General features: G+C 37.6%; 1 protein-coding gene across 1 annotated transcript; it reads left to right on the forward strand.

The window, feature by feature from the left end:
- Positions 1-19,262: 19,262 nt before the first annotated feature.
- LOC149281997 (protocadherin-19-like) lies at positions 19,263-103,319 on the forward strand. Its single transcript, XM_089498749.1, has 5 exons — positions 19,263-21,421; positions 25,395-25,722; positions 66,903-66,961; positions 74,615-74,787; positions 102,730-103,319. The coding sequence occupies exons 1-5, from the start codon at positions 19,263-19,265 to the stop codon at positions 103,317-103,319; spliced, it is 3,309 nt and encodes a 1,102-aa protein (XP_089354875.1).
- Positions 103,320-144,179: the final 40,860 nt, after the last annotated feature.

The following is a 144,179-nucleotide window of genomic DNA, read 5'->3' on the forward strand; positions in this document are numbered from 1 at the left end:
CATGGACATAACACGACGGGACCTCCTGCCAAAATGGCGGCACTTGCAGTGACGTCCTCTCTCTGAACGAGAATGAGAATGTGAGTGAGAGAGTGTGTGAGTGAATGTGAACCCCGTGAATTTTGGATGAAAATTCTGAACTTTTTTCTTTGATTTTGTCCAACTCATGGGGTGTCTGGCCTTGTTTTGGAAACTCCCTCACCATATTAGCCTTTGCTACTTTTTATGGAAGACTGTTCTATTTATGTACCACCTTCAAAAGGGTATATAAAACATCAGTTATATCAATGAGAGCACAACGCTATCCTACAATACATAGTGTTGACTTTTATTTCAGGCACATTTGAAGGGTATAAATACTCAGCCTGGGGGAAGAACTATAATGACATGAAGAAGGTTGTAGGAAGCCAACACGGGGAAGATGCTCCCACTGACTTGATGACACATTTTTAGAGGGTGGGTGGGAAAGGATTACTTAAAGATATGGATAGTTCTCATTGCGAGACTGTACGAATCACGAGTGCTAATCCATCCCAATAATGAGAGCTTTCTAATAGCCTAACAGAAACAAACTGGTAACGGTGATAACAAATGACAGGGTGGAGAATAAAAAGCTGCTCGTTTTTTTCGTGATATATGAATCAAGAACTGTGGATATGTTGCAAACTCTGAATGACCTCAGATCATAGAAGTGATACTGTAACACATAAAAGCGATAAAAGATACAGTTCAAATAAAAATAAAATTGCCGTTGTTTGTAAATTCTGTTTTGTGATTTTATTCCAATAAAATGTTTTTAGAATTTTTTTTTTATTATATATTAAAACTCCTTTGTTCAATGATAGTTTTATTCTCCAGGGAAAGAATATTATTATCTTATCTTGTATTTTGAGCGGAGCCATGAGATGGGGAAAGTATGTAGACCCATGACATTGATACATAGACAGATGGCATAGAAAGGGACCCTAATCGATACCCCCTGATGTTCCTGAATTATGGCTGAAGGTTATTTCCAGCCTACCTGACGAAGAATCATAGAAACATAGAATCAGAGGGCAGAAAAGAACCATCTAGCCTGACTCTTTTTCTGATATAAAAGACTTAGATTTTAATATTGGTCTTGCTTTAGATTCAGCATAGCTATATGTGTATCCAATGCATGTTTAACCTGTACCACTTCTGCTGGGAGGCTGTCCCGCTTATCTAGCACCCTCTCAGTAAAATGAGTCAATAACTCAGAATGACAGGAGATTGATTTAGGATGCAGCTCTCTCTAGATGCTGGCTACCCTCAGTTTTAGGAGACATTCTCTGAACACATATGGTGCATGGGTGGTGGGGGGGGGCAACTGCTCCCTTCTGTCCTTGCATGCAAACACCTATGGTTACCGAAATTAAAAGAAATGAAAACGCAGTTATTGCGATAATACAAGTCACAAGTATTTTAGAGATTGAACCAGTCTATTAAATTACAACACAATAAGATTCCGGCAGAATTAAACTTCAAAATCAAATTGAATTCCGAACAAAAACTTTGCACCTAATTCAGAAGCTGAAGGTCATATCTCTTTTCACCCAAAACAGGACTCGATGAGGTCCATTTAGCCTCTGCTTTTATTACATTTTTGCACTTTTTTTGGTGTGGCTGCACACTCATATCTTTAATTGTATCTAGTACATAAATTCCTTTGTTTTATTCGCTATATATTTTTAACAATACACACTTAAAATGTGCATTTTTTTAGAATTTTGAGAGTTTGTACTCCTAACCTTGTACTATTTCTGTTCAAACAAAAACCGATACGTTCATTAATGCTGTATTTTTGCGTCTCATGACAATACCGGCGTATTCATTAGTACATGCTTCATGTAGTTAGCATGACCTTCTTTTGTTTGTATGATTTGATATGCATTGTTTTTTTTTAACGGCTGACATAAGAATTTTTCACAGCTGCTATTTCATAAGTCTGGCCCTGAAAACTAAGTTAGTTCAAAACCAATAAATATTTGTAATGCTGGTATGCTAAAAAAAAATAATAAAAATAAAATAATAATAATAAAAATATTAAATAGAGCGTGCGTGTAGCCTGTGGTGACTCTTGTTTTCCGTAGGATTAAAATGCCTAATAAATAAGTTTTACATTAACAGAGTGCGGCCTGCAAGGAAGCTTGTATCGGTTGCGTGTGAAGTAATAGCTTGCACAGCATTTGGACTTAGAAGGGTTAACGGCATAAAGTTGCGTTACAAGCCCATTTGGATAATAGAAATCTCTATGCAATAAAACACTTTAATCTAAAACAGTAGTGAGTATGGCTGAAACCCGACATATAACTATATTAAGCCTTTTTCTCCATCATTTTAGCGAGCTGTCAAATTCTGATTCCATTAATAGCTTCTCCCATGATATGGAGGATGTTAAAAAACACACTTTTTATTTCTTGGTTTTTTTTTTTTAAAGTGAGGCCAATTATTAAAGTGGTCTAACACTGTATAGCAAATCCAGACCATCATTTTTTAGAGTCCAGCATTAAAACTGCTAAACAGTCTAAAAAGCCTGGTTTCTTTATTTTAACTGTTTATATGCTGGCATTAGTTGCATGGATTTGTTAATGCATATTAATGAGAGGAGCAGGGCTAAGAGACAGGAGTGATGGGCTGGAGGCAGTAGTGATGATCCCTGAGGCATGGCCACCGACCGACCTTACATGAAGGGCCACCTCTTGGTGCTCAGCTTCCGAGCTTTGTGAGGATCCTACTTTTCTCTAGGATGGCCGATGCGTTCACCCTACTGGGCTGGTGTCCTTTTGCTACACAAACCCATGATACGATTTCTCTTGTGATCATTTTACAGAATAATCATTTTAATATTGAGCAAATGCAATACCCCATTGGCCCATAACCCCACGTGTAAACCCATAACAGCAAACTCTTCGTGGTATTTTCCAAGTAGACCTAAACAGTAAGGACGTCGGTACATACAGCCTCACGGGTAGTATTGAAACAGCCAACGTTTAATTATAACAGTGATCTGTAATGTATTGTCTGGACCCGAGGGGCATATTCTGCATGTATTCAAGGCCCTAGACTCCAAAGGGGAGTTCTATTTGAAATTGATGCCCTAGGGGCCTCTGGTTACTTGCAAGTTGCCCATAAATATTTTCTAATAAAATGGGTTATACAGCACTGGCCCTAAAGGTGAACGATTGAAATTCCTTTTTATTGGTAACAGTATAGAAGATGAAAGTGCCGCATGTTGTCTGGTTAATAAATATGGGGATTGGACTGCTTTAAGCTAGGTTAGTTATTTATTTGGAAGGCAGTTTGGATTATAACACTACCATGGCTTCATCATGCTGCCCACAGTAAATAGAATGAATGCCAAGTCCTTAATCCCTAAGGTCACAACTTCTTTATTGATGGCTTATAGATATAAAACGTTTGTACACACTTTCCTAACAACCAATGATTTAAAAGTTACAAAGGATTCTGGTTCCAATGACCTTGATGGGATCATTGCAGCCTACTGAGGACATCATTCTCGTTTGTACCCGTAGGATAGCTTATCGATGGTTTTAGCCAACCTTGGTTCAGCTAACTTTCCCATACTATGAAACAGACCTACAGCTCCTGATGATTCTCCAAAAGGTAGTTTGGGGTGTAAAAAGATCCTTTAGCATTTTGAAAACTCCAATAATAAATAAGGTTTTGAAAAACTGGGGATTTTTTGTATTATTTTGGAGGGGTTTGGTCCAAATTGGTGAGATGGTTCCATGGCCTTGGTTCCATTTTTGCCTAAAGCATCATATTTTAGGGAGTGCTGCATGTTAATTGCACCCACGTTCTAGTGTACTCAGGTTGCAATAATATCACCCAGTAGGGCATTATTCCTGAGGCTACTCCCACTATACAGGGTCACCCAGGGGGCACATTAGGCTACTCCCACTATACAGGGTCTTCCTCATTTTAGAAATTGCGTTGGCTATGCTGTCTCGCACCTTAATTCCAAGACTGGGCTCGATCGAGTTTATTCATAGACATACATTTTATATACAGGGCATGTATATACAGGCATAGCTTTTCCAAGACTGGGCTCTGGATCTGTCCATGTCCCAACATGCATGCCTATGATTGAAAAATGTCCTAGATGACGGCAGTCTCAATTCCTATTACTATTAAATTGAAAGAACATAAGTCAGACCAGACATGCTGTACAGCCACGGAGACATAGCTCCGATCCTTCTTGTATAAACGCATTACAAATTGAAGATAAGGTGTCCATAAGTGAACTACGTTTCCGTGCGTCCCAGCATGAGCAAAGCAAGTGTCAGTGTGCACTCACATTAACCCCTAAGATCCATCCGTTTATCCTTGTTGAATAATAACGTTCTATGTCGTACGTAATGCTATTTTTTCGGCTGCTGGGTTCTCTCTCCATTCCTTGAAGCATCCTATTGTAGTTAATCAGGTTAAACATAGGAACATAGAATTTGATGCCAGATAAGGACCATTTGGCCCATCTAGTCTGCTCGATTTTCCTGCTTGGTCCTTGGTCTTGCGTTAGATTCAGGAGCCCATACATGTTTCTATCTTTCTAAGCCAAGGCTATGTGTTGCTTCATCGATATGTTTCTAACTTTGAAACACTTGGAAAAATCAAGATTCTGCAAAAAAAATCCAATAAATGCTTCAGAGGTTTACAGGGGTTGTTCAGAAATGACATGCAAAAAGATAAAGCAGACTAAAAGGCACTTAGCAAGGTAACCTCATGACAAGCCTAGGAGGCATCTCCGCAGATGCCAACCCTACCGCCTGAAGGGGCTGAAAGGGAGCCAGATGTAACAGCTGTGGAAAATATATTTCCTGGAGTTTGGCATCTGTGTGCTGCGACTTACCCAATGTCTACTGTATAACTGCACTCTATCAGCCAGTATTTATTGTAATAATGTTGAACGCAAATATGTATAAACATAAGTCGTCCTCCTACATGCAGATGAGTTCACAGCAAATTGCTCAACTTTTCGCGTGATGGGGATTTAAAATATTTTAAAGCCAATATTTACATTAAAGGAACTGTTTCTGTAACTTGAGAAGTATGTGGAGAGCTGCCATATTTTGTATTGCATTGCTGTAAGTGTTTTGGTGAAACTACACAGTTGTTTTATGGCTAAGGATCTTAACCTATAGGTTGGGTAATATAATATTGATAAAGGTGCTTACATTTTTGTTGGGTCAGATGGGCACATATTAAAATATAGGTATTATTTCACATAATATACAAATGCCCAAATTATTCCACGTATTAGAACCAAGAATTTTATGAATATGATCCAGAACTTTTTAATTGTGCACTTGCAATCTGGCAACATATCATTGGCATGCAATGTATGTTTATAAAAACATTGGCTTACTTTTGTAGCATGTATGTATTTATATATACATACTTCCTAACATGGAAAGAGCCAATGGAAGAAGAAAGGAGCCCTACTCCTGGCTAGGCTCCTCAATCTTATATTTCTCCCCTCCCAAGATAGTCTTAATAGTACCCTGTTTACCCATTATGAAGGCCAACATGGCTAAGTCGTCTTGACACTTTAAGGCCAGTGACCACCAAACTGATGATAGCGCAGCCATTAGCAGGGCATGCATGGTCACTCACTACATTTTTATACTCACTCAGCATATGGTTGAGGCATCCAGCCAGCAGCTGCAAACTGCAGCACTCCATCTACCACTGGATTGACAAATTTGGTAGGCATGGGGCGCTACCGATCAGCGCCCCACTGGCATTTGCCTGGTATATGAGATGGCCAGTCCGGGCCTGCCCATTGTAACAGCAGACGAGTACATCTTTTTACCATTCAAAAATGTAACAATTAGGATGTTCACATATATAATATAGGATTGGCCGGGGAAGAGCACTCTCTTTAATCTCACTGTACCCTATGGAATCAGTCAATTCCCTTGTGTTCTTATAGGAATTCCAGCCTCTTGGCTATCTACTGAAAAGAGTAGTCAACGATATTACCATTTAGGGCTTCAAAACACCATTTTCGATTAATCTCTAGCCCATGGATCCAGCAGAGCCAGAAGAAGCATCTGAGACCTAGTAAGTATTAATTTCAAAGGGAAAGTGCACAGCAGGGGTTCTTGTAAAGACACATGTTAATGCATGTAAGGATTCCAGATCAGAAAAGCATTTCAATGTGCTAATCCTAGCATTTACATTTTCAGTATCTGTGAACAACATGACCCTGCTATACATTTAAACCACCAAAGCATGCTTTTCTCGATGGTTTCCATTTTTTAAAGGAAATGATCGCAGGTTCCCAAACATAAATAGCATTTATCTTCTTACTGGGTTTAAATATTTATGAAAAAATTGTTTTGTGTATTTTCCCATACAGGTGGAAAATATCAGAGAAACAAAATAATGCATCTTGTGGTCCAGATATGAGACAGATCAGTCTTGTCACAGAAACAAGGGCAAACTATAGCAGTGTGAATGTACTGTACGTATCATACACATATATGCGTCTCACCGCCAAAATGTATATTGTAGCTTAATAAACATTACATTTCTTATTACCTCTAGTGAATTAAAGCTCTGTACATCTAAAGAACACAAAAAAGTCACTACTTAATTATAAAAATAAAGTGGATCTGACACTATCACAAATTCTTTATTTTACTAAATTACATACCTGGGTTAAACAAAATCTATTTTTGGGGATCCTATTAAGATTGTCATGTTTAACACACATATGTATGGATATGTTTATATATATATATATATATATATATATATATATATAAAACCTGATATATACCGGTATATATATATATATGAAGCACTTCTAATTGTGTGATGGGAAAGATAGCTGGGAAAATATATTTTCTAATTTATACTAGACCTTCTGACCTTGGCTCATGTTCATTATAAATACTTTAATATTCTTTCTTCTAATGATATTGGACTGCTATGTTTTGCAAGAATAGGACATACTGTTGGTTCGAAAGAATTTCTCACCCCACCTACAACATAATTTGTGCAATATCCTCTAACGTAAGACCAGATGTCTCTCTCTAATAATGCTGCTGAATCGTCAACATTTTCCTTAAACTACTTATCTATCCACCGTCGACTTGTATGAGTCAATCCCAAAACTCTGCTGAACAGCCTTTGGTTTGTGGATAGAGAGAAATAATTGGAACGGCGAAGCATCTAGCTAAGAAATCCAGATCGGATAACACATTGGAGGAAACGCTGGGTACACGTTGGACAAAATCTCACATCCTGATTCATTGTGCCAGACATGTCTCCCTCTGCTGTCTTATTCTATGCAATAAATGTATCAGCTCTTTATGGATCATGTACATTCACTAAAAAAAAGAAATGTATTCATAAAAGAAATGTAACCTGCACGCTAATCAATTTAAAAAAAAAAAATCTTCAGAATCTGAAAATTCCAGTGAAAATGTTAACATCTGGTCTTTATTAAATCTCACATGAATTGGCCGAGAAGTGGACGTGTGCCAATTATTATATTTTGCACAGCTGTATACGTGTATATATGTATTTAGATAACATCACGCAGTGCTTTGCAGAAAAAAAAAAAGAGGAAAAATATATAGGGATTTGAACAAATAAAGTAAGACACAGTATTTAGCAGCTGGAAGCAAAGACGCTACAGGAAAGAGGTTGCATTAGACAGATAATGCAGCAACAATAGGCTGTTCCATAGTGCATTGCTGCTTGAGGGCATCTCAAATTCGAGCTCTTCTGTGCTGTTACAGAGAAAAAGTTTCCATCAATCAGCCTAAACCTACCGCAATGACCAGTCCAGAACAAAAAAAAGCATGGCAAACCTTTGGTACATAAGAAAACCCACAGCCATGCGCCTCAACCTTCATGCTTATCACAGGGTCCAGCTGGTATCCTACTAGTCACAAAAGAACAACACTTGGGGTTGCCCAAGAGATCCAAAAAGGTGAAATAACATACAGAAAATGTTTGAGATTCACAGGGAACCCTGCTTAGTATCATCTCAAATTTTAGCTTTCTTGTGTCATTACAGAGGAAAAAAAATCCCCATCAACATTTTTACATTATATTGCGTTGTATTTCACCCTTTGGGGATCACTTGGTGTCCACCACAAGTGGAAAGGCTAGTCCGGATGTGGACCTCCTTATTCTCTTGTTCCTAGAAGGATACCAACTAGACCCCACTGACAAGAGCCATGAAGACCAAAATGTACATCTAGGCTTGTTGGTTTCTTCACGTAAAGGAGATTCAGTTTGTGTTTCAGTTCCAGATCTTTGTGGCAGGATCAGATTAATATATTAATGGAGATTTTGTTCTCTGTAATGGCATAAAAAAGCTAAAATTTGTTAAGCTCCCAAGTGAGGTTGCATCATAGAACAGGCTATTAATTGAGTTCATAAAAGAAAAGTGACAAGGGTACCAGTAGAAACAATATGGTGGATAAATGTGATATTTGGGGAAAAAGTCCTCTGCCCAAAGAAATGTATAAAAAATCACAATACTTCCCCTATTTCACAGCTGCTACCCTAGAACAGCATTCTCCAGATGCTGATATCAAACAACAAACTTCCACTTAGGGGCGCTCGTGACAAAAAGAGAGAAGAAAAAAACAACAATAGTGTAGCCAACAATAACATATATAATATCTCAGTCGGTGGTAGGTGATTGCATTCACGATATGTTTGTGATATTCATGCTTTTCTGACAATCTTTACGTAAGAAGTTGAGCACATTGAAATATGTGCTGATAAGTCTTATGATAGTGTTCTCCCGCAGCTCTGATCAGTCTTCATTTGAATGGTGATCTTCAAATGTTTTTCGGATCTTTATAGTGCCTGTTCTCAAAGTGCTTCATTGTGGAAAATGCCGAAAAAATGGTGCTTATGAACCAAAGAGACTCATCCTTGGATCAAAAGGGCTGCTGAACACTTCAAAAAGTGCAAATGCTTGTATTGTACCCCATAAAGGATGTGCAAATTATTATAGAAGATGGAATTAATAAAAAAATTGTAAAAGTACATTTATTTGGGGAGAAAAACCCATGAGGGAATATTAAAAAAAATGATTGTATTGGTAAAAAATTGATTAGACAAGATAAATAAATAAATATTATAAATGCAGATGTACTATGTAATAAATAGATGAAAAAAAAATCCGAGATGAACAAAGTCCTTAATAAGACTGTAGAAATCCTCAACGCGTTTCGCCCAGATCCATTCGTCTGTAATGGCTTCATCAGTTGGTATAAAGCATATATTAATTGAGTTCATCTTAGCTCTTTTTAGCATTGCTCACAAACTTAACAAAAACTTTTTGGGGGGTACTTCTCCTTTAACAGCCCCACGTAACCCTTCTTACAGAAACATGCTGACAACAAGTTGGAAAAAAGTAAAACTTTACTGCCTGAAGACTAGCAAGAGAAACACTGACATGATGTATATTATTGTAATAACATTATATTAAACAGTTTAGTATTCACAGAATGTTGCAACTTTTGTCAAACAGATACATTTGTCAAACTCCAGACACTAAACATATGTCTTCACCATGACCTGTTGTGCATTGTTCTCAAAATCAAGGGAAATTGGTCAAAAAAGTCCTTTTGTTTATCTTTTCATTTCCACATTTGAATCATAACTCATGCATTTAATCAACCAACGTCTTCTTGTTATTATGATTTCTAAATGAATAAAAATCACAAGCAGTAAGCGCTTATGGGCTTACAAACACGACTTACAAAGGGAAAGTGGAACACAATTATTAATTTATCATACATGATTCAGGTGTTGATTAAGAGGTTGATTCAATGAAGATTTATTATATTTTTTTGGCAACAAAAATCACAAATTGTATCGTTGCATGACAGCCATGCTGATATTGACAATAGATAATCCATGAATTATACCTTATATAGAAAGTGGATGTTACGATGATGATGTTATGATGTTTGAAAAGTAATAATAATTTACATATTAAGGTGGCCGTAACAAACCATTGCTTGTGGACCCCTAACAGTTTTTGCAATACTTGTGGGTATTTACTAAGTTGCTCTACAGTGCATCTCGACCTAGGAGTATCGGAAGCACTAGCTCACCCCTAAGTCTAGAACTCAAACATAAGATCAATTTTCCCTACATAAAAGAACCAACAATCCTAAACAAAAACTATTGTTCATTATTATTATTTTTATTATTAACTATTATTATTTACTATTACTTGGTCTTTATGTATAGGATGCAGTCAGTATCTGAGCAGGACTGTCCATGTCTGGAATCACCTTTTCACTTGAATGGATTCTAATAGATCCTCCAAAAAGTTTACACATAAAAAGGTTTGAGAACAACTCAACAGCCGCTTAGTAGCCTGCCCTAGTTGGAATCCCATCTCAAGAATTAGCTCTCCTTACAAACGAAAAAGTTCCATCACAATATCCGTCTGATTCTGTCTATAAGAGCAGTTCAGAACCGAAATGCAAGGCTAATTTCCTCTGCACGACGTATGTTATTTCACCCTTTGAGGAATCACTTGGGTATCCAGACATGGCTCTACTTGCACCTAGGGGGGTACTGACTGTAACCCCACTTATTCATCTCTTGGCTCCGACATGTGTCTGTGGTTGCTGGTTCCTTTCTGTTATGAAACATGTGTTTTGCTCTTGTACACAGCGTCAGACTGACACGTTAATGGAGATGTTGCCATTTTATCAGCTAAGCAAGGCGGCTGTCAAGACGCTCTCCATCCTCGGTTAGGTTTTTGTATGTTAAATAAGTTCCTAAAAATTACTATGTGTTATGATGTGCAAGCCCTGGTAAGCCTCCTCCAGAAAAGCTCGGTTTGTTCTGCATAACGAATTACACATAACATCAATGATTAAACCATGCATTACGTAGGGCTTGCAAGGGCTTGCCTTTTAGTGAACATATTATATCACAGAGCTCTGCTTCAAAAGGATTTCAGGAGAAAGGGTACTCTAGAGTGATGTGCTGGATAGCCACCGACCTTGGTAATATAACTGGGCCAGTTACAAGATAGATCCCCTACTGGACCACTGAGCTGCAGGGCACCGGACAGCCAGACAGCCCAACTGGATGATCTACCCCTGGTAACCCTAGAAGATACTGCTACCTGTGGCATGCTTGGCCCCTGAGTAGGGTGACCACATCAGCCATTTTTTCCAGTACATGTATAATTTTCACATGTTCCTGGCCAGTACAAGTAACATGCTGCACTGCACTCTGTATAACTGAAAACACTGGCATCCTTCTTTGATTTCATACATGCCACATACCGCAGGGCAGCCCTTTATATGTGTTGTTCTGCATTATGTAAAAGTGATGTGTCCTGGCAAACATGTTCAATGAGGTCACCCTACCCGGGGCAGATGACTCTCGAGTTGCCTGCTGCTTCGATAATATTTTCCCAGTCCATAAACCCACAGGCAACATATTTCCAAAAGTGCAAAATCAAAATATGTTTTTTAGTTTCCCATCCTGGTTTCCTAGCTTGTTTTGTTCTTATCTGGCCCCTCTTTCATTCTTAATGATCAATCTTTATAATTATCCCCAATTGCCATGTCTACATGTTACCCAGCAAGTTGGGAAGTAGATGTTTCTTCCTTATTGGTTGTTTGTTCTATGTGTATATACAGTATGTATTTGTATATGTGAGTATATGTATGTATATATATATATATATATATATATATATATATATATATATATATATATATGATTTGTTTCAGATGGAGAGGCTTTTAGACATTAAGTGTGATTTGTTACTATGTATGCTGATTATACCAACAGGTAACTTTCTACTTTAAAGCATATATGAAAAACTGCAGCACAGTTAAAACGTAACACACTCAGACATTTTTCTTTTCTGATCTAGTGGTTAATGTAAACTTGTTGACAGATCCACTTTAAGAAGCTAGTTTCAGATATCAAATTGCTGATTGTCGCAAGTTCCTTTATGGAATCCTGTCTACAACGGGATGTCACGTCAGAGACATATCCTCACTATACAGACCCTTTTGGCCTTTACATAGAGGATGTCCATCGTTAGTTTGGTTCGATTTAATTTGTTTGTTAATAAGAGAGGATACAAATGATTTCATAAAGAATTCGTGTTTCAGTATTTAATATGGATCTGTCATTGGAAAGTAGACATTTGTTAATTCTCCATACTTGAGAAAGTGAAGTCTAGCAGAACGTAAACTCTATGTACTGGACTACTTGGCCTGAACAATGTGGAATTCTTTAGTGTCTTCTCTTCCATAGTACGGTAGTTGATGAAAATCCTAAAACTTCCCTGTCAATAAGGATATTACTGAAAAAATTGTGCCATCCATCCTTGACACAAAGTAACCGGCTATGATAAATCAGCAAAGCCACCGGGATTATTTATTTATTTTAAACAAACCCACTATGTTTTGAAGACAATGGGAATTCTTCTCAGTTATACATCACTCAGTTATACATACTGCAGGGCAGCACTGTACATGTGTTGATCTGTAATATGTGAGATATATAGGTTACGTGGAAAACATGGTTGATATGGTCACCCTACTACTACTCTGCCTGACTTGGGGGCTACAACCCCTCTGCTACAAAACTGAGGGTAGATTACCATGTCTGGGTATGTGGCTCTCCGATATACTGTTCTCCCTTTTAACACACCCAATTACAACATGATGGCTTTTATAGAATTTTTACATGCTTGAAAGTTTGAATTGAGAGTTTTGCATCCTAATTTTAGAGCAGCTCAAGCTTTAATATATTCCTATCAATGCTAAAGTAAAATAAGCAAGTTATTTCCACCCTTTTGGGGATCCCTCGGGGTCCAACCTAAATATTGAGGTGAGTCCAGTCGAGACGTGGAACTCCTTGCTCTCTTATGCCTGGGGGGATACCAATTGTCTTTCCCTGCCAATTTCTACAAAGGCTGAGCTGCAAGTCTGAGGTTTTTGGGGTCTTTTATGCAGTAGTGATGTTTCCTCTGTAATAATAAGTGAGCAAAACTTGAAACGCTTCTAAGGGGCGATGCACTGTTAATCAGTTAATCGGTGCTCTCTTATTCTTTGGAATGTTGGTCATACAATCTTAACTAAGGATTCTTATGAGATCATATTCTGGCACTCAACAGAAAGGATGACAGCAATAGAGACGGGGTATCACCTAACCAAAATACACTACTGTTTTATTGTGTGTGTTACCTAGCAACAGCATCATCTGGCAGAGCAGTGGAGGTGATAAAACAATCAGGTACCAGTCTGCCTGTTTTTGTGAAGATTCAAACCTTAATCGGTCCTTGATTCAGTATAGCCATATGCCTATCCCCAGCATGTTTGAATCACCTCACTTTATTAACCTCCGCCACTTATTTTGGAAAAATTGTTCCGCTTAACTACCCCCTTCAGTAAACTGCTGGGTTTAACTTAGGTTGCTAATGAACTTGGGTTGTTTTTCAACAGAGTTTTATGTTTCAGCTTGACAATTGATTTCGTACAACAAACTTCAGTTACATTTTGCACTGGTATTTCCTTTGATAACTGGGTGAAAACGCCATAGTTTTGGCATAATTCTTTAAGGTTCGACAATAACCTTTGATAAATTATCTAACCTGATGAATTTATTTAAAACGAAAACTACAGTTATGACAAACTCGTTGCAAATCTAGCAAAATTCAAAATTCAACCCTGCTTGGTAGAAATTCACTGAAATACTCCTATTCGCCACTAGATGTCTCTCTTGTGCCTTTAAACGAAAGTCACTATTGATTTTATTTTGCTGGCACACAGGCAAATAGGATAAAGTAGACAAGGTAGATCCTGCATTCTGTCTGCTGCACCTTCAGCTCATGAATGTGTTATACAGGAGAATAACACAGCCTAAGCAGAATAAACCAAACGTCAATCTCTGGTTTAACTCTGCAAACATTCCCTTGATCTTCTATAAAATTCAACGTGTATGGATGGTCAGCCCTGGGTTGATTGGTGTCCTGTGCAAATACTGTGAATTTTTCCCACTTTACTATTTTAACACAATTAGACAGAATATTGCATCCTATATTTTTATACAGCTTTAACAAATGCACTCATGTCAAATATATAATGTTACAGGGGAAAGTGGTAGGAATCTATTACATGAGCAACCGCAACACCCAGCCTGCTGTCTGGGTAAATCTATATATCTATATCTATATATATCTATATATATATATATATCAATAGATATATCAATAGATAGATAGATATAGATCTATCTATCTGTCTCTCTCTCTCTCTATATATATATATATACATATCAGATCCCCCTTTGCCTAATGTATCGGTTTGTCATAGCCTGTCAATTCTAGTTTTGTCATATCCTGCTTAAATTGTCAGTGCTATATAAATAAAAGATTGTATTTATATCCTGCTACTATCTATGAGCAAATACAAAAAAGATACTGACGCATACAATATACTTGTTATCTGCCAAGGTTACATGCTGATAAAAAAAAATCCCTCATATTTGCTATAATATGAATAAATATTTAATATAAATGTACATTTTGTGTGATTTCTTGCCTGCTCTTTTAAAAAATTGCAGCTTGTGATCCGCAGAGCAGTTGGCCCTGATTAGTCACACACACTCTTAGAGAATGTTGTCACAATGCTGAATACAAGGAGGCAGGAATCCACTTGTGAAGAAGCCAGTCTGTAAATCTGGAAGTCTTCTTTTTCCTCTCCCTCCCCCCACACTTGGTAATCTTAAAGCTGGGGAGGTGATGGATGTGTTAATTGTCAGATATCTGCTTTAGTATACAGCCAGTCAAGCTCAAATACTACTTAATTGGGGAGGTCTGGCGCTAATGATAATGACGTTGAAATAAAAGTGTGTAACAACCAAAACGCTGGAATCCAACTCTCATGAAGCTTATCCAGCCTTTGGAGATGTGAGTTGCAGATCAGCAGATGATGCACCTCCCATCACAGCCAAGCGTAAGACCCTTAAATCACCCTTATTGCTTTGCAGTTGATGCCCCCTCCCAACTGTAAGTCCTTTTAAATTACCTTGGGGGATTGAAAAATATTGAACAAACATCTGGCACTCAGATGGTTAATACAAAATTATTTTTGCTGTATAACCCCATACACACAAAATGACAACTCCTCAACTGTGAGACCTTAAAATTAACTTGGGAGATTTCAGAGCAATGCACGCACTTCTGACACTTAACGGGTTAATGTCACCACCAATCCACAGCTGCTTGTGGTCACACACACACACACACACTGTCACCATTCATTCCTATGCAGATGATGAGGGTTTTTTTTGTTCTTCAGTGTGATTGTAATTATAAGAGGTAATGACATTGTACATTAATTGCTTACTCTCTATCCTTAGCTTTTAAGAGACAGCTGCAGATAGACTTTCTATTAGCTGTCCCCTGGGAGCTGGGATGATGTCTCTGTGTGTTGTATCTTGTTGTGTGCATAGTATTTTTTTTTATGCCACTGCACAGTTAATAATTTTACCTGAGTAATTCTTCCATTTCTCTGTTACCTGGGGGATTGTTAATGGTAGCGCATCCCATTCAGACTCTTCTCTCCAGCTCAATCAAATTTCCAAGGCGCCAGTTGACTTGTATTGATCAATGGTGTTCCTGACAGGCTTTGCCACAAGCAAGCAGAATCTCCAGCACTCTGTCTACAGAGCATCACCAAGCATCTCTCTTAACACCCTCTGTATAGGGCAGGCAATGGGAAGGGTCCTACAGAACCTGTATTTACCCCTCTACTGGTATGAGGTTTACCGCCTATGGCCCCTGCACCCCCATAGGCCTTGTTATGAGGTTAAGTAGGTCTGACTGTGGACAAATAACTCCAGTGCTGAGAGCATCGGTGTATGGGAGATATTGGATTTCTACACCCTTCTACTTAATGTCAATACATAAGTGTATCTATATATACCCTACATATATACTTACCCATCGAACAAATGTCTACTTTCAAAATGTAACTGTCCTATACAATTCATTAACCCTTTCATGCACTGCAGTGGGCTGATATTTCCTTCTTACCAAAACAAATAAAATTGCATTTTTTTAACTATTTGCATTTTAACCATTTGGGGCAAAACAACACTATCTGTCTATTTATCTATCTATCTATGTGCCTTTTTGGCTTCCTTTTTTTGTTGCTGTAATGCACTTCCTTGCCCTCTGGCACTGAAGGAGTTAAACATAAAGCTCTTCTGTTAAGCTTTTATTGTTCGTTTTGACTAATATTTTTTCCTCCTTTTGTGATGTTACCAGTTTTGATGCCCATCAGACAGAAGCTGTGACAGTTACTCTATGGGGGTGACATTAATGATACAGAACAGTTAGAAAGTAGGGGGTGAAATCTGTAAAGTACCCTCTAATCTGCCCCACAGTGAGACTCCCCCGGAGCCCACAGCTTAGGCGCTCTCTCTCTCTATAATGTTGCCGTCACCCTCCCCTGTGTCAGGCCCGGATCCTCCCAGCAACATTAAAAGTACATCTTCACCATTAACCATTACAATTGATTTCCTATGTCGGTGATTTCCCTTTAAATAATGTGACCGTTTATTCCCTTGTTTATATGTGCGGAAGTCTGCAGTAAACACCTTGGAAGAAGACATAATCAGGGTATATTTCAGATATTTCACGCCTTAGCCTATAGTTTTAAAACATCTGATATGACTACATTAGTCTGGTTTCATAATAGTTCTCTAAGCCATTTATATATCGCATACCATTGTTATAGATCATGGGGCATGAGAAACCCCTATTGCATTACTGCCTTTCGGTTAAAATAATTGACATGATTCAGTGAGGACATTTAACTCTTTGCGCACTACAGAACAATACAATGTTTTTGTCCCATCTCCGGCACTGAAATGGTTATGCAATTAAGCGATGCTCTCCCTCTGGCACTCAAAAGGTTTAATGGTAAGGTTAACTCTTAGAGGGGCAGAGTTTGCACGAACCTATAGGGCTACATCATTATTGGGTTGCCTTGCACGCAGCTGTAGCATTGAAAAGGTTAACACGGTTGGTTTTTGTGTCGCTTGTTTGCTAGAGAAGGTTCCCATGAATAGAGTAACTGGAGATTCTCAGCGTAACATTATCTTTAACTGGTACAACCAGTATCACAGTGGAGCGGGGCTGCAGGTCAGAAGGCTGGCTTCCCAGTTCACATACTGTACAGGTTAGAAAAACCATCCTTCCCGTGATGGATTCATTATGAAGGGGCAGCCCTGGCTCCAGAAAGAGGGGCCAAACTGGCCCTGTTTAGTGTATGATTAAATGGTCATAATGAGAGAAATCTCACTGATTTAACTCTACATTATACAGGGGCAGCAGCAATCTACAGCAGATCACTGGGGATAGCCCTTCACATATAGGGAAGTCAAGGAGCTGAAACCACAACTCTCCTGGAAACTCCTTAGTGAATAGACCCCAATGTGTTTTATCTCATGCCTGTGACCTGCATTAAAAGAGACAGTCAGTGATGACAGTCACAAAATCCCCTGCAAGACCTCACGTGTAATGAATGGGTGTAAAGTGTAATAATATATGGGGCATTAAATAATGCAACAATAAATGATGCCAGTACCATCCATGACATAGAAGAAGCAGGGTACACAATGCGTGGACCTGGACATTAGTTCAGCATATCGGCAAACTGGCTTCTATGGCAAGAGCTGCGTCTCATAAAAGGGAATACATCGCTGGGTGACGGACCTGATCCGCACACAAACAATAAGAGCGATGTATGAGGACAGAGGCAGGTTGGGGTAGTTGGAATAAAGAGGAGGGGGGGAAGCTGTATGGGGGCAGGCTGCGGGGTAGGTAGCGGGGAGCTTGCAGCAGGTGCAGCAGGATGCACTGCAGAGGATCGGGCACAATGGCTGGAGCAGCACCACGGACACCTCCTCCCCGAAGCTCCACCGCTGCTGACTGAGGAACTTTCACTCCCCTGTTCGAAATTTGAAGCACCCCAGCCCCAATCAGAATACCCCCACGCCCCCCCTTCCCCCTGGCCCTCTGTGATAGGCTGAAGCTCTGGAGTAAGCTCTGAACTCCCCTTTCTCTCTCTCTCTCAACACCCCCCCTTTCCTCCTCCCTCCTCCCCCTCTCGCTTTTCTCTGTCTCTCCCTCTCTCTCTTCACAGACTGCGCTGGCAGTAGTTAGCAGCAGCAAACCGAGAGAAAGCCAGGTGCTTCCAGAGAGAGAGAAAGACACTACTCCAAGAGAAGAAACACTAGAACCCACATCTACAGAGGAATAGGTGCAGGTACAGGAGGACTAGCTCAGCTTAGCCTGGCTGAGCAGCTGAGGATCTTAAAGAAATTGGTGGATTCTAAACTACTTGAATTTGCATCTTTTTCTTCTTCTAAGCTGGTCCATTCAGCCTGGAAACAAGAGGAGAAGGAGGGATCGCAGTAGAACCTCTGCATTCGAATCAAACGTTCCTTGGATAAATGTTCTGCTTGGACACCTGACTTCTTGGACAAAGTCTGCTTGCCTTGTCTGTTATCTGGAACGGATTTATCAGCTCACCGGCAGCCCCGCATACAGGCTCCAGATCCCCACCTGCTCCCCTTAACAAGCTCCCAGTTAGTGGAGATACAGCTAAGGTGAGACTTGGGATTTTCTTGGCTAAAGCACAATTGCAGATAAAAGCCGGTGGTGGGCACTGTGCATTGCGTAAATGTATAAATGGTCTTGAGATTTATTAATTTTTCGCTAAGGACACATTTTTTTTTTTTTTTTTAAACCCATCTGGATTGCTATGGATCAGGTGATTTTAGTAGAGGTCTGAGGCTACAGTGACTTAGTGAAATGTTCTCTTGCCATCAATGCAGCTCTTTGCTCATCGAAGAATGAAATGACTACCAGTCATGAGGACACGTTTAAAGTGCCACCCTGCTTCTTAATCTCTGCTCTTCTCTGAAACATTGTGCATGTGGGGCAGGTGTCAGAGGGACCTCCATCGAACCCTGGGCTGTTTTTTGTTGCTTTCTTCTTCTCACTTTTATCTCATCTGGACAAGAACTGTTAAACTCCAAAAGGAACCTCGGAAGCTACCCAGAACCATCTCAACAGATAAAGTGAGCCAATGTATGTTTTTGCTTTCTTGGCTGTGTGAATTAACCCATTATAGTTTCCTTCTTAAAAAACATTTTTGTTTTGGCCTGAGCAAGCTAGAACTATGTGGCTGTGGATACTCAAGGAGATGGATTTATTGCATATTCTGTTTCTGCTGTTTGTGTCCTGGACACGAACCCGAGCCTTGATCAACCTGAAATATACTGTGGAGGAGGAGCAGAGAGCTGGGACTGCAATTGCCAATGTAGCTAAGGACGCTAAGGATGCTGGCTTCGTGTTGGACCCTAGGCAGCCTGCTTTTAGAGTAGTCTCCAATTCGGCTCCCCACCTGGTGGACATCAACGCCTTAGGTTTGCTGGTCACCAAGCAGAAGATAGATAGGGACATGCTGTGCAGGCAAAGCCCCAAGTGTGTCATCTCGTTGGAGGTCATGTCCAACTCTATGGAGATTTGTGTCATTAAGGTGGAGATCAAAGACCTCAATGACAATGCCCCCAGTTTTCCTACCGACCAGATTGACTTGGAGATATCAGAGACTGCTAGTCCTGGCACAAGAATTCCACTGGAGAGTGCATATGATCCCGACTCTGGTAATTTTGGGGTGCAAACCTATGAAATCACGCCCAATGACCTGTTTGGTTTAGAAATTAAAACCAGGGGTGATGGGTCCAGGTTTGCTGAACTGGTGGTAGAAAAGAACCTGGACAGAGAGACCCAGTCCCATTACAGCTATATTATCACAGCCTTGGATGGGGGAGACCCCTCTAATTTTGGAACTGTGGAGCTGAACATCAAAGTCATAGATTCTAATGACAACAATCCAGTTTTTGAGGAGCCTGCATATACAGTCAATGTTCAGGAGAACTCTCCGCTAAATGCAGTGGTTATTGACCTCAACGCTACAGATCCTGATGAAGGCACCAACGGAGAGATTGTGTATTCCTTTAACAGCTATGTGTCTGACAAAACCAGGGACCTCTTCAAAATAGACCCCAAGACTGGAGTGATCACTGTGAGTGGGGCCATAGATTACGAGGAAGGGCATGTTTACGAAATAGATGTACAAGCCAAGGACCTGGGACCCAACTCCATCCCTGCCCATTGTAAAGTGACTGTGAATGTTTTGGATGTTAATGACAATGTGCCAGTGATTAACTTGCTTTCAGTGAACAGTGAAGTGGTGGAAGTGAGTGAGAATGCTACCCCAGGGTATGTCATAGCTCTGGTCAGGGTATCAGACAGGGATTCTGGGCTGAATGGAAGGGTCGTATGCAAGCTACTGGGAAACGTTCCGTTTAGATTGCAAGAGTATGAGAGCTTCTCCACCATTCTAGTAGATGGCAGGTTAGATAGGGAGCAAAAGGGCGAGTACAATTTAACCATCCAGGCCAGGGACAGTGGTAATCCTTCCTTGCAGTCCACCAAGTCCTTTACAGTGAAAATTACTGATGAGAATGATAATCACCCCCACTTCCTTAAAACCTTCTACCAAGTCATTGTTTCTGAAAATAACACCCCTGGTGCTTACTTACTGTCAGTGTCAGCCACAGACCCAGATTTAGGGCTGAATGGGAGCATTTCCTACCAGATTGTCCCATCCCAAGTGCGAGATATGCCAGTTTTCACCTATGTGTCAATCAACCCAAACTCTGGAGATATTTATGCCCTGAGATCATTCAATCATGAACAAACCAAAGCTTTTGAATTCAAAATCCTAGCAAAAGATGGAGGCAACCCATCTCTACAGAGCAATGTCACAGTCAGAGTGATAGTTGTGGATGTGAATGACAACACTCCTGTGATAACTGCCCCACCTTTAGTCAATGGGACCTCTGAGGTGTACATCCCTAGGAACGCAGGGGTAGGCTACCTAGTGACTGTGGTGAAAGCTGATGATTACGATGAGGGTGAAAATGGCAGGTTGTCATATGAAATATCAGAAGGAGACAGAGGATTTTTTGAAATTGATCAGGCAAATGGGGAGATCAGGACCACCAGGACATTTGGGGAGAACTCTAAGACCACTTATGAACTCATCGTGGTGGCTCACGACCATGGCAAACTGTCTCTTTCAGCATCTGCTTTGATCTTAATCTACCTGTCTCCTGCACTGGATGCTCAGGAATCCATAGGATCTGTAAATTTGTCTCTGATTTTTATTATTGCACTGGGATCTATTGCTGCTATCTTGTTTGTCACCATGATCTTTGTAGCAGTGAAATGCAAGAGGGACAATAAAGAAATAAGGACATACAACTGCAGGTAAATACATACTTAATCCCTTTTAATTATGACATTTCAGATATTAAAACATAAGCTCTCTTTTCTCATACACCTTTGACTGCACAAGGTATCAACAGACCTAGAATATGTATCAATGTGTTACATGCAACATAAAGTCTCAATAGTCAATTGAATTACAATGTATACTGTATTCATCGGCCCCAGGAAAACATACAATGGTTAATGTTTCATTTCCTGCAAAGATTCCAAACATCATTGCAACATTTTGACATCCAGTATGACATCAGAATTTTGGTTGGAAATCCTATTTTTTTCTCATTCATAATATTCTGCAACTCCTTTGCAAGAAGTCTACGTGTAAAAGTGACGTTTCTAGGTCAAGTAGCCAATTTTGATAATAATAATATTAATAATAATAATACTTTTTGCCTCTGGCAATGAAAAGGTTAATTAATGGTGGACACTAAAATAAAAGTGTCTGTAACTTATATTCGTTTTATTTTGTACTCGGTTACTATTGTGCCTACCTTTATTGGCATGTAGGGTGGCACTTTGTGTATTTTAACCCTTTCAGTAACAGAGAGGGGCCTGTCTGGAGTTGTAGAGCAGTGTCTTGCATAGGCCCACTGACACCACCAATACGATTAAAATGGTGGCAAGTGGCTTCCAGGGTCCTGATTGATGGGAGTAACATCCTGCAGGTTGTCTGCAGTGGAAACAGACCATTTCATGTCATTGAGCAGTGAATAAATGAAGCAGAGCATTGATTCTACAAGTTACACGGTGCACTCTCTCATTTCCACCAGTTGGTGTCGCTGTGCTCACTCCTAATACATGTTTCACTAGGAACCATTCACCCAGAACATGAATCAGAGATGGAATTTAAAAGAATACAGCATTAAATGAAACATAATGATTGCTACATTTTCATATCAGCCCATTCTAGCTGATTATATGCAGAACGGCATATTTTTTAATAGTCGACATATTCCAAATTCTGGTTATGCACACATACATGGATTCTTTTTTTTTTTTACTGAAACAGTGTTTAGGGCTAGATTAATTATTGATTCCCTTCTTATCAGTTTATGTGAGATTTGCCAGCACTCATTTATATCAGTCAAAAGTGTAAGTGCATGGAGTAACAGTAATCAAAATGTATCTGCTATGGAGGGGGACCTTTATTGTCAATGCAACAAAAGCTTGCCTTATTGCAGATAGGCAGGCGAGATCATGCATATGGAACAGTATTGTTTCCCCTCACACTGTTGTCAGTGTTACAGAAAGTTTAGTAGACTAATACTAACCACACATGAATTTCAATTCAGTATAGGAGCAGCTGCAATGCCTCATAAAAACCTTAATCCTGTTACTTCTAGACTAGGCATGTCTTCTGTGATCTTCGTTAGCCATTCCAGAAGAGAAGAAAAGTACACTTTTAGGGTATCCGCCTCATATTCTGTTCATGAGGAATGGGAATTAAGACTTACTGTATTCCTAAAATATCAACTGATCATCGGATAATGTATATAATAATGAAATGTATTACATATATAATATATATCAGGGTATGATTTTTTTCCTGTTCACATTTAAGTGCAATTACAGAATAATCAAGATTTAAAGCCCCTTTCTTATCATTCCAGGAAGGGCGCTTATGCATTCCATATCAATGATTAGGAATCTGCCCTCCATTGCAGGGGAAGGGGGGGGGGGGTTGTCACAGTGTTTTCATACAAATGACATTTTCAAATACAAGAGGCATGGAGGAAAAAAAAAAAAGCTGTCTATTTGAATGGCTGGTGACAACATAGAGATAACACAATACGCCGACTTTCAAAATGATTAAAAGGAGATGTGGCTACAACCTGCAGATGTAATAAGTCAAAGAACGAAATTGTTATTTTATCCAGCCTTGCAAACATCTGGCTGCGTCCGTATACAACCATCTCACCGCAGAGCTGCTGCTGATCTATTGTAACTATAGCAGAAGCAGACTCTGTGTGCACTACAAATATTCAGCGTCACACAGGCAGAAAATTGCTGAATTTTCCTACGGCCGAGCGATAATCTCATGGGACTGGCAGTATATATTCTATATTTATGGCTTACACAAAAGATTTCAGGGACGCATACGGTCTCTTTAAAATATATTCCCTAAAAACACAAAACCATCACTTTAACAAGAATCCTAAGATTACATGATATTCTTAATAAACAGGACACAAGATTAGAATCTCTTTTTCAGACAGTGCCAATTTGATCTGTATTTTTTTTTTTTCGCTCCAAACTCAATGACTTTTTCATGTCTCCTGCACCAACCCTGCTATTTAATTCTGTGGGTTTTATTTCCGTCATCATGAAAATGTCATTGGGACTAAAATATAAATCCATGTCATATTTTTTTAGTTTTATGTGACATTTCCAATTGCAGATCACGGTCCTCATTTATTATGATCACTTTAGGTCACTATAAGGCAAAAAAAAAATAAAAAAAAAAATGTGGCTCTGGTATTAACCCATTGTTGACGGAGAAGGAAAAAGTGCAGAAGGTTATTTGGTTGAGGTTAAGGATCAGAAATCTTACAGCTTAACCCTTGAGCTGCCAAGCATGATCTGTGATCTAATAATTTATTGACCCCCCCTCCACCATTGAAAATGTTAAGTTATAATGGGCAAACCAATAGTTAAAGACGCAAATATTCTGGCTTTATTAGCCTAATTAAACCATACATTGGGTACACATCTCACTTGTGTATTACCCATAATAAAAAATGCATAAGCCTTTTTTTTTTACTTTTCTTTATTTAGTAGCTCATTCTTGTCAGCAGATAAAAAGAGAGAAAAGGTACAATTATTCATGGATGATAGAAATAGCTGATGTGTCATACAAATGTCTTTTTTTAAAGGATAAGAAATTAAAAAAAACAAGTTGAATAGTTGAAGAATTCATAGCGACATAATGCACAGTGTTTTATTCTTTATGCTCAGGATAAAAATGTCTGGGGGGGGGGGGTTGTTGCTTATAAACCTTGGGTTCTAATACAACCCTGACAGCCAAATGTTTATATAAAGATATATTATTATTTTTTTCCTTTGAATACCAGAATTGATATATTTTTGTTATTTTCATATGTAGTCGTTAAATCATATAGGATTTTTGAGTAATCGGAGCAGGGTTTCATCCCTCTGGCTCTCGAAGGGTTAACTCAAATTATAGGACCTCGTCGTTAATGAAAATATGAACACCAGGTTTGCACCGTGCCGTGACATCTACAGATTTCATTTGAGATAACGATTTCAAAGCACATTCATGGCTTGCGATAAACCACCCGCCTGTTGCTATAGGTGAAAAATAAATATGTCCATAGTCACAGTTTTTCATTACTTTCTGTATTATAATAAAAAAAAAACCTTAAAGGTGTTAAGGAGTTCATTATACAATGACAAACCTTCCCCGATTTAGTTGGAAGAAAACAATATATAGATAGTTAAGGAAGTATGGATATAACATTTTTTTTATAAAAGGTGTGGTCTTCAAGGTTTTTTATCTTCTGCTGGAAAAATCTGAAAATAATGTTTAAATCGGTCAATTATAATAACCATAAGCAATTCCATTTTGCAAAACCGATTCTTTGTACGATATGTCCTCATGTAAGACAATTTAAGTCCATAAAATGTTAGTAATTTTCATTACTTATATAGATCTTGGAATTCTTATAAGAACACAATACAAAGACAAAACACAATGTACCAAAAATGTTGCATCTCCAATAATGTCATTTTTTTTTCTTTGTGCATATCCACTATTTTCCTGCTGGCCTTCTCTGCTTGTCTTATTCTCATTGTTCCTAGATCAGGGTAAGGTTTTTTTCAATGTTACACAATATATATATATATATATATATTATTTTTTTTTTAATGTTTGTTTGTCTTGTCAAAGCATGATAAAATATGCATGCTTTTGCATTCTATTAATGTTGTCTTACAGAATAGCGGAATACTCATATGGACACCAAAAGAAATCCAACAAGAAGAAAAAAATCAGTAAGAACGACATTCGACTGGTGCCCCGGGATGTTGAAGAAACAGATAAAATGAACGTGGTGAGCTGCTCCTCCCTTACTTCATCTCTAAACTACTTTGACTACCACCAGCAGACCCTCCCGCTTGGTTGCAGGCGCACAGATAGCACCTTCCTAAATGTGGAGAACCAGAATACGAGGAATGCTGGGTCCAACCATGTCTACCACCATACATTTACAAACCAGAGCCCACCGCAGCCTGATCTTATCATCAATGGAATGCCTCTTCCAGAGGTGAGTACTCAGAGGCATGTGGCAATCACTCTCTCCAGAGCTGGTCATGGCATGTCCATAGTTCTGTAGAAACAAAGCAGTTGGTGGTATGCATGGTTGTTATTTATGATGCTTTCCTTTGCTCGGTTTAACTGTTATCAATATGGTCTAGCTGTGTATTCTTAAAGCCAGCTAAATAACATGCAATGATCGTCGGGAAAGGACGTTGACACTGAGGTTCTAAAAAAATATCGCAAACTGTGAGCTTCAAAGCTCAAATTATATCGCTGAACTGTGTGCATAAACACATCTTCTGGTTACGTTGTTGCATACCGCAGTATTTGAGTTTATGGAATAATAACGCAATCCTTTGAACCTTTGAAAAAACAACCGATCATTACATTGTGATATGCTCAGCTCATGGCTTTGTAGAAGAGACAGGTGTTTTTGGTGTACAAGGCAGCTTTTAGACTCAATATGTATCCCAAAGGTGTTGCGTTTGCATTGTAGAGCAGCGTTACATCTAGAGCTGAGGATTCTTGAAACCCTGAGGCGTAATACAAAATGTTGGCTACTCCTACAAGATGTGTTAATGGGGCGTCCCTCTCCTCGTATCTGTCCTGTTGCTGACCAGATTGCACGTGTCTCTGAATATGCCATATGTGTAAAATCAGTCAGATGTATATTGTTTTAGGAAACGCATAGACTCCATGCGTATGTAATTTTGAGCTTGAAAAGTGGTTCCATTTTTTCGATATAATCAGTTTGGAATTGTTCATATGTGGCCAGAATAAGGTTCTCGGGAGATAAAAATTGATAAGTAAGTAACGTAAGCCATGTAGCACACAGACCTTCCAAAGTTCTTCTCAGAAATTAAAAACCCTGTTTGACTTGGGTCAACGGGCTTCATTACTCTGGCCATTTTTTTTGGTCAATGGCATTAACGTATCTCTTTTTCTTTCTTGAAATCAATAAGTTTATCATTTGTATTACTCATAGAGTTGGCCATGATAGTAGAGCTACACTACCCCATTATAAAATATTCAGCCTAAAAGCTGCGGACTAAAAATAAATGAATATTGTCCTCCTTGTTTTGCCAAGGCACATTTTTTTTTAATGCCGTAGGACTGCTTGTAAGAGGAGATGAGTACGTGGGTTCTGTATTCTTGTGTCACACTCTGTAGAAGACATTTGATGTGATGTGACATGGAGATTAAGACAAGCCTTCACATGAAATAAAACTGACAGCATCTTAAACATTCTATGATCACACGAACATAGCTGCCAAGTGTACGGTACTTTGATTACTCTCATGGCAACATATTCTAAATCACAACATTTTTCCTACGTAGCCAACGAAAATTGGATTTGCCAGTTAATGATGTGTCTACTAGCTTTTATGATGTCATACATCTTTACCCCAATATCTTGTGATGTTTAACTATTAAAATATTACTTAATTCCCTCATTCCTAAGTAAGAACAGAACTGATTCTCTGATGACTCTTTCTCTGATTATAACTAACCATTTGCAATAATGTTAGAATTTGATGGCAGATAAGAACCATTCGGCCCATCTAGTCTGCCCATTATTTCTAAAGTAAATATTCAAATTCTGGGGTAAAAGTTTAAAACATGGTTTTATCACCATAGCAACCTGATTATTGGATTATTCCATTGGATGCTATGATAAAAAGACCAAAAAATTAACGGATTCGACACATTCATTTCTTTTTTTTTATCTAGTCCACACGTTTGATTTATGTCTCTTTAGATCATATATTGCTCCTCTAGCATCGTAAGGCTGTACCCTTTCTGTGCCGCTTGAATATGTTATCCCTGTAGCAGCTGAATGGGGCATAATGTTGTTGTGAACTTTTTGACAATGCCTGTGTTTGGGACCACGTAGAGGTGATGTCACCTCATCGGGATACACAATACTATAAAGAGGGTATCGCTGCATATAGGATAATTTAAACATTTTGGATAGGAAAGGCTGGTAACTTAATGACAAATCCGGTCAAATAGCCGAGTGATACGGTAACTGAAACACATTCCGTGTCCGTTGTTACCCTTTGATGCCCTGTGGTCACTATTGCCCAAACCAGAAAACCAGGTTGTGTGACTAATGTATATAAAGTGTTTAAGGTACAATGGAAGGACCAAGGGGCATTTGGTCTACTTTTCTTAAATAAGAGATGCCCCTTGAGTATTAAGATGGGCAATAATGTTTCTTAACCTCTTTTTTCTTTCTTTGACAATTAAGCAGGAACTTTTTATAGTGTTTTCAGGATAAATAGGTACAGATGACAAAAAATATAAATATCACCCGTTCTCAATATTACGGTAACACACAATAGCAAACAAAAAAAAACCCATTGGCACCGCAACAGATTCTAAAGTGCTCCGGATTAGAATGTTACATGCACCAATCAAAATGATGCAGCACAGAAACTCAGTAGCCTATTGGCTGTGCACAGATCTCTGCTTAAACCCAATCATAGCAAACTATGGGCCATTTGTAAACCTCAACAAAATTTGTGATATCATCGGACCACCAGAATAGAATATTTTACTTTCTTTGAAATCTTGTACTACATCAATTATAATGCATGTTTTTTTGTCTGCTTTTTATGCTTCTTGTTCTCTAAAATCAGACACATTGGGGCCAATTTTAAATTGTAGCCATCATTATTATCTTGCTTAAAAATGAAATTGACAGAATTAGTCATATTAATGCATGCAGGCAGAGCTTTTAACATCCATTTACATTTTAAAAGCATCATATTTTTGGGTAAATTAGTAAAAAAAAATTAGGCTAAGTGGACAGCGTTTATCATATATGCCGCAAGAATATATCCTGCGTGAAATTTAGAAACGGAATAACCTTGTGAATGCAAACAGTGTCAGATTTAATACATTAGGTAATAACTGGTTAAAAAAAAAAAAAGGTATATGGGACGTAGCATCACTTTCTTAATTTTGCCGCCACTATACTAAATTAGCACACTGGTTTCCAGAGTCAATAATTTGCGGCAAAAAAGACTAATTACCCTATTCCGTCATGTTAGAAATATTAGCCAGGGGTGATCTTATTCTTTTTGTTGCCTGAGGCAGAAGGAGACTCAAGACTAAATCCTTCCCACCAGCTCCGCTTATACAAACTGATAGCATGAAAAGCCTTTCATTGTGGCAGCTCGCTAAACTCTGTCAGACGCACATTGTCTGCGCAGGACAAGTAGAACAGGTGTCCCGGTCCGGTGAATGTGCCGATTAGTCTGGGAAATGTTTGTCACCTTATAAATAATAAAAAAAAAAGCAAAACATGATCGTGGCACACCTGGTGTCACCACATTCTTGCGGCAAGCAGGCCAACTTGGCACAGGTTTACTCTTTCTCTTTTTTTTTCTCTCTTTACCCCTTTCCTGCTCTTTTTTCCCACTATCTCTCTCACATTCTTTCTCTGTCTTATTTTTTCTCTCTCTGACTCCCTCATCTCTTTCTCCTTCTCTCCCTGTCTCGCTCTTTCTCTCCCCCTCTCTCTCTTTTTCTTTCTCTCATTTTATTAATCACAAAACTTTTTGTCTAGCCCATGCCCCTTATAACCTCCCCACCATTTATTAACTTGCGCACAGTATTGAAGATCATACTTTTTGTGTCTATTATACTACATATATTTTTACCAGTACTGCTTCTTTAAAAATCTCCAGAGGACCCCGTGAAACAGCAAAGTTCATTCTTGGATTTGTGAACAATATTATTTTGTTCGGTTATAGTCGCAAGTTTGTGCTCTTAAAAAAACTCTTGTTCTGTGCTAGTTAAATATTTACTACTTGTCTTTTAAAGTGTTTTACATCTAAACCCCTGTGCATTGTGTGACCTGCCAGGATCGGGTCTGGAAAAGGTAGTCAGGCAATTCAAGAGAGAGAGAGAATTGAATCTCTCTGGAGCTCTACAAAATCAGTTAACTGTGAGGAGAACATAGTCCTTCAATATAGGCTTCCCCCTCTCTCTCTTTCTTTCTTTCTCTCCCTCTCTCTCCACTTCTTTCTCTCTCTCTCTCTCTCTCTCTCTCTTTCTTTCTTTTTCTCCCTCTCGCTCCACTTCTTTCTTTCTCTCTCTGTTTCTTTCTTTTTCTCTATTTCTTTCTTTCTTTCTCTCCCTCTCTCTCCACTTTTCTCTCTCTCTCTCTCTCTCTCTCTCTTTCTTTTTCTCCCTCTCTCTCCACTTCTTTCTCTCTCTCTCTCTCTCTATCTTTCTTTTTCTCTCTTTCTTTCTTTCTCTCCCTCTCTCTCCACTTCTTTCTCTCTCTATCTTTCTTTCTTTTTCTCCCTCTCTCTCTCTCTCTCTCTCTCTCTCTCTATCTTTCTTTCTTTTTCTCTATTTCTTTCTTTCTTTCTCTCCCTCTCTCTCCACTTCTTTCTCTCTCTCTCTCTCTCTCTCTCTCTCTCTATTTCTTTCTTTCTCTCTCTCTCTATTTATTTATTTCTCTCTCTCTTTCTCTGTCCTTTCCCACTCTCTCCTTTCTCCGATCTCAGGTTTAAGAACCCATATATCTAAATTTTTCTTCTCTTTTTAAAAATGGACTTTTCTTCCATATGTTATCTAAACAAAGAAAACTTTACTGTAGATGAAAACGTTTTTTTTGTTTTATAATTCAGTCATTGTTTACATAGATCTAATGTGGCAGATGAGCACTCAGGAGTCATGCATTCATCGGGTATGTCGGTCAGCATGTAATAGTTGTGTTCTAATTTGATAAGCTCTTTTATCAGCTACCGCGAGTACCTATTCTGCCTTTCTGCTCTCAGCGTTGTTGAGCTTACAGAGCATTTCATAGTCATATTTGGGAAAGGAATACCTTATTGATTCCTGCAAGAATATGTTACACAGCAAATGCATTCTTTGGATTTTTATACCTAAGCAAAAAACTGCTGCTTTAAGCCGAAATGTTTTATTCTGTTTATCTGCAAGGCTGCGATTGCTAAACACAATTGCAAATGAAATGCAAAATCACCAGTCGACCTAGCATACTCTATTAGCACTCCGTATACAATTCTTATCCTGCGGTAGTTGGCTCATTATTTTTAGATACAGTAGAAATCAGATCAGGCTTCATATAGTATAATTGCATATGCTTATCGCTCAAGTGTGCCGAGTCTGTTTTCAAGTATGATACCGTAAGCGAACCTTCTCTAAAATGCCCACCTGTCTATCAAGGAACACCAGGCTTGTTTTGATATGTGGCTGGTCTTTAATGAGAGATGCTTTTAGTTTAACAGTTGCGAATCTTGACAAAGTGCTCCTTGGGGATACATTGTTTGCTTGAAGAGATGATGTTTGGGAGACAATTTTTTTTTTCTTCTTCTTCTTCTTCTTCTTAGTGTCTTATTTAGAAAGTTGCCTGGACTTTTTTCGTGTTTTGAAAAGCACACCGTTTTGGATATGGACTCTAATGAAGGTCTTTGCGGTTAAAACAAATATAAAAGCAATTTAAAAATCTTTAAAAAAAGGGAAAGTTTGCATTAAAACAAAAGATGCGCAGTAGAATATTTTCCTGAAAGATTCCAAGATGTGCTAAGAGTTCAGTGCTGGTACTTTCTACGGCTTTCTGCTTTTGAGTTAAGGATCTATTTAATGTAGGAATGAACTGGAACAGACAGTCTTCAAAACTGAAGTGGTAATTATAAAAAAAGATACAAAGGCAATATAAATAACCATGTGCGAACATCCCATGAACAGTGATTATTAATGGTTAAAGGTTAGTTTACTAATACATCTTCGGTGCTGTTCTGGAGAGCAGGTCCTTCAACTCTTATTAGACCACAAGCGATGTAGGATTAGTAACTCTGGAAGCCCATAGTTGACCATTCATGCAATGGAACCACGTTATAAGTAAGATTGGTAGCATATTCCTAAATAACACAGCCATGTAATCCTGTAAATTAATTTTAAATAACATTATTAAGTCTTCTTAGATCTTAAATTATTAACCCGAAGTACGTTCTTTAGTGCAGAGTTCCATCTGCTTTATATTTGTAGTTACGAGCAAGATCACCAAAACAAAGCTCCAGAGGGCAGGAGTGTTCAGAGTTTAGATGCCGTTCCTCCCCAAATAGATTGTGCCGTGTTTATCTCTCGTACGCAAAATGAAAGAGGATGCAATATAAAATGTCTCCTTGATTCAACTACATTTTCACAGTTCTTTGACTTATGTCTCACTCTAGAAAGTATCCTTCCTTAGCTCATTAAACCTGGCATTTGTAAATATTATTTATCAAAATAAGCACCTACCACTGTTTAATTAAATAATTAAATTAAGTAAATTTATTGGTGTTCAGAATTCACGATAAAAAAATAAAAATAAATGTCCAGTCAATTTTAAATATACAAACTTTTTAGACGACACACGTTGAGTATTTTCACTTTCTAGCCATGTTAGTGCTATAAATCCAATAATATAAGTATGTTCCTGAGCTACACTCAAACCTTCTACAAAATAAAAGGCTAATTGTTGATATTTATGGAATTTTAGTAAATTTAATTGCTTAGTTGTTTTTGTACATTGAAGCTTTTATTCATCTTAGCATGGGGCACGGTTTGCAAACTAGGCAACAAGGAGAAGGACGAGATTTGTGCAGCCCTGTTTTAGCTGAGGAGCCATCAGTTGTTTGGTTCTAGTGTTATTTCTCCTCGGAGGAGAAATATTGTTACCGCATTGATGAGAGCTTTCAAGATCTCTAATTAGTCTTTAACCAACATACAATATATGACCCTAAGTATAACAAGACTTGCAATCAACAGATAACATGCTTTTCTAATGTTTTCACATTGAGTAGTCATTTTGTTAATCATTTATGGCCAGAGATCTATTTTAGAACCTACTACATGTTAGTGAGCAAGTAAAGGGCATGCAAATACAGACAACTAAATTAGCTTATGTTCCAAGGAAAAGAAAACATTGAGCCTAAGAGCCACGGCTGCTTTGAATGTCTGACCACAAGTACTTTGTGTATTTCCAGTCGTTGTTGGGATTCTGGCAGGTCGTAATCACATCAATGTACTAAAACACTTTGCATGCTATGGGAATGCTTTGCATGCAGTAGGAGATGGGATTTTCCTACAGAAACTCTACAAGCTGTTTTGACGTGTTTGTCCCCGAAAGTAACTGTGCATCAAACGTCAAAGTGATGTTGACTCTTGGTGTCATTCTCCACCTCATGCTTTAGTAGCCAACTTAAGTGTGAGTTAAGAATTGGTATATAAATGGCCATATACATTAACATTTGTTGGAAAGGGTATACAACATACATAGTGCATACATTCAAAATTTTAATGAAGGGTTATGCCAGTGGAGTGCTTTGTAGTCTCACAGGTGGACAGGAGTGGCATACATTTTAAAGTTCCTGTTTGCCCAGATGAGCTATGTGGCATTATATACAGTACAATGATCTTCTCCACAAGGACTGTGGTGCAGGGTGAAAAGAATACAATGTCAACTGTAGAAATTCCCTACTAACCTACCAGCATTTAAAAAAAATATTTTAACAAGCCAGGAAAAAAATAAGTATGCTCTGAGAAATGAGTAAATAAACTAGATTAGTGTATGTATATATATATATATATATATATATATATATATATATATAAATGTGTGTGCGTGTGGTGGGCTTCTGTCTAATATTTAAATTCGTTAAACAACTTGTTGATTTAATATGCATTTCTTCATTACATTTGGAACAGAAAGTAACCATCAACATAATCAGACTTAATTTTACCTTTTGAATTTCTGATGTGATTGCAGAATTAATTTTTTTCCCCTCTTTTTATTTCTTCCATGGAATAAATTAATGATTCATTCAATTCATTCCTGCTCTTGCTTTTCTGTATTTGAAAGTAACTATATGCGGAATTACCAGTTCCATTTGTTTTGCAGAGAATGCCTTTGATAAATTGATTACTTTTCCGATTGGACAGTTTCATAATGCGCGATATCAGTATCTATTAAACAACCTTGTAACTCAACAGGGTCTTAATGAAGACATTCTAGAATAACTTTACTACATCAAGATTCAGCTGGTGACCTTTTGATGTGTTTAAGGCCAAAATTATGATAAGTAGCCTCTTATGCTTTTTGAAGGTCGACATATTGCAATTATAAACCTTTCCGTTGCGATTGCTTCCAATCCAGTGTTTTAAACTTTTAATTTTCGTGTTGTTTGGAAGGAGATACATATTTAGTTTCTGCTCATTAACTAGACTGAATTTCAGTTCCCGTCAACAGAGCGTTTGATAGAACCAAAGGAAATTTGCCGTGACTTTTTCATTAACATGCAATTGCAGCAAATAGAGAAAATATTTCAAATAGGCGAGCAAACTGATTTCATTTTTCCAGTTTTTTAAGAAGTCAAATCAGAGCTTTTTAAGAAGATTTTTCGCAGGAAACCAGTATAGGTTCCTGCAGGAACCTTCTGGCCTGGGGGGCAGATAAAGCCTGTTGGTCCCTTGCCTCCCCCTCATTCGCACACACTTACACACTAACACCATTTTATACTTACATAGACGTACTCCTACTCAACACACACTTACACAATCATGCTACACACACATACATATTAATGTTTACACACGCTTAGACATACATGCTCACATACATACACATTCATGTTCACACATACATACTTACACACATTCACATTCATACACACATATGCTGACACACAAACATACATACACATTCATGCTCACACACAAACACACTTATGCATACACTCTCATTCTAACATAAATGAATTAATTCATAAATGCGCCCTCCCACTCGTGTTAGGTGACCCTGCTGCATTGCTGTCCAAAATTGTTTACAAAGGGCCAGTCTGACCTGGCACTGCCACCTAAATATGAAAAACTAAAACTAAAACAGTTTAAAGGAATATATACTAAAACCCAAATGTTACAAAAGAGGATCAAACAAGTTAAAAAAAATAAACCACATGTATATATAACAATGTTTGATAAGGAAGAAAAAAATGAAATCTGTGAGTAATATTTAATCTAATTTAATGAGATTAGTAGCAGAAAACACATGGCAAATGAAAGTGAAACAACATTTATCTATGTTTTTGCATAAAATGTGGATTAAACATTATGTATGTATCACCGCACATTTAAAGTTAGAGCTATACAACGAGACAATATTATACTTTTCACAAATCCTTCAAATGTGTTTCCTCCCCCATACGTTACAAAATCCATCACTTAAACTGCCCTGATGACATAGTATGTGAGTTGATGAATTTTTGGTACATTTCTAGTTATTTTACAGATGGGGAACCGGCTGTGAAAATGTAATTGTTAACATTAGCAGCGCCCCACCTGGGTTCTCTGCTGAGCACCCACCAGCAGCTTCTGCTTGTATATATCAATATATGACAAGCCTGTTAAACAAATAATTGTAAAATACAGTACACGATGCTTCGTAGAGCAATGTTTTTAAATGGAGACTTTCACGCATTCACGCTTATTCCCTGACTATATGTGAACATTTACCACTTCCAGCAGTAGTAGAGGCTAACACAGAGAATGGATACAGCATTCTTTAGGAAAGCATAGGGCTATAAGACATAAGGCAAGGCCAACGACCAAGTATGATTCAAGGTCTTACAGCGCACAGACGCAGATAGGCCAAATGGGTCTTATCTTCCATTAAGTTCCGTGTTCTGTGATACAGAGGCTATATAGCATAACCACCATCTATCAATTGTCCACCATTAAGGCAGCCGGTGACCACATAGGGCCATGCTTAAGCCCAGGTCTTAAAGGCTTGGTCTTCAGCATGGTCCAATGTGTTCACCACCTCTGGCAGTTTCATTTCTGGACACGTAGAGTCCCAAAAAGTATAGGCTATGCAACTTTAAAGAAATTCTTCCACTTTCCCAAATCTTAAATTATAAAGCTCTATACACAAGATAAAGCAATGTAATGGTGTTTACAGATTAAAATAAGCAATGTATAACATGTTTTCTGGAAACCTAAAAGGAGCTGGGGAGGGGAGAGAAGCAAAGAAATAGGTGGGATTCTGCAGAAAATGGAACCCCTGAGAACAAGGCCTTTGCTTCATTGTAATCAATATATAAAGTGTCTCTATTACAACACTAAAAGACTAAAAAATTATAGATTTACATTCAGTATTATTCAACGGTGCATTGCTTTGGTCATATATTATATATATATATATATATAATGTGTGTGTGTGTGTGGGTGCGTGTTTATTTTTATGTACGCACAGCAGTGTGTGTTGATTTTAATACAGTAAAATAGCTTTTGCCATTTTAATCCATAATGGATATTATGCAAATTCTAAAATCATAAATGATCTCATACAGGAAAAAAGCATGACGGCGATGAAAATTCATTTGAGAAGAAATTTGAATACAATTGCATATGTTTTGTGTTTTGGAGAAATATCGGCTGCAGAGAACACAGGGCTTAAAGAAAATAAAAATCACTTCCAACCGACCTGAGTTACTTTCTGGAGGAAAGGATTGTGTTGAGTGTTATAGCGTGGCAACAATAAATAAAGTATCTAAATCTATTTATGAAACTAATCTGATAAATGGGAGTGATAATAATATGGTCAGGGCCGACCTGGCAATGACGTAGCGAGCGGCAGATCGGGTGAGTGTGCAGCGCTTTTGCCCGATTAGCCAGATGGCCATTCCAGCTCTATATGATACAGAGGTTCTGGTCACCCTATAAAGAATAAACCACTATAGACATAATTTAGAATATGTTTTATAAACTGCATTTATTGATACATTCCGACTCAAAGTTCTAAATGTGAAGCAATCGCCATGGAAAAGGGCAATGTAGCTATGGACTGACTCTATAACTCCCACAATGATCAGTCAGCCCTTGTGTGCTAAAGGAATAAGATTTATCTTACATATTTTGACCATGTTATCCCTTTAGAACACTCTTAATTTATGAACCCCATTACTTCTGGGCAGGGTTGGTCTTTGATCAAATAATACCCCAAGCATGAAGACGTGTAGTCTCCCCCCCCCCCCCCCGACATACGCATGGATCTCTTGTGCACACAATACGGAGGCTTTTAATTATACTAGACCTACCTCTATACATCGGGGGCATTTTCTGCTATGACTGCTGGTGTCCCCCTTTCCCTCAGGTCTGATTTGGCTGCATCTGGGAGCAGACATTTCAACATGTCCTTTAGTGCTAAATCTAATTTTTGGAGCTAAGGCAACCCTAGGAGCTACAAGCCCTATAGCCAGCCCTGAATGGCAAGTATAATACATGTGGCACAGCTCCCCAAAACTTAAATCCAGTTGATAACATGTGAAATATATATGTGTGTCCCTAAAAAATGGCCCACCGTATCTCCCATGCCACCCTACTACATGTACCTGCCTGCCAACATTGGTGAGGACATGGTTGTAGCCACCGCTAGCTAAAGCAGTCGCCTAGATCACTTATATGGTAGGGCCCCGGCCCGGCTGTTACCCATAATATGAAAAAAATAATATGTTTCTAATGGACTAGGCAGTTAGCTAACAAGGCTTATGGCAAATCCCACCCTGTGTTCTATTGTACCTCTGTTGTTGCTAATGGGAATTAATGGATTCTAAACAAGTGCCTTTGAACAGTCCGGGATGGAATGTTGAATTACTTTTTCATCCAAGCTGATGCTTCGCTTGATGCTTTTTGTCGTAGCCTAAACACCGTATTGAACATCACACTGCATTAATTCTCTATTGTGTAGGGATCTACAAGTAAAATGCTAGCAGCTTCCGAAATTGCTGAGAAAGCATTTAACAAGACCAGAAGCTGTTAAAAAAAATCTATTTTTTTTTTATCATAATAAGATGAATACATTTCAACACATTTTAAATAGATTCTTTAAGAACAGCTTCCTCCACTCTTAACCCTTCAAGGAAAGGAAAACGTTTTGACTCCGATTTATTTTCTTTAGATAAAAAAACCTAAAAAGCTGGCGATATGACTGTTAATAATACATATCCTTGATATTAGTGTTTCTTTAATGTTGTTTATTCGGGCAGTTGTGAAGAACCCTTCATTACATATGCAAGTCATTCCATTGAGATGAATGGAGGGTTGTGTAGCCTCATGTGTTCTAAGATGCAGCTGGTCTAATGACCACTTGGAAATGAAGATATCTATAAAATTAACTCATGAAGCCATGTTCTTATAAGTGGACCAATTATTTTGATGACACAACTCTCCCTTTCCAGTTTATGCCGCTATGAGCTAAAAGGATTCTATTGTAGACGAGACTTCATCGCAATTAAGAACAAAGTCATGTTATCCGTGCTGTGGGAGTTTCAACTCTATTCTAATGTATCTTCTGTGTGTTATTATGGATATTCAGGGTAGGATAAGATGCCTGTGGGCAGGAATCCCTGCTGGTTTTGAGATAAATATTAACAGGTAACACAACACACATTACTTTCCAAACATCTTGAAGAATTATTCCTTAGCTATTTCATTGTCAGTAGCAGCAAACGTTTGGTCTATTCAAAGCAACAGAGTAATGTTGACTTTGGTTGAGTAGAAATCAGTTGTCTGTAGAGACAAGCCACGCATTGTGTATGTCGCGCGTGGAGTAGTCGAACTGTTCAGTTGTTTATTTACTTATTTTAGTTACAAGGCTATGGATTTCCCAAGCAAAGTGCCTGCGTACTAGGAGCAAAAGTGACTTTTTGTAGTTTCATTTTGTTTTCAGTGTTGGCATGAGCCGGTATGAGTTGGTGTAGTGCCCTTTTTTATAATGAATAAATCTGATCATGTTTGGATTTCCAAAACTTTTTTCTCGGGCAAGTACAGTTACACGGCCGGTAGAAACACATTTTTGAATCCATTGCCGCCATAAACTGGTGGATTACTTTGATCCAATAGGACATTAAGATTATTCATGTCTGTTGTGGCTTTTTTGTTAGTATTGTCTTAAAACAGCTTGGGGTGGCAGGCGAGGAAAATCATGCACCTAGGTGGCTAGGACATACAGATGAAGCCTCCATGCTTTCTCATATATGACTTACCCTTTGTGTTATCACGCAGTTAGGACCAAAGATATAGCTGTGTCCTAACAAGACAGTTGGCATGATGAAAGACCAACTTTTATCCCAACACTTCAAATATGGGGTTTTTTTTTAGCAGGAGTATAACCGTAGAGCCGAGGCCTCTACGCTGCCTGGAGCTATCATGTTAATCACCCAAGATGCCCTTCATTTTTTTAAAGCCTACCCTTCTTCCTCCCAGACCTTCCATGGACTTGCGTATGAGAAGGCACTCTAATGTTCTCAAAGGCTTGTGTAACATTCCCGTGCATATGGAATCCTATCATTTAGGAATTTTCCTCCAGTGTCCCAGAGAAACCGCAGACCGGAGATATAAGGTAGCAGGACTTAGGTCTCAAACTGGGACAGTTCCACTGTAACTCGGACACCTGGTAGACATAAAACGATTTCTATAAAGCCAAGGAAGAAAGGAAGGCTTTGTGGAACTCATGAGGAGGAACACTTTAGAGAGAAGTAGTGTGCCTTCTTAGCTAAATCATGACTTTTATGGTCCTCCATGGCTTGCGAAATGCCACACAGTGAAAATTCCGAATTTGCATCTTCCAACCCAGAGAAACATCTCTTGTTACACCAGGCAGTCGCATGACACTTTACAGCTAAATATTTCGCAAGACCTTTTCTCTAATGCATCGTGTCAGTTTTCAAAACTACAGAATATTGCTGAATAAAACATTAGCCCACTAAGAGCGAACAACAGCACCCCCCCCCCCACACACAAACCAATTCAGTTTTAGACTGTAAAAGGACAGAAAAAAAATACACACTTTAGAAGTAAGTGGTATTTCATTTATTTGTGTCATTTTTTTCATTTTTTCCCTGCCAAAATCATTGGTCCGTGGACTATTTAAAAAAAGAAAGAAAGGAAATATATCTTTTTTTTTTCCCGCCCATGAAACAGAACTTTCTGTTAAGGCTTTGCAACTTCTGTACATTTTGAAAGGGTTGCTTTAGAAGAAAAATATCACGGAGGATTCAGACTGTCGGATTTTGCCATCTTTTGTAGTGGCAGGTGTATGCCACAGGGCAGGTTTAAAAATCTTCATGTTCGAGGATTGCATTAGTTCGGCCCTAAGTCAGGTACGGACAATACTATTAAGATAAAACCCTCCGGCATTTCCTCACTGGAGTTAGACATCGGTAGGCTGAGCTAATACAGCAACATTCCCTATCTATTAGTGAGATAATGATTGAAAAAAATAATATATAATATAAAATAATATATATATATGTATAGATCTATTAGTGAGATAATGATTGAAAAAAATTATATATATATATATATATATATATATATATATATATATATATATATATATATATATATATATACACAATAACAACGTTAATCTATTTGTGTTGTTCACCTATACATTTGTTGTTCACCTATATATTATTTTTTTTCAAGAGAATTTTTAACACTGTTTTTTTTTAACTCTAGGTTAAATCAACCGCTGTTGAGTGGGGGAAATGTTATTTTAAAGCATTGGCTGTATTGATTGCTGGTTTATAAATTAATCTTAAACAGGTTCGCCTATACTTTTTATAATATAGGGTCCCAGTATTCTCCGTATATTCTCAGAATTGGTGCCAGAAAGATGCATTCAGAAGAAATAAACCAGATACTTTGTTTTATAATGTTTAATTGTACGTCTGAGTTAATAATGTTGTTGTATGTGATTCAAAGGCAGCTTTTATTCCCTCTCCCTTTTTCAGGTTCCATTTGTAAAAATGGCACCCAACACATATACCTGCCCTGCCTTATAAGTAAGGTGCAGGTCAGTGACATATCTATCTTGGGGTGCTGTCCTAGACCGACATAGAGCAGCACTTCCAGTCGCCCCCCTGCATGGTCGCCATCCCAAATACAATAAAAGGTGCTGTGTGTCTTTAAGAAACGGAGCTCCGGGATATGACATCAGTTCCTGGCGGGCCATGTCTTAAAGGCACACAGAGCCTTTTTAATGAAGTCTATGGAGGCTGTGCTGAGCCAGAAAAAAATGGCCAGTTGGGGAGTGTTGGCCTAGGCCAGAATACGTCCCTGGTTTAGGCTTGCATGTCTAATGAAAAATAAAGGCATGGTTTAAGCATTTAAGGCAATAAATGCATAATACGTTTGATCTTAAAAAGAAAATTGTAAAAAAAATAAAAATTAAACGGATTCTATAACAAAATCCTGGAGGTGGCCTTAAGAAAATGTGATGGGATGATATTTCTGTGTGAAACCTGACGGTTTTATTTCTCATGGGACCTCTGATCCTTCGCATTCATTCCTTCAATAATTAATGTTATGTTTGAAATAATACCATGTATTCAAAAATGGGTTTTGTTGTGTATAACCACATCAAAGTCAAGATGAGTAGAATGACAATTTGTGTGTGTAATAGCTCTGTTTTTTAGTTGCGATTGAAGTTATTTGATGTTTTTACTGCCCCTATGAGTCATAGAGCGTATGGGAGGAAGCCTGTGGTGGGAAACAGAACTCCTATGAATGAAGAACTGTTCCATAATTGATGTTAATGAATTAACAAATAAGGGCTCTTACAGACAGCAAGAATTAAGGAAGATCTAGTAGTATTTCTGAAAGTTGATTTACAAATTAGATTGTTGGTTAGCACCTACAAAAATATATTTATTATTTTCTGTATGGTCAAAATTTAGTTTTGTAAACTTCAGGACCTGCCTTGAATCGGCAGACTACATGGGGCGAATGGTCCTTTATTGGTCGTCTTATTTTACATTGGGTTTTCTGCTGAAGATCATCCATTGCTGATCAAATAAGGAATTTTTTTAAGAACAGATTAAAACTTCCCGGTCGATAATTCACTCCAGTTTGGCGGATTTTGGGTTTACTAGAAGAATAATGACATTGAGATTAGTAACATATAGGCTTCTATTGATCTAATCAAAACTTGGGCAGTTCTTTCAAATGTTCAAAACCAATCGAGTATCAAACGCATGTAATAAAGTTACAATTAAAGAGGGTTATTGGTGTAGAAATGAAAAGACATTTCTATGGCAAAGCCATACATTTAGAGAAATTACTATAGAGACTGATGTATTGTTTTTACTATACCAAATTTACAATTATAGTACTTTGCCACCATTTTGCCCCGGTAGTCACGGTACTTCCTTTGTACCGTGTTTCCCCGAAAGTAAGACAGCGTCTTACTTTCTTTTTATCCCTAAAAGCCCCACTATGTCTTACTTTCGGGGTATGTCTTATATTGGGAAAAAATTGTCGAATTTAATGCTTTCCTACCTTTCCTTTCTTCTTTCAGCTTCTTTTCCTCCTCTTCGCTCCTCTTCTTCAGTTCTTGTCTCCTTCCGGGTCAGAGGGCACGGACAGCGGTGGGCGCGGCTTCAGTGTTGTGCGCCGGGATCTGACAAGAAACCCCGGCGCACAACAGCTGTTGCCGCGCAGATCACAAGGGAGCGGTATCGGAGGTCATTAACAGACCTCCGGCTCCCTTGAGTGATTTTAAGCCGGGTTGAACCCGGCTTAAAATCACTCAAGGGAGCCGGAGGTCTGTTAAAGACCTCCGATACCGCTCCCTTGCGAGCCTGCTCCTCCAGCGGCGGACATTACTGTCCGTCTCTGGAGGGGTGCCGGGTGCCGCAAGTTGGCACCCCCTGGAGTGTGGCGCCCTGTGCGGTCGCACACCCCAAAGGTCGGCCCTGCTCTAAGGGGCCGGCCTTAGGGGTCTGCGGCCGCACAGGGTTTAAATAAAAACATCGGGGTTTTTTTTCAACTTTATTTAACATCCTCCATGTTAAATAAAGTTAAAAAAACTTTATTTAACATCCTCCATGTTAAATAAAGTTTTTTTTAACTTTATTTAACATGGAGGATGTTAAATAAAGTTAAAAAAACCCCCCGATGTTTTAATTTAAATCCTGTGCGGCCGCAGACACGTAAGGCCGGCCTTGGTGGGGACTTCCCGGCCCCTTAGAGTGGCGGACCCGGTCGCAGGTGCGGCGGGCCTAAGGGGCAGGCGCCCCTTATGCCCTGCGTTAATGCGGCCGTAGGCCGTAGGCAAATCCCCCGTGTTTCCCCGAAAGTAAGACATATGTCTTACTTTCGGGGTACGGCTTATATTAGCTGACCCCTCTGAAACTCCCGATACGTCTTACAATCGGGGGTGTCTTACTATCGGGGAAACACGGTAGCTTCTAAACAACACACTTCAGAGATTGGACAGAACTCCATAGAACTTCTAGCTGATCTTCTTGTCATGCATCACCGGGATGCGGTTGACAGAACTATGTTAAGAAGAAAAGATGAAACAAAGATATTAAGGCAGTGATGTGTGTTCAAAATAAAGAAATATATAAGATGATGAAAAAAGCTGAGGAACCGTCAAAGTTCATCGAGAAAACATATTACTCTGAGACCAGGTCAACAAAAAATATCTATTTCCTGACTCAGAGACCAGCCTAAAATATCAGAAACCAAATTAACAAACATTATATTTTCCGTTTACCAACCGGAGCAGATGGACTTATTGCTTTGAGTTCAAGAAATATCTCGAAACAGAAGAATGGGTGTTGGTATCATTCCCATACGTGGAGAATGTGAAATATTTCATACTCGAAAAGGAATGAGCTGTGATTAGTTACATAATCTACTGCAGTTGGGATAGAATTAAACTCCGGGCTGGAATTCTAATTTAATGGCTTAAATGTACCAGCCAAATGGGACATTTAAGTGCCAGTTTGGGGTTTGAACTATAAAAGGCTGCAAATAAGAAAATATGTCTCGGTTATAATAGGATATCTAAATGGGATAAATATTCAGATTTGTGACATGTATCTTAATTTAACCCTTACAGATTGTGTTAGTACACAAATATCATTAGCCTTTTGAGGGCTAAAAACATAAAAGGGTTAATGGCATAGTCATGGAGTATTACATTTAATAAAAAAAAAAAAAGCCCCAAAAAAACAAGACAGTTGGGGCAGGGTTGAGCAGTGTGTTATCCTTTACGCTGGCCCCGTCTGTCATTTAAAGGGTTAAGCAATCAGCAATCTGGTTAATCTGCGTGTATTTGTCCAGGCTAAGTGGGATTTAGCTCAGTTTAAATACACAACTCTCCACAATTTGTGAAATGAGGCAGAGAAAAACAGTAATCAAAAAAGCGGAATACGATTGCTCTGGATTTACCAAATGACTTCTGTTTAACTTCAAATTATAGGTAATACATGGTAAAAGGGAGTCTGTCATAAACTAAGCGCCTGCTACACTTTAAAGGGCTGCATCCGGAACATCGTATTAACCCCTTTGATTGTGAGGTTAAGTGCGGAGCGGTCTTTATGAATCTGATTTTTATTCAGTATATTTAGGAGATTTTACTTGTTTTACTTACTTATCATTCCTTTGGGGCACCTGTGTTATAATAATATCGTCATGTTTGAGTCCAGCTGTTAAACCCCAACAACCCAAACCCAATCAAATATGTGTGTGTGTGTGTATACAGTATATATATATCTATATATATATATATATTAGTTTGCCGTGGAGAACTGTTATTCATATACTGAATGTGAAGTGCAAACACCTTTTTGTCCTTTTTGTTCTTGTTTTGATTGCCTTTCTGTTCTGTTTCATCATTGGCGAAATAGGGAAATATAGCCTTTTTCCCATTTAATTGTATTACTGCTTTTATAACCCGGACCTATGAGAGTGTACGCGGAATCAAATTAAATTTAACGCACGGAGATGTCATTTCTTCCATAGAAAGACCAAGAACCAATTTGCCATTTTATTCCGATACAATTTTATGGCATTGGCGAAGGTTTTTCTTATTCCCTGCGAGAATAATTTATTGATTAACGTTTGAAACCGTTTATTTTTAATATTCAACCAAAGTTATAACTAATCATCAAAGGATTTTTTTTCCCTTTTTTTTCCCCCCTACTTTGCTTTGGTTTCATTTTGTTTGAGCCATTTCATAAATCCTTGACAAGGGCTTCTTTTCTTATATGTGGTTTCTTTCCCCCGTTTTTCCAGTCCGTAGCTCTTTGAAAATTTCTGAGCAGTTGTCACGCTTCTTGATTTTAATTGGACCATTTTGAAACTCATTTCATGGGAATCATCTCTTTTTTTCCCTCTCTCTGGTGCTTGTTTGAGACACAGATCACAAAGAAGTCTACACAAATCTTAGACGGCGTCCTTCTCCAGCAGAAATAATGTCTCCATTTGGTCATTTTGCATTCATCGTCACAAAAAAAAAAGAAAAAAGCCCATCATTCATGAACTGTATAGTGCGACCTTCTGAACAGTACCGCTAATTATTATGGTAGATGTCAGAAATGTTATACTAGTAACTACCAGGGATTTATTGGAATGGACAGTTGAAGGCATGTGTTGGGAAGCTAGTCATCTAAGTTGTCATGACAGCATCACAAATCTGTTTTATGAAGGAGGTTAATTAGGATAATTAAAACTGCTGTTGTTTATTTCATCTTTGCTTAGTAGATCAGCCTTTCTAGATACCACCCTTTCAGATTCCAGAACACTGACGTTTTAAGAGACACATCACGGCATTAAATACGCGTTTTTATGAAAAAATACTTGAATATATATCATTTTTTTTTCTTCCAAATGCTTAACCTATGATTTTATTGCTAACAAATTTAGCAAAAATCTGAATTTTACTTCCAAATTCATCCAAGAGCGCGACACTAAATTTAGGGTGATCCATATTCAAGATCAGCACTCTCCTAAGCCTCATATATGTTCTTGATGAGCCAAAGGAGTCAACCAGACTCTTCATATGTCACATTTGGTATGGTCCATTTTGTTCAAGGACCATACCATTAAAGAATGAGAAAACTATAATAATCCATGTTAATCTATAGTTTTTAAAATTAGAACCATTTCCTCTTTTTTTTTACTCTAAATTCATTAAGTAATCAAACTTGTGCATTTAAACAATTTTTAGCAGAACAGAATACATGCATCAGATGGGACATAGGACTCTCGGCGTATGTTTAAATATTGCAGTGGAAATAATAGGAGGAGGATAAATAACGAGGTTCATTTTATTGTAAAAAAAAAAAAATTGCAACCAAAGCATAGAAATTCAGGTTACAAAGAAAAACCTGTTTTATATGGATTGCTGCTTTTCAATAAGAATAATTGCATCAGGGAAGGCAGTGATATCGTGTGCTAATATATATAGGTTATGATCTGCCGCCTGGAACGTGATTCTGTACAAGCAGAAAATGCAAGCAGTGAACGTGATATATTTCTATATTTAGAACCTGATGCCCATAATTCTAGTGATGAGTTTCCCACGTTTTCGAGTCGTATTTTTACCAATAATGTAACATTCTTGGGATCTTTATGTATCTTTAGTATTATTCACCGAATAATTATTATATTATATATTATATATTATAATCTGAATTCTACGCAAGGAGCATTTAGGAACGACTTTTATTCTTCATAATTTTTTTATTATTTATTATTATTATTTTATAGAACGCCCCATCTTTCTAAACCTGATCTGCCGCCGACGTCCCATTATACATTTTTCTCTCTGTGTTTCTATATGGCTCTGGTGGACAGGGTGGTAAAGCTATTTCCGTAAGCGATAACGATAACCACCGAGCCAGCAGAGTGGAAGCGATAAGTGATTTGAAACCTGGAAGGTACGGAACGTATAGACAGCGTTATCATAAAATGAACCGGGGCTTTCAAGTTAATAACATCTGAACTGCAGGCCATGCAATTAGCTAGATGGGTTTTAATACTGTCTAAAACCAAAGGAGATACCCAGCAAAAAAAAAAAACAAACCTGTGTTTTGACACCTGCGATGATGTAATTACTTACCATTACCCGGAAAATCTAGTTATGTTCACATAATATATTGTATAATGAGAAGGTAACATCCCGTTGTAGGTGGTGTTAGATATAATAATTATATCTTATAATTACCATTCTATTCTCTTTTATTTGATTCGGCTTTTATTGAATCGTTGTATGGAGTTAAACATTACGTTTTATTGGAAAAATACATGGTGAATCGTGATGTAATGTAATATTAACCATTCGTGCATCTAAGGATACCAGTTCCCTGGTTGTCTAAAAATAAGAACAGAATACCTAACAAACAGATTGTACGCTCTTTCAGTTTCCATGATATTGTACTATTAAATTAAAGACGACAAACTGTAAATATTGTATGAGTGTCTGGCTCTGTATCCCTGGAAACGTGTACTTTATACTTTACCGTTAAATCTAAAGGCACGGATAATGAAAAATAATCGGTGGCAGCGTGATACGGAAGAAAATAGAGTAGGTAGATTACCTGTGGCAGAGCTACGACTCTGATAATCCTCAGAGAGTTAGGGGGTCGGGGGAGTTGGACTCGACACCCTATGACCCATCTACTGGGAAATATCACACGACGAGGGGCTTGCCATGGCCCAAAACAGAAGCAATTCTGTGGTCCTTATGTAGAAAGTTATGGCTTTTAAAAACGGTGACAGCTATTGTATATATGTAATATATATATGTTGCATATTGTAATATTGTATATGTGTAATAGTGTGTGCGTGCACTAGTGTGTAAGTTACTGCAGGGGGTCAGCGATCAGGAGCTCACTCCGCTTTACCTGCCCTGTTGAAGAGCATCAAGAAATCACCTCCACTGAATTATCAACTTCATAGTTTTGTTTTATTCTATTATTTTTTATTTTATTATTGCTGTAACAGACACACACTCTCCCTCTCACACTAACACTCAAACATACTCGCTCCACCCCATACCCCACTCTACCAATCGCTCCTCACTCTCTCAATCATGATGCCCTCACATTGCTTGAAGCCTTTCCTTATCACTGCTCGCCTCTACGACAGGGTCACATTGTAACGTCACGCTATGTGACCCCACTGTGCTCCTGTCTTTGAGGGTGGGCCAGCCAAGTCGGACCGGCACTGAATTTTGGGCCACTCTAGTGGGAAATTGCCCTCTCCTGCCCCAGGCCAGCCTTCCCTGTCAGTGGCAGACCCCATAAATCCCCAGGAATTCTCTTCCGGCTCGTGGTTTTATTTATTTGTGGACACATAGATCGTTCTGTGTTGTAATCATCGGTAATTACAAGCAGCTTTGATCAGCTTGTTTGGTTTTGTACAAATAGCACCATCCTAATTTCCTACTGGTGTTTGCTTCTGGATACGCAGACAATCCGTCGCTGGCAGGTTACACATGGAGGTTTAGATGACAGCCGGGCAAACTTGCCTTATGAATTGAGTTGTTTAGGGTAATTAGCAATTGTTTCTGCCACTTTTGTCAAATGGTCCTACTTAGCCGCGTTTGGGCAGAGAATGAAAGAGACAATCGGGGCAAAAACAAATACCGTGGCAGGGACATGGTGACTCCTGCCAAGTTCTCCTCTCTCATCAAATAATTTATCTGTGCTGTGAATCCAGCTATTTCGCTAATGTAATTATACAATTACCTTCCTTATTACTGTTCTGTGCTTCTGCCTCAGAAGATTTATAATATCCGGGACAAGTCATATAGTTATGAGTTTCTGCTTCGTTCCGCCTGCTGCTGTTTGCAGTATTGAGAGATGGTGCACCGATATCCAACGTACAGGGACAACAGGTAGCCAAGTGGCTTGTAGGCAGGGTGCAGATAGCTGTTGCAGGATTATAACACCCATGATGCTCAGCCTACATTAAAAAAAAGGAATTGTGCCAAAAGATGGGTGAACATCGTGATGATGTGCGCTCTACAAGAAGGGGAGGGCTACCCCAGCCATACATCGGTGATCTTTGGACTCTAACTAAGTCCAGTGGTTGCGGGTCCAACAAGGGGTTGAGGGAGGAAGGCAGCACGAGTTTATACCCTGGATACATAATATGAATAGGTTGGCCATTTTTTAGGGTAAATTTTGCTTCCACGGTGCTGGTAAGCAGACACACAATGTGACAACAAGCATAATTTAATGTGTAAAGAGACTGAAGACATCTCAGTGATCTAACTATGGATTTCACAAAGCCAACCAAGGCAGCAGAAGCTGCATGGACCTTCGTAATGTCTCCTGCGACTCTCTCTTTAGTGAATAGATCCCCATGCATGCCAACAGGCAGTGGAATGATGCATTAGAAGGTTGTGCTTTCATGTGTTAAGCGCTACATTCTTTTATTTAATGTTGTCGCAACAGATACATAATGAGTCACGTGAGGCCGTCTCGTCCAATGAAAACAAAGCGGATCAAGCGCCATGGCCCTCTTTGTAGGATGATACCTGTGATCTAGCAATCCCTCATTACATATGTTATTACAACCATATTTTCCATGTTCACCTATTATTTTGACATTTCATCTATCCATTCTAGGGTAGGGCTTTCGTTTTAGTAATTGAAGCAAATTAGGCAGTTTTGGGGATCAACAAATGCCTTATAAAGAATATTTTGTTTTCCTGTCCAGCTCGTGGATTTGAGTGTGTAAGTGTGTAAATGTTAAAAACATAGAATTTGACGATCATTCGTCCATCTAGTCTGCCCATTTTTCCAGATGTAAAGAAAGACTTAATCAGTCGTTGGTCTCGTCTTACATTGAGGATCACCATATGCCTTTTAAGTTCCCTCGCTGTACTAGCCTCTGCAGGAAGGCTGTTCCATTTATCTACCACCCTATCAGTAATGAAAAACTTCCTTTCATTACATGTAAGCCTCCGAGCCTCTAGTTTTAGACTATGACCTCTTGTTCTAACATTTCACTCCCTTTGAGAAGAACCATCAAAAAGGATCGCAATTTTGCATACAATCACAGAAAACCCTATTTTTTCAACTTTTTTTATGATAACTACATACAAATCTTCGCAAGCATTATGTTTGATGGAGCCGTATGATTGCAGCAGTTAAGGAGACTTTTAATGAAGTAATATTTCAGGCTCCTTTTGAAGGACCAAAAAAGACAAGGCAATTACAGACTTCAAAACTTTTTTTTAAACTATATTTTTAGTACCTTGTAACAAGCAGTTCTTTGTCTGCCGCGGCACATTAAGTAACAATCAGGCAGATGCGTCTTTCTCGGCAACACCGAGATAATTCGCAGTCACACACTAGCACTCAGCTATAGCTCCCGTCACGCTCATGCGTTTATAGTGGACGCCATTTCCCCTTGTGCCCAGCCATTTACTATGACGTCATGGGTTTTGGTTAACATTAATAGGAGTTGTGGTCCACTAAAAAAATTGGGTGCAATAACCAAAATGCAATATTAGGACATATTAGAATTATTTTATTGTTTTCAAAAAGATTCCTTGGAGTGGACAACTCCCAAATGTTCTACAGTATCCCCGAAACATCCAGCCTGGCTGAAGATAATAGGAGTTGAAGTAGAGTAGAGTTAAAAGCCTTCCATCTCTGCCTTTTTATGATTCATTGTAACGAGGATAGCTATCTCAGTGTTCTATAAATGGCTCAACAACAAAGCATTTATTTGTCTCCTTAAAGCTCATTGTACTCTGTAGACGGCAGCTTGGCTGTTTAAGGATATTTGTAACGTGTGGGGACAGTCTTAGTGGAACAGAATAATTAGTTATTTAGAGCCCGGGAGCCGAACGCACACCTGTGACATTCTTGCACACAAGCCGGCCGTGAAGAGAGAGAGAAAGAGTCTATCGGGAGTTAATAATGTGCGGATGGCTTAGGCTCCTCTTCGGAGCAGAACAGCAGAGCTCTGTGAAACTAATACTTACAATAGAAAGGGACCTCGGAAATGATTCATTCTTTACATGCCAAACTCTTTCATCCTGAAAAAAGGTACCCGATGCTAAGAATTGGGGGCAGCTTCCACCATTACTGCGATTTAAAACTCTTATTGTAAATGGATCTCGAAGGGGTAACCTCGAGAATACAGACTCAATTGTTGGTGGGGTACAAATGTATGTAACACTATTCCTTAATCTAATAACCAGTTTGCCACGAGGCTATCCGCTTCCTAACGCAGTAATGATTAAATAGCAATGTCTGTCTGGTGCCAAGCCGAAGTATCAGACATCGCCTTTTAACCCTGTAAATGTAAGATTTAGACAATCATAGTAACATAGTTCATAAGGTTGAAAAAAGACCAAAGTCCATCAAGTTCAACCTATATACATATTGTGTCCCTACTGTGTTGACTTCAAGGGTTAACAGGGAATGTCACAGAGGACCTTTTTTTTAATCTCTTCTGGTCTAGTTCTCCATCGACATCACTTTTCCGCTTTGCTAATCTCTTCTTTTTTGTAAGGTGAAAAATAATAATAATAATAATAAATATATATATATATATGTCACCTTTTGCCAATATTGATTTTTCTGGCTGGGATAAGTCATTGGCAGACCTATAATTCAAGAGCAGGAGCTGCATTCTCATTACAAGTGTAGATTGGTTTCAATTGAAGGATTTGAACATATACGCTGCAGCGGCAGGAAGCTTTTTATTACCGATTCAGGAGGTTAATCAATGCTGGCGCTGCAGTGGGGTGAAACAGCGTACGGAGACCATACCTATGGCCAAAGCCTGAGTGCGTCTTTATCGCTTCCGGCAGAATTATTGCATGTGAAATAGTGAGGATCCCTTATACTGGAACCACAATGTTTCACACAGGCTTGGTTGGGTCTAATGCAGGCTTCACCCAGCCATAAGCCTTTCCCTTGTTTTTGCACTTAATGGGACAGTCGGAGGGGGGTTTAGCAAGGTACCAACCACTCAATGCCCAAACCTATCCAGGAAATGTTAAGTAAAAATTTCCACCTTTTTTAGATTTTTGATGGGAACACTTAATTGTCATGTGACACAAAAGCAGGCACTGATAGGTTGTTGCCACATAAACAGAAAACACGCACAAGATCTGCTAAAAAAAATTAACATTCTTTCTCTATATGGTATATATTTATAATATAAAAATATATATATATATATAATTATTATTTTTTTCATGAATACGAGTTTCTGTTTTCAGACTACAAAAGGGTTAATATTATTTGTATCAGGGCAACCATTAAATCAGACAGTAAAAAAGTATGTTCTTTTTTATCATATTACTTTGTGTGTGTGATTTAATCTGTTTCGATATAAAAATGAGAAGAACTGAGGGAATTTAATATTTTCTGCATCCATTTTTTCCGTATATCAAATGGGGAATATTATTAATTTGAGAAAAAGAGTCACAATTTAAAGGAGATTAAGCCTGATTTTTTAATCTTGTCTATTTTTCTGTTCATTATAGCACGCTGAGCTATGTCGAGATTTAAGCCCCAAGCCTATGGCGAACCCCCCCCCCCCCTGTACTTTAGAAAATGGATCCAGATTCAGGCCATGTTTTGTTTAATTTTTCTAGATTATGCCATTTTCTCCTTTAAAAAAAAATGATTACAGGGAGGTTTATGTAACGCGGGCGTCGTATCTGCTGGCGAGGAATCTTGACTGTGCCTCATTAAATGTGAAATGAATACTTGAGAAATAAATATTCTGTTTGTATTTCCCGGACAGTAAAGCTCTACGAAACGCGTGTACGCCGGCAGCCGCTCGCCCCCTTTATGTTCACTGCTTTGTTAAACAAACCTAACGAAAAGGGATTGTATCCAACTGATCAAAGACTGGAAACGTCTTCTATTTTATTAGGTCTAATTATATGACAAGAGTGCCTTCCGACGCGTTTTGTATTCCAAGTCGGTTACACTAAGTGTTCGACCTTTTTTTTTTCTCCTTCTGCTATCCAGCACAACTACATTCTGCGTCCGCTCTGACCCAGTTAAGAAGTCGTACCGTGCGTACATTCTGACGCCATTGTAACAGCACGCATTGTTATTTCTCGCTATATTCTCAGATATATTCAATAAATGTCCCTTTTAGATGTGAACATACAGCTGCCCGCTACAAATGGAATTAGGAACCCACAAGGGACCGAAACCAAGTTTGCTTAATCTTTAGCACATGTGTTATACTATCTGGCCTTGTTCGCTACGCCGCGAAAAGCATACATGGAGAAATAATATTTTTTAATGGGATAGCTTTGCCGCGGCAAGGGCGTCTTGGGTCGTACGGTAGGAGATCTGAAACGCTATTGTCTCAAATAATAACTTTCCTGACCAGGGCGCTGTAAACTCTACCCATCCCTCTTTTAAACTCTAGGTATTCTTAGGAGATTATAAATCATTGGGGGAAAGCTAATGTCATTGATTATGTCCATAGATAGCTTCAGACAAGTAGAAAGGAGCTTATGAGTAAACGGTAAGTTTAAGGCGAAACGCGTTAAGCAGTTAGTCCGTCCGGATTCTTTATTTAATAAATATATTTTACGTTATTTACATTTGGAGTGCTGGACCTGTGTTTTCCTTTCTTCAGACTGGTAAATATTCAGGATATATGAATATGGAAATCCAACGTAGAAGCGGAGGTGTTGTAGCTCTTCAAAAAGTAAGAGGATTAAGGCTTGATTAAGAAACATCTCAAGAGTTAGACGTTCATGGAAATCACATTGGATTTCCATATTCCTAGCTTGGGCCTTGGCGGCCGGTGTGGTGTGCAATGGGAGTTAGATGGCTATGTAAGGATTGGGCATCCGTCAGCATTATAGCCATTGTTGACCTGCTCGATCCTGCCACCGAGGAAAACCAGGTGCCACCAACACAAACAAGAGGAGCACAAGAGATATAGTTTGCCTAGGACATTAGAAAATCGACAGTTTAGCCCCGTCCTTGTAACCCCCACAACTTCATTGAAAGAAACCCAAGAACAGAACCATTTCAGCTTTTAAAATAACTATATTCACCTATAGTTTGTGCGTTTTGGCCAAACCTGTCCCTTCCTTCAATTCCTCCTACACAAAGACTTTCACAACATGCACGGTATAGACCCGTAAGTTACAGAATGCAGAGGAGCATATTGACCTCAGAAGGAGTTGAGTCTTTTGTTAGTTGCTGTAACTTAATCAAAGGTTAAAGGATACAGAATGCTGAAGGTTCTTTATTATTATTTAAATGTCCATGGAAAGCAAGACTCTCGTCACCATCAGGATGATAAGTATTTATTCTTTATTATTAATTTAATATATTTGCACTGGATGTCCTTTTTCCATCTTGTAGAACCTTCTCTCCATCATTGTCCCCAGCAAAAGGATGATTATAGAAAAGATATATAAGTGCATGGCTTCATATACTTTTAAAAGCTGGATAATACAGTGACACTCACCATTATATGGTACAATTAAGTCATCGCATATATTCAATTCTTCGTTAAGGAGCCTATGTTTCAAGAGCAGCTCATCAGACACTATATAAAGTCTCAGACTCTGTCGGGGAAGGAGTCCATTTCTTTCGTCCTGCCCAACAAAAGGATTAATTGAATGTTACACAGTTTAGACGTTGTTCATCGCTGCTGACGGAGGTCACTTATTTTGAATGACAGAGGTTAAGCACAGTTTATTTATACTCCGTCCTCACACGAACCCTCAATGCGAAGCACCATTATTAATTCACCCGGCAACAGAAGAGAGTGATTACCACCCCAAAAATAAAAGTGACAGCTTCATAGACCTCTGGTTTAATTAATTATTATTAATATCACAGTGGATCAAAGTAACTGTTTTTTTTTGATTGTGAATGCTAATATTTCATTTTAAATATCTAAAAGCTTAAGATGGTCCTCGGTTTCTTAACTTCTAAGTGTAGACTTGAAGGGTTGCAGGGTCTTTAGCTGACGTTGATACCTTTCATCCGACCGACACAACAATATGCAAAGTTCCATGATGCTTCTAGACTTTAGAGGACTTTCATCGGGCCACCGAGGTCCTGAAACCCATGTAACTTTGCAACTGTTTTCTTTATTGGCCTACTTTCCGCCAGAGACTTGATACGTTCCTATCCCTAATAAGATCTGACTGTTCCAAGGGTCCAGTTAGGTCCGTTCATTTTGCATCATCGTAAAATATGAAGGCACTCAACAGACTAACATACTAAAGATGCTACAATGATTCTATTTCATACAGTATCCTTCCATATGGAAACGCTCCATCATCGACGTTCTTGCGTTCCTCACCTTGAACTTCCCCGCCTGTACAGATGTTGTAGGTGTTGAGATGGGCCTCGTCTTGCTGAGTTTAATTAGAAGGAGCTGCCATTTAAAAAAAAAAACATGTCACTGTAGGAGTAGCACAGGCTGCTGGCACTCAGATGGTTAATTTAATTATAGAACTGCGTAATTGGTGTGATTTGAATAGATTTCGGTTTTTACTTTGCCGTGGTGTAATGTTTATTATTTGAATATATTTCTATTTTTGTTGGCCCTTTACGGTCTCTGTTATTTGCATAAACGCCTGTTTTTTTTTCCCGTTCCTGTACAATTGCAGTGATTTACATACAGTACGTATGTCACGGTTGCTGTAGTGATGCAGATTGCATAATTTTATTGACACATCTCTGCTGATGACAGGTTTATTCATCCTGTGAAGGTTTACTTGGCTACGCATTTGATGCCACTTTGTCCACCTACTCGAACGGTAAGGCTAACATTGGCCTTTAGGATATCGTAATAGCAATGACATCATATGTGCCCTGCAGTGTGATGTCAAGACACACAACACTATTTTAAATGTTCCCATAGAAAATAGTCACATGTTGCCTTGAAGTGTAGGACTTTGTATCACCGGAGAGTCTTCTTTTCTCTGTCGTAAGTCCGTGTTGGGTGTATGCAGCTAGAATTAAGCTACAGTTGAAAGGGAGCCCTGTGAACATCGAATGCATATAAGAGTATCCCAAAAATACTTTTATATGCATTCATTAAACCTCAAGAAAAAAATAATACATTTACTTAACTTAGGGAGAAGCTACAGCTCCACAGCTGCCTGCACGGCAGATAGGCCAGCAGAAGGGAAAGGGGCAAATGCATATGGGGGGACAGTTGTTTTTGCCAGGTAGGCAACACAAAAATATGTCTCAGCTAATAAGCATTAAAGTGTATTTTATGGTTGGAGTGTCCCTTTAAGATGTCTATTTGGCTGGGGTGACTCTTTGAGTCCTCTGTTTGGCGGGGTGTCCCTTTAAGATGTCTATTTGGCTGGGGTAGCTCTTTTAGATCTCTATTTGGCCCTCTTTCTTGGTTTGAAACGAGCAGATCCCAGCTGAGATACTATAGAATGACTGCGTTTAAGAATAAAATAGATCAGCTGCTGACCAGCTGTACATATATTCTCGATACAATGTGACGTTGGTTCCACAGGCATGCAGGGCCAATTTTCAGCTCCGGTGGACTAAGTTCAGCCTCCAGTGGAGGGCGTGGAGTGTATTAGTACCGGTCCTTCACGGGCAACAAGCATGGAATGGAGTTTCTATGCCTCCGAACGCGGGCTCAAGCTTACATCTCAATAGCTTGGCCAGGTGTGGGAGGCTAGGCTTTTTATCTGCCGCTGGGCCATTATCGCTTTCACGCGCGCCCATGAAGCCCATGAAGACGGTGATTTGTATGCGTGACGGGGCAGCGAGCCCGCGTTCTTTTCTATCCGTATTACAAAGGAATCTTTGTGCCTTAGAGAGAGTCCTCTAAGATTGATAGCAGAATGCAGCTTACAATAGACAAGAAATGGGGCATACATCCTTTCTCATTTAACCCCTTTCACTTATGGATAACATGGTCACTAAAAATGTAATCAACCCCTTCAAATATAGTTATTCCGTTATACACCATCTACTGCGGGTTACCTTGGCGTTATTGGGTAAAAACACAATAAATTGTAATTGGTTTTTTTTTGTATGTGTAGTGGCACTTCTAGCAAATCAATTTACAATCATTTATTTATATAGATCCTTTAACCTTTTAAGTGCCGGGTGTGCAAAACACTAGAAATCAATGCCCCCCCCCTCCTTTTTTTATCTTTAAAGGGTTTGTTGCAATTTCTGCAACTTGAACATTAGCCGAATATGGAAGAAATGTTTGATTTAAAATAGGGGCTCAACACTTGACCAAAAGGCAATTTTCACTTTTTAAAGGTGCGCCGCTGTTATTCTAATGATGATTCTTAGTGATAACATTTTCTTTTATGTCAGCACACATAGCGTATGAAGTTTGCAGGAGTTATAAAAGATGCTACCCTTGACTTCAATGCCCAGAATTACGGTAGGTTGGTAAAAATAATCTCAAGGATCTCATAAAAAAAAATATTTTGGAGAATTTCTTAGTTTTCTAGATCCAAAAAGAGAGCTTTAGAGATCTATCCCGTGGTTGTTACATTGAACGTTGCTGCTTTTTAGGAGGTGCCAAGGATAATCTTCTAAAAGACTATTCACAATAGATATGCAAGACAAGAACCTTGGGTGCTTAAGCATGATTGATTTCAAATGGACAAATATTCAGACTTCTTCAGCACAGGAACCTTAAATTGATGAGTCAATCTGCAAGTTATTTTTAGGGTCTGGATAAGTATAATTTCAGCCATTATTTTACATTTTTTACTCGATAAAGCTGGTTCAGTAAATGAGCCTTTGAGGAGCATCAAAGGGTTAAACATTGTCTATATTGTTTGATATCACAAACTCTACAGTAACGGTCAATGCATTTATCTGGATTAGGTTGTTTGTAGGATATAGTAAAATTGTGCCAAAATGGGTCTCTTCATGAGCTACATGTGAGGAAACACTATTATGCACCAACGACACGAAGCTCAATGGTGCTAAAATCTGCCACTCAGCAAGGGTACATTTTATACCTTAAGAATGGAAGCCCCATCCAACTATCTTCTAGACCCTAACCCTCTGACATCAAGCAGCACAGTTGACCGTTTCGTTACTGTGCATGGCGAGGTGGAATTAAGAGGAATTTTTTAACCTAATTTTTATTGTCTTCCCAAGTGCTCTATCTGCTTCCGTTGGGTAAGAAGGCAGGTTACGAGGTTCCAGGTAATATAGAAATGGGGCTGATCAAATTCAACATAATAACTATGACAAATTAAACCTATGGGATTGTTTAGTTGGCCAGGGCCCAGAAAAACCTGTACGCTCTTGTGGTACCCAAATCTCCTGAGACATACACATGTGCCCTAAACCTAGCCTTTAACCCAATAAGGCTAATGAGTGGGGCTCAGGGGGCTCTAGGACCTAAAAAATATAAATTAAAATAGAAACAAAGGCAGGCTTCAACAAATGTTCATCATCGTGTATTTTCTACCTTAGAACTTTAGGAATGATGTCATAATTCACTTTCTATAAAGAAGGATACAGCGAAAGCACATGAGGTCAGCGACCTGTGGAGAGTATGCAGTGAATGTTACTCACCGTGGAATAATTGGACACTTTATGTAACATATGTTCCTATTTTGTAGGTACAGCTAATTGAAGTACATTTCTTAAATAAGTCTTAGGGCCAGAATTCTCTGTAATTTGTATGAAGAGATCAAAGGTAGTGATTACACAATGTGATTTATCTCCACTTTTCTTTTATAAGGTAATGGAAATAATTATGAGTGATGTCTGGTCTTGTCTTGTGTAGTTGACAAAAACAAAAGGCGAAGCTGTTTGCCCAGCTTCGGCGTATTAACTATTTAAAATCAAATACACCAGGCTAGCCTTTGATAAGTGCTGCACAGCAGTATCCACAATGCAAGTGCCGTAAGTATTTCATTCTATAGACTGCGCGGATGCTAGCGGCATTTACAATTCATAGGTATCCGGTATAAAAACTAGAAAAAAAACATTGAAGATTACAAATTAATCTGTACAGCAAATTGTACCTGGACACCTGACGCGTTTCACACCATAAAGGTGCTAATTCCTAAACTCAGGTTTATCTCCCTTTTTGGGTTTCTTATTCCAATTTTAGGCATAATATAAATTAAATTATTTTAATTGCCTTCACCAACCATGCCAAATGGCTTCTCAAAGCATTTGCCACCTTATATTCTATAATATAATACTTAAAAATATTACCCTAGGTGTCCATGTTTGAAATTTGCAATCTGCTAATTACAACCCACTGGCATTAATAGCCAATTCTTTATGCACTTAGTGCAGGTGCATATAATCTATAAAATATTAATTATTTAATCCCAGGGCAGGTTAATGTGCATTTTAATATACAATATATGCTACTTTCAAAATTCAGAAGAACAGAGGATGCTTAACTACTCTATTAATAGAATGCAGTTATTCCCACACAGTACATAAAGAACACTATAAAACCTACATATACTCATAAACAAATCTATTTTTATTTTCAATTTACATCATTGATGCGTCAGTAAGCCTTTATTATGATATTCCCAAACGAGCTGACATCATAATGTTTTTTTACAATCCTATTGGCAGAATAGTTCACTTTTTAGACAGTAATTGTATCAACCTTAACGGGGAAGTCCCACTTAAAATAAATATTTTTCTCTTTGCGCACAACCCCCAGTGTTGTTTACAGTAACGTAGGTCGGCATTGACAAAACCCCCTTTTTTTATCTTGTTTTGTTCCGATATCTGCAGACGCGGAGGTCGCCATTGTTGTCGGTCATGTGATATTTTGGTTGACTTTACCTGCTCAGTCACCACACTAAGCTGATTCTTTATCTTAATGGTAATGAAGTCCCTCTATAGACGATCATTAGTCACAGTGTGATTAAGACCGAGGCATTCTATCTTTTACCGCCAGCACCCCTTTAAGAGTTGATGTTGAAGTTGAGCTAAAGATGGCTTGTCCTCGGCTCTTTTTCAAGTGCCCGATTCCCGCTGTTACATTACTTTAATATAATACATAGCTGACTTGATTTTCTTCTCTTGCCCTGAACATTTTGGAAATCTATGCCCTTTTCCGCTGAACTAATTGAAAGAATTTAAGTGAAGTGCCATACAGTTTTAATATGATCCTTCTGAGCTGAAAACTGTTCTACAGATCAGAATAAGTAGCTCACCAGCTGACCCAGACAAAGATAAAGCCTGGAGTTTAAAATTCTGTTTAGAACGCTATCCTTGCCATTTCTGCTTCGTTCAAATCTCTGGGTAGTTTGTGTTCAAATAAGAATAATGTGTGATATTTCAGCACATCTTCCCGTTTTGACAAGTGCCTTTGGTAGAAACTTGCAGGGTACGGTTTTGAACTTGAAAAAAATATATATATCTGTGCGAGACGGTAATAAAAAAAATGCTTAAAAAATACACCATATCTTGTCATAATTTAGCAGGTTACTCACCTCCACTAGTTCTGTGATCTCCAAATTGGTGCACCCCAATTGTTAAAATGTCACAATCACACATCTGTGCGTTTTATGTACAGTATAAGGAGAACAATGGGTATAATATATATTTTTTATAGAGTATGGCAAACTCTTTTTCTTCCATCCCTAGTGTAGGTATGTTTCATTTTATAGCGGGCCAGAAATAAAAACATCTTCGTTAATACTTGGAATATTTTCTCTTGCTCTTGAGTAAATGTGAATGAAACCACGTCCATCCTTAAATTTGCTAAAAATTACTCGAAATGTATGGATGGTTCCTACCCCTCCCCAACAGTTCAGGCGTCCAAATCGGGATACCTGTGTTGGGTGGTGGGACTAGAGGGGCGAGCGGCATGGTCATACACTCACCTTTCCCGAACAGCACAGGACAGATCCCCATTATTTTTTCCACCTTCCATGGTCAGTCAGAGGAGATCAGGGGATCATGAACCTGCTCCCTGGAAACCAGGACTGTTGGACTGTCTTGCATTTTATACTAAATGCTCTTATTTGAATTAACGTTAAACTACAATGTTTTTAAAGGTGGCATGTAGTTGATAAATGACAGAACACATAATCTTTGTGTCTTTGATACATCCTTTATGGAAACGACCTTGAGAGGCAATCCAGTAACACCGCCAACCTGATATTCCACTCCGTTATCACATGAACCACATATCACCAGCTAACAGCTTTAATCCTGCTATCTAGTTTAATTTAGTATATTCAAACCACCATGGAAGAAAGTTTAATTTCTGACGACTATAATGCAGTTTCATCATCCTCATCCGGTGCTATCTGTACAGTTTACAGACTTTACATATGTTTATCACGATCTTCTACCATGGTCACTGTAATTACTATCGGTATCCAGACTCTAATCCAGAAAATGGAATACTTTCAAATTTTGTTCATTATGCACTCAGGCTCCATTTTTTTCTTAATTCTTGACCTGAATGTACTTGGATTGTGTTGCTTTAGTCAAAGCCTTTTGGAGGTGCCCATCCCTGAGAACTTCACAGGTTGGACCCAGAGTCTCCAGGAGAAATTCCCAGGGTCTCCAGGTCACTCTTTACTTTCTCTGAGATAGGGGAGCAGTGTTCATCCATGCCCATCCCCACCAACTCCTAACAGATTTAATGTTATCTAGTGCTAGCCATCACATCCCTAAATATTCCCGAGCGTAGCTAAGCCCCATCCCATCCTAAAGCCACCAACTCACAAGAGGGAGAGCTCCAGGTAGGGCTACCCTAGGCATATGGCAGCTCCTAAGCTGGAAGTGATGGACTCACATGCAATATTCTATCTATTCTGTGTTTTTTTTATATAATGGCACTAATGTTACATATAAAGAGGAATCAATCTCAAGTAAAGATGGATATTATTTTTTAACCCCCTAATGACAAAGCCCGTACATGTAAGGGTTCAAAATGCATTGTTTTCAATGGGTTTACGGACCGCCCATTGTCCTTAAGGGGTTAAGTCTTTTTAATCATATAAATAATATACCTACAGGACTTTTCTACCCCGTTTCTTTATTTTTTCCTTTTTCACATCGCTGCTAAAGAGCCTTTGAAGTATATTAGCATCACCCCTACCCTTGTCCGGCAGACAAGGATTATTGTTAAATCTTAATGAAATTACAGGGGAAAAAAATGCTTTCACAAAATACACTGCTGAGTTATATCAGTATTTCCTTAAGAATAAATATCACAATGTATCATACTGAAATCTTAAATTGGATCCTTAATTCAATATACTTTGAAGCTGTCCCAGTGACCAAAAGGGCATGTAAATGTTAATGGGATTTAAGTGAAGAAAAAGGGGTTATGGAAATTGAATATTATCACAAATATACAAAATGAAAATATGACCAACATTTGTACTCCAATTTATTTCTTATTAAACGTGAATTCATTTGATTTGAGGGTATTACTTTTGCGGGAAAAAAGGAAGAAAAAAAAAAGCACCTGGAAAATAGAGTTAGTAGACATTTAGACGTTTCATGATTTAAACCAAAACTTGAGTGAAATGTATTTTTATAATAATGAAATATGATATATTTAAAGAAACATCAGTATTGTTCACAACTGTAAATTTTCTTAATCTATTATAAAACACTCACTATGAATATTTTTTATGTATCCAAAATGTTCTTTATAAATAACCCCTTATAATAGGAATACATAACTTTAATTTACTAATATTTTTACCCATAAGAATAGATGTTTTCCATGAAATGTTATGCAGAATTGCATATTTTTTTATTAAGTGTCTATTCCAGTCGAAATATGATATGTTCTATTATTAAGCCAATGTAAGAGTTTGGGGATTACAGAGGATCCGGTAGTCTTTGTATGGATAGAGCGAGGAGAAGGGAAAGCACCTGCTATGGAAACGTTGCCCCTTTTTGGCACTTATCTTCCCCACACTTTTAAATGAGACATCCCCAAGGGAAATAGACATCAAGCTAAAGGCAAGTGATTTTTCCCTTTTAAGATATATCTGCCTAGTTCTGGCTGGATTCAGCTGAAAATTTTGTTACAACTTTTTGTACCATATTCAGACTCCTCCATCAATGGTTGGCTTAAGAGATAAGTAGCTTCACACTCCCCATTGATCTTTAGATCCCTCAATGCATACGCAACATGCGTAGTTCACGACCTTCGTTCTTCTAACCTCCTCCATCGACCATCGTTCTTCTAACCTCCTCCATCGACCATCGTTCTTCTAACCTCCTCCATCGACCATCATTCTTCTAACCTCCTCCATTGCCCATCATTCTTCTAACCTCCTCCATTGACCATCGTTCTTCTAACCTTCTCCACCAACTACAATCCTGATTATGTTAGGAAGGGTAATGTATACATTTTCCGGCGCCGTCCTAGAATTACCTTGGTTCTACCCAATTTCCCAACCAGGCAGTGACACAGAGTACAGAGCTTTCCAATCTTTTTGCTGTCCGCTACCTGCTCTGCTGGAAAAAAAAAAGTCATTTCTGAAGCATTCCTCTAGTGGGAAGTGGACTGAAACCATTAGCCAATTTCACAGTGAACTAGTTCATGCAATAAATCTCACGTCTTACTACAACGTGTCCTCAGGAACCACACGAGGAAAATATCTATATGGAAATATTGAAATTCATTAACAATTTCTGTTGCCTAGAAATGCTAGATTTTCTTGATATTTATTTTCTTCCAATTCAGCAGTTCTAGGCTCTTGTGGCTGAAGGGTTTAACCATCTTGGTCCAACCCCCCCCCGCCCCCCGACTAATTCATTACATACCAGTCTAGAACCTGAGGGGTCTCCTCTGCTTTCAGCATTTATCCTGGTATCTTGTGTGGGGATCAGTGAATAGGTAACAGAATGATTCCATTTGCTTTTATTAATAGTAGTAATTGTTTTTTAGACTAGATTAGCGGTACGGCAGGTGCTGAATTACTACTGAAAATTTTTCTAAGGAGCCTGTGATAGGAACAGTGATAATGGAATGAAAAAACACGAACATTGAAACATATTAAGGCACCATGCGTACATTTTTACCTTATTCTTTTTCTGCCTACGCGGGCAGATACAAATCATGGAAATAAAGGCGGGTTTGATCTAGAAATAATTATATAATGTTACCTATGTGACTTAATAAGCGTTTCTGGTAGAAAGACAAGGAGAGGTTTCTGCATTTCCATAGATGTGTAATTATTATGTTTTGTGCCCTGCTTTGATACGCTCTGTAGAACCTGTAGTCTGGAGCTTGGGTGGTTTTATGGCAGGGAGAGGTTTAACTGTTCCAGGGCTGAACAGAGCTGGTTTATAATTGGAAAATGATGGGCCATCAGCCTGTAAAGATTTTTCCAGGAGCAAGACTGGGCAACCGTGCCCTTCTGGATGTGGTTGAAGATCAACTTTCACTATCCTCGGGCACCAGACAGCACGTTGATACTTGGTTTTTTCTTTGCCCCAAGGCTCTGTTGGTACATGAAACTTGAAACTGACAGCTGTGTTGGGGAAGAATATCTTAGACATTATGTTTCAAGCATTTGTCGGTGATTAAGAACATTGGCCAGAGTCAGGATCTCTGTGACCTTGAGCGCATCTATTCACTGGATGTCACAATTGTGGGTTTTTTTCTTCCTCAAGTAGAAATATAAAACCTTTCTATAGTATGACACAGTGCATGCTCAGCTGTTAGGTTTTCACGATAAGCTCACAAAAGCCAAGGTTGCTCTTTAATTAGTACAGGTGGATCTAGTACTGGCGGTATGGTGACATGCTGAGAACTGCTGGGGAGCCTTAAAGAGGAACAATACAAATTTTTCTTCTGTGCACAACACAGTATTTAAGGCTTTAGGAATTACCCTAAACCCTGGAATGGAGATTAGTGGGATCTCAGGAATCCAAGGTCTACAGAACTGGCCATGGGGCTTTATAGTAAGATAAAATTGAATGGAAGTGGGACACAGATTTAAAAAAAGGTTCAAGGGGTAAATTTAAGGATCTCGTCAGAATCATATTTTTTCTGGACTTCACTCAATGCACCCTTGCGGCTGGTGCGCGGATCGCTGTGCTTGCCTTAGCAGTCATCGCTCGGGCAGAATTCCAGAATAAAGGACTGTTGGCGATAATTCTTTGATAATGCATACTATGATAAATACTAGGATAGAATGAGATTTAGGTCTTCTGTGCCACCTCTTAAAACGAATGATCACATACCGAGTGGACCAGCAAGGGCAAAACTCAGAATAACATTTTGTTTCCTTTACGCCGGCAAGCCTGTCGTAAATTACAGCTAGAATCGTATGCGCTAGAGGTGAAATAAATCAATAAATAAAATAATGATAATGAAAAGCCGTCACTTTGCATGCTCGTTTCTCTCCGTGAGACATAAAGAATCGCACTGATCAAAGTTGCATTCCATGATTTGTGGATGTGAGAGTCTGGCTGTCTCGGCAATAAAAATCTTGCGCAATCGTAGAAATAATTACTGGGTGAAAGTAATAACTGCTCGGTGTAAGAGTTGGATACCAAGTTGCTCCGCTTTAACAAGATAACACGATTCTTACTGGGAGCCTGGTGTCTGGTAAATTAGATATCGTATTTCAGAAAAAGGTCATTCTTAACCAGCGTTGCTTCTGTTTTATTATCTCGGTACAAAAAAAGTCTGTCCTTCCCAGAAATAGTTTACACTTTGATTCCAGATTAACCGCCGTATCTTAAAACATTATTTTTTAAAATACGTCTCATTACGAAAAAACGTTAGACGTGTTGATACATTGCTCTTTTCGGCTGGATATTTAACACTAGGGATGATCGTTTTGGTCGTGTAAGTTGCTACAGCTGCACGAGTACATTTTTATGGCTTTTATTTATTTTCAAATTAAGTATTAAATTAATCACACCAAGCGATTATTAACTGTAAGAGGGAAAGGCAGTTGTACAAATGAAAAATACCTTTACATTTGCATCTTTATTGGCCGATTGCCTGCATTTCGAAAAATCTCTTAATCTTAATATGCGGTGGTAGTAGTAGACAAAGGGAATTATTGGTCGGATGATATGTGGACCAATATACGGCTCCAGCGCAGATCATATACTTTATCCTTGAAATTGTAGTACTTGACATACAAAGTTAATGGTTGTCAAAAATAAATTCATAAAGGCATGATTGATAGGCCAAGTTCCAGTTTGATTCTTCTCATTAATAAAAAGAACTAAAAAAAAGATCTTTTTTGTTAAAGTCATTATCATTTTAAAGTCAATGGCAATAATAAATCTGGAACTCCAATATTTACTGCTTTTCAAAATGAAACATATTGTAGGAAGGTGAAGACAGCCACTTATATATTGATATTTAACGTGCGTCTTCTTAGAATGTTAATTACATGCTAATATAAATTACCTTTGAACCCCTAGTTAGATTGACACATGCAGAATGAACTCTATTTGGGGAATTTCGAGCAATTAGTTTGGAAACAGATTGTGGTCACATTGACCGTCCTTTGGGGTCTCCACTGAACCGATTGCCATCAATTTTACGAGTTTCCAGTTGTTTTTATAAAGACCATCGGTGCTTGAAGTTTCCAGCTACTGTGAATAGAACCATATTCTAAATGCTCTATATGTGCTAATATTTCATTATACCCATCTGTCCTCAAAATAGTTATAGACCATTTCCCTTTCAATTGCTTGTCTCACTTTGATGCTGCCAAAGGTATACTCCTGCTAAGATTGTAATAAAAAAAGATCATGCCGGTGTTCTCCGATAGCTAGCGCAGGCTGCCTGTTACCTTTTCAATACGTATTTTGGAGTCGTTCACGAAATTCTGCATAAATGATAAGCGGGTCTTGTTAAATAGAAGCTTTGATGGTTCATTGTACCATCTAATGACTAATCAACCATATTTCAGGAGTTGTTGGGCACGCTTTGGACTGAGCTGGCAATAGCCAATAGGGAGAGAGAAAGAATGATTGTTACATTACATTAGAGTTTCTATTAGTATAAAAATTTGGGGTGAAATGCTAAATGTGGAGCATTTCGTATGTTGACGGCTTCAGATTTTGTACTATGGTCTAGTCAAATATTATGAGTATTTTTTATAAGTTTCATTTATAAACAGGGTATATTAATAGCTCATTATTTTAAATGAAGCATTGTGTTGAGATTTACAATCCACTGGATTAACCCCATAAATATTCCCATAAATCGGTTCCTATAAATTGATCACTATTACTATGTGTTATGTTATGTTCTACAGCACGTTTTCTTTTTATTTCAGATTAATGAACAATCTCTGCTTCTAACCACAGTTGTTGTTTTTTTTTTGTCATTCCTGAGCTCCGGTGTAAATCGCAGCACGATAATTGTTTTTTTTCTCTTTATTTTTTTTTTCTCTTATAGACTGAAAACTACTCATTCGACACAAACTACGTCAACAGCAGAGCACACCTGATTAAAAGGTACCGTTCTCTCTTCTCCTAAAAATCAATTCCTTACACAAGTCGCTGCTGCTAATCCCCACTAAATAAACATTTCCTCCTTTTTCCTATAACTACAGGCGTATTTTTTGACCGAGTCTCCTTGAAAACACCGTAAATGACCTGTTTGCTATAAGAGTAAGGCTAGCAGGAATATAGAAACCTTTTTTTTTTTTAACGTAGGGGGTCAGACACACAGACCGGATACACTATGATACCTTTCGTTATACGTCTAATAATTTGCATGTTCAATGAGTTCATCTGAAATTTGTTTGAAGGAAAGGACACGCATTACTGGTAAAAAAAAAAAAGGCGAGTTGTAGAAATACAGGAGGTGTATCTAGTGCTTGGGATGAACAAACGCAGACAAATACACCTGCTACCCAATAAAACAGATCTGAGAGTACCCATTCTTCTTTTGTGAAGGCTTCATCAATCAAAGGGCAAACCAAACGCGTTGCATGTGCTGGTATATCCTAATAGCTAGCAGGGATCTCCACCTTCTACTGTAACGTTCTCCATTCATCCATGACGTCCCTGTGAAAGACAGGAATGTAAAAGCAAACACCTCGTATTGTTGTCCCACAGGGGTTGGTCCAGCCGCTTGAAGCATCGCCGTGTCATGCGGATTTACTTTATAATTAGGGAACCTCTTCAAAGCCAAACCTAAAGGATCTTCAAAGAGGATCTTCCCGTGGCTTTCAGTCCCGACACATGAATATATTGTTGATAGTTTTATGATTTTCTGCACGCTATTATTGTATCCCTTGTAAACTGGGTTACTTGCTTGCTTTACTCGGGCCATTGTCTTTAAAGCTCATCCTGTTTCACGTAGTCACAAGGTCACAATAACCCTTCGTGGATTTTAGAACCTGCTGGGTGAATCCTTAACTAGCTTTTATAACCCCGTCTTCAGGGGACAGTCCCTGGGTTGAGCCTCTCGTCCACAGAAATGTCCCTCGAAACTGCTTTAAATCTTTAATATAAATATACCCTAGAAATAGGGTTATGATTTAAATGCCATAAACAGAGTAGAGTTAGAACAGAGGGGTAATTGCGCCCCAGGCTGCTCTGATTTAAACATTTTGGGGCCACTAGTCGAAACAGCTGTGTGTTTTACCTGCAGTTCCACATTTAGCCACCAGGGTGCTAGAGTAACAGGAACTTTAGACAGCATCAGCAGCTTTACTCGATCCTTTCTGTGCTTCATTTATGGGCTTTCTATAAATGTGTTTTAGACAGGAGTGTGGTCAATGACCTAACAAATCATTCAGAATTATTTGAAGGGGCCCCACCAATGATTAATTTATTAATTAGTATGCATTATGTACGTGTAGAGAAAGAAAATACTTCAGGAGGAGCTGCAGCTTCAGGGATGAAGCATACCACCCCTCAATAATTTTCCATGGCACTTTGGCTAGAAAGTGCTCCCATTGAAGGCTAGCAAGGGGTTTCATTGGTTCCCCTGGACCTCTAGAGTGACCCAGTGTTGGACCTTACTGGGGATGAGTATAGAGCTTCTTCTGCACTGATTACATTGGTAAAGACACAATATTGTATTTTTTTTATTATTATTATTATTTGTTGAGTTTTATAAAGCTTGTTTGCCCTCACAAGAATATTTTTGACACCAGGCTTGCGTTCTGAATTTTTGTTTTATCTTTAACAACAAAATTATCTCAATTTACTCAAAGTGATCATTCCTGTTCGAGACAATAAAAAAAAAAATCCTGTCTCCAAGAAAGTCAGATCCCGTAATGCAACTTGGAAACTGACCATTTTTTTTATTTTGTTTTGTTCTACAAGAACATCTTTATTTGAAGTGAACCATTTCAAGGCTTGGATATAAATGTGTTTTCACAGCTTCAATCCTTCACAGCTTTGTAAAGAAATGAATGGTAGGAGGTCCATTGGGCTGCTATGGATACAGAGAAAAAGCAACCGTTCTAAGCAGAAAACATTTGCAGTCCCTTATTCCCGAGAAGAACAGTAGTAGTTTATGAAGTGTTTCGAGAAAACAACTCCGTTCTTAATAGTAGCATATATACAGCCATATCATAAAAAAAAGAGACACTTTAGTTTCCTTTGAAGTCGTTTTGGACAATGAGGATAATTTCCTGAAGATATCCTTAAAACAAGCCATGGAATATTGTTAAACTCTGCTTTGATGTTGCAAGTATGACTTTTACAATGTAGTTTAATAGTATTCGGTTATGGTATAATATGTTCATGGCATTCATAATGGAAAGGAAAGGAGATCAGGCCTTCTATGGGTTAAACTCCAGCCACACATCAATGACAAAAGCATGAAATGACATCATTGCTCCCAAAGCCACACATGACCTCACACATGCTACAGTGTCCTAGTAAGGGACAATTTAAAGGCTTGAAGGCACACAGCTCCATTGAACGCAGTCTATGGAAGCTTGTATGTGCCTCCATAGTGTAAATGGACTGGTTGGGGAGATCAGAGATCTCCATTGTAACCGGCCCACCGAGAAGCAGCACACTGGGGGGCCTGATCTCTCAAGAATGTGATCTGCCCCCATAGTTTTGCGGCAGGGAGAAAGCCACTCTCCCTGACCTTGCCGGCCTAGGCCAGAATATGTCGCAGACCATCACGGCTATCTTCATTGAAGGCCTGGAAAGATGATAATACCGTTGCAGAATGCCTTATTATACCACACATTTTCAGAATGAGGAACACTGTTTCAGAATCTTCAGCACCGTGTAATTCTAAATCTCAAACACATTAATTCTTGGAAGAGAATTTTTGAAACTTTAAATATTAGGCTGCCCAAATGTATTATATTTCCCAGAATGAAAGATGCACTCGCTAAGGCCTGTGGACTTTGCATTGTGTTTGAAATTGATTTATTCTGAGCAGTAGTTGTGTCTTCTAGGACAGACATTTCTTCTTCGTTAAATGTACTCACCTTTGGTATAGCGTTTGATGATAATGATTTCATCTGACAAGCCTGCCTAATTAATGCCATTCGAATCCAGCTCCCTCTAATAATACAAAACCCCGTGTTGTCCTCTTCAGATCAATTGGTCGCTCATTTAAAAGCAGGTACAAATCTCGGATTTGAGATAATCTCCCTTATCCTCTCTACTTGTGCAGTAGAATATTTTAGAAAATCCTTCCATCACATTAAGTCAGTGACAACCGTAGACATTTTTATTATTCTTTTTTATGTTTTTATGGCTTGTCCAAAAACGCCGATGTCTAGTTCTTGTTGAACGCCATGTTTTAAGATCCGCTGCCAGCCAAACTGGGTTACCTGGGATTTACCAACAGCTAGATATGAACCTGGCGGATTACTGTTTTATGGCCCTTGTGATTCCCTTTGGCATGGATAGAGAGTTTTTAGTCTTATTGCTCTTGCAATCAATAAATAATATTTCCTATATTAATCCTACTATACCGTAATCTGATCAGCCACTCTTGAAAACCCCAAGAACCAATATAAATCCTTGTACATAGATATTACGCACTGTCCATTCATTTTTTAAACGCAAGTGGAAACCTCAGTCGTGTACAATGTCTTTTATTCTTGCCATCTCTAGCTACTCCTCTTGAGACCTCCCAATGCGTTTCCCTTTGGTTGCTCATGACTGCCAAATTCCCCATAGAAATGGAAGACAAACTAGAGGGTCGTGTGTTTGACAGAATTTTGATAAACAATGGCACGTCAGCTCTGCTATCTCATCCAGGAGGCATTGGGTATACAGTCAAAGGGGACTGCTATTTAGGTGGTCTGTTACATCAATTACCCTGGAAGACCCTACGGCATTGTATTTGATCGGCAGGAAGCCCAGGGGAATGTGCAAGTTGGAGTTGTTCAAAGAACAATTTAAGTTTTCGTGATTCAACAGGATCCTTCAGTATTGGTAAAAAGGCAACTTTTTCTCCTAAACAAATGCCTTTCGGGATGCAATTTTTTTATTTTTTTTTTAAATACAGATTTGTTACTTTTTGGGAGATTTTACAAATGTAGAAAAATAGTATTGATAACCTTTTATTCTAAGGCTTTATGAAGAGCTCAGAGTCTTGTGGCCCCTGGCACAAACATAGCTTGCACGCAGGGAGGAATGCACTGATATAATGACATCCCAATGAGGAGGACTGGCCATCTGGTACACCGGGCAAATGCCTGGTGGCCCGCTGGTTGATCGGCTAGTGAAGTGTGTGGCAACCAACTAGGGAGGATTAAAAAACATAATGTGTGGCCTCTCATATCCAGTTGCCAGCGCACTTATTTCATTTGGCGGCCACTGCGGCTTTAAAGTGCCAGGGCCACCTCGTCATCGCCAGTCCAGGTCTGGTAAAGTCAACACCAAAACCTATACCCATACCTGGAAGTCACGGGGGAGCAGACTGCCTTTCGCCCACCTCCCTTCCCACTCTTTGTTTGCTCTCCACCACCACCACCACCACTTTTGCCACTCCCCACCCACTAAAAGCTGTCTGGAGTTAGCCCTGTCCTTACAAGCAGCAAGCCCGGTCCCTACATGTGGCTAGTCCCACCGTTTCATTAAGCCACTTCCCAGAAGAAGGATAGTCCCAGGTAGCCAGCCTTGGGAAGTTCCCAGGTATGCCAATAGCTCCCCAACCCCTTTTGAAATAGCAGCACAAACATACTTTAGATATATAATAACATTTAATACAAAGCAGGCTAGAACAAGAATAACCAAACCCTTGGAAAATGAAATGCAATATCCAGACTTTAACATTATTTTTTTCTGTAAAACCCCAAAAAATATATATACATATATATATATATATATATATATATATATATATGTTTTCCAGAGATCCTGTTATAATTGTATTGTCCTTTTTGCAAGCCGGTGATAAATATTGTTCTATAGGGCCTGACGAGCACGTTCCACAAACCACTTATGTGCCTGTAACAAGTTATTGACTAAATCTGTAAATTTACCTGAAAGAAAATGGATTTGTATCTTTACAGATTGTAGGTTGGAGACGAACTCAGAAAATTGTAAATGTAAACGGTGTGGGAAGGTAATTAAAAAGGGTTAGAATAGCAGCTAAAGGGGAGCATTTTATTTAATTACCAGTATTAGACTAAAAACAAGTTTTCAAAAATATTGCGTAATTTTCTTTGTGAAAACAGCTCTAGTTTTTGCATAATATAATGTTTTCAGAGAGCTTCATATGATCCATCTGTGTGCCTTGTAGCTCTTTCATGCTAGCCCAGTCTACTAGACAAACACGCTGACTCATTCTCATGCTACCTGTATTACAAAAGTAGAATGGCTCTGTCTTAATCACCCAGTTGGACCCATCGACTAACGAAAGTCTATGGAGAAATGGATTTTATTAGCATTGTGATAAAGAATGGGCTCAGTGTGCTGTTTGAACTACCCAAAATATCACAACTGACAACAAAAAGAGAACAACGGGTGATAAAAAAACAGGTTTTTGTTAATCTATGGCAGTGTATACAGCACTGTATATTATGTTCAAAGAGAAGAGTATTTTTTTTTTCCCCCATAGGACTTTAAGACCCCTACGATCGCTTTGGATCATCTTGTGGTGTATTTACATTGCTTACCCAAAGAATCAGTCATTCCGGCAGAGCACTCAGTGCCGTCCCGGCAGATTGATAGCCGTAACACACACTCATTAGTTGTTTTCAGATGCACATATTTTTCAAAACAATAACCCAATATAAATATTACCAATCTCTATATTATTCCGCTGAAAGAAGATCAAATAAGAAATCAACCCACAAAACATGAAAGGCTTCTCTGATTTACTGCCGCGATGCCAGTTTTTGTTCATAATACAAGAATCAGTGTGTACTCACCAGAACATTATCAGGTTGTAATTCCATCAATGTTCCCGTCGTCATAAAATAACATCAAATCAAACTCAAAGTGCCATTTTCAGTGCCGGTAACATAAATTACAGGTGCCTGCTTAGCCCCTCAGAATATATTGTTTTTGGCTGGTTTTATGTTTTCTTGCCGGACTGCCGTATGAAATTTAGTTTGAAGGAAGGTTGACCTGATGGCGGTTTTTGGGCATTTTTTGGGCAGCTTATAACTCGTCATGCACATACATGGGCACAGTCCTTGTGGCCGGACCGACCCATCCTCACACATGGTGCTGCTCCATTGGCAGACCCATTGTACAGCGCTGCGGAATATGGTGGCGCTATATAAAAGAAATAATAATAATAGATCGGAGCCACTGGCTGGACACGCACAGCCACACGCTTATCCAGCCGACCTGCCTTATATTAGTTGGCAGCCGCCAGCCTTAAAGCAGCAGGACCTGACGGTATGGGGTTAATAGTGCACAGTTTGACACATATGATAATTGAATGTCCTAATGATATATACATAGGGAATAAACTAAGGAAGTTGTGGAAGGATTACAAACTTGCCAGTCTGAACTTGTTAATAGCGTCAGGTCCTACCGAGAATCTTCACATGATAGAGCGTCTTTTAATGAGTCAGAGAAGTCACGGAGAGAGGGAATATTTGATGTACGTACTTATGAGAATCAAACGCAATCCCATCTCAGATATCACTTAGCTATAAATATACCATACATATTGATGGGGGGGCATGAATATAGATATATTGTTCAAAGCTCTTCTTTGTCACACATTTTCTCCCTCTCGCACGCACATTATGTATTAAATATACTGTTGGCAGCAAGAAATGAACAATTTAATATACTTATAGAAAGAGAAATCTCCAAGATTCTGCAATTACTGGGTAAAACAAAAAAAAAAAACGCACAATTTGAGGCAGATAAGAACCGTTTAGCTCATCTAGAACTATCCACCGCATGTGTAAATCCACCTCTTCTGCTGGGAGTCTGTTCCACTAGCCACCCTCAGAAAGACCATTATATACATATACTGTATATTGAGGCAACAACGTAAAGATTAATTTAAAGCGAAACAATCATTTATGAAGATGCCATGTTCATTATACTCTTCAAGTGTTGGAAGCGGATGATCAATATGTTGTACCTCTTTCTGACACTTAAATGGTTAACAAGTCAATGCTCCTTATTATGGCATTTAGCGATACAGAAGAAAATGCATCCTTTTAAGCCCAACCAATGGATCCAATGGAGTTGCTACATTTACTTTCCTGCTATTGTAAAATGCGATAGTCGGCCAGACAGTCAGTTGTAAGATCCGATGATACAAGCCGACTATTAATGCACTGCAGTTTGATTTCATTATGAACTCATATTACTTGTTACAGTTTGACATTCTGGTTCATTATCAATATTAATGTCAAGTCTTGATATTAGCCTTTAACACTTCACATCAATACCGCGGAAAGCCAGGTAATTCACTTAGTAGCCCAGATAATACGGCTATCGGCTTCAAGTTTAGTACAGAGCAACATCAAGAATACAGATCGCGCCCAATACAGCATTTCTACAGAGGAGCACTTGTTCTGAATGAGTTAAGCTTTTCGGCGTCTTGGCTCTCGAATGGTTAAATGCGCCATGCATTAGATGAAGCTAGCACCATGCACGTTTTGGCTTTAGGGATAAAGCATTGCTTGTAACAGTCAAGAAGCATTTTGTGTGATAGAAGATGACGTGACATTAAATTATTGTTGTTCTTCAACTCAGCAGTTCGACCTTCAAGGACTTAGAGGGGAATAGTCTCAAGGACAGCGGGCACGAGGAAAGCGACCAGACTGACAGCGAGCATGACGTCCAGCGGGGCTTGTACTGCGACACTGCTGTCAATGATGTCCTGAACACCAGCGCCAATTCGGTGGGGACACAGCAGACCGAGCAAGGTAATATACCAGACATGGATTACCCAGAAGTGTCCCGCCAGACACGGGATCGGAAAGGAAATCATGCTCGCATGTCATGTATTTCTTCCCACTTCTTGTTTATGTGCCATTGCAAGGCAAACTGGGGCGGACATACTGCTTTTCTAGCAGATCACGTTAAATAATAGAAAGTTTAACACCAAGATCTACATATATCTCTATCATCTATCAATCTCTATCTATCTATATATCTATCTATCCCTTTCTATCTATCTATCTATCTATCTATCTATCTATCTATCTATCTATCTATCTATCTATCGCTTTCTATCTATCTATCTATCTATCTATCTATCTATCTATCTATCTATCTATCTATCCCTTTCTATCTATCTATCTATGTATCTATCCCTATCTATATATCTCTTTCTATCTATATCTTTCGATCTTTATTTTATATATATATATATTGATCTAGCTCTCTATTACCTATTGATCTGTCAATCTCTCTATCGCTCTTCCTATTATATCAATATATATATTATATCTATCAATCCATCTCTCTATCATCGATCAATCGATCCCAAACAGTCGACGTTACATTACAGCTATTTATTTTATTATTTATTTTTCAATACAATTCCCTAATAAATACTAAAACCCGAGGCGGCATGTTCTAATTGCATTATACCACCTGTCGTTCTTTCCATTATTTTGTGCTGATATAAAGCACGTTTGGGTATCTTTGGGATAGTTTTTGTAATAACACGCAATACTCAGGCACCTTTAGCTTTTTTTTTTCCGGCCCTCTCTTTTACAAATGATTACAATTTTAGCAAAGACATTTTAGCTGCATAAGCACTCTGTCTTTGGAATTGCTATCGCTGTGCCTCGCGGATGGCTGTGTATGCAAGAAAATATACAATAAATTAAAATCATTAATTTAGATCCGACCAAAGGCTTTTTTTGTATACAGTATTTTAACACGGCCACAGATCCGTCACAGTATATGTAATATGCAGAATTTACATACGGTAGCGTAGTACATGTAGTATACGCGACGGGACGTTACGGTATATCCGTTACAGTTAATGAAGGCATTCTTTTTTGTTTGGCCATCTGTAACGTAAGGTGTAAGTTCATTACACCGCGTAACCCAAGTCACCCAGATGGCGGCTGGTAACCATATCCTGCGCTAAGAATTGATTCCGCGACTCATAGTTCATCAGCTTGATGTTTGGATAATGATTTACCAGAAGGTCTTCTGTTCTTGGTCACTTTAACCAGGATTAGGTTTCATGTTTTAAACACCATGTGCTTGTAGACGCCTGGAGGGTTCTGTACGCAGTGCGGTATGTCGACATTTCTACCGATAATAACCGTATTTCTCGGTAAATTCATTTATTGTGATTGTTTTTGAAGTTTGTTGTATGTTTTGTGCTCCAACCCCAATGGCCCCCTTTGCTAGATGCCCCATACCCATAACAGACTTCTAGTCTCGTATTATCTTAAACAAGGCTTAAATATAAATAACCTATTTATATTTATATTCCTCTATTTGCATTCCCCTTCACCATCAGTCTTTCTTTTCTTTCTTTCTTTAACTTTTTTTCCATCTTTAAATGGCACTCCACACCTTTAAGACACAGAGCACCAGGGTATGACATCAGAGCGACATCTTTTATTGCTGGCTATTGAGGCTGTGCTAAGCCGGCAACAACGTCCATAGCATAAACGGGCCGGTTGGGAAGATCGGAGATCCCCCTTGTAACCATCCTATTGATCATCAGCACAGCCGATCAGCCAAAAGATCTGCCCCTAGTCAGCCTAGGCCAGGATACGTCACGGATCACGGGTATAACACCTGTACCTGTGTTTGCTTTTTCCCTCTGGAAGCATGATTCGCTTACATGGAAGTCGCTAGAAATGTAGCACGTAGAGCGTTGCTTACTTGCTTGCTTGGCAGCTAAAAACGTGCCAGATCCAAGATCAGTCAAAACCGTAGTGCTTTAAGCAAGGTAATACTGTCACTATTGATTCAATAGTAACTGCGACGCACCTGGTATTTGCTGTAGAGATTAGATCTCTGCTTTATTTATTTTTTTGGTAGACTTCTTGCCATAGTTGGATGTTGTATCTCATCAGAGCCGAAAGACCATTACAGAATTCATTTTCACAGTAAGCGCTCATTGATCACAATCTAACACATTTACTGTGTAGTTAAAAAGATGGAGGTATCCTTTCAAAAAGTATTTTTTCCCTTCTCTAAATAATAGAAGAAAAAAACAACTATATCCAAAGTTTGCACACAAAATGAAAGACAATAATTCACATTTTATAGACTGCATTCTGCGAGTCCGAGGCGTTTTGATCTGAGCGCATGGCTCCCTAAAATACTTAAAATAAAGCTATAGATGACATTGTGATTTGTCATATACATGGAAACATGGGATCTGACAGCAGATAAGAAGCTCCTCAGACCTTAATCAGTCCTTGGTTTTGAATTTAGATTCAGGATAGATTTATGCCTACCCCATGCGTGTTTAAATTCCCTCACTGTATTAACCTCTACCACTTCTGATGGGAAGCTGTTCCATTAATCTACCACCTTCTTGGTAAAGTAAAACTTCCTTACATTAACCTTTGACGTTTTAGTTTTAGACTATGGCCTTTTGTTTCTCCTCCTAATGACATTAAAAATTGCTTCAAAAAGGGATTGCTTAAAAGGGATGTACAGCTCTGAGAAATATGGCACTATATAAAACAAAAAATATTAATAATAATAATAATAAGAAGAATAATAATAGTAACATAATAATAATAATAATTAAAAAAAAGGTAGCATATGTATCATATCTTGATTTCAGAAAATATATATTTATATTGTACCAGTTATAAAAAGCTGTGGCTTCATCAGAAAAGGATATCTAACACAGGCAACAAAAACCATGTTTCTTATAATTTGATACAATTTATCCGAGAAATGTAAAACTGTTTCCAATCGGAGATGACAGAAGCTTTAGAAGTTCACTTTGCGTCCAAACGTACATTTGGGTTTGGGCATAAATGTTGTTTTTTTTGTTGTTGTTGTCTCTCTGATGCAAACATCCTATGCAAACATCTTGTCTTTTTCAATTAAGAAGTATAAATTCAGCTTGGCTCTCGGGCTCATTGAAGCCTCGGGGTGCTTGGATCTGTCTTGAGATAAGCTGTAGATGACGCTCAGCTGGAAGCCCCACTGCCAGGAGACTTAAGGATGTAAAAGAAAAGAAAAAAAAGACCAAAATGCTGTGATTATGTGCATGGGTCTTCAGCTGCTTAATGCAATTCACAGTAAACATCATTAAAGCCCTTTGTTTTGATTTCATAAATGAGTCAAATGGAAATAAAAAGGTTTTACCAGCCAGTTCTTATCATTTCATATGCACTCTGCATACTTAATGTTCCAAGGATAAAAAGTGCGCTATCAGTCCTGCTGATAACACCCAGTGAATGATAAGGAAAATGGCATTTTCTGCATATATTTACCGCTAGGCACTTCTTAAAGAGATATTAACATTAATGCAGTAATTATTTACTTTGGAATATACAGCGGATTTCAATAGATGTATTAAATATTTGAATGGCATAGAATAGTTTTTTATTAGGATGCACCAAACGAATTTGACTACTGAATACTACTACTACTAATAATAATACAAACATTAGTAATAATAATAATACTGTTATTTTTGGTTTATAATTATTTAGAATCTCTGATGTCATTTCTTCCTCCACCAAAGGCTTAGGGAATTCTCTGAAAATGTCCCTTATGTCCCATGATCCATCTATGGAGGTTGCATTGAAATCATACTGTTGGCACAGGGAGAATGTTTTAACCCTTCCTCAACTACGTCATTCTTGTTTTAGAAGATATTTTAAGCATTTGCTTCTAGAGCTTGGTAACAAGTGTGGTTCTAGTGTGGTTCCTGTAACATAATTTTCATGACCAAGGGTGGAAAAACTGTTTAAAACATGAAAAGCAGCATAAATATTATATATATTTAATAATAATAATAATAATTTTATATATATATATATATATATATATATATATATCAATTTGGTATATAGGTATAATAAATAGAATTTGGGAATAATGATCTCAAAATGGCCTTTTTTAAGGTTCTTCCTTACTAAAAACACCACCTCTCTAGGGTATGACTGCTTTAGATGTTTTTTCTAAAGTTGTCTGGTTATCTTTCAATACCAAGTAGCGACATCGTCATAATAATGGAGAAAGCAGTGGGTAGAGATGTCTTCCAGACCAATTTATTGAGAACTACACCAGGGTGTATGAAAAGGCGCTATACGCTTTTAAGTTATACAGCCCCGGGTTATGATGTCTTATGCACTCAGATGAAGGACGTGGCTCGGAGGGGGGCAGCTGGTGATCCTTCCCAGATTTAGGAGTAGACTCCAAGAATAAGCCATTTCTGTAGGCAAACCAGCACCAAAATGAAATGCAGAATAGGCAGACGTTCCTCAAGGCTCAGTTATCTATTAAACAGAATTATCACATGCTTTTATGGTAGATTTTTTTTAACGACTGTGACATTTGGTTGTGTGTGCAAGGTAACTTTTTTGGGGGGAATTCAAAATAAAATAGCAGACCCTGTAACTAAAAATATGATATTTTGTGGCTAGGGCTAATTTAAACCAATGCGTTTTACGCAATCCACATACATAGTTTGACAGTTAGGAAAGCTGTCAGTGGAACTGTCACCGATACTTGCGGAACAATTAAAATGTGGTATAAAATGAAATTAATAATTTCTAAACTTATATTTTAATATAGCATGAGGAATACAAACGACATCACCATGGCAATTGACAGTTATGATCTCAATCAAATCTGCTCCTGAGATAACAGTTTTTATGCTAAAATACCTGTCGTTATTATCTGTTTTTATTACTGAAATTAGCACCAAATTTTTTTCAAAAAAATGTGAATTTATAATTGCATTAAACATTTACACATAATATAACTAAAACAAACCCGCCTTGTATTGAATGGGAGAATTTTCCTACATAATTGAGGGTTATAGGGTGTTGGGCTTGGAGAAGCTGGGATGTGAGACAGAGCCTCCATTCATTTTAACCCCTTAATGACAAAGCCCGTACATGTAGGCTCAAAATGCATTGTTTTCAATGGGTTTAGGGACCGCCCATTGTCCTTAAGGGGTTAAAAACAAGGTCCCTAATCGTACGGTGATATCGTAGGGTGATATCAAATCATGGATGAATATCTTGAGATGAAATATAATCACCTCTGTACTATTCTCAGGCCAACTTAGCCCTTTTCTTAATAAAACTCATAGATTCTTGCAAAGAATATATATAAATATATATAAAATTCACACCATATTCAAGGTGACTTATACTTGTTTTCCTTAACTTCCGACGATATGATGGCCAATACCGTTGGCGTCTTCTCGTGGTCGATACGCTGTTAATGGGAGTGTGTAGCAGATGTTCACAAAGTAATTGAAAATTCCATTTTATCAGAACAGTGTTTGCTGTCAAAAAGTTTTATCTTTACTTCAACAAAGAGGTTGATTAAGTCCCTCAGGACCCAAATTAGCATCTCTGAGGTCAGATATACTACTTTGCAATTCAAGGAGTTATTCCTCCCTCGGTTTTGCTCTCATGCATGGCCTTATTTGTGCGCTGGTATTCTTTGTAAACTGATTGGATGCAAAAATTACGTTCTCCCGGGTCAGTAACCATAAGCTCTAGACTGTAAAAAAATGGTATAGAAATTGTGATCTCCTGGAATAGAATCTTGATTGTTTTCTAATGAAAATTTGTTGTGTATATGGAATTTGTTCAGAAAATGGTCCCTATTTGACAGGATCTGGTTAACGTAGGTTCTTGTGGCACCCGTGCCTTATCTTCCTAAATGATGCCTTCTTGATACAGTAACAATAGTATTTCCCAAAATTAGGATAAAATTAACACCTTGCAGTTTACATGGTACCTGATTTCAAAGAGAATTGAGGAATCATCACCATACCTGGGAACTCTCAGGGTTTGACCCCGACTCTTAGGGTATTTGCCTCAATCTCAGGGTCTCAGGATGAAGGGGCAGATTCTCAGGGTCACACAGTCTGGAGCTGACTCCTTCCTATTCTACACTGTTGTGATCAAATATAAGACTACCAACTGGTGTTTTTTGCTTGATACCCCCACTTAAATCCAGATGTTACATAGTTACATAGTAAATGCTGTTGAAAAAAGGCCTTAGTCCATCAAGTTCAACCCTTCTACCTAACCTTCCTACTCTTGATCCAAAACTCAGGTGTATCTAATAGTGACAAGTCACGGTTTCTATGAGGGGTGGGCAACATGTCCCTGGAAGGACACCAGTGTCTGTCGCAAGGTTTGTGAAGGTCCATAGAACATCAGTAACTTGTCCACCACAGACCCCAGCAATGTTGATACCGACTTTTGGTTTCCATGAAGACTAACATTAGAATTAGAACCGTTTGGTTAATACATTTGGCGAACCAAGGCTCTCCATTCATTTATAATGCTTCTAGGTATCATCATGACCTGCCTTCTCTATACATGATACATGGCCTTAACCACTGTGTCTGTTATATCTCCTGCAGAAATCCGCCTATTTCTCATGAAATGCCATCTAAGTTTCTATGGATTAAACGCTATTTTACGATTATTATTTTTTTGTATTGCTGTCATTCTCATTGTGTCTTTATTTGAGGACATTATAATCAATAACAGAAAAATAAAGATAATCTTTTCCATAATTATGGTTTCCACGGCATGAAAACAGCATTCCTGACGAGTTTGTGAACACCATAGCTTTGTGCTGCACAGTTATAGAATTTAGTAGTGAAACAATGCAACATAATAATTTATTCTTCTCTTTTTTTTGGTTCTCATGTGTCTTATTGACTGGCGTATGTAAGGCAAATTTGCCAAGAGTATTGATTGTCAATAGCAAATCAAGTTAATGAGCAGTGAAGTCTATCTGGTGATAATTTACCAGCGTATGAAGGTAATTGATACATGATACATACTTGGGGTGATTTGTGTCCCTGTTATCTGTGTTAAGGTAAATTATGTATTCTAGGCTGGGGGATTTAAAAGGCATACATAGTAAATACTAATGAATCTGGGGAGAATCACAATGACATCATAAAGCCCCTTTAATACTTAATTCCTAAAGACTTTGGTGTTGTACAGATTTTTTAATTTGGTTAATAATAAATGAGTAATTTAAAGCAGGGTTAATTGTGGATTTCAAGGCACATGATGTTAAGATTTTTTTATTGAAAAAATCCATCTTTGATTCAGATCGACTCTTATCAGGAATTATCCAAGAGGTTTTTTGGCTACATCACCCAAGCAATTAACAAACCAAACAAAGTTCTACTGATATGATTTAAGCAAATTCAGTAGGCTTAAGTAAAACAGATAGAGGGGTAAACTCTTTGTTTTAAACTAAATGCTTTTTGATTTTTTTTTAATTTATTTTATTTATTAAATATTCACAATACTAATTGGAATAGAATGGATCATGGATTTAAGAGAAAATAAATAATGTGTAGGTTTATAGACCAATTTTTTTTTTAAAAACTCATGGCTACTAGTCATTCTTCTACCCTTGAGAAGAGAGAAAAAAAATAAAATAATAATAATAAAAAAATATATATAGTCAATTTTAAACGGCCATGACAGTTCTAGTTGCTATGGTGATAAAATACATTGACAGCTATTTGGGATTTATGGAGGGCTTTTACATGCTGTAACCAATAAAGCAGGCTTTTCCAGGAAAAACTTGTAAAATATGGTAAGCAGTTGGGTTTTGTAAACTGGTGACGGGTTTGCATTCGCTGACGGTTTTTGCACTTTTGTCCGGACATTTAATAGCCTTTTTCCTGTTTAAGTAAAATATGTGATCTTTTGAATTCATAGAAACCCCAGTGTCAAGCAATTACCCTTAATTAGAAATCCCTATTATCATTAAATAAGCAAATAATATTCTTTAAGACTGTAGGTTTATTTGGGGATTTTATTTGTTTTTAATCAATATACTGCAAGATAAATTAAATAAAAAATGTTAATAGACTGGGATATTTTTTTTTTTGTTTAAGATACAATGACTTCAATGATATTGATTGATATGTTTTCAAATATTTTCAAATCAGATAATTTACTAAAAAAAAAAGGTATTATCAGATTGATAAGCCAGGTATAGATTTCCTTCCAGCAGAAAACTATTTATCTAGAGATAAGATCTAGCTGTTTGGTTTAAGATACAATCCTCGGCAGTAAACTAATCCCAGGATAGCGTTCGTCTCATATAATGGATGTTATATGACATTGATAAAGAATTATGGACCCGGTTTGTGAAAGTTAAATAGGGCAAATATGGTGTCATTTTGTTATTGTGCTTGAGAATAGGTGGTAACGCTGAAAATGTTTATATACTGGTTCTTAAAATCCATATGTTGAGTTTAAAGCCTTGTTTTATGTACACAATTACTGGTTATTAACAAACAGGAGCTTTTAAAATCATTAAATATTAGAGCAGAGGTCCAGGGAACAATGTTTTTAAATTTGACACCTTGAGGACGAAAAATATCAAATATTTAATTAAAAGCGTGGCCGCACTTCAGTATATACCGCTTATAGGCAATTTATCTGCCGGTTATTAGGTGATGGGGAAAAATACCCAAAGTTTTGCTAACACAGCACTGAGCATTTCCTGATCTCAGACCAATCAATCTACGTAGCTAATGAGTCTGAAAGCAGACCGAAACTCTGGGTCTGGCACCAGGAAGCTCACATTACCCACCGGCCTGTTCCTATTAACCTTCTTTTTTATGTTTCCTTCTCTGCGCTAAATTTGGATTTCCAAAGTGAGATATCATGTCAGAGAGAGAGCAGAGAAATGCTCGCGCATAAAAACAAGATTTTTTTCTCTCTGTTCCTTAAAAAAACATAAAAAAGTAAAAAAAAAATAATAATAAAAAAAGCAAAACTTTACTTTAAAAAAAAACAGTAAGGTGGAAAAACCTAATTGAAATCTTTGTGGCTTTCATATCCACAGATTTATAGGTACACAAGACTTACATATGTGTTGGTATATATAATGTAAATCTGTAATTTAATTGTATTTATTAACTTTTCACATTTAAATTTCTAATAACTTGAAACTCTTTTGTACGTTGTGAACCAGAAGATCCTTAGATATTTTGAGTTCACTTCTTCATATGGTACAGCGATTCCTTTTGTATAAATACAGTTTTGTACCTATGTACCTATGTATGTGCTTGGGTCGCATACATGTGGGAAGGCTGGCTGGCTACGCAGCATGAGACCCCAATTGTAGTCACCTGCAACCCATGGCAGATCCTAGCCTCCATACATAGAACCAACATCCTCAACGAAAGGTGGCTGAGCAAGCTTGGCTCTTGCTGGTACTGCCCAACTCTTGATTAGCAGGTCTAAGCCAAGCATGGGGCTTGGATCAACACCAACTTGAGCAGCTATAGAGCTACATTGACTTATAACCCCTCCTTTGGGCTTCTTGTTCTACAACAGTGGAATAGTTGATAACAGTGGAATAGTTGATACGTTCATTGTCCATGGGTGTTGATAAGTAAGATTATATAAGACCATTTTGTCTACTGGGACAATGATTGTTCTGTTAGTGGTCTATCACTCTTATTCCAAATGCCTCTTTCCCTCTTTCCTCCTCCAAAGCCCCTCTTTTTTTTTTTAGTTGAGAATGTTTCCATGAGTTCCACAGGGTCATGATAATGTTTATAGAAAATCCCCCCCAAAATATGGAATTCTAGAACATAGTGCATGAATAAAATATATTATTCTTCTAAATGCACCTTACATTATATAAACCTAGCCCCACAACGAGCGTATTGAAAAATTTAGATCAGACAAGAGTTGCCGATACCAAGTGATTTCCTATTTGCCATAAAACAATATACTTTCCTGAATTAAAATGAATAATATGTCTGCGGTAGTTAAATTCTTGGTGAGTCTCCGGTTCTAATTTATGGTGATATTTATATATACAATTATATTCCCCCCCCCCATAGATCATTTTGTTACACAGATAAATGACTTCATTTTGCACAGAACACATTGTACTTCAAAGGGATTGCATCATGTTCGTACCACGAATACCCTTAAAATACTGACACATAGTGCTGGCACTTATTGCCAGTGGGCTAAGATTCATGCTTGTTATTAAGCATGTCTTATCGGTATTACTTCGCCCTGACAAGGAGGATAACAACCCAGAGGCTTTGCGGCAGATGCACCAGTCACATTTACACAGGCCTTCATTGTAATGCTACATAATGACAACGTATAGCCTTTCGATATTCCATGCAAGCCATAATTTCTCCTAATTGTGGCATTAAGTCACTCGAATATGGGAACGGTAATGACGCATTATAATAACCAAAATCTGTAATCATGTGCCAGTTTTTGTCAGTCGTGGGGGGAGGGGGGGAAATAATGTTTACAAGCCTAATATAACACGGTCAAAACGAATGGCGTTCTAGAGTTCTCAAGATTAAAGAAAAAAAAAGAAAAAAAATCTAAATATATAATAGGCATATGCGCCGGAGGGTATAATTTTAACCCTTTGAGCGTCACACTGAGCATTAACCCAGCTTTGAAAATGCAGAATACATTTATGTTAATCGTCAGGTACTGCTGACTACGCTGCATTAAGATTTTGATATTAACGGCCTTCTTGGGCATGTGTTCTGTTTTTAATGATAATTAAACACATCAAAAAGTCATTAAGATTTATCATTAAAAAGAACACAAGCCATGCTGTGCGTTAACCGTTTAGATGGAGTTTTGCTGACTATGTAAAATATCGCAATACTGGGAGCAATATAATACTCGTAATAAAAGAAAAGAAAGTGTTACCTTTTGATAATGGGCATGTAAAAAGAGGCCAGGTAGGTCCCTGAAAGCCATCGTCTTGATTTTTTTGCCAAAGATTCTTATTTTTTTTTTATTCATATTAGTTATGTACATTTTATTGAAATACAATTCTACCATGCATAATAGTTAAGAGTTCATAATGAAATTATGTTATCAGAAATTCAAAATGTTTTTTTTTAAAAAGACAAAAAAACATTTTCTTTTATTTTTTTCTTGGCCTGTAAAAAATCTCTCTCTCTCTCTCTCTCTCTATATATATATATATATATATTCTTTTATTTCCAGACCCCCAATTTCTATTTATATATTTATTTATGTGTAGGACTGAGAGATGCTTGTACAGTTGCATCAATTGAGAACCAAAGCCCATCCATTCCTCTGCTTATGTCATTCCCTATTTTTAGCCATTGCTAGTGACGGAATTAACAGATTTAGGACCCTGGAAAGATTTTCACAGTGTAATATGCTCTGATTAATCTACAGGGCCATAAAGCTGCCAGCTTTAAGAAATCTAATTGCCATGGGGGAAAAAAGACTCCCCCCAAAAACTTAGTTTTTGCTTTCAGCACTGTATAAGTAACCATCCTGTATTACTATTGAAGCAAGGAGAAAAATAATGTGTTATTTAATTACTTGTTAGGATACTTTGTTTTATATATTTTTTATTTTTTTATATTATTTTATATTATTATTATTATTTTTATTATTATTATTACTCTATATCACGGTTACTCCACATAAGTGTTGCTTACTCAGACTAATGCTCTGTAAATGTATTTTGGATGCTGGCGGAGTATCTTGAGAGATGTAGTTCCTTAACAGTTGGGGGGCTACATGTTGGCTTCCAGGATTGCACCGTGCTGAGCCCCGTCTGTGCCATTGGCACGCTTGCTGCTAGACATGCCGGTGCATAGAAAGGGGGCCTTAGGATCCCTGCCGCGTTTCATGCAGAAACAACCCCCAGGGCACAGGGAGGGTAATTTTATATTTTAAAAAAAAACGTAATCATGTAAAAAAATTGTAAACAGCTCCTTTACGTTCTGAAACAAACACATCAGCTGCATAATCACACGAAAGAATAATAATAAATAAAACAAAAACATTTGTGATATGTTTAAATTTGCCATTTTTGTCATATGACAATTAAGTATTCCAGACAAAAAAATTATAAATGAGACAAAAAAGAATCTAACGCAGCATTTAGTTACTAAAGTAACCTTTAATAAAAGCTTTGCAGAGGGTTAAAATCCTTTGCCAGTAGACATCTGTTTCATATTCCAAATAGCAGGTAATATGCCTTCCGATATACAAGATGACACTTTATCAGTATAAATTCAATCTGAAATTCCAGTTTCCATTATTACTGGAGAAGGTAAAAAAAAGATTGTCCTTTATAATTATTTTTTTTATTTGCTCAAACAGTTTAAAATTAAATTATAAATCTTAAACGAATGTGATTCTATTTTTTCCTCGCCTTTTTATTATTATTTTTTTTATTTCGTTTCCTAACTGACCTTTACCTACGGGAGTTAGTTTTTGCGTTATAAAAAAAATCTTATCTTTATATTTCTCTTTTTTTGGCAGTTGTGATTATTTTAAGTTGCTTAATTCCAATTTGTAATGACCCGATTCTCTTTTTAGACATTGCTCTTTTAAGATAGATCTGTCTAAATTACTCACGTCCTGTTCCTTCCCTCCTTTGCTTTTGTCCATGACCTCTCCATTCCTTCTGTTCAGTTACAACTTCATATCGGTAATTGGCATCCATCGGTTTTAGACTTTCTTGAGACTCTTCTGTGCCTAATAGAATCCTTGTTAGTCTGCGTTACTGAGGGCGCATCTGATGTTCCTTCATAGCGTACACCCCCAAGATATGATTTATTCTGTTTGGCTCCTACAATATGGCTTTGATGGTATATATTTTTCCTGTACTGGTATGTCCAGCTATATATATATATATATATCCATAATAAACACATGCTCAAAGTGTTTCTCCATCAATGTATTCAACAGAATAAACCATCAAGATAACAACACATGTAAATAAATTGCTTACATACTAAATAACATAGGTACTTACCTGTGTAGAGCCCCCATCATCCACTGAAAGTTCGTGTATACGGTATACGAACAGAAAAGTCCAATAGCCCTGCTCTCAACCCCACATTAATATAAAATAATCCAGACAATATATATTGTTCAGACAATATAAAAAAAAAGTCTAAGAAATTACGGGATTCTGATCTTGATCTTGCTAAAGGGTCTTGATTAGAGCCTGAAAGGTCTATGTAATAATGTTTTTCCCATACTAGTGAGTCCTGTGAGTGTGTTTAATTTCTTGGACTTTTTCTATATATATATACGTGTGTGTGTAACAATAATAGAATGGTAAACCCAGCCCATGAAGAGCCCTAGAGCCAGGTCTCAACTGCTCCCCCTAGAGTTATATCAAGGTATATAATGGTCAGAAGTGCTAACGAAAGATGCATTTTAATTGGAATTATTTTCAAATATCTCTAGACACACATATTTAGCAAGGACAATGCTATTCACTTAATAATCTTTGTTATATATCTTTTTTAAACATTGAAAATACATAAATGGAAGTTTATTATTTTTTTATAACCGTACATTGAGGTTAATAACATCGTGCATTAAGAGCCTGAATATAAGACGATGCACCTGCTACAAGTGACAGCTGTCATAAACCAGCAAAAGGGCCTGTTACTGCCATCATTAATGTAAAGGTTACGGGAAATGAGTTCGCTTAGAGAGTTATTTAGCCAAAACTTCAATTCAAGGTCATACAGTAACTTGTCCACACAACGGGTTGCATGAAGCCAACTATTCATGCACATGCCTACACTTACATGTTCATTCCACTTACTTATGTAGTACAGTATTAGTGCTTTACCAATACCAGTGATAATTACTAGTAACTATATTGACTGCATACCTCCAAACCACCCCATTGAAAGTGATACAGTCCCAGTAGCCATTGCTCAAGTACCCCACACCCACACCTGTTGATACACCCCCAACAATAGTGTCTGGATTTGGACACCTGAAACGTTGGGGGGGTGTTCTTTGGTCTGCTTCACTAACCCCAAAATGTTTTCCTCTTTAAAGAGGAAAGCAGCTTAGATCATGCTATATGCAGATTATTGCTATAATTACACCACGCTTCATCTGTTTATCATATTCAACACATTTCGGGACTTGCAAATTAGAAAATCCATTTTATAATAACCATATTAAGCAAAACACACGTCTTAATATGGCACCTAAAGCAATCTCTGTAATTGAGCACATTCATTAATAATTTAGTATTTAAAGGGAGTCTATCCCTAAATTTTCTTTTTAGAAAAAACCCCCAAACTTTATGTTTTTTGTATGTACCCGTGCCAAGCTCATAACACACTTATAACATGCTACTAGCTACTTTCACAGGCCGACGTATTCTAGACTGTATGAACCCCAGAAAATTCTGCATGGGCACTTGAGCCGCAGTACTATTCCTCTTCTCCCATCGTTTCTCTTTCTTATAACCTTATTTAAACATCTCTTTCACCTATGGCCGCCGACAGTTCACGGTTATTGCTAGGCCAACCATGACTTCCAACGTTCATACGTTATCGTATGAAGTTGGCCGAATATAACACGTTTCTTTGAGATCTCACAGCTAATAAAAAACCTTTCACGGCTTGTAATGACTGCAATGGGAACGCATATTTTAAAAATAAAATTATCACCTTTCGGTGATACATATTCTTTAAAATTACTCGAGATCTTGGAGAAAGAAGAAGACTTTTTCGCCGTCAGGATCGGCAGCAGAGAGTTGAGAGCTCCGTAAATTACTTAAGTATCCAAATAGCCCAAAGAAAATATTTCCAGATAGGACCATGTTGTTAATGTATTAATGTCAATGCATATATAGCACTAGGGTCTATGAAATTTAAATTTCATATTTCTGTCTGCTCCCCAGCATTTTAATGCGTCCTCTGAGCTACCTGTGTCACTAGTCATTTTGCTCAAGAAAATGCCTCATTTGCACCCGGGTTTCCAGATCATCTGAAAGTTTCATTTTATGTAACCTTGAAGCCCTAGTCTGTCGCTTTTGTTTGCGTCAATGTTTAGAGAACCGTTGGCCTCAAGATGTTTGCGAAATATCCATAATGCAATCTACTCTCGTATAAATGAAGAATTCTTTAAATGGAGTGATATAAACATGGTAATTATATTCCGTGCATGCAGCGAAAAATATTGGCAGTTGGTAAATCCTTTTTTAAAGGAAATACATTGTATTATTATGTTTAAAAAAACAAACCCAAAACAGATGATACAGCTAAAAACAAGAGAGGGTTTTTTTAGGTGGAGAGCTGACCTTAACAGAGATGGAAGGTAGTACTTGGGTTGGTATCTACATGGACTTGGCTTCCATGGAGGTTCCTCCATTGGAGCTCAAGAATAGGCCAAAGTCATAATGATTGAGCTTTAGATATGCCTTCCAAGTGTCCTGGTTTTCTCAATTTTCCCGCTTTTACAGGCAGTGGGGATCATGACTTGGTTGGGAAGATCCTCAGATCTCCGCTCACCAGCTCAGGGACCTGTTAAATCACTTGTGGTATTACAGCACAGACCTCCATTCTCGCTCACTTCATGGCTGAATGCCAAAAGGTGGCTCTTCTGGTATAGGTGGCTCTGAACTGACCACATATTGTCCCCCCCCCCCTATTTGGATCTACACCAATTTGGACGCCTGAGGCACCTATAGTTTGGCACTCTACATCAGTAACCACATGTAGGGTGCCAAACTCTTTGGATGCCTGTAGAATAGTGGGGATTAGCTTCCGGGCAATTGAGGCAATACCATGTTCATGCCTTCTCATACTCGTTCTAACCCACTTACACGGGTAATGAAGCGTGGCGCCTTAATGCCATACACTTCTGTGGTATATGGCATAGAATGGTTTTCTTTCATCTATCACGACGGTACTATATTTGGGGTAAAAAAATAGTACACGCTGGTAGCCAACTTCATTAATGCTTTAAGCTCAAGCTCTGGATGTATTTGCCCTCTGATCTGAGAAAGTCATGTTTCTGATAATTAAATCTGCGAAAAACACAGGATTTCAGGAAATGTTTTACATTTATATGGATTAAATGGCGGTTGATTTTGCAGGGAAAGTACGGTAGTAACAAATTGATTATGTTTTTAAGCCTGCATTGTTTAATATAATCATACCAGCTTTTAGGGGTTTTTTTTATTATTTTTTTTGAGTCATGTTTAATCTTTGGTATAAATCTGTAACTCATTATTTGCCAGAAATGTCTCAATGTTCATATCATAGATCATAGTTGTTATTTTTACATTAACCATGTGCGTGTAAAACATTCAGCGTCATACAATAGAACAGAGAAACTAGATAAAAACAGTATACTAGATAAAAACAGCATACTGTAATTACGATGCGTACTATAGTCGACAAGTAAAAGAAGATATATATATATATATATATCCACTGCAGTTCTGGAAATTAAAGTAAAATCAATATATAATAGTCTAGAGAAACACAAAATTGGTAATTATTCTCTCTACCTTTATATCAGACAACAGTGATCAGAAATATATATGTTGGGCTTTCTTGTTTGTTGTGTGTCTTTTATATACAAATGTTTAGTTTGCTATCTTTCTTATGCTTCATGTTGTAAAGATGCATTAATGTGCAATGTCTGATATTTAAAATATGATTATTTTGTCTTATTTTTTTTACCCACTATATACCACTCTATAATCTGAAGTAGCTCCCCCCAGTTTCAAAAGCTCATCGATTCCAGCATATGACATCATTACTTAAAATGTTGACCATATACCATGCTTCATCTAGTTGCCTGTACAGCTTTTAATATTTGTTGTTATATTATTGTTATATTAATAGTATTTAAAGTTATCCACGCATGCATTTTTAAAAATAAAGAGTAAAAATATATAATTATACATTTCTTTATTTTGCAAAGGGAATGCAAGCAAAAAATGTAATAATAATTACATATAAATTATTTTCATGAATTATTATAAAACTATTTGGATTTTTAATACTATAATACTATTAAAAAAATGAAATATAATAATGAGATTTTAAAAAAAAAAAGAAAAAAACAATAACAAAGCAATTTTAACCTATTTAGAAATCCTAAATACTTAATAAAAAATATTGATTCAATTTTGTTTCCTGGGAATTTGTTAAATCGTATCATCTTTCCGTACCAGAGAAATTCCATCAGTTCTTCTGGGACATCGAAATTGATGCTCTGCTGTGAAAACATTAACACTGTTAAGTTTAAACACTTCAGCCAAGTTCTAATTGACCAGTTTATGCATTTTTTACTTCATTTGATTTACTTCTGTTTCCTCTTTGTTCACCAATGCATTCTCCGGGATGTCTAACCCCTTAATTGTTCCCATGTTTTTATTTTAATCATTGCTGCAAAGGCTTTTACGCAGCCCTTTTTTCCCCAATATTAGTAACATCCATCATTAAATGTACAATCATATCTCCCAGCCTCCCAGAGGTCCCATTATTTAACCTCCATCCTCTTCACTTCCAGTAGTTGAAACATGCATTGTTCAGCACAATATATCCATTCTCGATTTCTTTCCATCTCGGTCCCTTTCAACATCAAAAAAACTTTCTATCTATCTATCTATCTATCTATCTATCTATCTATCTATCTATCTATCCATCCATCCATCCATCCATCCATCCATCCATCAACACTTCTTAAAGGGACATGCCTGCTAAAGTTTGCTTATAGCGTATAATACTATCCATCGGGTATATCAGGTCTTTTCATAGCCAAGCTCCTCCGATATACTTAACAACTCAGGAATTGCGCATGCTAAGCTGTTGGAACTCGATATGCACAAGACATGTACAAGAACAGCTCATTACATCAGTTGTCTGGACAGTCCCAGCAAGTTTGGGACTGTTGGTAGCTATGATACACTTAGATCACCCACCCAGTTGCTTGCGTACATACCATAGTGCGTATTTGTAATTTCTCACATGGTGGGAGTGGTAGTGGATAGCGGCCAACGGGACATTTGACACATTCTGTTGTATGTCATGCAGGATAATGGTAAAGTAGTTATGAGACATGCTGTATCGCCACATGTAATAATTCCGTGCCCTGATCCACAATGGCCATACTGTTCTAGAATCATTACTCAGAAAACATTTCATTTTATTCTAAATCCCAAATGCGTTGGGTAATTATTTCCATGTTGCGTGAAAGATCTTGCCAAATGCAAAGCGCTTCGCTAAGCCGAAGTATTTTTTGGGGGCGAGTGGAGACGAGATTCCAAATGAATTGATACATACTATAAATGTGAATTGCTAAGTACATTTGATGGAGTAAAATATCATTATGTGACCAGAAAAAATATTTCTGATTCAGAGAGAAAATCAGAAAAAAAATGCGTTGGCAAAAACGGAATTAAAATGACTTGAGCACATTTTGTGCCAAAAACATTTTACATGCACTTAAGTCCTGGCATTCTTATTCAGAATAAAAAAAAATATAAATATATATAAAAAAAAATATAAATATATATTAATAAAATATACCATTGTACAGCGCTACGGAATTTGATGGCACTATCTAAAACAATAAATAATAATATACTAACAATTCTTAAATGATGTCTTCATAAAGATATAAAGTGTTAAATTGGTTATCGGTTAAGTGAACAGTGAGCAGGATATAGAGCTGAAAAGAGCTAAAAATTTAATTTCTACACATTTTTAAATTTCTGTTTCCTTAATTTCCGATTAATTTCTCGATACATTTTGGTGCATGAAGGTCAACCGTACACATAATTCCCATAAGTGTCTTATTTTGAAGAATGACGAATATTTCTGAATTTCCCTTTAAACATGATATACCGCGGTGCCATCGGACCAGTAAAACCCTGGGTCGGTGCCACAGCATTGAAAGCGAGTTTCCTGAATGGAAATAGACAGTAGTACTGTAGACTTTGGCCGGAACCTGTTCTCATTAGTCACTCTGGCTATAAATGACATTAGAGATTACTGCCCACCAAGAGAAAGTGCTTTTCCTAATGCTTTGGCCGATGTCCCGATAATGCTTACAAGGAAGAGTGATGGGAAGCAGAGATTATTCCAAGACGTTGAAAAAGTCACCCGAGGGCCCCGTTTTTATGTTAAACATATTCTTTTCTCCTGGGCGGACCTGTAAGTCAGAAGAAGATAGGAGACGTGCATAATTAGGGACTTCTATAGTAAATATCTACATATAGGTTAATATGCGCTTAGGGTATGGTTCTACATGAGCACTTAAAAATAGAATTATAATTAAGATCTGGTTTATAATGTCCTTAAACTGTGATAAGGAATAATACTTCTGTCTATACTACTCAACTGTATGAAGAATGGACTTATTTTGAGTCATAAGGCTGAATCTCAAGACAAAACCGAGGACTGATTAAGGTTTGAGGGACATAGACTAGACGGGCCCGATAGGTCTCACCTGCTGGAGAGTTCTATGTTCTAGTAATGTTCTCCGTATTTCTAGGTTTCAGGCTTCATCTAGAGGCGCATTTTATTTTTAATTCCCTCACTGTATTTACCTCTACCACATCTGCTGAGAGGCTGCTACATTCCTCTACCATCCTCTCAATATAGTAAAACTCCCTTACATTACATCCTCTGACCTTCTAGTTCTAGATTACGACCTCTTGTTCTAAGCCGCACTACGACATAATTAATAAAGAAGACAGCAATTTCCAACTGTATATGGTCCGGAAATAAATGGCAAAAAGGTAACTAAGTGATATTAAAATTAAGCAGCAATTTGATACACAAAAAGGCGACTATTCAATATCTCTACGCGGCTTTTTCTTACAAAGTAGAAAACAGCTTATATCTCTTTTGAAGTTGCAAGGTCGTCGATATAACGTATATTTATATTTTCTGCCATGTGAGAGGCAACAAGGGCAAATAGGGGAGTGCAAAGCCTTAATGCGGGAGCAAATAATGATCCATAACACTATTACATACACAGCTAGGATGCTGTACTCTTAGCATTTTCCTGAAGCTGCCTTTTTTTAATGTGCAATCAGTAATGCCGCAAGCTGTTCTTATGGCCTCTGCATGGCTGCAATGTAATAATACAATTATTAACACAGATGTTCCCCGGTAAAATGTTTGTGTTCTTTTAATTGAAAATGTGTTCCGTCTGTAATAGGTTAACATTGACAGTGCGGGAGGACATGACAAAGGGTGATCGGCCTTTAAAAAAGTATTTACGCAGATGGGAGCAGGAATCCAGTGAAGTTTAATATTCTCCGAATAGGACAGCAGAGAAAAACTATTGTTTCTTAATTTTTTTTATATATATATATATATTTTTTTTTATTTTTTATTTTTTATTTTTATATATATATATATATATATATATATATTTTTTTTTTTTTTGTTTCCTGAATATGTAATGTAAGGAAGTTTTGCTTTAGTATATATTTGATTTTTTTTCAATTCTAGCATTCAAAAGAAATCTCTCCCTGCCTTACAAACTTTAAATATATGCATTTGATTACAGCCTTATAGACCATACTTTGAAATTCCTATTTATTTAGTTTCTGCAGAGCTGTTAATAGTTAATAACTGGAACGTTTATTTCTAACACAAATACGACTGCACAAGACAAGTGGTCATTATCTGTGTTCTTGTCCCTTTATCTCAAAATGAAAATGAAATACTATTTATATATACTTGACAGTTGGATAGGTTCGTCTAACGCCAGACATAAAAATTGAAGAAAATATAGACATATATAAGTGTATGATGACATATATATACGACATCAGTCAGAGTGGTGTGTATATATATATCTATATATATATATATATATATCTATGTATGTATAGTGTATATATAGTGTATATATAGTGTGTGTATATATATATATATATATATATATATATATCCTACTTCAAAACTTGCCCTCTGATCCTTATAGCAAAACGGCAATCAAACTAAAACCAGTTATAAGATGCACTTTCCTCGAGACGTTTTAGATGAACTAGGCAATTACGAATTGATTTCCAAGATGATGAACTTTGTTACTTGGCAGGGATAAGAGGTTTTATAAGAATCCCCATAGGATGTGCCCCTCGGGGAAAGTTCAGCACTAAGGCGAATGTAGCACAGCCCTACTCATTTACACCATTCACAAAGTATGTTCTGCTTTACAAGGGAGAACAAATCGCTTGCTGCTGATTTTCCGATGAGATTTCTAACACCTTTAAATGACATTGGTCTTTAAATGACCCGCGCTATATCATTTAATCTTACATTCTATTATATACCTGCAAACCCTGACATTTAACACTCCACAAATACCTTAACCTACCTCCGTTCACCGGCTCTCAAGCCTTCGTTCTAATCTTTTGTTTTTACGCCCTGAAAAATGAATTGCTCCGGGAGACTTTTTGAGTGCAAAACTGAAAAATTTAGCTTTTTCCCCCCCGAATATTGCGGTTCTATGGAAGCTGCTCCCAAAATGCACCGATCGTGAAAGATGTTTTTAGAAATCATCTTTCACGTAGAATAAAGCGTTTGGGTTCTGCGTCCTTTGAGCCTCAAAAAAATGACGAGCTGGTATAATTATTATTATTATTTTTAATAATATGCAGACGGGCTTAGCAAACAGGTGCATCGGGTTGCCTATGGAATGATTAAAAGCGGGTGTTAAAACACAACGACAGGAACGTGGCGTCCAGAACAACAAGTTCGGAAAACACACAAAATAAATGTTTGATCCCGCTAGTCAGCTCCGGTACAAATGTGAGATGCTATTTTTTATTAAAAAAATCTGATTTACAGACGAACGGGGGGGTGAATTTAATGTGCCATCACTTCATCCATTTCGTATTCCTCTCTTAATGTTTCGGGGAAACACAGAACAAAGATATTTGAATAAATGCCTCCAGGGCAATCAATTTACTTTTAATTTGTCTGGAATGAAGCTTTTTTTTTTTTTTGTGAGTGTGTCGTAATGAAAAAGGAATAAAAACTCTGTAATGTTTATGATTTTTTTCGTGATGATTTTTTTTGAGTTTTTTGCTATTCCTACGAGTAGAATCAGAGTTGTCTTCTATATAATTGAAACACAAAACTTCTTTTCCACTGGAGAGTGAAAAATCGCATGTGGAAATGTAGATGTAAAAATGTGTTTTCTTACGCTTTTTCTTTTCCCAACCAAAGCAAGGTATTCAATGGAAATATGTCTATATGGAGAGTATATATACTCCTTGCTATAGACAATAAACTCTTCATGCTTGAGTGAGGTCTAATAAGTGCTAATGCCGAGTTTCACAAGTTTTTTTTTAGTTCTAATGTATGAAAATAACTTCTGTCTTGGTTGTAGATTGTTACCCTACTTGTTAACGCCTTAAAAGAACTGGTAACAGTTCTATAATTACAGTTAAGATAAGTGAATAGCTTCTACCTAAACAATCTGGAGTGGGCCTACCAGTCACCAGTTCTAATTCACTTAATACCATGTTCTGCCCCTTTAACTAAAGGTGCCGTTCCACCTACTCTTCTGAATGTAACACTTTTATAATTAAGTGCAGCGTTAGAAACTTCTTTCTTAGTAATGTTGAACGCCCAAGCCATTTCCATAAATGATTCTTTAATCAAGTAAAATGTTGCATTAATTGTCATATGGCACAAAGGTGGATGCTGATAGGCTGTTGCCACACAACCTTAAAAAGCTTCAAAAAAGTTTTTTTTTATATTGTTTTTATGTGATTAAAAAATCAGAGGAAACAATAAAATAAGGGATCTGATAAGGTTTATTTGCTTAGCATACTAGAGAGTGCAATTAACATGTTGTCTTTAAATATTATTTATAATAAATATAATAAATATATTTTTATTATATATTTATATATAATAAATATATTTATATATAATAAATATATATTTATATATATATATATATATATAAAAATATATATTATATATATATAAATATATATAATAAATATATATTTATATATATATATAAAATATATTTATATGCAAATTTATTACATATATATATATATGTTTTTCAGTAGATAACATTTTTAGGACCTATCAGAAACAATATTTCAAGAGGCATAACTAAAACCCCTGGCAGTCTCAAGTCTCGTTCGTTTTGTTCTTGGTGTTTAACCTATGCTTCCTTTTTTCAATTTGCAGCCTCTCTAAAATATACAGAATGCCACAAATTGAGGTGCTGACACTGTTTACAACTCAGATACAAAAGAAAATGGGCTATTATCTCTTATGTCAACAAAATCAACTTGTAGATTTACATGCATCTTGTGTAAGTTTTCAGCCTGTCCAGTGCAGGTTGAAACAATGAACTTTGATTGCGCAGACAAAAAGAACAACAGCGTGAAAGAAATAAGCTGGTCGTAATGAATGCGTATCATAAGAGACTAATTACAGTAGTCCTTTTTTATGGTGTTTTTCAAACATCATCTTTTTGTGTCTGCCCAGATAATATCACGAGTCAACCTCTCTGTTACCCTCAGTTTTGTCAATTAAAAAATATACAAAATGTCACATTATGAAGTGGAGATGGAGATTTTTTTTAAAGAAATATTTTAAAGGAAATGTACTTTAAAACCGTTATCGGCTCGTACCATTTGTGGGAAATACAATGATAAAGTATAGATAATGAGCGAACTCATTAGTCGCTCAAAAAAAATCAACCTTTGATTTTGAAGAAGGCAAAACCCCAATATTGAAGCAAATCCCAATTGTGTCTCAAAAAGTGCTGCTGTACAGAAGGTAGAGCTAATGATACTCCGGGGGCCAAGGCCGTCCTCTGAAATGTTGTCATCTCCTAGTTGTACGAAGCATCGCATGAGTTCTTCTGTGCTGAGGCCCCAATGGACTCTGAAATAAAAAGGCAACTCGTGTTTTGGGATGGATTTTTCAGAACTTGCTACAAAGTTAGCAACTCTATCCTTAGCTAGAAAGTTACCATAGATTTAACAAACAGTATGTGGGGGCTGATCCAGAGTTTTTGAGGCTGAGGTAGGGGGGCCATATTTTCCATGACACATATGATGTTCACTTATACCCGTCCTGTATGGGTAACATGCAATGTATAACTAAGTAAATGGTTCCCTTCCATGAGTCTATACACCCCCCATACTGGACAGGAATATGTGAAAATCATACGTGCCATGGAAAACATGACCAATGTGGTCATCTAAGGCTGAGGGGGTCTATCCCATCCAAGAATAGCTTGGCTAGCCCTGTATAATGTATAATTGAATCAGGTGAGATTTCTTCAAAGTCTCCTCATCCGTAGAATGATAAATAATTTAGGGCCAGCTCAGCCCTTGTTGCTGGAGAAACCTGCCGGTGTTGGCCCCTTATAATGTATAGTGAAGTCAAGGAGTTGAAGCCACAACTCTCTGGCCAATTCTCCCTTTAGCGAATAATCCCCATTGCTTCATGTGTCGGGGATAAATCACGTCTAAAGGGGAGATGAGCCGTGACCATTGTTTTGAGAGTTCGGATGTTATTTTTTTTCACAGCTGTTTCAGTGACGTTAGCAAAATACATTCAAGTTTCACAGTGCAGAAATATTCCATAGAGCGTCCTAAATGTACGGTATTATCGATCTGCATTTGACCTAAACCGGGTATGGCTTTGTGAATAAAGAGTTTAGACAGCTGACTTTTCCACCTATTCATGTGGAATTGCACCTTGACTAATTATAAAAGCAGAGTTAGTTTGTGTTCATGCTCGCTTATCAGACTCGGCGGTACAGAGTGATTAAATGTTAGCAGAGCTTAATTGTGTGTAGTAACCTATCGGGATATAATAAACAGTATTCTAAACAAATTCTAAAGCGTTCTACTCTGCATGGTGGAAAAAAATACAAAACCCCAGGAAATATTAAACCCTCCGGTACATTTGAAAACAATACGCCATAACTGGCCTTTTCATATGACATGGTTTTCTGAGAAATAATCGGAATAATTAATCTGTTTGTAAGATAGTGAGTTTGGATCGGAATTCCACGCTGACATTCAAACTGTTCAAGATTATATATATATACATCATTAAACGGAAACTAATATCCGCATGGTGCAGTCATCTGGATTTTGCAGTTTTCGTAATACGTGCAGAAATTTCGTCCACCCAATCTCAGGGGGATCGATGCTGAACGTTTTTTAGAGGCATTCCTAGGAACTGAAAGTATTTCACAAATTGTGCTGGTATTCTGACATTTAACATGTTGTAATTGTCAGTTTAAGGTAATTTAAGTGTGGAAAGGGGATATGGGACATCTCCATGATACAGTATATGCTTATCATTCATGGAACAAGTAGACACATTTTGTCAAGCTCTAGACTCTGTATTATGATACATTGTAATAATAACAGTGTATTATCTTAAGTTTTAGCCTGATAGTCTTCCAAATTCTTAGTTGACGGTAAGCCCATAAGCTGACAATATGTCTAGTTGTGGCCTAGGAGTTTGCCAAGGTCTGGTGGGGGACCCTTCCTAGCTGTGGCCAGATGGTTTAATATGCGTGACTTCAGATTCTGCTGTCTTCTGGGCTTAAATGTGAATAGCCAATTCCACCCCTGATGATCACACTTAAGCACGTGCTGTTTCATGGTTGGCTGTGAGCTTTGCACAAGCCTACTAATAAGCACTTAAATACATTTGCTAGCTTTGAAGGCTGATTCCCATTGCTCAGTTTGCCTCAGCCAGTACCAAAAAAGACCATCTCCACCCAGTAGTTGATGACAACCATAATATCCTTGAAGAAGGTTTGGTTAGATGGGGCTGAACCAATATGTCCTTCAGGGATTTTATTTGATTCTTTTACATGAAGTTCTAAAATGTATATCATGAGAATGTTATATTTTCAAAATATGTATACATATTAATCATGGGTGTTAAAATAAGCCTTTTTAAATTAAGAATACTCAAAACTAGTAAGAAAATATGTTTCACTTCCTAGAAGTATATCAATTCTTTTTTCCCATAGTCCATTCTTTCCTATCAACCAAGAGATGTAGGACTGTTTGAGCTGGGTTTTTTTAGAAATAATATGTATTTTTTATTCTAGTTTTGATTCCATTCCGAATTCACGATACTCAGTAGATGCAGAGTTCTTTCGGTTCTTTCGTTCAGAAATCGTAGACCTTTGCACATACGGGCAGATATTCACAAACACTCACTTCTTCTGTCTGATGGATCTGTCAAAGAACTGACTTGTGTATCACAGCCAAAGATCTCACCTTAAGGCACAGAGTTAAAAGCTGATGAGTATTTGAGCTTTCACACTTTCTTATACACCACCTATTCTCTGCAAGCATAAGCCGCTTGTATTTTGGTGCAGTGCACCGTGTGATCTGAATTTTTATGAGCTTGCCTCGTGTGTGGCAGAAATACAAATGGATTTAGCAGGTCCGGGTTAAACATACAAATATATAGCTCACAATGCCTCAAACAGATCTTTATCAGAAAAAAAAAATCTCAGCACTTCACCGAAATATAAAGTATGTAGAGTATATCCATAAAAAAGAGCGTAATTTTAATCCTGGATAGATTTCTTCCTCTATTTCCATGAATAACCAAAGTCCTTGTAGGTTACACAATTATGTTGCTAGCCATAGCCATATCAGCACCTTATACATGGTATACGTCAGCCCATTCTTTTAAACATATGTTAGGATAAGTATGATTTAAAGAAGCGCTATAAAATGTCACCCTTTACATTGTAAGCACGTCATTTATAAAGGCAGTAGGCTATTTTCCCCCTGAATTCTATAGTCATCCTAATCACGTGTGTCCTCCCTTCAATCTATACCATAATCCCCTATTTGTCCTAAACACAAAGCTGATTTCTGCAATCTCCCCGAAGCGTTCTGGTGCAGTATAATGTCAGCAAGCTGTACAAACATATCCATTCAGAGAAGAATTCGAGAATAAAAGGTTTTTAAAGGAAACAATGGCGTGTGTTTAAAGGTAGGCGTTGGGATACATTTTAAATACTCGTTGCTTAAGAAGAAAGCTTTTTTTTTTGTTGTAGGCTATATGTATACAATGAAAAAAAAGGCAGGCATTTAAAAGTAGAATCGTTTAATTTACGGGCGGTCTGGCTCAGACTCAATGATCCATAATTCCTTCAAATGTTGACAGTATCAAGCAGAAAATATAGAGATCCGCAAACTTATAGATCTGAGACATAAGCAATAAATACAGCCATTTTTTTGTCCTCTGGCTTCTTAAATTTATAATAATTTGCCACCTCCTGTCTCCAGTGGGGCACTTATAATATTATTTATCCATTAGTTAATATAATAAAGATTTATCTAAAGAAACACATGGATATAAGATCTAGCGTCACACAAAAATTAAATAAGTTTGAGATTTGGACTTGAGAAATACAAATATAATGAAGACTTTGTCTTTAGAAACCTTGGAAATTTGGGATTTAATTAAGAGATGTTTTGCCCCAATGTTCTCATCAATTCAATACAGTAGGTAATCTAAACCTCCTTATTCATCAAGCATCCATGTGTTCATCATGGCTGAAAGAGCTTCATAACACCCAACTATTTGGCTTGATGGGCCATATAGTTCTTTGTGGCATTAGATATTCAGAGTTTGAATGCCAATCAATGCTTTTTTCTTTGACTGGGAAGAAAATGAACGCAATCATTCACATGCCCTAATTGTAACAATGAAGTTTAATAGGTAAATAAAACAGGAATACAAATTATAGCACATTCATATCAGAGTAAATATGCAGCTGGAATGGCAGCGTTTCTGTTTAATGATAATTTTAGCTAATTTACAATTTACCAAGTGAATACTAAATTCAGATATGTTTCCCCCCCCCCCATTGTTATTGCAGATCAGAGCGAAGGATTCCATTGCAGAGAAGAGTGTCGGATTCTTGGGCACTCCGATAGATGCTGGATGCCCCGAGTCCCCATCACAAGTCGTGCAAAATCCCCAGAGCATGGAAGGAATGTGATTGCATTGTCTATAGAAGCCACCACGGTGGATACAGAACCTTTTGAAGACTGTAACACAAAAAGAACTTTTGCAACTTTTGGCAAAGATGGGAATGAGCATACTACCGACGACCGGGCTACCTTGAAAGGGAAAAGGACAGTAGACCTCCCGATCTGCAGCCCCAAGGTAAACGGTGCCATTCGCGAAGCGGGAAATGGCTGTGAGGCTGTCAGCCCCATCACTTCTCCTCTACATCTAAAGAGTCCTCTGCCAGCCAAACCTTCAGCGACATCGTACAACATAATCCACTGCCCTGGAAACCGTGACATGGAGAAGTTTGTCAGCAATGGTCCTTCTCGGCCTTCAGAGGCAGAGCCCAGGGGGGCGGACAGTGAAAATGTAATGCATGAAATCAACCCGTTACTGGAAGAATGTCGAGAAAAAGACTCACTGGTTGTAAAGAGACTAAAAGACATTGTCCTTTAAAGTACCGAGCCCGACGTGGGGATCAACAGTGGACTTTAAAACATTACAGCTTGTTTTTAATTGCTTACCAATGGTTCACAAATAGCTGTATTTAAAGCTTTCCCTAAATGTATTGTTTATAAATAAAGCTATTGTTATGTGACAATCCCAAAATTTTCAATGTGGGGGCAGGGGTGTTCAGCTGAAGCAAGCAGCCTAAGACCGCTTTCATGTTCTCGCTCAACGCAGGATAATGTTACTACCATCAATGTACAAAGTATTATGTATGTATTAAGTATTTTGAATTTATATATTTTTATAAGCATATATATATCAAAATGAAAATTATAATATAAAATTAGCATTGTTTATACAGAATTAAAAAAAAGAAAGAGGGCAAAAAAAAATTAACGAAACGCCACGTTCAAAATTCTCCGCTAATGATTTTGTAGCATACTAGGGAACTCAACCATAACTTGTGTGATGTTCTAATTTCGATGAAGTGAGCTATAGACAAGCAAGAACTTGTCACAATAAATTATTTAATCATAGTTTGCTGTTTTGCTGTGGACACCCCTGCATCTAAGGCCCTTTTGCTGTTACATGCTATCTGTACTATAAATGTATTTGATATTTAAAAAAAATAATTTGTCCGGTGATGGCAAAAGGCGTTCAAGTTAAAAAAAAAAACAAAAAAAAAAAAAAAAAATTACAGAAAATAAAATAAATAATTTGTAATTCTTTTTTTTAAGACTAAGATTAAAATATCTGCATTATAGTGAAGAAAGAGCTCCATTGTTCTATTCACATTGCTGTAAAAATTCACTGGTTTTCAACAGTGAGAGGTTTTAGCATCCTTTCAAATATGTAATTGCTATTTAATGAGACAGTAACGTGAGGTTTTGTGAAGAATTTTTTTTTTTAAACATTGATAAAGCTCATTCCCTATTTCTGAAAAACAATCCTTTTATTGTATTCCGGTGTCCAACTGAACGTCGTAACAAGTAATGCGCAGGGTTTCTGCTATGACATAATCAAGGCCTCTTGGCCGATTTTATTTTTTATTTTAATTTCCATTTTTTTATTTTTTTTTTGTATTCTCATAGCGGATATGTCACCATGTTGAATCGGTTTAGATTGCATTGAGTAGTATGTTTTCATCATCTGCATTATTGCCGGTTTATTTGAAGGATGAAAATATTTCTAAAATGTTCACATATAAAATCTTTTGACAATTGTAAATTATAGAAAGAGTTTACATAATATTCTGTTTGTAATATAGTCTTACAAGATAATGTTGCAGACAATGTTGCAAAAATTCACTGACTGCCAGTGAAGAAAATTAATTAAAATGTTTTTAATTTCAAAATGGCGTTATGGCCATATTTCTAGCACGTGAGTCCTCGCAGTGTTTTGACACGTGATGTCTACATGGAAGCGTGTTGAACACGTTTCTATATAAAAGGCCTTCTTTTAGCTGGTAGAACGTTTTTAAAGGCTTTTCTGGATCTGCTTACCCAGTTTAGTCACGTTAGTGGTTGATCTGCCACGTTTAACAGATAATATGTTTCCAAAAGGCCCAGTGGGAAAGTCACCAAACCTCGCCAGCTGTTATATCAAAAGGAGGAGCACTTGTACTTTTGTATGAATAATTTATTTGAGTAACTTAAACTTTGCATTCATACCTTCAAGATACAAGAACGATGTCTTCTAGTGAAGCAAGGCATCGTTATTGATTACCGTGCAATAGTCACTCCATTAGACTGCATTAAGTAAGATTAATAGTGGTGTTTGTAATACGAAATGCATGGTCAGCAGGTTAGAGACGGTAGGTGGGTTTGGTGGGTTTTCCATTGAGCTGGTCAGAAGATGTTTGGATGCCACCAGATGCATTTTGCATTGTTGACTTACATTTTTACAGGTAACCAATTGGGTCTAGAGTAACATGGTATTAAAGTATTAGTTTGAGCTAAGGCTGGGTCGTTTTTGCGCTTGCTTTTTGTTGAGTGACTGGATAGTGGATATAGAGTGTCTTCTAGTAGTCTCTGTTATATTTGTGTTTAGGGCCATTGCTTCCAGACATGCCAGCCACATGCAGATGTGTTTTACCAGTGATTTTCTAACTGGGGTACAGCTGTAAATTTAAAAACAAAACACTAAAAACACTTTAAGTTACAACTGCCAATACTAAACACATTTTAGTGTTTAACATACACATAGCATATACATTTTGGCGCTTTACATACACATTATGACAGCTCGCTGGAGTTGATTCTCTCTGATATGTACCTTGGCCTAGAAGGGGAAAAGGCCTAGAAGGTGAAAAAGAAGCATTCGGGGCAGACAGTTTTTTAGATGCACCATGATGGAAGCCTCCTAATAGAAGACCAGTGTTTTCCTGCTGACTACCACTAATAACAAATGTTCCACACAAAGTACTCCTACTATTACAATATAATAAAGAGCTGCATCACCTACCAAGTATTTTTTTTCTGCCCTCTAAATCTTTTTCGGTATGATAAATACAAATTGTTCTTGTATGAGATACCTTATTCAACCAATTCATACCAGGCAGTGCCAGTGAAAAAACAGGGGGCAGATCTCCCAACCGGAGGTGATCAGGCACCCTGGTATACCTCTCCATCGGGCAGCTCAAAGCAAATACATTACTGATACAGAGTACCATACTTTCAAAAATGTACCTAATATCGGCCTGTTCCGAAAAAAAAATTAACAGGTACACAGGTTGAGAAATCCTGGTGTAGCTCAATACAGTGTAATTTAACTGGAGCAAGACATATAAGCCTTACTAACTCTACATAAGACAACAAAGTGTATCGGGTACTAAAATCTTCATTTATAAGATTCCACCTTTGGGCTATTCTCTAAAGCCCTGTCTCAACAACATAACGTTCAACTCTCCTGTGTCGTTAGTTACCCAGTTCAAGTCGGTAAACTATGCTGTGCCTGTTAAACCTTCAAGGTATTCAGTATTTATTCCGACGTGCAGGCTTCTACTTTGTTTAACCACTCAACACCCAAGAAAATAGAAAACAAAACACACACTATAGGTGACATATGGTAAAAAAAATTACAGAATACCTATGTGTTAAAAAGAAAAATACATCAGTATTATGAGCTTGGACTAATGCTTAGCACATTTTTGAATTGGGTCACCCACAGTATTGAACGTGAGCACACTAATACCAGTGGTTCTTAAAATCTTTTTGTGCCATGATCTTACGGTCACAACTATGTTCCATTGGGATCCAACCACAGCTTTGTTTAGTGGCTGCACATTCTAGAATTCTTTATAGTCTAAAACAAGGGTGTCCAACCTGCGGCCCTCCAGCTGCTGCAGGACTACATCTCCCATACTCCTCTGCCAGCCACTTAGCTGAAAAAGCATTATGGGAAATGTAGTCCTGCAGCAGCTGGAGGGTCGCAGGTTGGACACCCCGGTCTAGAACTAACATTGTCCAGTTGATTTTGACAGCTTGTGCGATGAGCATCACGGATCTATACATTATACTAATGGATGAGAGATGGCGTTCCCCCTTCCAAAGGAAAACAATAAATAAAAAAATCCATGACTTACATTTTAGCAGAAAATGCCCATTATTCCACAATTTTAATTTCCATACACACTTTATAATATGTTCCCTAACAAGGCCTTGCTTTTTTTCAGTGTAGCTGCAAGTGATAATTTTGTCAATTCCAAGAGACGCTAGGGAGTACAGTGAATAAGCAAATAAATTACTTCAACTGCATTGTGTACTTGTTTACAGGACAAGCAAAAATAAATATGGATTTATGGCAAACAAATCTGATTGTTTGGATTAAATCAAATTACTCATCCGCTGTGAGACAACCTTTCCTGTTATACTCTCAAGAGGCACGCACAATATCCAATTTCATCTGAACACTTGCCAGCACCTCAGTGGCTTCAAGTTTTCTACATTTACGTCACCTAGGGAAGGAAATTTAACTTGGCTGCGTTACATACTAGTATTGATAGCAGTTTTTCAAATAATAGAAAATCAGCTGCATTAAAGGGAATTGTCATATTTTGCCCAGTTCAGTATCACAACATGAAAAAATGTGTTGGGTTTTTTTTTGTAAGCAGGAATATATTGTATTTACATTTTCTATCATGTTGTGCCTGACCATGTAAAATGGCACCTGGGCAGGGCCGGCCCAAGGCAAAATGCCGCCTGGGGCGAATTTTAAAAAAATCTACCCTTCCTCTCCCTCCGTCCCCCCCCGTACTTACCTTTCAGCAGTCCTGCGGCGAGTCTCCCTGTTCGGTCTCGGTGCCAACTTGTAATGCTGAGCGCCGGAAATCTTCCGGCACTCAGCATTACAAGCCGGCACCGAGACCGAACAGGGAGACTCGCCGCGGAGGAGAGAGGGAGGGGCGCCGAGCGGGTACTGACCACTCGGCGCCCCTTTCTCTCTCTTTCGCTTTAAATTTTTTTTTTAAAAAAAGGGCTTGGGGCGGCAAAGTGCCACCCCTTCAAAAGTGCCGCCTGGAGCGGTTGCCCCACTCGGCTCCATTGTCGGGCCGGCCCTGCACCTGGGCTTATAAATTATGGCTCTACTTTGAGACAACGTATGGCTTAAATTCACAAAAATACGCCAACAATATGGATTATAGTCAACCGAGGAATCAGCAAATTGTATTTTTATTCCACAAAGGCACCAATAACTTCCATAAGCCTTTCCATGAATGCTATGTCATTGTACAAACTATTGCCCATCCCTGCTTATGCCTTAAATGTAGACACAAGGAGAGGGACTTGAAGGAGCCTCTTTCCCCCTCAAGTAAATGTTCAATTTGCATTAAATTATTAAGTGCGATGGAACATATTCACAAGCAAAACCCCCACTTATCTTTGGACAAATCTAATGCTACACCCATTATTGTGGAACAATGAGGAATTAAACAATTCAACTAGCCTCTAGTCTGGCAGTAATGTATGTAAAGGTAGGAGTCTCAGAAGATGAGCATAGCTTTAGTTAGACTGACTGTAACACCAGTGGGAGAAGGCTTGGGTGGTGCACTCACCATTATAGATTTCCCAATCCACTCATTGGCACATAACTCCCAACATTTCAATGGCCGAAGAGGGACACTTCTATTTTAAAGGGCGACAAAAGCATTGATATGAAAAAAGACTTTACTGAGACTTTTTAATGTGATTTTGTGAGCTATAGATAATGTAACAAGAAAAATAATGTGTTTTATGTACAACATTCAAGTTATAAACACATTGGGATGGATTAAAAACCAAAGATAAGTCTAGCGAAACTAATTGAATAACAATCCGTACATAGATTGCAAAAGAAAAAATAGCTAAAACAAAAATAATGATATACTTTACCTAAGTTAAAAAATCTGGGTCAAAGGATCTGTTTCCTTAAAAATCTCATTTTGCTCCTTGGTAATCCATAGGACCATTGCTATTCCATCACTTGTGATGCTCCTGCATTCGAACTATTTTCACCTATTTTCATACACATTATTGTGAGTTGTGTAGCTGTAGAGCATTGTGATACATCATATACTCAGCAAGCATTCTGAGCTCCTAGAAAAGAGGGACAAAGGGATTTGGGTCTAGTAAATGCATATGCATAGACTCATAATCTTCGATAGAAGCCACAAAAATGTGATATCATAAATAATCTTGGCACTTTCAGAAGGTTCACTGAAGACGTGAGTTCTCTGCTTAAAGATGTATATTATTCTGATAACATCACCCAATCCCTCCATAAGGCATTATTCATATTGAGATAATGATCTAATCTCTTTCTCCCAATGCAGGAAAATACTTTTACCACCATGAAGCAGCTTTCACAGGTGGCTCATTTAAATCATCATCGCTATTTTGGAACTGTATAAAAATAAAATCTAACCACACAACAAAAGGGGTATATTTATTTTTAATAATTAATTCCAGGAATGCAACGCCAGATTCCAAAGTAAATCTTAGTATCCGAAGACTTCATAGTTCAGACAACTGATGAACGCATCGTGAATTATATTTAAAAATTATTCTAGTTTAAAAAGTTGCCTTATCACCATAGGAACAAGTGAAGTTTTTCTGATGAATGGGCCATTCCATTGGTTGTCATAGCGATAAAATATTTTAACATAACTCCCATTGTATTTTAAAGTGTTTCTCACTCACAGGTTATCAGGAAAGTGAAAAAAACAATTATAATTTAAAAATATTTTTGGTTCAATTTAATTGATTAGCCTTTCCTGTCACTAAATTCCTCTAGAGCCCATGAGAGAGAGACACATCCTGTCGTAGGAAGCACTCCCTGCTCATGCTACAGACAGGAAGTGCATCTGGAACAGACCACATTAGGCAGAGGGGGAGGTGAAATTTATTCAGCATAGTTCTGTCTACCTTGTGCCAGCATTTGCCTCTGTTCATGTTCTAACACACAAGTGTTTTCCAGGTCATTGAGGGACAATCGGCCGGGAAAGAATCAACTAAGAATGTGCACCTGAGAATGTTTGAACCCTAGGGAGCTGCCCCCTTTGCCCTGTGGTAAAGAAAGCCCTCGGAATTTTGATGTACCTAAACGTGATTTAAATCCTACTTCTTACATGTTGCTTGGTTGTCCTATGGTGTAGGGAATATCTATATAACATTTGGCACAAAAAGACAACATAAATAGTAACTTTATCATGTATTTCTGTGTTTCACATGAGTACTCATCTACCCATGATCCTCAGCTCCAATAAAGCAAAAAGAATGCATTCTTACTTTTATCTGATATAAATGTGACAGTAATTAATTTGATTATAAATACAAGTGTGAAATGGGAATTTGCTGATATAATAGGGTGGCAAGGAAAGTAGTTGTTAACATACACTTGTCAAATCAAACATAAAATACACAATTAAAGCCGAATATTTTCTACGTACAAAGAGAAAAAATAATTATATGTTAAGTGCTAAATTCTTCAATATCTATCTATTGAATTCAAAATCTCATATTTTTTAATTGTACAATAACTGATACCACAGATGATGCATTTTCAGTTTTAAATATGTTTTTTTTTTTTTTTTGTATAGGAATGAAAGAATGAATCAATATGTAGTAAAAAAAAAAAAAAAGCTGGAAAATAAACCTATAAAGGAATGTCCTCTCGTCTGAGACTATCCCTCCTCGTTTTAAATATGGTTGGAAGGAAGCCTATAGATCATGCTTTGTTCGGGCTGTGAATTACTTTCACATTAGAATGAGTTGCCATTGTAAAGACGCTTGTTACTGATTAATATGTGGAAATTACCCTTGAAAAAATAAAAGGAAAGAAAACCGTATTTGTAATTGCAAATGGAAACACATTTGTCTGCCTTTTGGAGAATTGATGATGTGGAAGGTTTGTCTGCACTGGAGCCAGGAGATAACAATCTTTTTATACAGCCTAAGATTTACTGTTACCCTTACGGAATCATCGAGCTCGTGCTGTTAAAACGCTTGAACCATCGATACCTACAGCTAAAATAATCTAAAATAATTTGGTCATTTTGCAAATAATATTGCAGGTATATCTGGATGCTATTAAAAATATACTTCTATGAGCTGTAGTTGTATCGGGAATAAACAATTTTATTGTATGCAGCGCATTCATTTTATTTGGGATAAAACCCATTGGCTTCTGTAAAATGCAAACCTGAACAGCATTCTGGGAGTTGTAGTCTGTAGCAATTTAAGTACCAAATGCAACCTATGGCCAAGGTTCATATCATCAATTAAGTTAGTTATAGATGAGTTGGTTAAAACCTAAGAACTACCAAGGGCAGCTCCCTCTGACCCCTTTCGCTCCTGCTCCATTTGGGCGGTGGAAACGTGCAGAATGAGGATGGAAAGGCCAGACTGGCCACCCATGGGCATACTTGGGAAAATGTAGGGTTTGACCTGGAGTCTCCAGATGAAGTGCTGCTTCAATGCGACTCCAAGTCACTTTCTCCAATCTGTGGATAGGAGAGCTGCATTTGGTCACATTGCCCACCTAGGCTTTTCTTGTTTCTTACTTCCCACTACTGCTACGGGCCAAAGTCTAACTGGGGGATTTACCCCTAACATAATCCCCTACCCACAATCTCTAGGCCAAATCATTTGACTTTACTTCTGAATTTAAATATTTATTCTGCATTGTTTTATTTTCTACGTTTGTGCCACACAAATGTGTGTTGCCGTATTTGTGCGGCACACGGAGAGTCACATTTTCGCACTCGCTGTGCACTTTCTTAATTACAATAATTTCATATAACTTAAATAATTGTCTACTTGCTTTCCTTCCCATGAATCAGAATATATTCTCTGCTCCTAGGCATCAGAGAAATAAATGATTGTGTGTTTATAGAAAATGCATTTACATTTCTCACTCTAATTGAATCATTACATGAAATAATCGCCATTATTTTTATTTTAAAAATATAAAATTCAACTTTATTGAATTATGGCCGTCATGTTTCAAGTTCTGTATAATGTTGCGTACATCATTGGCTTATTAATGAGTTTACTTCCCACTTTGTATTGACTGGAGTGAAGGAACCTATCGCTCTTATGGAGTCTTTAATGTTACAGACGTATTATTCTAGAAAATGACAATTTATTAAAAAATGTCTTGCACAGTGAGCTGGGGCAGTGCACTAAGTAGCATTTAAATTTGGATGCCTAATATCTAAAAATATATAGGATATCAGGGAAAACCTTTATAAAGCATGGGCAAGCCGCTGAATCAATGGCCTCTATGTATATAAATATATGAATAGGAACATCAATGGAATGCTTATAACACACACACGGATTTGGGAAATATGACAGATCTACTCTAAGTCCTTGCAAAAGATCAGTGAAGTTCTCTCAGCCATAAAACAGTTGGTGTATAGGTTTGAGCTTAACATAGGTGTGTATCTGCCTGTGTGGTGTGTGTGCATAAGTGCATATGTGCCTCTACATGCCTGTTTCCTATTTAAGGTGATACCTTTTATTGGGCTAACATAAAAAGACATGTAGTTGATCAAGCTTCTGGGAACACAGTGGCCTCTGTAGTGAAAAAATTGGTGTTTTGGCATATTTGGGTATATTTTATACATTATTCATTTCTCTTTAAGGTTTTGTGTTTATGTATTTCTTTTTTCATGTTGGTTATGTTAGGCTACGCCACCTGCCAGCCACTTGATAGCTACTCATCTACCAGTAACTTTTGGGTTATTGGTTGGAAACTCTTGATACTGACAGATACATTGTCTTGGATTTAATTTTTGATTTGAAAGCAGTCAAAAAATTATCAGAAATGATTTATGAAAAATATATTTTTTTATTTTGTTCTGCTATAGTTAGAAGTTCCAGGATGTGACCACAATTTTCTTGAAGCTTTTGCCTCAAGGCTGCAAACTTTCATTTATTCCATTAAATGATCCTCATGACAGCTTTATTCATTAACACATCACAGTGTAGTATATGATTGTAGAAAAGTGCCTGAGTGACATCAATAGTTGCTCCTTGTATATGAGACTAACAGCATGAATGCTCCTTTCAACTTCCAAACCCACGTTCCACTTTCTGCCCCTTTTACTAGCATTTCTCTCCTATATAATTGCTGTAAACATTCTGTTCATTCAGCTTTTATGCATTGTTTGCCAAGAACATTGGCTTTTATATCTTTAATATGGATAGACAGATAGATAGATAGATAGATAGATAGATAGACAGATAGATAGACAATAAGAGAGATAAGATAGACATAAGGTGATACGGAGAGGTCAGTAGTGTTGCAGAAGATGGTATCTTAGGGTTGCAGGCTGAAGGTATTAGATTGTAAGCTTCTCTGAACAGGTGGGCTTTTAGTGAGCACTTGAAGTTATAATAAGTAAGGAAGAGTCTGAACGAGGTAGGGAATTCCAGAAAGGTACAGCATGGCAAGAGAACGATTTGGAGAATATTTGAGAGCAGAGCTGTAGGAGGGTACAGTGTGGTTGTCATTACTAGCGTGTCATAATTCAGGAATTCTAGAGATTATATGGTCATTCCAACATGAAATTTCCTTTTCTTTAACCTTAAAAGTCTTTGCTGTGACATTGAACGTTCTATTCCTTTCCCCTCATGGGCATCTCTTCCCTACAATACACAAATCCATTTCAGAAAGCCTTTCATAGTAATTTAAATCCCCCATGCCTTACATTTTGCTACCCAGAACCATTTACACTTGTAGAATATGTTTCTATGAATTGGTGCTAAAATTGTTCTGTACTTTCAAGGTGAAATTACCCAAGTCAAACATGTTATTATCTGTTTGCTTTGTCCCTAGATTGAAAAATACAGTTTCATTGTTAAAATGTCATATAGAACCATACCAGGTCCATTTCACCCCCACACGAAATGGACACCCTATTTTTAATACATGCGAGTCCTTTAGAGGCCCAACACACATCCAGACAAAGAGGGTCAATGTCAAGCATTGGTCTCAATATAATTGCAAACAAAATGAAATCTTACCTGCCCCAAGGATACATTGCACTTTTATGATCTTCCCGTTGTCCAGGTATATCCATTTTCTGGATGGCTTCAGGGAGAAACCTGGTAGTTTTATATTTTCTCGCTGAAATGATGTTCAGATGGTACATTGGCCTTTCAGATATACCTTACAATATCATCTTTCTGACCCCAAACCATCTGACATTAATAAATTAACACAGCTATGACTGCAAAACAATAATACATTCGCAATACTTATAACACTCCTTACTTTGCGTGGGATCGTGCCACTCAAATCTGCTGTTCCACCGAACTGTACCCCGGTCGACCTTTTCAGGACAAAGGTAGAGCTCAGCGGGACACCAGAGAGTAGAGTTAATTTTATTAGCTAATGTTTATTTTATGTATTATAAATTTCCTGTATTATAAACAGTCCTTCATTGCCATAAAGAATCAGCTCAGTGTTGTGTCTGAGCAGGCAATGCTACCCAAAATCACATGACTGACAACAATGGCTGCCTCCAGGTCTGCATATAAAATAACTTTATTGGAACAAAATTAAATAACACACACTCTTCCTTGATGCTAAACTACATTACTGTATATAGCACTATATTTAATCTTTAAAAAGTAATGTTTTTTTTATGTATTTTTTTTAATTGGAGTTCTTAAAATTTAGTCTGGTTTCCTGTAATTATATTTCTCCAGCTTTTAATTCTGAACACACCATTTTGCCTAAAATTGCTGTGAGTATATACCAAGGTCAGGAGATGTGTTGAGCATAGGACCCTAAGGGCCTGTTGAAATGAACAAAGTGTATGTCTTTCAGGACAAAGATTAGAACAAATTAGTTTTGTTAACAAATCAGACAAAAGAAGATCCGCAGAGCGTGTAAAGGAGGGAGAGCGGCATATCTGCCGGCGTCTGGACACAAAGGGAACCGTATCTAGATGTATTACCTGAAAAAAGGGTGTTTTGTATACTTATTGGGTCTAGCTGCGGCAACATTTCAACATGTTTAATGTCATGTCAGATCTTGGTGTTAACAAATAAGACAAGTCAAATGAAAACATAGGCTGGTAGCAGAATGTTAAATACATGTTTGATTATTTTGGGACAGAATTTGAAATTTTAATAATATGCATAAATATAGAGGGGAAAAAAAACCAAGGCTTTCAAACAATTGTGCCTAACGATTAAAGAGACCTTAAGCACAAGGCAAACTATCCCATTGGAGATAATATCATAACTGAATGCAAAGCTAAAATAAAACAAAGAAATAGTAGTATTAGTATTATTAAACTCAACATTTTCCACCTCTGACATCCAATGAAGCTGGAACTTGTCATGCAAATTTTCCGTTATTTCCCATAATCCCCTCCTAGTGAACCTTACTGGATGCGAAACCTTAGCTCCATGTGTGGCTCTTTAGGAGGGACGGTCCCTCTTTAAGATCCCAAATCTTTCTTGCCTACCCCATACCCCCCAACATTTCAGGTATCCAAGTTGGGACACCTGCGTTGGGGGGAGGGTGGTGTTTGGAGTAAAATTGGGTGGAGCAAAATATGTGACCCCCCTTAGCCCAAGAGCCAATCAGTGGTAATTAGCCAACAGAAAATCAGCACTACCCCGCAAAAACAAGGACACTTGGGAGGGACATGTTCCTCTTTACCTGGAGCTTGGAATCTTTGCTGGGTATGAGTGTAGCACAGTGTTCTACAGCTGTAAAGATCACAATAATGTGTGTACAAATTAAGTTATGTAAATAAATACATTTTCTAGGTACCAGTAGGTAAAAAGTTGTTAAAAAGTTGGTAAATCCTGCCCCCCTAGCTGTGCTCCATCCCATTAAGAAGTAGTGTCCCTCTATAACAGTTGGACTGTATGATCTGACACTGGAATCTGTGGCTGCTTTATAACTTAGTGACACTCCAGCCATCATAGGCAGTGCAATACATACAATATGGAATCCCCCAAACTATTTGCCCCTTTACCCCGTCATCTATTCCTTATGCAGGACACATCTCTTTATGTGCGATATACTTACCGCCAGTCAGTTGCAATGCTGGCTCAGTGAACGCTGTAGGCGGGGGTCTATTTAGACCCCCATGCACATGTGCAGAAGGAGCCTTAAAGCATCAGTGGTGAGAATCATTGGATCACGGCAGAAGCAGGTAGCTGCAGAGCTGCAGCTTCTACTTAAGGTAAGTGCTTTTCTCTATTTATATTGTTTTTATAGAATGCGTATTATTGTACTCATAAATTACCTAATTATCCATTCTTCATTAGTGGTAAACTGTCGCTTTAAGTGAAAAAGAAATAAAAAACATAATTCATGTATTATTTTGGCAATGCGAATGTAGCTGGAATAACCCCCCCCCCCCTGTGCTATTGAACTGTATTTTTCCTAGGCATGTTTGTTCTTTCTTCCTAGGTCTCAAAAGTCATTTCCATCCTTCGCATTAATACAGTTTCCAACAACTCATTTCTAATCTTTAACATATTACGTTTTATCCAACATTGTTTAATCTCTTATAGGTCTCTAGACGTTATTATTTTTATGTGTCATACTGATTAATTCTAAGGGTATTGCAATTTTCTGTTCAGTTTTAAAATTACTATGTATCTGTTTCAGCTTCTCTAACAGGGGGCTATCATTCATATTGTGTTTTCATTTAATTTGAAAAGTAACCCCACGGAGAAAAAAAATAAATATATATATATATATATATATATATATTCTTGTGTTTTTCATCTGCCGCTATCCTCTAAAACTCAAACGATGCTGGTTTATGGCAAGCTATTTTTTATATAATATTATAAAACATTTGAATGTTAAACTTACATTTCCACTTATTTATCACATACTGTACATACCGGTGCCATTAAAAGAAAGCTATTTGTTATTAAGGTTTCAAAATGCAAGAGCATTTCTTTTTTTTTTTTTAAATATTCACCCACATGGGTTTACTTATTTTGACCAAAAATAATACATTTATTTATGGAGTTTCACCTGGAAGAAAATAATGCAGGTTGTATTTTTGTAAATGCTAGTAGCATATAATAAAAAAAAAAAAAGTAAGAAAGAATATAAATTAAACATGGAGGTGACATAGTGGCATCTTGGTTGAGTGATATAACATGGATAGGCTTTACAGAGTTATTTAGGGAATTTCGAATTGGGGAAGGTGGACTCTCACCATTTTTTTCTAAATTAAAGATTAAAAGTAAGCATTGTGCTTATTTTTGCATAATATTATGTTTTTTGGCATTTGCATTATAGTGATTTGTATGGGTACTAGCTGTGTTATTTGGCCCAATTTGTCTCCTTATCATACTGCCTTGTGGTAAATAATATAATAGAATGACTTGGTCTCAATCACTCAGCTGGACACTGTCATAAATAAAAGTATACAGAAGAATAGACTTCATAAGAGTTGCCATGAAGAATCAGCTCGGTGAAAGTCACCCAAAAAGACAGATAATCAAAACAAAACAAACCAACAACACTAGATTTTATGCTCAACGAGAGGTTTTCCCCTCTTGGAAGTCCCCTTTACCTAAGCCAGTAAACCTGTTGTGTGGATGGCTGTTACAAGTTCCATTGTTTAAAGTCATTCATCTGTGAGGCTGATCCACTTAACATTCCCCACATTATATCTAAGCCTCTGACCCTTTAGTTTTAGATTATGACCTCTTGTTCTAGCACTTCTCCTCCTGTACTTTGTTAAAGCCATTATCATCTAAATGTCATCCCCTCTCTCTCCTCTAAACGATACATACAGAGATCCTATAGTATTTCCCGGTCCATTATGTTAATATCCTTCTGGAAATGGGGTCTCCAAAACTCTACTTAGGAGAGTGCAGCCCTAGAAGATTGGGGACTGGTGGATACCAGTCCATCTGTCCGTCCGTCCATCCATCCATCCGTCCAAGCACCCATCCGTCCAAGCACCCATCCGTCCAAGCATCCATCCGTCCAAGCACCCATCCGTCCAAGCACCCATCCATTCAAGCACCTTGTTCATCTTACTCAGTGAGGATGAGAAACCGAAGTATTGTAGACCCAAGATCCTGCTCTCAAAAGAGAGCAATCGCAAAGGAAACTCTTACACCTAATTCAGTCCCGATTAATTACTATGCCTTGTTATTGGATGCAATAAATGAATCTGCTAAATATCTCTATTTTACTAATTATTATGCCAAGCCAATAGAACGATAATCCAATCTAAAAATTGCACCCAAAAAAACCCTTCTCCCTAGAAATCAGCTTTCAGTGTTGGTATACTAAAGTGAAAGAAAATACGCACAAGACACTAAAGCAATGAATAGAAAAATGTAATCTTTCCGCAATGCACAATTTTAATTAATCAAGCTCAGAATTAGTTAAGCAGCAATGTCATTAACTTTCATTGCAATACATATATGATAATTTCCTAAGATGTATAGTATACAAACTAATAACTGCAGACTGTAATAAAGATTAAGGCTTATACATAACTGCTGCATTCATACATGTTTTAAAGTAAATGCATTCTGGATTTTTCAATTATATGGTGCGGTATGAAGTTCAATTAATTCATTTACATAATTCATTTATGTGAAAGAACAAACCAATTAATAATGAAAGACAATAAATAAGGAAGCCACGGTTGTAAATCTCATGGAAATAAATGTACTTTTGAAAATAATTATATTTAAAATTATAATTACAATTGTTATCTCTGATTTTGCGCAATACAGATTTCGGCTAATTTGGAATTGTCTTAAAAATAATAATAAGAAAAAAAGAATTCTGCCTATTTTTATTAAAACAAGGAGAGATAGATACACCAGGCTTCCATCTCATTGCTTCTGTTTTAAAGGGCCAAATAGCCCAAATAATATAAAGTCAACTGTTATTCAATCAGGCCCATCTTTAATCACAGTGGGTCCTGGGGCAAGCTTTACCTAGTGCCCCCCAGCCGAGTCATACCTGCTCCAGAGCCCCCTTAATTCGTGGTAGTACGTTGTGAGGTGCTGACGGTTTGTGTAGCCACCACTACAGACCTCTAGTTTTCTATTTATCCTTCATGGTCTGACTTCCGTCTGATGCTATTCTCTAGGATATGATGTCATACTCCAGCACTTTGTAACATTAGGTGGTATGTAAGAGGTGAAGGAGGTACTGCTAGTGAAGAGGTTTGGTGCCAGGGGGCAATCAGGGGGGGGCAATGATGCCCTGCAGACCTCCATCTACACAACCTGTGGCTAAGGGGACAAATGCCATGGCCCCCAAAGGGTAAGCAAGGGCCAACTGCCTTTTTTGTCCTTGTGTTGTACACGCAGATTTTTCCCCACCCATGGAACTGTGTAGGATTGGAACAAAGGTCACTAACATGATATATGTCCATTTATAATGTGAAGATAGTAAATGAATACAGAACAGGATTATGGTGCCCCATACAAAACACGAAGCCTTGATTTTTCTATTTTTATTTCTTTTGTTTGTTACAACATGTATGATTTCAGCTTATACACAAGGATGTAATTAACATTAGTAGTAGCCATTATCACAGGAACTGCCCTGAAATACAAGCGTTACTTTCAGACGGTGACTTTCATGGGGACAGCAGGGAACATTTACATTTTAATAATATTCTTAATTACTAATAACATTCTGGTTTAATGATTTAAAAAACATAGAAATATAGAGTTTGATGGCCGATAAGAACCATTCCATCCATCTAGTCTAGACTTTGGCTATAAAAGCTGCAAGCCTTATTTGCTCCTCTGTATTTTCTTATATTCAGGCCAGCCGTATGCTTATCCTATACATATTCAATTTCCCTTACTGGTTTAACCTCTACTTTTAGACTATGACCTATTCTACTAGACTTCAGCTTTGTCAGATCCCTTTGAGTATTTAAATGGTTCTGCTACATCCCCTCTCTCTCTTCTCCCCAAGCTATATATATGTTGAGATCTTTTAGCTTCTTCTAACAAATGTTATCCTGCAAACCATTCACCATTTTATTAGCGAAGGTCGCTCTCAATAATGTATACATCCTTCTGGAGATTGGGGTCTCCCGAATTGTATAGGATACTCCAAGTCAGGTCTATGTAAAGAGGTAGTGTCTTCTCTATCTTTTTGCCTCTGTTATTGCTTCCCATGAGATCCAATACCCTGCATGGACAGCTGGTGATTGAGACATATACTTAAAATACATTACTTATAATATTTATCATGTTAATGAAATAGTTATGCGGTCAGTAATGTCTTGAATAATTAGTGCCTGGCGTGGAAGCATCTGTTGTAAGGTGATGACACACTAGCTTGCAGCTTTGAACAACCATTAGTGATGTCATGATGTCACAGAACTGTGTCAACAGTGCCACGCTTCTGATTGTCCTGGTATTTGAATGATGCTGCAGGACAGAAGCCAATAAATGGGCTACGGTCTTTGTAATACAAAGGTGACGTGGTCCCTAAAGAGCTGCAGCTGAACACCAGGCTTTAGTAACGGTAGATGAAAAGGCTGCAGACCTTGAGCTGTGCATTATGCTGAATTGTCTTAATAAAAGAGAAGCTATAACCGACACAGTGCCGTATGTGTAATGTCAAGGTGTTCTATTTGGGTCCCAAGCATTTGTCTACAAAGCAACTGCCTGCACAGTTAGGTATTGCTAAAGAAGATACTTTTTATACGATGGGTAGACATATATAACTCATATACAATATTTATCTTTTTCTTTTTTCCTTCTAACAAATGCAATTTTGGTAACATTGTATATAATAATTAAATACCATTCTTAGCCATAACATATTTTTGGCTAGTTATTGTAAAACAAAAAAAATGTATACATAAATATGTACACACAATTTGTAGGGAAGAAATGTGGTTAAAAAAAAAAATCAGTGGAAAAAAAAACAAAATTATCTGTTATAAAAGATTCCATTCTTAGCCATAACATATTTTTATTACTGTAAAAAAAAAAATAATAATAATTTAAAAAAAAGTATATATATATATCATATAATATATACTTATGTACGCACAATTTGTAAGCATTAAAATGATTAGAAAATCAGTGAAAAAAACCAACAACATTAAATGTGTTAAAAAAAAAAAAATTCACCTAAAGTAAATCTCATACCTATTTTTATTTAGTGTAAATTTCCATGATAACAGAAAAAGAAGAACAGAGCGTATTACATAAGATGCACAGGTCTGAGTACCTGGCCAACTGGAAGCCTTCCGGGTGTTCCTTACTACAACACCCAGAATGCTTGGCTGGATCCGACCAGAATGTACATTTATAAACAGGGATAGAACATTCTAAGAAGGAATACGATAATATGTTTAAAGCCATGAAATAAAAAGTGGTGACGTGAAATAAAAATTGTGATGTCACCTGCCAGTTGGTACAGCTTAACCCTTACTTTGCATAACGCAGATCACGTGACGGGGTTTGTCGAGTAAACTTACATATTTAAAAAATAACTCTTAATGCTGATTGGTCGGGAGGACATTTTAAATAACAAAAGTGGCTGCATTGCTCAAAAGTATCAGTTACCCCGTCCCTAATTTTAAATGGTCTTTGTTCATTATTTTCACCGTCTCCTTTGTAACAGCGCTACGGAATGTGCTGGTGCTATATAAATAGTTTTAAGGTAATAAGCACTCTGATTTCTTTGCATGAAATGGGTTAACCCTTTCTGTCATAAGGCTGATGTCACAATTAGAAAAATGCGTCCTTTTGATTCGCAGGTTTAAATGTAACGCTGGGAGCCGATTGGCCGCTGGCTCTGATGTAATCATCCAGCTGGTTGTGTGTAACGTTCGAATGTGTCAAGATGCTCGGTCCACGCTTAGGGTCAGCTGTTCAATGGCTTTCAAACACTACATGATGCACAGCGGGTGTTGGATGTTCCTTGCTATTGTTGGGCAGCATGGCAGCTGGCAGCGAAGACCAAAGCTAATACAATACATAGACACACTTTACACAATGACAACCGAAAATGCCTAAATCATCTGGCCTTTTGTAGTTACAAATTAACCCCGAAGCTACTCTAATAATAAAATTAGCTCGTATGAATGTGCAAATATATATTTAGTAACCATGCGCTGCGTTCCGCGGCGTGCTTTAATTTAATAATCCGGCTAATTGGGTGTACTTTTCAAACCTTTAAAAAGACTTCTGATTCCAATTGAATAGTTACACGATATATTACATTAATAAATACAGCGGGGGGAAAAAAAATAAAAAAAAATGTTTTTTATACAGGTACATTTTCGTTACCCTGCATATATTGTTGAGCATCCCAAAAAACAAACGATTAATTAATCAATTAATAATGGATTTATATTTCATCATCATATTCTGCAGCGCTTTACAATGGCTGACCATAACAATATGTAACTGTTATACAGAATTTATAGACGTAAGAAAGGGGCCTGGTAAAATGAGCTTACAATCTAAAAGGACCTTGGGGTATTCTTATTTTATTTGTAAACACAAATTGCAAGTTCAAAAAATAATTAAATACAAAAAAATAAAAATAAAATATATAATAAAAATGTATTAGCCAAACATTAAATAATAAAGGAATAATATTTTTTTTTTTCTTTTAGTTCTTACATACAATGGATTTTGGGTGTGTATTAATACATTTTGGTAAAAACACTAAATCTGGCACATCTGCCAGGTGCAATGTGGTAGATCCTAATCTTAAGTAGCATTTTGGCCAGCGTGGATTTATCATGAATGTGGCCTCGGAATGAAGGTTCAAACGTAAACCTGTGAGCTGATTGGCTGGGGATGATGATGTCATGGTCCAGCTGGCCGGGAGCACCATTCAAATACGTAATGAATCCCGAAAACCCTTTTTGAAGTCAGCTGTTAACTGGCTTTTGAGGGAATCCTTCTGAACAATGAAGGATGGAAGCTGGAATCTGTTCGGGGCTGTGAAAGAAGATAGGAAGCTCGAGACAATAAAAGGCTAGAGGTTATAGAAACACAGGATTTGGCGGCAGATTAGAACCATTCGGCCCATCTAGTCTGCGTGTTTTTTCCTTACTGTGTCAACATCTACCACTTCTGCTGAGAGGCTGATCCACCTATCTACCACCCTCTCGGTAAAGTAAAACTTCCATACATTACATCTAAGCCTCTGACCCACTAGTTTGATTCTTCATCTAACATCTCTCCTCCTTTGAAATAAACTTTTTTTCTGTACTTTTGTTAAATCCCTCTAAGTATTTAAATGTTCTTACATCCACTTTTTCTGTCGCCTCGAAAATATACATATTGTATTTTAAATCCTGCAAACCATTCACCACTATGTAATTAACACCTAAAAATATAAATATAAATCATATTGAACAATCATATATATACTGTATGTATACATTAAATATTCTTTTTAGTATTCTTTTTAGTATCATCTAAAAAGAATATATATATATACATACATACAATGGACCAGACATCCCCTCTTATTAAATAGACGGATATTTTCTTTGTGTGTGTGTGTGTGTGTGTGTGTGTGTGTGTGTGTGTGTGTGTGTGTGTGTGTGTGTGTGTGTGTGTGTGTGTGTGTGTGTGTGTGTGTGTGTGTGTGTGTGTGTGTGTGTGTGTGTGTGTGTGTGTGTGTGTGTGTGTGTGTGTGTGTGTGTGTGTGTGTGTGTGTGTGTGTGTGTGTGTGTGTGTTGCTTAATCTTGTACGAATGTTCTGTTGATTTCCTGATTTCTCATTGGCTGAAGGAGTTTATATAGCAGTTGATAAATTCAGCCTCATGAGGCAAATTTATATATTAAAAAAAAAGTCAAAGGTGATGCAGCCATCTGTGATTTGTAATTACACGTTAACCTGCAACTGCGCATATATTATGCAAATGAAATTTTAGAGGGCTGTGATTTGCGCGTTTAAAAATAGCTCCATGTGGTGATTGGCTGCAGGGCTGATTAAATAATCCAGCTGGCTGGGTGTCTAAGATACGCAAGTCATATAAAGTCACCTGCTGAGTGTCCTTTTAACAGGCAATGCAGGGTCTTTGTTACTATTGTTGCTTTTGTGACATTTCCGCTTCATTCTAATTGATTCACTTGAATGGTAATCATAATATTTTCTGAGCATAATACTATTATATAATGTAAATGAAATGTTGTCATAATTTTTTGCTTGAAATGCTATAAAGAAAAAATAAAAATATGCCAATTTGAATAAGGACAATAAGGTACAGTATGTACAGTATGATCTAATGTACGTGTTTAAAAAATCTGCATGCTGATTGGTGCATTTCATAAATCCATTTATTTCTTATAATATTACAATTAAAATTAACACTTTGCTTACCGAATTTCTGTAAAGGCCTAGCTCCCCTAAAATATAATATATTATATTGAATAAAAGTCACTTTGAGCCCACTTGTCAGAGTTGTGTGTACATGACTACATAAACTCCAACTTTGTGTCGTGTAAGTTAAAAAAATTGTACTCTTTAATAAAAAAGAGCGCTAGCTGTTTAACACATGGTGTTCTGACACTAATTGGTCACTCTAATAAACTTTAACCCATTCATTGCTGGTGGTGAGAAAACTTAAGGCGGAGAAAACCCTTCCTCTGTGCCCAAAAGGTTAATATGTTGCCCATAATGAATGTTGGATGTTTTCTAACCATGTTGAATCTTGTGATTTCTTATACCAAGAACTATGCATGCACACATTCTAATTCTAATGTAAATCTAGAAAGATAATTTGATGGCAGATAAGAGCCATTGGGCCCATCTAGTCTGCTCATTTATCCTGCTATAAAAGCTCAGACCGGTCTTTGGTCCCATGTATGTTTCAAATCTTTCATTGTATTTGCTTCTACCACTTATGCTGAGACACTGTTCCACTTATCTACCACCCCGTCAGTAAAGTAAAATATATAGTGAAAAAAACTGAATATATTAAAAATATCGCCATTGCCCTGCTGTTTCCAGTAGATTTTAACCAATCATTTTCCGTAGGTAACTGACGTGGCAAAGAGTGACCATTATTGTTCAAATTCATAAAATGCCCTGTGAGCAGATTGGTTGTAGGGGCTGATTTAATAATATAGCTAATTACTCCGGTCTCATGTGGCAAATACTAAATGAATATTGGGAGGCCATCTGCCAGCCGTATTGTAACCCCTTTTACCGAGCATATGTTAACTAGAGGGCTGACATGACAACAGAATATTGAGGGACCAGTATCGGCACGTTTGAAAACGGCAACAAATGTTGATTGGTTGTAAAGCCCGATGACATCATCAGAGCTGCTGGATACAGAATTCAAATCTGTAAAAAAAAATTGACCATTTTAAACCTGTTATTAGACCGTAGTTTACACAGTAAAATATATCACATCCTGGATATTTTTTTTTTGCAGAATGAAATGTTTTGACTAATAATAATAATAATAATAATAATAATACATCTTGTTTCTTGAGTCGAGGGTCTATATTTTGGTGGAAAAACTAACCTGAGAAAAAAATAACGAAGATGCTTTTTGTAATATAATTTAACTCTATATCAGTGCATCTAATAATGAATTAATAATAATAGGGAAGACAGGGCAAAGGATTCAGAACTTTGGGGCCCTTTAAATGGAATATTGAGGAAACAACCCTTTAAAAATAACACATAAAGAATAGTATGGAGGGTCACAATCTGCCCCTCTGCCCTTTACTGTATTAACCTCCTCCACTTCTGTGGGAAGGCTATTCCACTTATCCACTACTCTCTGTGAAGAACTTTCTTATATTGTATCTATGCCTCTATATTGGTTTACTGTCCCTCTCTGACTGCACTGACTCTGAGTTTAGGGGCCCTAAGTAAAAAAAAAAAAAAAAAATACTTACAGGGGCTTATTGGGGGATACAAATGAAGACAATGAATAATTATACATTAATGAAGGAACTTAAAAGAATGAGATACATTATATTTCCATCATTTACCAAAGAGTTCCCTTTGACTTAAAAGTGCAACAAGATATGGCCTAAGTGTTTAAAAGTTTAAAACAAAAATGTGGAATAATAAAATCCCCCTTCTCCGTATATACACATATACATACATACACACACATTTATATACACAACCAGGGAAGATTATTAACCCTTTGTATTCCCACGGAAATAATAATTCATTGCAAGATTGTCTTGCACTTGTTAGGAAATGTGAAGTAATAATATATCCTCCCTTCTCCATATATACACATATACATTTATATACACAACCAGAGAAGATTATTAACCTTTTGTATTCCCACAGAAATAACAATTCATTGCCGGATTCTCTTGCACTTGTTAGGAAATCAGCTTATAAAATACATCGCTTAGTAGTGATGTCATAGTTATTTATCAGCATTTCGTTTTAATAAAAGGAAAAAGTGTGTTCCGCCAACACAGCTGATTCATTAATAACAACCATCGAGGGCTCCCCCCCACCCCCTTTGGGACCTTTAAAAAGTTAAGCCGCAAACTGCCCATTCAAGATTTCCTAACAGCCATCTGGCTAAAGCTTCTACCAAAGCACTGACGCCTGCTCCTCTAAAATAGTTTTGTTCCCGGATCATTAACACCGAGTAAAAATGGCAGGTGACTCCTAAATTCTTCATTGTGTTCGCTCTTAAGGTCAATCTGCTTTGGACATTCCGGTCACACCCAGGCTTGTAATCCTATGATGAGCTAGTCGGGTGTAAATGTTTTTTTTTTTTATTTGTTTTTTTTTTAACTAAAAAAAATTCAAATTTTTCTTTTGAAACTAATGAGCAACCGGAGGGAGGGGAGGCGGTGAAAAGAAAAAAAAGGAAAAGACGTGGAAGTGACTCTATCCTTTACACATTATTCACTGTCACAATAACAAATCAGTATAACAGAAAAAAATAGAGTAACACTTTAATGAAGGATACTTTAATATTTATGTGCTGGGAGAGTATGCAACCCTCTTGCTCTTAAAGGGTTAAGTTATTTCTAGATTTACAAAAACAAATGAAAATGCCCATAATTACCAAATGTTTTTTTGATGGCACAAGTTAAAAAACTGCAAGTGCTTGCTGCATAATAATGTCCATGAATGAATTATCAGCCTTTATAAATACTTTGGTTTTACTTTTACGGAGAGGCTGCTAGATAAGTGGAACAGCCTCCCAGCCAAAGTGGTAGAGGCTAATATAACAAGGAATTTGAAACATGTATGGGATAGGCATATGGCTCCTGAATCCAAGATAAGACCAACGACTGATTAAGGTCCGAAAAAAGGGAAGACTAGATCGACCAAATGGGTCTTATTTGCAGTCAAATTCTATGTTTTTGCAGATTCTGCTTTATTTCTGATGGAAAAAAAAAATAAATATATATATATATATATATATATATATATATATGACAGAGACTTTTGGAAACATATGGATATGCTTTGGGGCTTGGGTTACGTTGTGGCCTCTATGATGTAACAGACAGTCACCATTAGTACATTTTAATCTTTTTTTTTGCCATTGGCTCAAATCTGATTGGTGAAAGACACAGATCAGCCAATCCTGAATCAACGTAGGCTTTAAAGTGTCAGTTCTTTTTCTTCTTCTTTGAGTCTCCGTCTCCTTTGTGTAAACCACCAGGCTAAATTGAAGTCAGAATGGTTACATTGGAATGTAGCCGCCTTATATAAAATATTTTATATTAGGGTAGCAAATACTCTCTAACTCTTTAAGTGCCAGGGGCCTGGACATATGGGAGACCAATCCAATTTCTAGTTTTACAATAACTTTCTTTTACGTAGCAACTTTATAAACATCTTGCACTTTACCTATGGAAAACTATATAGTTTATGCATTGTGGTTAAACTATTTATAAAGGCTTTGTTTAAGGCAAAACATGGTAGAAAAGCAAAAAGTCTTTAAATTGTACTCTCTGCCTAATATTTCCACTGTTCGAATAAGCCTGTGTAATAAGTGTGTAATATAGAGGTAGCCATAAGCCCTTGTATACAGTCCCTGGTATCCATATTGAAATATGTTGGTAACATAATGTAAATGTAATTATTTATTACCGAGATACCTATCCAATATTTATTCCAATAATATATATGTTTTTAAAGCTTGTGATATTTTGGTACTTTTGCTATCTTCTTAAGCATTTACAATATTATTTTTTTTGTAGCAAGACAGAACACTATTTGCTTCGTTTTATGTTTTTTTTCTTAGGAATAACTAATTTTTATATGCCATATATATTTCCCTCCTGCAGTATGAATTTATTCCCTTAGAATTTCTCATAGCATCTTTTAATAATCCCAGATTGAGGAAAAAAAATATTATTTGCAGTTAAACTGACAATACATTTTAGCATACCTAGAAGCTACAAACCACTTAATATGTGATGCTGTAAAACGCGAAACATACTCGGATTACACAATGAAAATTTGATATATATGGAACTATGAACCGTTATGTGAGGATCTCTGCTGATATTCTGAGTCCATCTTTTCTGGACGGTGTATTTTAAAATATATGCAGGTGTAAATTGTACTAATTTGCATATATGAGCTGTTCTAATTAATGCAGTTTAACATGATTAGAGTGGTCTAACTTGCTGAGAACTGTTCTTGTCTCATTAAATGTTCTCAAATCTGAAAAGTCCACTTTAGGACAACTCTGTTAAAATGCATCGCCTACATTTAAAAAAAAATAAAAAAAATGCTATTGAGAAAAAACTTTTTTTTTTTTGTATTTTGTATTTCATACAGGGTTGTAAGAAATAAAAACATACCTGGAAAGTCCCATTGCTTGCCCCCCAGAGGTCTTCTTGCATGGCTTAGTTGGGAAGAGGCTGAAGCTAATACTGAATGGTGGTAGGAGAAGGCAGAACCTGGGAGAAGGTGACAATATATTTAGACTACTTGATAAAAAATAATAAACTTGAAACTAGAAAATTAGCTTTCAAACAATATCATTATCCAACTGTGTGCATCTTGGACATATATTAGCCTTCATAGACCCTGTCAGTGAGGTGAGGTTAATGTCCTTCTAGGCACCATAACGAAAAAGGTCCACTCGCCTTTTTTTACTCTCATGTACTGTCCCTAAACACTTTCAGTGGAACAAAATATATCAATAAACCCAATGTTGTAGGTTAAGCTAATCTTGCACCTTTTTTGTTCCTTTTTGAAAACTATAGGGTTACTGCCAAAAAATAAAAGTTGACTTCAGGTGAATCTCCTTAGTCAAAATAACTTGAAGGGTACCAACTGAAAAGTCCCATAAAACCAAAACTTATGTCTGGGTTGTTGAGAGATATATGCCTCCACCACTCGTGTTTCCCATCAGTTGCCATGGAAATGGGGAGATCATGAGTCACCATTGTTTCAAAATGGCACCCAAACCCAGTATTTAGCTTTATTAGTAGTATGGTTATTACATATATATTGTTATTGGGCTGTATATATTAAAATGGTAAAGAAGAAGAATGCATTTTCCTTTGATTCAATAAATAATTTCAATTGATTAAATAAAAAAAAATCATCCTTGACCTCTGATGCACATACCTCATGATTCCTGCTGAGATTGAAAAAATCAAAAACAGACAACAATGGCAATTCTTTACAATAAAGGCAAAATCAGTCTAGTAATAGAATACAAGGTTTAGCCGGCCTTGAAGTTGTATTCTGAGATTCTTGTGATACTTTTTTAAAAGATCTCCAGCAAGCCTTAGTAGCCCGGAGAAGGGGGTTGGGGTATGAGAAAAATACACAGGGGGTATTGTGCAGAATCCTTCCATGCATTCGCAAAGAGGTCATCACAAAGATTATAAGGGATACTCAGCTATTAAATGCTTATGGTGGCTGGAGTGCCTCTTTAAATGTGGATGCAATCAGTGTGGAAAGTTAATGCAATATTTACGGGCTCCTTGTGTTTATTAAACACAAAGAATCAGTAGGGCCAGATTAGGTGGCCTTGAGTAGACACATTCCACACTATCACCAATGATCCCAGGTTAATCTCTACTAATTGTGTTCAATTTATTGTGGTTTTACATAGTTATTGCTTTTGCAAATTTAACTTCATAGCACACTAATCTGATGCTCTAAATAATATTTGCCGAAACTCTCCAGGGACCAGAAAGTAAATCTACCCAATAGAAGGGCAACATGAGATGAAGGAAAGGTCATACTCCCTAAGAGATATCATAAGAAACACATTTAGCATGAGAACATGATAAGCATTGATTAGTTTTGATTTCTTTTTTTAGGTTTGGCCTCTTCCATGATAAAAAACAGATGTGTTAACTATAGAATAAGTGTTATTTTTGGCTGACATATTAGTGTTTTTTTTAAAAAACAGTACAATAAAACCAAATATCCTTTTTGGGATCACAAGCAACGGCAAAAAAAAAAGAAATGTTCCTTCATTTAACTAAAAGTGTTCAAAATCCCAAGGCATTGAGGTCAAAAACAGACCACCAGTATGAGCAAATACATATACATGCATGTATTTATTGGGGGTGTTGCCCCAAAGCCTGCAAAACCACAGGGATGGGTAGCCTCCCCCAAAAAGCCCAGTCCCAGACATTGAGCCGCTAGGACCAATCCCCATGATACCCCACTAACTGCCCACTTACCCTCCAAGCAACCAGTTGTCCAGTGACAACAGCGGGATTGCCCGGTGACATCAGTGAGACCACTCGCAACGTCAGTGGGACCTCCAGCCCGCATTCCCGCAAAGGAGGGCTCCAGGTAGCCGGAGCCAGAAAGTTCCCAGGTACGAACATGACTGCTATGTAGTGTGCATTATTAGTGCCTATATATCACCCAGAGATTTATAGCACTTCACTGAATCAACATTGTGATCTTTTTCACTTTTAGAATGTTTATTTATCCGATTTTGTGACTAAAGCTAATTATCACAATTCACAGTCACACACTGATCTCTTGCAGTGCTTCATGTGGCAAAGAAGCTGTTGAGCGCGTTCATGCGGCGTTCATACATGAGTGGCACTTACGTGACGTCAATTAAACTAAATGGGTTTTGTATGAAATTTCTGACTAGTTATTTACTCTGGGCATTTAAATAATGGCAAATAAAACACATTTATATGAGCATAAGAGCATGTGGATGATAATTAAGGTAACAAATTCTACTCATCTGGTGGAACGTGATAAATTAAAGGGAAATAGATTTACATCCATTTGCTTTTACATGTGCATTTTATGTTTGACATTATCAGAGCCAGATTAGGACTCCTTTTAGGCCCTACATAAGCAATGAGTGCAGACTAAAGTAATGATTCCTTTCCTTAGAAAATATGATTCATGGTTTCTTCACCCCAGTTGCCAGTCTTTTAAGGTTAGCAAAAAAAATAATTGATTTTGCAATAAAAAACTTGGGCAAAAGGTCAACTCAAAAATTCACAAAACAGAAACACTCACTACTCGAACTTGACTGCCAAGTTGCAGATTTAACAAAAAAAGCAAGAAACTCATGTTGACACTAAACTCAACTGACTGCTTCTTCGTAAATATGTCTCTGGTGACAGTGATCCAAGTCACCACAGACGTGTGGGAGATAGAGATTGAGAGACGTATGTGCTGGTGGAGGCACAAACAACACTCTCCTTTGCTAAGGCTTCTATGAGATTCTGTGGACATCTGTGGCAACCTGCTACCCCCCATATCTTACTCATCTATTATGGCACCAAACTGGTAAATATTATTCCATAACCAATAGTGGATATGTTCTGTCTATTCAAAGCTGCTTGCTGTTGTCCCTTGCCCTAATTGCCACTTTTTTTGTAATGAATTGGAGACCTTAAAATGCCTCTGATATGGCAGTAATGGAGTAGATCTAGACTATGGTGAAGCAGCATGTTAATATGCTAGGGCGCAGGCACAAACAAGGCAGGAGTTAAACACATTAACCGCTCTCCCCTGGGAAGAGTAATCAGTCACCAAGGTTAATACAAGGTTTACCAGAGAGAAATCCAAAGGAAGGGATTTGACAAGGAAGCGGCAGTAGTCTCATGAACGAAGGTAGTCACAGGAATGCTGGCTCTACACACAGGGAGCCTTAATGATCTGGAAACAAGCTGGGGAAGAGGGCAAGTTTATAAACCCGGCTAATTAGGTAATTGTGTCCAGATGTCCACAACATGGAATTTTTGTTTTGATGCAACGACTCAAATCTTAATCAGTCCTTGGTCTTGTCTTAGATTCCCCATAGCTTTACGGCTACCCCATACATGTTTAAATAGCACATGTGCAGAACACGAGCAACACAAATGATTAACAAGGCCATGATCAACCCACGGTTTGTTAAATCTTTTGCTCCCAGAAAGAGTTACGCGTTGGGTTGATAAGATTTAATTACAACACCACTTTAAGAGGAAACAATGTGTTCCAAGCAACCAAACGCATTTTCATAGAATACATGAAGAAACAAACTGCTATCTCCTCTCGCCATGCCTGGATATCGTAATAAGTCTATTGGGAATCATTGGACTAGTTTTACTGTAGTTTAAGCTCAGTATTTAATCTACTTTGACTTCCATTACCTTTATCATGTGCCATTCTAGATAATGAGCGTTGATAACAAATCCACCTAATTACAGCATAATTTTAATGATCTTTTCCTAAAATGTCTAAAACTAACCTTAATTCAGGATTTTAAGCCTTAGGCTTTTGGGGACCATCGACTGCCTACCTTATGTTATATATTTGCAGTTATATCATTGCCCGAACTTCACTCATTGCCAATGAAGTGCACTCTTGGCAGCTTTTCAAATCCCTCCATTGGAATGGTATTATTTTTTTTTGCATTCTACTTCAATGCACTGTTAAACAATGCATAGGAAACAGAGGTTCTTTCTCGTTCTCTAATGATAATTACCTTGGATAACAAATATCTCGCCGAAACCCATTGCAGGCACCGTAATTACAGAGAAGGCCCTGTTAACGGATCTGTCTTTCTTGAACCCTGGGGCTTCAATGAAATATGTGTAATAAAGACAACAGACACACTTGCGAAATCCATTTACTTCAAGCCTACACATCCCATCCTACGTTATATTTAAAAAAGATCCAATAGCTCAGGAAATCTTGCTTTCTACAAAAGGTTTATGAGCGGAATTTCAGCCTAAGACAATATACACATACCACATTTATACGGAATGATGGGGAGCTTATAAATAATAATGACGGCCCTTCGGAGATTGTATTATGTGTTAATATAATGCATTATATTGCAAAGTGCTGTATAAATAAGGGATTGTGAATATTTAATACATATTTATGTAAAAAAAATAATTATGCAAATTAGAAAGTGAACTCAAACTTCATTTGCAAGGTCTTATTTAATTGTAATTTTCCATCACTACTTTCGACCACTGCAAGATTTATGATATAGTGCGGAGTATGTGACTAAGCTCAAATAAATGAAAATACTTTAACTCCTTTCAGTACGATATGATATATCAGAGGCTTATGGTTCTGGCAGATCTCTCGTGATAATATACCGGAATTAAAATTTGGTGCTACATGCCGGTATAAATCAAATATATCTACTGCTAAGCCTTACCCTTCTTTGGCTGTCTGGCTAAGGAACCTTCAAGGGCATTAAAGAGTCCATAATGGGCAAGGAGCCTACAACTTCAGATGGCCATGCCACTGGAGAGGAAGAAAGAATAAGCACTAAAATGAAGTCACACCCCGGCACTCAGCATCTAGTGGACCCACTCATCACCGGGTACTCCATGGAAGCAATACGAGCATCTTTGCGACAAAGTCCACAAAGGCCTCAGAAGAAGGACCTACCTGATGACATATGGATTCCCAATATTTTGCGTTCTAACTTGACAATCATTTAGAGTTTTCAATCATTTCGATTGGTATTATTAATAGAATAAGAGTAGTGGATTAAATTACTTAAATTTGTCCCAGGTAAAAATCATCCACAATTGTTTTTTTGTATAGAAGCTGCTTCATGATTCGTACATTTTGGGGATGAATGTTCATAATTATTAACATACAATAAAAAAAATGCTCCTAAATGAAATCTCATTATCTATCTTTTATTGTTTCTGCGAAACAAATCTCTGGAGATTGTCACCAGCATAAAAATAGCCTTTTTCATTACTTGAATAGGGCTTTATGAGCGAAATTTCAGCCTAAGACAATATATACACAATGAACTCAAGTAGATAGAAATAATAAAACAGATGTGAGTTTGTTCATCAGTGAAGACAAAATCTAAATTTCTTTTTTCAGGATGTTCATTAGGTGAACCACTATTTTCCATTTGTTTCAGACAAGGATGCGCGTCGTTAATACTAATGGATGTACAAGTTTATAAGCGTGTGAAACTACAAATAAGTCCTGCAGGCTACTATTTCTAACTAAATATGGTAACTTTGTAAAAGCAATATAACCAGAGAGATGGGGAGATGCACAGAATAACATTAACGTTGTTCATCTTGATAAGTAGCTGTAGAAGCTCTGTCGGGACTAAACTGTTTCAGAGTGCCCCTGTAGTTTTAGGTCAAAGCTTATCATAATATAATACACCGTATTTGCTCGATTATAAGACAAGGTTTTTTTCAGAGCAAATGCTCTGAAAAATACCCCTCGTCTTCTAATCGGGGTCGTCTTATAATCAGACCTCAAATAGAGGTCTGACTATGAGACTAAGATCCAGATCCCCCGCACCGCTGCAGGGGACCTGGATCCTTCTGTCTCCCCCCCCCACACACACTTACCGGTGCTTCCAATTTCCTGCTGTATACCGGGGCAGCGGGTTGACGTCCACGCGATCCGCGTAGACAACTTACGCTGCAGCCAGAAGGAGGTGTGGCTAGCAGCTGGGGGTTGTCTGCGTCCATCGCGCAGACCTTCCCCGGCTGTCAGAGATCAGAGTTCCCCTCACCGGGGACGCAGACAACCCCCGCTGCTAGCCACACCTCCTTCCGGCTGCAGCGTAAGTTGTCTACGCGGATCGCGTGGACGTCAACGCGCTGCCCCGGTATACAGCAGGGAATTGGAAGCACCGGTAAGTGTGTGGGGTGGGGTGGAGTGTTAAATGGGGGGAGACAGAAGGAAGACTTCTGCCCCGGTATACAGCAGGAAATTGGAAGCACCGGTAAGTATGTGTGGGGTGGGGTGGAGTGTTAAATGGGGGGGAGACAGAAGGAAGACTGCTGCCCCGGTATACAGCAGGAAATTGGAAGCCCCGGTAAGTGTGTGTATGTGTGTGGGGGGGGGAGTGTTAAATGGGGGCATAGGGCATTTCTGGAGGCAGAGTGCTCTATGAAATGCCTTTTAACCCCCTGAACGCCACTCTGCCTCCTGAAATGCCTTATACCTCCCTATATGCCACTCTGCCCCATAGAGTGGCATATAGGGGTATAAGGCATTTCTGGAGGCAGAGTGGCACATAGGGGGTTAAAAGGCATATCATGGGGCACAGTGGCATATAGAGGGTTAAAAGGCATATCATGGGCCACAGTGCCATATTGGAGTGGCAAGCCTGGGGGCAGATGTGCGTAACTGGGGGGCAGGTTGGAAAATACAAGGAAATAAAAACAAAAAAATATTTGTATCAATCATAGCTTTTATTAAAAAATTTTATAGTTTACATGAATTAACATTTACTGGTAAAACTATTTTCCTATAGGGTCGTCTTATATTCAGGCTTTTTCTTTTTTTCCTAAATTAATATTCAGATTTTGGGGGGTCGTCTTATAATCGAGCAAATACGGTAACTCTAACATTGGTATTATTCTTGGATGCAAATTTGCAAGTGTATATATATTGTCTTCCTTCAATTATACCAATTACATTTAACCATTGTATCTTTGCTTAGTAAGGAGGACCAGTGTTGTATTCTGGCCTAGACTAGCCAGGTTTAGGTGGCAGCCCCCTGTCATCTAACAGGTAGGCAATCGCCCTATTGTGCGATCAGGCTCCCCGTAGTGACACTATTCAATGGGCCAGCTAAAAAGGAGATCACTGATCTCTATGTAGCCATTGAAACTATGGAAGACTGTACCAAGTCAACACCATCTCCATAGTTTCCATCTGCTCAGCTCTGCGTGTTCTCAAAAGGCAGCGTGCCCAGATATGACTTCATATCCCATAATCAGGGGTAAAGACAGTGGTGTGAAGGTGCTTGCAGTTGGCATTGTGCTGAAATAGGCCTAGGGTAGTGCTAAAGATAAACACGGCACCGAATGAGGATTATTCTTGTGTATTGGCTTAAAAGTATTCTTACAGTATCTTATAGTATGCTCACCATCCATGTTCTTGGATTGGAAGGTGGATTTATGAACAATTTAAACCACAGGCTTAATATTTACCCTGGCTGGGTCCAAGGCAGGTGTAGAACATGTTTATTTAGTCCAGAGGAGTCTTGCTCCAGACAGGACCATCTGTTGGCCAAACCCATGTTAGACACTTGCATAAAACCTAATGTAATAATAAGGGATCCAAACATTACTGTCTTATCCCTGCTCACTTACACCATTGGGATGTAACTAAGTGTTTCTGTCTACGCCTTAGTGGTAGAATTTGAGTTACTGGTGACCATGCCTGGTCAATTGCATTGCACTAGTAAATGCCCAGTCATCAATATCTGTTTATCAAATGTAAATTGGCAGGCTTAGGAAAAATATTTATACTTGTAACCCAACACCCATGACAATGCTTTCTGAATTCTATGTTGTATAATGGGGCATTTAGTTAGCTGCCATTTTGGAAAATGTCCATCACCAGTGCTCCTTAATGAATGCAATTAAATGCTACCCTGAGCTTTTGTCCAGAAATAAGCCTCTACACATAAATAGGGTTTAGTGACACCACCCTATATACAATTTATTCCAAGGTTTCTACAGAAAATCATTGTTTAGGCCTTATGATGTTCATCAAAATTATATATCTGAATTGGGGAAGTGAAATTCTTTTTGGGACTGTGTTCACATATAATGCTAAGCGAAATTAGATGAGCCGAGCAAAGTAGCCTTGACACTTTTCAGATTTTTGCTTTCATGCTTCCAAGCAGCAAGGGAAAATGTTTAAGCATTTGTGAAAGATTGAATGATGGAAACCAGAGATTCATAAACTTTAATGAAAACGATTTTCTGCTACCAGATTTAGGTCAAACTTCCTTGCTGTAAGGTGGCTTATATTATTATGGGTAGTTAAAAAGGGAAGGTCCTCTAAATGGATAACTCCATATAATTTACACAAAGAAAAAAAAAATGAAAATCTATGTTTTTATTATCATAAAGAAATGAGCATTGATGAACGCATGGACTGGGGTTCTATAACTTATATCAGAAGTTATCAATAAATATCTCTAGGATCAAGGTTCATGAACAGAACACAAGTTCAAGTGAGTATTGATTTTGTCTCTATACATATAGAAAATGGCTACATCATGGCTTGTGTTATTTTTTCTTATACATGAACGATTCCTTAACATCAGCACAACTTCAGTATAGAAACTGGTTACACTGATCCAAATACAACTCACGGAATACAATGTAATAATGTACAAAAAGGCTAAGGCTCTATGTGTTGGAATAACCAGATGGGCTACACTGTATTATCACTGTAAAGAATCCAATGAAGGAGAATTTGGGACTTAGCTGTTCCCCAAGCTATTATGCAAATCAATTCCACTTAACAACACCTTTATGAATCTGGAATGAGTTTGTCTTAAGACCGAGTGGGTCTTGCCTAGGTGTTTCTTAAGTAACCTTTACCCAGAGGAGGTGCTGCCATTGAAGCAGATTAAGGGGCTACTTAAAGCCCCCATTGGTCTAAAGAGTTCCCTCAGACGATGTGGGAGATTCACATTCCACATAAAGTTCTAAACACTATAATGCATTTTTAAGACAAGCGATCATAAGTATTTAATTCACGATCATTAAACATGATGCCCTCAAGGACATTTTAAACACCTGAACTGCCCCTTTATTTCTAAATAAAGTGATAACCTACCCCCTAAATTACTGTGTACAAATTAGATCCTGGTGCTATCTTCTCCACATGCCAGTCTTCTAAATTTGTAATGTTCCATTTTTTCTCCATAGCTCCTAAACTCAAGCAGTTGCCTTCAAGCGTAAGCCAGTAACGGTACCTTCACACTCTTTGTTGTAGGGTCTCCAAGAAAGTTGTCAGGCAATAATATGAATATAATATATAGGGGGCAAGCCAAGTAACAACTTTCTTTAGAAATGAATAACTCGGCTGCATGAAATAAGACCACGGTGTGAAATCTATAGTTTTATGGAATGAGGTTGGCTGAAAGGTAGAAAAACCTTAACTGGTTGCATATAATTCACCACACAGTGACTCTGATGTGCAAGAATGTTGTGTATTGTGGAGTTGTTTATCAATCTCAATGCACCCTTGAGCTTATATCATTGGCCTCAATATATTCTATCATTCCCAATATAAAACTGATGCATTACAGGGTTTCAGCTTTTCACTGTGGACTTTGCTTCCAGTAGTCTAAAATGGATGTGACATACAATACACCAATACACAGAAGGAAAAATATGACATTTTGACGATGATACCTTCTGCATTCAGCAGAGCAGACATGTGTTATAATTAACACACAGTCACAATAATGTAATACATCAAGAGGCTCTGCGATTATTATTTTTTTTGTATTATTATTATTATTATTATTATTATCTTTGCTAGTACAATAAAAGCATGTGTAAATTATAAGAGATTTTGTTGAAAGAATAAAAAAATTTTTAATTTTTTTTTATATGGCAAAAACCTATCATTATGTGCTCTTGTGTCACATGACAATTATTTTGTTCTTGCAACAATATGAACAAGGATTTTTTTTTTTACTTGATTAAAGAATGAATTCAGGGAATGTTTGGACATTCAGCAGTACTAGGAATTATATTTGTAATGCAACATTTAGTTTTAAACCTGTTAAATTCAATATTTAAAACGGCACCTATTAAATGAGAATTTCTATATCACAGGTTTGTCAGCAAAAGTGAGGTGTAGAGGTCACAGATACTGTTAAAAATTAATTAAAGTGTTAAAGGTGCTGATGTATGCCTCTGTAATGTGCAAGTACTAAAGTTCACTAACAAAACTAGTGTAACAAGGTGCGGGGTGTTGTCGTGGAAGGGGTATACATTCCCCCTCGATTTTGCAGGGTTTTATACGACATATAGGGCAGGCTGGTGCTCCACCCCGCAGTTTACATGCACCTGGATTGACACGGGTTCCAGGCCGGGAGTTTAAGCTGACTCCCATGCACTGGTCAGCTGCAGGTAATTAGCTGCACTGACTGCAATATAACCTGACCTGTTGGACAGAGGGGGAGAGAGAGTTTGTTTGGAAGCAGCAGAGCTTGCTATGCACAAAAGAGACCATCAAAGAGGTTGGTGGGATTATGTTTTGTTTTAGTTTAGACCCTTAGTAGTGAGGGAGTTATATGTTAGTAAGCGCTCAGACGAGCTAGGCTTTTGTTTGTAGGGAATTTGTGTTCTATGTAATCCTGTAAATAACTTCATACGTGGACTACAAATAAATCGTGGGTGATTACCTAACTGAGATGTGGCGTTAATACCCTAGATGACCGTGCTGTTTGGTACCCTGTGTGGGTGCAGGATCACACTAGATCCTACTCATGAACACCCGTTATAGTCAAGATGTTATGGCAATATAGTCCCAGTCATGCACATATATCTAATATTATATTTCGGAACATGCAATGGATGCTTTCTGGCAGTACTTAAGCTTGGGGAGTTTTGGGGAGTATTTTTATTCTGCTAGTTACATTAACACAACGAGTAACCAGGTAGTGTCAAACACATCACGTAACTTTGTTCTTTCTGTCGTCCCCTTATCAATGTGTCTCTTGGTTACATGGACCAATGTTTGCTCATTTCAAAAGGACATAGACAATTCCTGATTAAAAATTATGCAGAAAAAATTATCAAATAACACTTTCATTAATATTCAATTCACACACTTTATTTGATTTTCTTTGACCCCCAAACCATGGAATTAATTTCTGTTTTGCTTCACAAACGCACCAGCAGATGATGATTATGAAGGGGCAATCACCTTTTTGCTACACGTAAATATGTAAATAGGAGTTACGGGTTTACCCGCATTCAGTCTTGTGACAGCATCATTAAACCTTAGACTATCTCATCCAACGCCACTCACTCCAAACTATGCAATTTCATTTAATTAATTGGAAATAGACTGTCTCAACCAATATCATAAAGGTAGCTATGCATTCAGTATAAAAGATAAAGCAAAAAGCAAAAAATAAATAAATTATGGAGATTTAATGAGTCAAATGAAACACAATAGAGGTAGGCATGCATTCAGTACGTATTGGAAGCATAAACATATTGAGAGCTCATGCAGAAAATTGTGAGATACTCAAGGACATCCAACCACCTTGGAGGTAAGACAAGCTTGCCTGCTGGCTTACGAAATAAATAATTTAAGAAGCATAATTACAGAATCATTGGCTGTATAAAGGGGGTACGGCCAGTATAACTTTATGGGGTTCAGCCTCTGTCAATTTAATATTATTAATTTTCAGTCTCCCCTCTGTAATAGCGCTACAGAGTCCGCCAGTGCTCTGTAAATAAATAAAATTTAAAGTAATAATGGAAGACCTTGGGGGAAAGGGTAGGTTCATGTACGGTAAATATAAAATCAATATGATAGATTAAATAGATATAAAATACAGCCTTATTGTCTGTTTATTCCCCTACTGAAAATTAAACCCTACCTTCCGCTGCACCCATATAGCGTGAATAATGGCGGTCGCCACTATGTAGAAGCATTTTATAATTTTTTAGTAATTGCCTTTTCCATATATATATATTTGACGTATCTCAACTCATCCAGAACATCTTACTATTTTTTGCCAAAGGTTTTGAAAGGTTTTGTGTAGGCTGCACTCGTTCCCCAGTAAGCACCGCTTATTACCGCGCTTTTCCTACAGAAACTATAGGTCTTGGAGCTGAAGTGTTCAGCAATTATTGTTTTAGTGCTCTTTAGTCATTCCTTTCTGTTCATAAGATTAACAAAGAAAAAATGATTGTGTTTTTTGTTGATATTAGTCGATTCTTCATATTCACGGTATGTGGAATCTGAAAATTAAATTGCTAATCTATGCTAAATATGTCTTTTATGTCCTTGTAGAAAAAGTTTAATAATACTATTTTTTTTAAATACTGTACATATTTCTAAATGGTCTTAAGAATATATATATATATATATATATATATATTGATTTTATCAGACTGCATTATAATAATAAGCTGTCAGCCAAAAGTAATAAGTTCCACATTAAATGTAATTCTGTTCCACATTGGAACCTGGGGAAGTCAGATTCACAGATTCAACCTTTAAATGAGGAGAGATATGGAGTGAATATGGAGTTTGATCATTAAGTGTACTTAAATCACTTTCATTGAGACTGTAGATTAATGATAATTATTTAATAAACTGTTCGATGTAGTTTCACGCTCTCAGTATATAATGGGGAAATTAAATGCACACTTACTGATTATAATAGGCCTGGGTAAATTAAAAATGAACGTTGTCATCAAAGTGATAGCAACAATGGAAAATTAATAAGTTGGTTGAAAAAAGGATGGCCAGCACATTGGTGAACAAAGCGTTAACCTGGTATTTTCTTATATGATTTCCAAAAAAAATACATACATTGATAATAATAATAATAATAATAATACTTTTATTATTGATATTTTTATTATTAATAATAATATTTGTATTATTAATAATAATATTTATTATTATTATTAAGTGGGTCAGGTATGTCAAAGTTAGCAAACAAGGCAACTTTTTTAACAATGGCAGAAGCTGATCTCAGCCTGTCAGAATATGTGTGAAGGCATCTTATGAACACAGTATGATATTGATATTAATGAATCTAATCCATTGTATCAACCTGACATTGTGTCAAAATAGATTCTCTTAGTACATAAAGGTTCTTTGTCCAGATTATTGATCTCAACAATGTTAGTGACAAGAATAGCGGGTTATGCTATGGAAAAATATCTACAACCAGACCTTTTACTAAGAAAGGGGAAAAAAAAAGGAAATTCAGCTTATTCAAAAAGAATAGTGTTTTTTTGTACATTCAGCAGTAAAGTATTGACTGATCACTGCAGGTAAAAAGTAGAAAGGCCAAGCAAACAGTTGCAGACCAGTTTAGTTTCCAAAAATTCTAATGCAGAAAAACGTCTCGAGATATTTCAAATGCAACTCCTTTGTCCCTCACAGGCATCCTCTCTTTTTTCTTTTGTAACACTGTTAAGTAAATTGGAGACTCGTTTTTTTGTTATTTCATCAAATCGTTCTGCAGACCTCCATTCTCATGACTCTGTCAGTACAGAGTCTGCGATGCTGGCCCCTGCTGAGAGTGGTAAATTGGGACGCCATGGGTTGGAGCTTGCGCAAAATTGTGTGCCTGCCCAGTGGTCACAGACACCGGAGAATGAAATCGGGACCATGGCCTTGAATCGCGCTGTCCCGCTGAGCTCTACTTGTGTCCCAAAATCCAGGACAGAGGTAGAGCTTGGAGGAATTTAAGGGCAAAATCAGAACTGTCACTGGGTGAGTGTGCAAATGAGTGCTCCCTACTCTAGAGAGAACGGGAGGAGAAGTACATGTACTACTGATTTCTATGCAATATAATGCAAAATGGATTCCAGTAAGCATTTAGCATGAAAATAGGGATGGAGTCTGGCACGCGTACCATGTGGTCGCCCTTATCCAGTGGCCTACTCATCCTCAGTCCGGCCCTGGACTGAGCAGATCAGTATGCTTAGAATATGGCATGGTATGGCGTGGTATGGCGTGGTATGGCGTGGTATGGCATGGTATGGCGTGGTATAGCATGGCATGGTATCTACATGTATTACCCTTTCCGGTTTTATATCTGTTCCTTGCCTTCAGCTCCATAAGATGCCTCATTAGATAGGCCGTGAGGTAGAACGCTATGCAGGTAGCCATTTTTTCTCACTGCAGCAAAACATTTTATGTTACCTTAAATGTCATCATTTTATGAGACCGAAGATCCAATTCAACCTAGACTACTATGAGACGTTTATTGAAAAAAACCAGACTTCTTTATGGTTTATGATTTTGCAGTTTTGAAGAAAGAATCAGACATTTCAAATATATATGGGGGGGAAAAACACATCGTACGAACATGTCTTGCGTCTCAAGTCTGGCACTCAATAATTTTAATCAGTTAAAGGAATTGGAATTTAGAAAAAAAGAGTTCTAAACCATAGCAACAGGATATGAAGTAAATGAATATCCAATTAATCAGTATCTTCAGAATCTTTTTCATAAATTAAATAGAACGTAATGTGTGAATTCAGCCCTTTAACTGATTTTATCTTAATACTCAAAGGACATTTCAGGCATTATGTGCCCTTTAATGCATATGGTAGCTGTTTGGTCATTTTACATTTTTTGGGTGTCCCCACTTGCAAATGCATTGGAGGAGCCGGCAGAATCCCCCCATATGAATTTGCCGCTTTTTTTCCTTTCCCAATAACTCAGAACCAAGAGGGTTAAAACTATCCGGAAAGAAGGTCCAGTCCGGCTCGGCACGAGGTTTGCTCAACCAAGGGATACTGACTAATTTTATCTCTCGGACTTTGGCATCCAACAGGTTAAAGCCAGGTTGTAAATATCAGTCCTGGATAAGATGCTGTTTTTTATTACAGACTTCTCCAGGCTATATTTCACAATCTAGTGATTCAGGTATATCTATTAGAAGAAAAACATGTTTATTATCAGGCACTTTTGTGATCAAATCCACATAAAATTCATTTCATTTTTTTTTTTCACTTGCAAATTATTTTTCCCGGAATGCATATTTTTGTAATTAGATCTGTTATTTTATAGCTTGCTATAATGAAAATGTACTCTTTTAACAGTTCATTCCATTATAATTATTCCCTTGGCAGGTTTCAAAAGTGCTAATTATAGAATTGCCATATTTGTGGGACCTGTCAGTCATAGTTACCAACTTCTTACGAACATGTCAGTTCCCTAATTGCAATACCTTGAAAATGATCAAGCTAAGGGCCCCTGCCATAAATGTTCCCTATAAATGAAGGGCACATTCAGAAAAACCAAGAAAATACAACTTTGCTTCTGACTGATGGAACCTATGGTCTGAACAGTGTAGACACGGTGTATTTTACCGAGAGGGTGGTAGATAAGGGGAACAGCATCCTAGCGGAAAAGGTAGAGGCTAATACATGAGAGAGAGAGAGGTTTTAAACACGCATGGGATAGGTATAATGGTATCCTCAACCTTAAATGAGAGATTCATGA

Source organism: Sceloporus occidentalis, unplaced genomic scaffold, assembly GCF_023333645.1.
Source record: "Sceloporus occidentalis isolate IW3139 unplaced genomic scaffold, rSceOcc1.0.p SCAF_125, whole genome shotgun sequence".
Classification (NCBI taxonomy): domain Eukaryota; kingdom Metazoa; phylum Chordata; class Lepidosauria; order Squamata; family Phrynosomatidae; genus Sceloporus; species Sceloporus occidentalis.

Coding starts and splice junctions, on each gene's coding strand:
- LOC149281997 (XM_089498749.1), top strand. CDS start 19,263: ATGTGGCTGTGGATACTCAAGGAGATGGATTTATTGCATATTCTGTTT. Junction 21,422..25,394: donor ATAAGGACATACAACTGCAG/GTAAATACATAC, acceptor GTTGTCTTACAG/AATAGCGGAATACTCATATG. Junction 25,723..66,902: donor ATGGAATGCCTCTTCCAGAG/GTGAGTACTCAG, acceptor TTTCTCTTATAG/ACTGAAAACTACTCATTCGA.